The sequence below is a fragment of the Odontesthes bonariensis genome, chromosome 14 (genome assembly GCF_027942865.1).
Source record: "Odontesthes bonariensis isolate fOdoBon6 chromosome 14, fOdoBon6.hap1, whole genome shotgun sequence".
Lineage (NCBI taxonomy): Eukaryota > Metazoa > Chordata > Actinopteri > Atheriniformes > Atherinopsidae > Odontesthes > Odontesthes bonariensis.
Genome location: NC_134519.1, coordinates 29,097,531 through 29,240,551, shown reverse-complemented (window position 1 = coordinate 29,240,551; position 143,021 = coordinate 29,097,531). Strand labels below are relative to the sequence as shown.

Genomic DNA, 143,021 nt, shown 5'->3' with positions numbered 1-143,021 from the left:
AAAGAATTCAAACCTCTCCATCAGTTTTAAATGTGCTTGATCTTTAACTGCCAGATATTTGCGTATTCCTTAAGAGACTTGAAGAACTGCACTATATACTGTGGTCTTCCTTGAATGAGAAATATAAAAAAAATGTATAATCTTAAACCAGAAAACTGCTCCTTTTGCCAAAGTCTGCATCGCATTTATCATTTCCTCCCACTGTAATTAACAGCCTCTTCAAAACGTCTCATTTCAGGGCTAAAAATATCATTCTTAATTGACACATTCTTCATCTCATCGCTAGCATCGTCAATCATAAGCGGGTGATATGCTCGTCTCAGTCTGTCGCTGCATTCGGTACCAGCTGGGAATTTTGGTTCTTTCACTTAGACAAAAAAATAAAAAGCGGCGGGAATTGGGAATGAACCTGTAATTAACTTAGCCAAGGCTTTCCTATAAAGCATTACACAAAGTACCAGCTAAACAAACGGCATAATTGTTGCAGAACATTTGTTATTATTTAGAAAGCAACAGGCAAACCAAAAGGGTGTACTATGAAGTAAGATTAATGGCTCGAGGGCTTTTAATCTGGGACCTTTGTTGCAAGACGTGTTGGACAGTACAGAGGTGGCATGAGGATCAAAGTTGATGAGCCACTGATGCGTTTTTGAGCCAGTTAGTGAGGTAGTAACAGAAAGGAAAAACAGGCTTTTTGTACGCCGGCCGGATGTGTGTAAGCACACACTGATGTGGGGCTGAGCCTCCTGTCTGGCATGTGTGAAATGCCAAAGAGAAACAGCGGCGGGTCAACATCTTTTTACTGCAAATAAGCTGCAACCAAGGTGTGGAGAGGGCTCTCGTGGGCTACGTTGAGCTGAAAGTCAGAATTTTCATTGTTCTGAAACCGTCTCTCCTTTAACCAGGCTAGAAAATTACACGTAAGCAACCTATAAATGTCGTCAGGGAGACGCATTCATTATGAAATATTCTTTGGTCAAGTCCTACGTATTTAAAAAAAAAAAAGTCAATCGCTAATTTGATTTGGTTTGATCAAAGACTTGCGTGACTTTCCACAGTACGATGGGACAGAGTCAGCCACAGCTAACGTGACAAAAACACTATAAACCTGATTTTCACAGGAAACAATTTTCTGTTGCACTCTCCTCGTCTAAAGTTGAGGCTTTTGTTGAGGCAGCAAACAGAAAAAAAGGCCGCTCTGTACTGAACTTGCTTCATTGGTGGCAGCCATGTTTTTCTTCCACTTTGACCCTTCAACGCTCAGAAGATTGTGACGGAGGGATTATTTGTTGTTCCAAACGACCACTTCCAGAGCACATCAGATGCAGCACACAAATCAGGTTTTCTGCTTTTTAAAAAAAACTTTTTATACCAAACCGACTCGAGGCAGTTGACGATGCTGCTGCGTTGAACTTTCTTCCATGAATCCGTCTTCATTGTAATTCTGGGGCATTTACGACGACTTTAGACGTGGACGGGTTGCGAAATGATAGCAGCCTCCGCACACACTCAGAACAAAGTCGGGGTAATACCTACTGTATGCAGAAATGAACATGCAGCTCATACTGAAACTAAATAACTCGTCGTTCTGTGTTGTCTGCTTTGTTTTGGGCTCATCAGTCTAAAGCATTTTGACTTCTTCCTTTTCCCAGCATTCATTCTGAAGCACTTTTATTTATCCACAGTATAATGCACATTGCTTGTACGAGTATGAATCGTACTCGATGAATGTGTATATATATAAAATTACTGTCTTGTGCCTCCTCCTTTCTGTTTTTTTTTCTTTTTTGTGAGTGAACTGTATCTGGTGTCTTGAGTGCGTGTGAAGCTGTGTGCTTTGTCTCTGGCACTCATTCATTTGTCTGATGTTGTTGTGATAATTTTCATTATAAATAAAAATATTTTAAAAAAAGGCAAACTGAAAGTTTTATTGTAAAATCTATTACCTTTATTGTATAGTCACTTTCAGTCTGTTGAATGTCCAAACAGCATACAAAGAAAATAAATCTGTGGTATAAAGAGAGATGGCTCCTTTTGTTTGTTGTCATTGCTGTTCGTGTGGACGTAGTTTCTGCCTCCTCAGTCACACACACTTTCACACCAAGCGAGGGGCTGGAGAAAAGAGGAAAGCAGATTATGATAATCCTCAGACACGCAGAAATGGGCTGTGTTGAAATGCACATGTCCGTGTGTGTTTGTGTGTTCCCTATCAGAGCTTACCTCCATTAGTAAATTTGATGGCTCTACCAAGCCTACAGATCAAACATCATCGGGCTCGACTGCTTGCTTACCATGTGAGAACATTCAAACATGTGTAAGGCAAAAAAGCTTCTTTTTCTTTGATTTTATTATAGTCTAAGTATCAAGATCATACCCTGAATTTTAACCCCACCCCCCCTAAAAAAAAAAAAATGCCTTTGATGGTTTTTATTCTCCCTATTTTTCTCTGAAAACACTGTGCACGTTTACTCTTTCAGCCATAAGCTGAAGCTCTCGAATAGTCTCTTTTAATGGGAAGTGCTAAAATACTTTGAGGTACTTTGACCACGTGCAGCCAGTAGAGGGAGCCAGTCTGGCACAGGAGCCAGAAGCAGAGAGGAGTAGAGAAGAGAAGAGGGGGGGCAGTCCCCGCTGAGAAAGAAGAAATACTGTAGATTAAAGGGGGCATATGGAAAAGAATAACTTTTTCTGTGTCTATTTGGAAATATTTGGGGATCTAAAGTAACTACCAACTCCAAATAGTTTTTGTTTTTCGTTCTCAGATGGCAAATTTTCATCAGCAGTTATAAAGTGGACTTAAGAAAGAAGTGCTTATCTGTACTTTGTTGAATATTTGATCTCAAATAGAACATTTGTCTTCCATTTGGCTTTCCTCACTTTTTTTCCCTAGTTGGAAAGTGGAAATCGGTCGCAGCACTGTAACTTCCCAGTGCGATGACAAACGTGTAAACAAGGGTGAATAAGCAACAGTTCTTAATATGAGTCTCCGACAACATGAAACGCAGAGGAATGAAGCTCAGGCTTCATGGAGCCGATATTTGCCGGAGAAATTACAACTTCATTTTTGACAGTGGCATTACTGGCTGTGACGTTACTGAAGCCTTCCTGTCTCTGGCGGTACATTTTGATACCCTGCACCAGTTCAAAGCATTATTTATGACGAAACAAAGTGTCTAAAAGGGACATCAGCACCAAGTTTCTTTGACTGAACAGGAATAAGGAAAATGTAATTGGCATAAAATTTCTGCTCAAGTAAACAGTGGTGTTTTGTAGTCTGAGCTTGATTTGCTCTGTGAGTCGTTTCATAGATTATTGAGTGTAATTTGTTAACAAACTGGTGTTTGCATCATTGCGAAAAGTTGTACACTGATCTAAATTACAGCCAACTCTGACTAAAGCCTTTTCCACATACTGGTTATGCATTATCGTCCACATCAACCCGTCACAGTTCCTCTTTGGTAATTCACACATACCGGAGGCTCAGCGCCGTATCAGTGTATGCTTATCAAGTCAGTTTCATGGAGTCAAAAGTGATGGCAACACCGTTGATTAGAGTGGAGAGTTCACCTATGTTGTTACTTTCCTTGTCAGCTCAGAGGAGTATCGGTGGTAGATCAACTTCAACCCACCGTGCTGACTCTACGTTCACATATGACACTGGTAACAACTACAGAGGGATTATGCTACTGTCAACAGCAGGGAAAGTGTTCAACAGAATTGTCCTAGAGAGAATGAGGGATGTAGTGGATGTCAAGCTGCGAGATGAACAGGCAGGTTTCCGGAAGAACAGGTCCTGTGCTGACCAGATTGCCACCCTACGTATCATAATAGAACAGTCACTGGAATTGAACTCTCCTCTCTACATCAATTTCATAGACTACGAGAAGGCCTTTGATAGCATAGATAGAGACACCTTGTGGAAGTTGCTGCGGCACTACGGGATACCAGAGAAGTTTGTATCTCTAATTCGGAACACATATAAGGACATGAAATGCAGAGTAGCCCATGCAGGACAGCTAACAGAGAGCTTTAATGTGAAGACAGGAGTACGTCAGGGATGTTTACTGTCGCCATTTCTTTTCATACTGGTTATTGACTGGATTATGAGGACTACTACTAGAGGAGGGAGAAATGGGATCCAGTGGACACTTTGGACACAGCTGGAGGATTTAGATTTTGCCGACGATCTGGCACTCCTCTCACACAACCACAAACAAATGCAAGATAAAACAGCCCATCTGGACAGAACATCAATCAGTACAGGACTCAAGATCAGCAAAAAGAAGACTGAACTCATGAAGATTAACATTACAAACAGCACACCAGTCACAATTGGAGGGGAAGAGGTGAAGGAGACAGAGTCCTTTGTGTACTTGGGAAGTGTGGTTGACCGGCAGGGGGGCACGGATAGGGATGTAACAGCCAGGATAGGGAAAGCAAGAGCAGCCTTCATCATGCTTAGGAACGTCTGGGCCTCCAGAGTGATTCGCATAGCCACCAAACTCCGGATCTTCAACTCCAATGTCAAGTCAGTATTGCTCTACGGATCCGAGACATGGAGAACCACAAAAGCAACACAACACAGGATACAAACATTTATAAACACTTGTCTGAGAAGGATCTTTAAGATTAAGTGGTCAGACAAGATCAGCAACCTGGAGCTGTGGGATAGAGCAGGACAAAACCCGGTGGGAAGCCAGATCCTCAAGAGAAAATGGTCTTGGATAGGGCACACCCTTAGGAAGACACCATCCAGCATCACAAACCAGGCTCTAACCTGGAATCCACAGGGTAAACGAAGGAGAGGAAGGCCAAAAACAGCTGGAGAAGAGACACGGAGGAGGAGATGAGGAGCATAGGCAACAGCTGGCAAGACTTAAGGAAGAAGGCCCAGAGACGAGTGCAGTGGAGGACAATCATCGGTGGCCTATGCTCAGGCATGAGTAATGGGCCTAAGTAAGTAAGTTAATCATCAAAGTACCATAATCAAATATTTCAAATCAAACGTTGCTCCTTTTATAGTTTTAGGAACAGCTCGAACAACTGAGCTTTGATAAAATCTCCAAACAAACCACACGACCGCTTTGTAACATTCAGTAGAAGCTGTTTACGCACTGTAACCTGCTAACAACGCTGTGTTTGCCTGAGTTGCTACGCATTCTTGCGCAGAAAACCGTGTAAGAATGAAAAGAAAAAAGAAAATTGCGGGAAAGCCCGATTGCAGATCTGCACGATGATATTCACTGGCACGCAGAACTGAGGCCAAACACGACACTGACTGCTGTTGTGACACTTTATTGGGATGAAAACATGCTCGAGCAAAATGAACATCAACAACACATCACAATGTGCGGCTCCAGCATGGGATGAACCAGGCAAACAAACCGTACGGCAAACACAGACATGCTGAGGCCAATATCTCACTAAATGGATGTCTTCACAAGCCTTTTACCAGAAACCTGCAAACTGCTCACAGAACATACTTTATTTCCAATATATCTGATGCGTTGAGAAAGAAAGGAAGATTATAAATGAGGGATAACATCTAAAACAAATGGACACACTGTTTGGACTGAGATGGGATGCAGATGTATGATGAGGATGCAGCAATAAAGGTTTTAACAGTTGCACTAAAAGCGCCTTCTCTGCTGCTTACTGCTAGCTTAACTGAGCGGTCGCTGTGGTGTGAACATTTGGACTCCGACTGGAGGCTCTACGCTGAAATAAAGCTCTGTTAATGTTGAAGTGATGACGAAAGAGCTTGAAAGAAAGGAAGCAGAGGAGCGCTCCGTGGATGGTTGCTGTGGTTGCTGTGGTTGTGGTTGCTGTGACTGAAACCACGAAGACTGCGACCGAGTCCCACGCTTCTTTTTTTTTTTTAGTAGGGGGGCCCTCCATCAGACCTGGGAGCCGGCTGCAGAGTTGGTACCTGCTTGACCTGCCCCCTTGGCACGCCCGTCTTCTTCTGTTGCCTGGGCTACGGCCTGAGCGGGGGAAGGACTAGAATGCCGCTGGCGTCTCATGAAGGGGAAGACACTGAGAGGAAGTAGGGGAAGACATAAATGTAATGCTTGTTTTCATTAGGGAAGGAGAATTGGTTGGCAATGAGTGTTACATTTTACCTTTTTTTGGTTTCCTGAGGAACAATAGCCTTGACCAGCATGTTTTTGTAAAGGTCAGACTTAAGATACCTCGGGTAAGAGTCCTAGACACACACACACACACACACACACACACGTTTATAGCTCATGGGAAAACATATGAAGTTCAACAGAAGATGGTGAGAAAGAGTAAATCAGAAATTCATTCATCCTAAACACAAATGCTTGTGCCAGACGTCACAAGAGTTGAAGAAAACAACATTTTTGTAGCACGATGAAATAAACTAATTCACTTGTTTGCTGATAGAACGAACATGAAGCTGGAACCAACATGAAGGTTAGCATAAAACCAATAGGATGAAACAGCAAGCTTAGCTCCATTTAACTGTGGGCTAGGAAATGTAAGGCTCGCTAATTTGAGTGACATCAGTCTTCTTATCAAAGTCTTCAAGCATATTTCCCAAAAAAGGTACTTTTGTAAGCGCGCCCAAAACCAGAAAAAAAAACAAGTCTCAACAACCCAACAAAAGAATGAAAGTGGAAAGAAGAAAATCAACTTTTTATAAAACAGAAAACAGGTGCGTGGGAAGTTTGGTGCAAGACTAGCTTGAGCACGTTATTGCTGGGCATTATGCAGTTTAGCTATTGGAAACCTTGACAAGTTTCCACTGCAACATCTCACAGCAAGCTCATTAGCTGCGATGTAAAGCAAGCTTTGTAGTAAAACGGCTTAAAAATAGAGATACTTGCGTGGACCATCAGCCATAACATTGTGACCACTGACATATGATGTGAAAAACACAGATTGTCTTCTTATAGTGGCACCTGGCAGTGGGGGGAATATATCAGGCAACAAGTGAACATTCTGTTCTTGTAGTCGACGTTTTGGACGTAGAAAAGAAATGCACAGTCACAGTATCTCCACTACTCCACGTCTCGTTGAATGTTCTTGTGGTCAAATAAAGTGGTCTTGTGCGGCCAAGCGCTGATGCATGTGGGGAGCGAAAGCCGTCCCGGGTTGTCAAATCCCACCACTGTAGCACAGATTGCTAAAATATTCCAATGCCAGCTCTGATGAAAAGGTGTGAAAACATACAAAGCATCAGTGTTTGCTACGCATAGGTCTGTAAAGCCGCAGACCAATCAGGGCGTCCGTGCAGGCCAATGTCCACTGCCCAAAGTGCCTACAATGGACATGGAGCAATGGAAGAAGGTGGAAGAAGGTTTTTTTTTTATATATATATCATGTGGATGGTCTGTCTGCGCTGTTTACCTCAAATAAAAGAGACCACGGTGCACTATGGGAAAAGCACAAGTTGATGGGGTTAGTGCGATGCTTTGGGTAATGTTCTGACGGGAGACCTTGGGTCCTGTCATTCATATGGATTGGTTACATTGTTTAGTCGGTTGAAAGGGTGTTCTACCTTTGACACGGTTTTGTCGAGGGGTACACCTCTAAAAAAAAAAAAAAAGGGTTATATTAGCCCTTCGTGTAAGGTGTAGCCCAATCAGGATTTTTTGGGGGGCTTTTTATGCCTTTATTGGATAGGACAGTGGAGAGAGACAGGAAGCAGAGAGAAGGGGAACAACATGCAGCAAAGGGGCGTCTGATGTGGGACTCGAACCGGGGCCAGCTGTAGTGAGGACTATAGCCTCTTGTATATGGGGCGCCTGCTCAACCCACTACGCCACGGACCACCCCTAATCAGGATTTTTAGCAGGATAATACACCCTGCCGCAAAAATGGTTCAAGAATTGTTTTAGGACCACAAAACATGTTTGAATGACTGAAGTTGCCCCCCAAATATCCCCAATATATATTCCAATCTAATCAAGCATCTGTGGGATGTAGCGGATAAATAAGTCAGATCCGAGGGAGACAAACCTTTCGACTTACAGGGCTTGATACTACAGCGTACCTTCAGAGGTCTAGTGAAGTCCATGCCTCGATGGGTTAGGGGGTCTTAAGGTGACCTAAGGAGCACCTGCTCTATATTTCAGGGATGGTCATAATGTTACGGATGATCTATGTATATTTCCCAAAATTCATTCTTGTGTAGTCAAATTTGTAGGGGTTGTTGGGGGTGATCAGCTGGAACCAGACCTTCTTCATGAGGAAGTAGATGTGCATCTGCGCATCATCCATGACAAAGCGATGCGGCCGTTTGATCCCCTCCAACGTTTTAGCCATGGTCTTACTGTCGATGTTGACCCAACGGGCAGCTCCAGGGGCCAGGAAATTTCTAGATGGCAAAAGTTTGGCTGTCACACGATGAAGCTGAACGTAAGCATGCGAAAGGATTTTCTAGACGGTTTGGGAGGTCACACACTCACAGGTAAACTTCTTCCACTTTCTCCACGATCCTGGAACTTTCTCCGTGTCGAATGTCCTCGCATGCCTGCCAGAAATACAGGTTCTCCGCTGAGAGCAGAGACACAAACACACACTGAGGTAAAGGAAACAATGATGCAAGAAAGAATGACACGCAGTGAGAAACTTTTTATAGCATGAAGGTCTCTGTGGAAATATTTCACACAATATGCATGGATGAACAAATCCCTCCCTCGCCAATGTTCTGCTTTCCTCTGTGGTACACTGATAATTGCCTGGGACTAAACCTCTCTCCTTATTGTTTTTCTCTATCTACTTCTTTCAGTCCTCTAAGTTAATCTCTCTGTCAAAGTGAGAATCAATTAAAAGTTACTGCGAGTGACTTATTTTCGCTGTAGAAATCTGTACCACTTGGTAAACAGGGGCGTGCTTCATCTGAAAATGCCGTGAAACGGCTTTCTCGCCGTCGTTTGCCAATAATATCCAACATCGCTGCCACTGTTTCTCACCACTAAACTCTTTTTCCAGGTAGGTCATGAACTCCCGCCCACCCATGGCGTCACTGAGAAGCTCCATGAAGCTAAAGCTCCAGCGCTCCACTCGAAGCCGCGTCGGGACAGGCACCCTAAACAAAGACACGCACACACATTATAATGGATGGATGCAAACACCATGATGTTTGGAATGCTACATTTTAACTTTTAATGGAAAGTCTTTTTTTTTTTTTTTCTCTTATTCGATGATGTCATGGCTGAAAATAACCCAAACACATAACAAATAAGACGGGATGCCAGTGTGTTAGAGCTGGTAATAATGTTAGGTTTCTAAAGGGAAACCTCAGGCAGTCTTGATTTTCCAGCTAAACAAAATAAAATAGGTAATTTACTAATTTCTCAGTGTTTTGCAGCTGACAGATGCAGGCCAACCCTAACACTTTACACATTCTTTTTACTCTCTTCCTTCCATTCATTCCCGTCCACTCGAAGAGAAAATGAAGCCGGTAAACATAAAACAGGGGATACTGCCAGTTTAGGTTTTTTGTTTTGTCTTTTTTTACATGAGAGAGGAACAGAGTAAGTAGGAGCAGAGTGGCTGTGAGCTCAGATCTCTGACCTATTTGCTAAAGCATTTGTTTCTGCATCAATAACCATAAATAAATATGACTCAAAATGTCATTTCAGCCACATTAATGTAGCCGATGGCACCTGGTGGTGTCCCATTGTGCTTCCACTGATTAGGAAAAGAGCCTGATGGCGACACTCGCATCGCTCCACTTTGACAGAAGTTGTGGTAAGCGAGCTAATACTCTAAGCTTAAGGGGTGACTTGTCAGATAAAATGCAGGCATTCCTTTTTAAAAATTGCATTGGCTGACGTAGACACGGCAGGTATGGAATGGTTCATTTGGCGTTGCCGAGACTGTTGCTCCGTTTCCCCCGCTGCACTTTGAATTTGGCTTTGTATCATTTATTTGCTTTAGTTTAATCTGCTCGGCTGTGGACAAAAGATTTATAATTTTCAGTAAAAAAATTTTTTTAAAAACACTGAGAAATGCTTCAAATATATCATCCTCCTCCCGTCCTTTTTCACTTGTTTCTGACACTTTTTAGCCCAAAAAAAAGTCGTTCGTCAAATGAAAATTCTCTTTTCATGAAAATGTTTGCAATGGGTGGGGATCATTTTTTCATTTTCCTCGAACTGTACATTAGCTGCAAGAAAACATCAAACTGTGTGCGGAGTGTTGCTGTAAAGGGTCTCACATTTCTGTATTCATGGTCCAGTACGCTGTGTCGTCAGAGATCCAAGGGTTACTGGGGAGGCAGCCTTGCATAATGGGATCATGGTTCTGGTACTGCTCGCTGTATTTCACAAAGCTGCGCAAATGCACAGGCATGCACGCACACAAAAACACACACACACACGTAGATTTATTGTGTTAGTGCAGCAGATCATAACAGTTAATGGCCACTAATTCTAACTTGCCCCAGGAAGCATCCATTAGAGGCTCTTATAGCAGGAGCACTAAGCCCAGTGTGCATGCGTGCGAGTGCAGGAAGACGAAGAATTGGGTTCAGGCAGTAGCACATCCATTAGATCTTACGTGTTATCTGTGTGTGTGTGCATGTGAGCCTTCACCAAACTGACACATACCTTTCTAAGCAGATGGAGGACTTTACGCGGTTTCTTCCGAGGGCCCGTCTGGATGCTTCAATCTGTTAACATAGGCCGAGACGCACAAATGTGACACACACACACACACACACACACACACACACCAATACAAATGTCAACACTGCGCTCAGAGTGACGGCATCGCTTACCTCTCTTTTGTAGTAGTCGCTGTTCTAGTTCTGCAAAAGAGTAAGACATTGTCATCACAGAAAGCCACGTCGAAGGTATTCACAGTGCAGTCTCCAGATTTACACTTAATAATACCATAATATGGCTCTCTGCGTGCTTTCCTGTGATGGCTCTACATAGTCTGACACTGTCATAATGTTGTGCTAAAAATTGACAACATCTGCAGACTGCAGATGCCACTCGTGTCATGCCAGGTCCTGCATGCTTAACGCTGCTTTCTAAGTTTAAAAAGAGCACAATACGTGCAGCATAGTATATAATGCTCAACACTTACTTTGAAACAATCCCAGAAGCACGAAAGAGTGGGAATGAGAAGGAGAGTTACACAATGGGAGTGCTCTAACTTTACATTTGAACCAGACGTAGAGAAAAACAACTGACCAGAGTGACTCTCGTACTGAAGTTATTCGGTCGCTCCAGGCCCATGTCCAACACATTATGCACCCCAGGCTGAAAAGAAATATACGTGTGCATTCAGTTATATTGAAGTATAATGTGCGTGTCGTGTGCGTTTGTACGGAATGTGTGCGAGCCTGATGAGAGCTTTCCACATCACCAGCTCTGACTTTTATTCCCAGGTTTCTTTCTTTTTCTCCAAGCCCTCGTCCCTAATTTATAAGGTCAAGACAAGATGGAGTCCCTGCTTCAAAAAGACTTCTCGTCTGCGTGGCGCTCGTCTCTCTGTGCCTCTCTGCTCTTTCCGCCATCCATTTCTTGCTCCCAACTCCTTCCTTCCCCATTCAACACATCTGTTCAGATGCCTCAGTGTCAAAATAAAGCAGTGTAAACACTCAGTAACTCAGAACGTAAACGGTGATTCGCCTTCTCTCTTTATGCCCCCCCACCTCACGGTTTCTCCCTTTGTCAGTTAATGCTTTTACTTGATGGTTTGAATATTTCATGCAGACGGCAGAAGAATCTGTGGCTGAAATAGTATGAGAAAAACAAATTAATTAAAAAATCATAGCATTATATATCATAGCATAGTATCAGATCATGTCGTTGTGTAACATATTGTATCAAATATTGTGTTGTATTCAACACTGTTGTGTGCAAACCATACACACGACACCAGTTACCGATTTCTCAATGCAAACCTTGTCCATATACATGTCTGGTTTCAGTCAATCCCTGCCGGACTGTCCAACCAGATTGCCCGTCTACAATGACATTGTTGATCAATTCTGGATATTCAGCCCTTCTTTTGTTAATACATTTTTGCTTTTTTCAAACCCCTAGAAGTCAAACCCATAGATGCTGTCTATCTGCCTGGGTTTGACCCTTAGTCTGCCATTAAAGAGGAAATTTGTTTTTTTTTAAACCTGGACCTCATTTCTGACGTTCATCTATTGGCGCTATTTAGATAACTCGAGATCCGCGTATATCCATATAACGGGAGAGAACAGGGCATTGACAATACAGCCTCTAAATAAGGTATCATCTGTCTTTATTTCAGCAATACTTTAAGACGAATGAATGAATGAATGAATGCGTACTATTGCACTTTTAGCCCCCAATAACAACAACACGAATAAAGACAGATGATGCCTTATTTAAAGGCTGCATTGTCTGTGCCCCGTTCACTTCCGTTATATGGATATACTGTACTCGCATTTCAAGTGATCTAAATAGCGTCCGAAGGACGCCGACTTTCACCTTATCGATGAGTCCACAAACCTATTTTATGCCAGAAATAAGGTTCAGGTTTAAAAAAACAAAAAACTTCTCCTTTAAACTCGCCTTTTGGATTTTAATTGTGCGTATGTCCTTTGCCTGGGGCCTCCGTCCATCAACCATCAGAAGTGCAGTAAATAGTACTGTTAGGCTAACTGAACTGAGTCAAAGATAGCATCTTACACAACTCATTCCCACAAAAGAAAGGTTTTCTGGTTCTATATGCCAAATATGAAAAACACCATCCAGGCTGTTATAAAAGAAAGGTGCAAAACCCAGCATCTGTGAAGTAATGAGGGTGCATGTCATGGATGAATCACATATGTGTGAGGGAACTGTTGAAGCATTACAGATTTAAGTTTTGTGTGTATACATATATATATATATATATATATATATATATATATATATATATATATATACATATATATATATATATATATATATAATACCGTAGTAGAGCGCTGTATAGATGGTTACAGCATGCTCATAAAGTGCAGCGCAGTGTAGTTGTAGTTGTGTTGAACGTACCGGGGGTCTGTTGATGAGCCAGTAAGCCTGCTCCTGACATTCTAGAACAATTCGGTCTGCCTTCCGCCTCTGTTTGGATGCTCTAAACAGAGGGGGAAAAAAAGGGTAAATTTGTGTGTGTTTTTAATTGTGGCTGCATGTATGCGCGTGGGTGTACCTGAGTTGCTCTCTGGCCTGCATCACCACAAAGTCCCAGGTGTGGTTGATCCTCTTGTGCAGCAGACTGTATCGTTCCTAAAAAAGGAAAAAAGTGGGAATAAAAGGAAGAGGAGGGAATGATGACACAGGCCTTTTGCGTCGATGTCCTTCCTACATGAGTGATCATGCCCTACGCACATATTCCATGCCTCTTCGAGATACAGACACACCTTTTCATATTCCATCAGCTCTCCTTGTTTTCTTATGTTCTTTTTAGCCAAATATATTGCTGTGAATAGAAAACAAAAGACAGAAAACAAAGGTTATGTACCGTATATAAATCTATACCCTGGCGTGAAAAAGAAAGTACATCCACTGTCACCTCTAAGGTTTTATGTATCAGGATATATTATATTCAATCGAAGCCTTAAGCCTAAATGTAGAAGCAGTGTTTGACGAACTAAGTGCACCCCATTCTTTAACAACTTGTAGAACCACTTTCATCACCACTGTGTTTGGGATCATTGTCCTGTTGTATGACCTCATTTCAGCCTGGCTTTATCTCACAGACAGATGGCCTCACGTTTGACTCTGGAATACTTTGGTATACAGAGGAGTTCATGGTGGACTCCATGACTGCAAGGTGTCCAGGTCCTGTACCTGCAGAACAAGCCCAGATCATCAGCCCTCCACCACCGTGCTTGACAGTTGGTATGAGGTGTTTGTGCTGATATGCTGTGTTTGGTTTCTCCAAACGTGCTGCTATGCATTATAACCAAACATCTCCACTTTGGTCTGCTCTGTCACATTGTTCAGGACATTGTTCCCGAAGTCTAATAGTTTGTTCAGATATAACTTTACAAACCTAAGCTATGCTGCCATGTTGTTTTTAGAGAGAAGAGGCTTTCTCCTGCAACCTTTCCAAACAAGCCAAACTTGTTCAGTCTGCTTCTAACTGTGCTGTCATGAACTTTAACATTTAACATGCTAACTGAGGCCTGGAGAGTCTGAGATGTAGCTCTTGGGTTTTTTGCAGTTTCTCTGATCATTGCACAGTCTGACCTTGGGGTGAACATGCTGGAACGTCCTATCCTGGGAAGATTGACAGCTGTCTTAAATGTTTTCCACTTGTGAATGATCTTTCTATCTGCAGAATATCCTTATCCTTAGAACCCTTCCCAGTTGCTTCTCTAAGATCATTGCAGATGTCTTTCCTCCTTGGCATTGTGTTAACACACATGAATGCTCCAGCCCAGCAAACTGACAAAACCTCTGCTTTTATAGAGGTGCTCACACTGCTGATGAAGATCAATTAAACAGGTGCATTTGATTAGCAGCAGCCTGGTTTGTGAACTTACCCTCTTAATTCCTATAAAGGCAGTAAGGGTGAACTTGTTAAGTACATAATGACACAGTGTAACAAGTCCGTTTTGAGGTCACATTTACGTAAATTCTGAGACCTATTAGGGAGTAGATGTTTTTTTGTCCTGATAAATAAAACTTTAGAGGGTATTCTTTCAATTTTCACAACAGTATGTGTCTGTGTAAAGTGTGGAAAAAACTTGTTTTAGCATCACAAACAGAAATGCATCCACCACCTTCAGGTTTCATTACCATAGTCCAGCTCTGAGGCAGGCCACTTCGTACTAGTCCAGAAGTAAGGAGTCTGGGAAAACATGTGACATTTTTTCCTCTTTTAAATCAAGATCAATGTTAAGACGGTTTATGAAAAAGTGGCAACAGAGAGTGGCAGATGGATGAGGGATTACTGGAGAATGTGTGCTAATGGAGTAAGCTTAAAAAAAGGGAGACAAACTAGCAGAGAATGTGACAGTTTAAATAGACATGTGGAAGAAGGGTGTTTTTTAACACACGGGGAGAACAAACATGCCGCGGAAGGGTTAATCCTCTGACCTGGAAGCGGTAGGGCGTCTCATCAGGCCGTAACACGAGGGACCGTGGTTCTTTGAGAGGGTAAATGTATCCGTATCTCACCAGCATGCCGCCAAGGTGCAGAGCCTCTGTTAAACACCAAAGGAGAAGTCTCAGACTTAGAACTCTACTGCCTTTCAGAGGAGAAACGCCCCAGACTCTAATTACACTCCCCCCACACCATGTTAACCTCCTGTCATCTGCACTAAACGTTAAACATGATATGCGTTATGAGACGGCAGATTTCTATTCATTACTGTATCATGTGTGATTACATGTGACAGAGATGTTAACTTTGTTAGAGCTAAAGCTCTGAAACTGAGCTGATTCTGGGACATGGTTAGAACTGGAAAAGTGCGGCTGGTCCTGTTTGTCAAGCACATCTTCTATCAAACACACACCCGCTCTCTTAAATCAAAGCTTTATTCCGTGGATGAAACACCTCATCAATCTTCCGTCTCTCCTCATTTGTTAAAGTGCCTCACTTGTATGACTGACAGCTCCCCTAATCAAAAAAATAAATAAAAAAAGCGCTGTGTGCCGCATAAGCTCTTTGCTGACTGACTCCACTCTCTCCTCCTTCGGTCCACACTGAGTCAAAAGGGGCCAAACAGCTTCTGTTTTTTTAGGTTTTTTTCCAACCTCTAATTCAACTCAGGCGTGGTAATGTCCCCTGAGCTGAGGACCTCCAGAGGGATACTAATCAAACACGCATCATCAGGTGACTTAATCAAACGTGGTCCCTCTGGGGCTCAGTCCCATTCCTGATTACTGGAAACACCAACCCCCCTATTACACAGGTAATACCTCACCTCACCAGAGAAAACACCATATCCTGGCAACACATGCGCCAGAGAATAACAGCAGTCTTATAACGCACTCACCTTCCTCACAGATGCAGTACTTCTGGAGCAGCCATGTAATTATATCATGACCTGTAAAACGGCAGAATCCAACAAATTATTCAGAGGAAAAGTAGAGGAACTCCCTCCTTTCGCTCTGCAAAGCACACACAGCATTCACTGGAACTTTCTGCTGTATTATGTATGACTGCTGGGACAAACTCAAGCTGCTAACTGTGCACGTGGATTCTGGTGCGCGCTGGCACGAAACGGATGCACACACACACACCTGTCATAGCGTGTGGAATAACGGTGATGAGGAGCCTCTGGTTTCTCATCTTCATCCCCATGTCAGGGTCTTGCATGGCCACAATCACTTTCTCCATCTGTCGCGGGGAGGCACACAGATGCGCGCACATACACACGCAAGCATGCACACAATAATGAAGACGCACGCGCTCATGTATAAGTCAGAAGTTGATATTAACGATGCTCCCAGCCAGAGTATGTCCATATATGTCTGCTCATTTGTTTTGATTTATGAGCACATTCCAAATATGTTGGATGTTCTCGGGCTGGTTGCATCAACAATATAATGTTTTTGCAAAATAAAACCAAATCACACAGCTCAAAACAGCGGACTCTTACCTTCAGAAAGCAGACCATTTGCTCCCGGTGCCACCCCCCTTTAGTCATGGTGTTGATGGTCATCTTGCGGGCTGCTTGCCAAGCAGTGCCTGGGATCACCCGACGGGACCGTAAAGTGCAAAACACCGAAGTGCTGCCGGGAGCGCGCAGCAGCGAGAGTGCACAACCCGTTTCCCTTTTTATCCTGTGCCTGGCGGGGGCGCGCCCGTGAGTAGTTTAAGGATTACAGTGTAACACAGGGATTTTCAACATGGCAGTTAATGTTTGGTAGTTTGAAACGCGACGAGTGTCTGACAAGGAAACTAAATATGAAACCGACCCAAAAAATGAATTCTTGTCCATAAATATGCCAATGTTACTTCTTCTATGCATTTTTTCTTGATAATTAAATCCACTGAGTTTACTGCGAGTGTTTAATCATCAGGGAGAAAGAAAAAAAACAACATAGCACGGAATTACCACTTTGAGGAAATGTTTTGTTTTCTTGTTTCGAAATTCAGCGATAAAAACGTTTTAAATTCATTTTAAAATTGTGATGTAATGTCTACCATGAGCTACAACACACAAACTGTTAACGAACAAAAATACGTTTTAAAATGTCCCCGTTAGCTTAAAACCGGGATGGTTCATTGAAGCTTAGAAAAGGCCCCTAACTCATGAGACGAACAGGCGTCTGACACACAACAGATAACTTGGCAAATAACCCATTTTAAATTGTGTCTTTTGGGCACTTTGTTATGACAGCCTGTCGCAAAGGAAAACTTTTTGTTACCATTTCTTTTGTGCCTAAGAAAGTGCTAAAGATAACCCAGTTTGACAGGTTTTTTTTTCTGTCGTCTGGTTTTTGCTGATTGTTCCTATTCCTGAAAGATACTCAGGAATAGTCTGCTGTAGTCTTTTTGTTCTTTTTGTTCTTATGCCTGACACTTCTTCCTTTTGTCCTCCACTTGTCCACTTTCCTCGAATTATTTATGGATACACTGAGATATGCCAAGTTTTCAGCTAGAAGTTCTTTGGAAATAATCCTACAGCTGCAAAAATACTGAAGCCTCATCAGAAATGGTCAAGAAGCCATTCTTAAGGAAGGGAAACAGGGAGAAAAGGCTGAGGTGGGCCAAATGACACAAGAAGGGGGCTGAAAATCAGTGGCAGCAGGTCTTATGGAGGGATGAATCCTCCTCAGAGCCCGGACCTCAACATTATTTAAGCAGTGTGGGATCATCTTGACAGAGAACGGAACAAAAGACAGCCAACATCCAAAGAAGAACTTTGGGGTGTCCTTCAAGACGCCTGGAGAACTATTCCTGAAGACTAAAGAAATGGCAGAAAGCTTCAATAAGAGGGTTCAGGCTGTGTTGAAGCAAGAAGGTGCTCATCCCAAATATTCACTTTCAAGCTCGTTAGAAATGGACAAAATTCCTAATTTCCTGGTAATAGACAGTATAAAGAAGTACAGAGTGACTCTGGACTTTTGCCCAGTGCTGTATGCAAATGTATAAAGTAACATATTTGGATTTTGATGAGCGTTGTACATTGTTGGTTAACAATGGCTGTATATCAAATCAAATCAAATCAAATTTATTTATATAGCACATTTCATGTACAAACAGTTCAAAGTGCTTTACATAAAATAAAAGCATTACAGCAGGGAGTGCAAGAAGCATTAAAAATACATAAAAGAATATAAAAAGAAACAAATAAAATCATTTAAATGAATTTAAAAACAGGCAACAGTCTAGATAAGTTAAAAGATATTTCATGCATAGACACGTGAGAAAATAAATGTTTTTAACCTGGATTTAAAAATGTCTACATTTGGTGAAAGTTTCATCTCCACTGGCAGTTTGTTCCACTTGTTAGCAGCATAACAGCTAAATGCTGCTTCTCCATGTTTAGTCTGGACTCTGGACTGGACCAGCTGACCTGAGTCCTTGGATCTAAGAGCTCTGCTAGGTTTATATTCTCTGAACATATCACAGATGTATTTTGGGCCTAAACCGTTCTGGGATTTGTAAACCATCAGCAGGCTTTTAAAATCTATTCTGTAACTGACTGGAAGCCAGTGTAAAGATATTAAAACTGGTGTGATGTGTTCAGATCTCTTAGTCCGGGTTAAAACTCTAGCAGCAGCGTTCTGGATGAGCTGCAGATGTTTAATGCTCTTTTTGGGAAGTCCAGTTAAAAGAACATTACAGTAATCGAGTCTACTGGAGATGAATGCATAGATGAGTTTCTCCTGGTCTTCTTGGGAGAGGAAACCTTTAATTCTGTTGATATTTCTGAGGTGGTAAAAAGCTGCCTTGGTGACAGCTTTGATGTGGCTGCTGAAAGTCAGATCTGAGTCTGTCAACACTCCGAGGTTACCAACCTGGTCAGTGATTGTAAGGTTCCGAGTCTCAAGATATTTACCAACGCTGACCCTCTTCTCTTTGCTACCAAACAGAATGATCTCAGTTTGGTCTTCATTTAATTGTAGAAAATTCTCTCTCATCCAGGTGTTTACTTCCTCCAGACACTGACACAGTACGTCTGCTGGGCTGCAGTCGTCCGGTGACAGAGACACATAAAGTTGTGTATCGTCTGCATAACTGTGATAATTGATGTTAAAGTTCTGCAATATCTGACCCAAAGGGAGCATATACAAGTTAAACAGAAGAGGTCCAAGAATTGACCCCTGGGGGACTCCACAAGTCATGGCCACTCGCTCAGATTCATAGTTGCCAATTGTAACAAAATAACTCCGGCCTTCTAAGTAGGACCTGAACCAGTTAAGGACCGCTCCAGAAAGTCCAACCCAGTTTTCCAGCCTGTGCAACAGGATTCTGTGATCTACAGTATCAAACGCAGCGCTGAGGTCCAACAGGACCAGGACTGAAACATTACCAGAATCAGTATTCAACCTGAAGTTGTTTAACACTTTGGCCAGAGCTGTTTCAGTGCTGTGATGACGTCTGAAGCCTGATTGAAAGTTATCAAGACTTCCACTTTCATTCAGAAAGTCGTTGAGCTGGTTAAATACAACTTTCTCAATAATCTTAGATATAAAAGAGAGATTAGAGACAGGTCTGTAGTTGTTCATCATAGAAGTGTCTAGAGTTCTCTTCTTTAGAAGTGGCTTAATGGCAGCTGTCTTTAGTGACTTGGGAAAAATGCCTGATGCCAGTGAGCTGTTAACTATTTGTAGGAGATCACTTTCTACTGAGGTAAAAACAGTTTTTAAAAAGTCGGATGGTATTATGTCCAGAGAACAAGTTGTTGATTTCAGATGCCGAACTGTTTCCACTAGGATTTTTAAAATAACAATATGAAATTGTGACATAACGTCCCCGATTAGAATGGTGTCTATTCCTTTTTGTGTGGAGGTGTCGATCGCTTCTGCAGTCCTCACCTTGGTTGTGGGATTTGGGCTTCTCCTGATGATCTGGTTAGCCCTTGGTTGAGGTTTGGGGCCATTTCTCTTGTTTCTCTTCATGTTTGGGTTACATTCATCATCACACACTCTATTTGGAGTCAACGGATCGTATCTATTGTGCAATAGAACTTCAGGTGGCGGAGTGAGTGCTGGAGATTTAGGTTTCGTGCTGGATTTACCTCTGCGACGGACAACATGAGACCAGATCCTGGCTGGGGTTGATGATTTGGGTTTGGCACCAACACTGTTCCAGTGGGAGATGTCAGTCGGACCGTCCGGTTTGGAAGTTTCACCAGATATTCCAGTGTCATTTGAACAGATCCAGGGAAGTGTGTCAGCCAGGGCTGCAGTGTGAGATTCCACATCAGCTGTGATCCCGTGTAGAAAGATCTGAGTTAGTCCTTTGGCACATGAAGGCTCCACAGCCTGCGCAGGAGCTATCATAGAGTCAATAAATTCCTCGTCGTTACAAATGTCTTGCAGCGTTTCAATCCTCTTCTCGAGCTGTGCTACCTTCGCAAAGAGTAGCTCACACTGTGTGCAGCTCACTGATACTGCAGGGTTAGGAGACATTGTTCTGTCCGATTCTCTTTGTAAACAAGAGGGCTAATTCCGTTTACAAATACACAATTAAAAGAAAAAGAATAAAAGAATAAAATTATATCCAAGACTTGTGGAAAGAAGTAGAATGATTTAAAAGCGAATAAAGCAATAAGCAGCAGGAGGAAGCAGGAGGAAGCAGAGACACGTCTGCACTCTTCAGAAGCAGGAAGGAGAAAATTACTGTGAAAGTAGTTCCGATCACCAAATAAATGTGAGAGGAGGGGTGGTCAGTGGTGTAGTGGGTTAAGCAGCAGCCCCATGTACAGAGGTCACAGTCCTCGCTGCAGCTGGCCCTGGTTTGAGTCCCGCACCGGACAGCCCTTTGCTGCATGTCTTCCCCCTCTCTCTGCTTCCTGTCTCTCTCCAACTCTCCTATCCATTAAAGGCATAAAAAGCCCAAAAAAATATTTTTTAAAAATCTGAGAGGTGACACAAAAGCAGCAATACATGCATAAAAAAAAGGGAGAAAATCACAACCGAAGAGAGTAAGTCACATTTACTTCAACAGTACTATCTATTTAAAAGGAAAGGGTCCCTGTATTTTTTGTGAGGGTTTTTTTCAGCCACAGAAAATGGCAAAACATCTATCACTTGCAAGAAATATTTGACATAAAAGCAAGACATGATGACTATGATGCAGAGAGAATGTCTCACAGGAATAGAATGCAGATACACATTGGACTATAGCCGGTAATCTTTTTGGAATAAAGACGTAGTGGTCATCTAGCCATACAAGAGTCGCCCAATGCCCCAGAATGTCTAAATGATCATTCCAAAGAAACAAAAAGCACTTTATCCATGCAAAATGGAGGGTCTAGACAAAGTGGTAAAACAAAGGGGAAGAATTAGGTTGGGTGGAATCGGAGGACTCAGCAGAATCCAGAAGATGGACGCATTGCAACTTTTGGGTCGGAAGCTGCCATAAAACCACAAAAAGAGCCCAACACCTCAACATTATTGAAGCAGTGTGGGATCATCTTGACAGAACGACACAAAAGGCAGCCAACATCCAAAGAAGAGCTTTGGAATGTCCTTCAAGAAGCCTGGAGAACTATTCCTGAAGATGGCAAAAAAGCTTGTCTAAGGGGGTTCAAGCTGCGAAGAATAAATGTGCTCATACCAAATATCGACTTCCAGTTCATGCCTGTGTGAATAATGCATCTGTGACTTTGTTTCACGTACTGTGTTTCCATTTATGTTTGAACCTGTAAATTGCTATATCTATTTCCCTTTTTCCTGGCAATGTATAATAAAGAACTACGGTCTGGCTTAAGCCTTTTATACAGTATTGCAGATGTGAATTTTGTGACCAAACAGACACAGAATATTTGTTTATTTTTTTCATTAGCTTGCTGTCTGGATCACCCCTCCTTACCAGCTGGTGGCGGTAGGGAGGGACCAATATCGTTGTTTGCCAAAGGTCGAGGAAGAAAATACAACAACGGCAGCAGCAGAAGAAGAAGTAGTGCTTCTGTCGTCAGTTTGCACAACTATTCTGACCACTCGTCTTCAGTTATTTTTCTTATTTAGTGAATTAAGGACCCTCGGAGGAGGTATGAGTGTTAACTGCTTTTTCTAATGCTTCAGGGATGGTTAACGCACGTTAGCTTTGTGACGTAGTTGAAGAAAGTCACTGTATCTGACATTGCTAACACTAGCTGTAGCAGGATGGAGACCAACTGACTCACTGTTGAGCTTATCACCACAGGCGCCGACATTAACTTTAGAATTAGGCTTTCAAATGATTTTAACAATTTTGTCACCATAATTTTGTAGCTGGACATTTACACGGAATATCAGTGTATCGTTGTATCATAGCTCGATGGGCTCCGTTCGTTTAACTTCCCTTTTGGTGGCATATGAGACATCATTTCCAGACTTAACAAAGATAAATCTACAATATTATTACCCATGTTGCGTCTTTTAAAACCTCATTAATTGCTATTGAAATAACCTGCTGGCACACTCATGGCACCCAGGATCTATCAGTGGCCCACTTGTAAGCGTATGTTGTAATGATCTTTTACATTTGACTTATTTTTGCATTCTTTTTCTGTCAGGTTGCGATGGGTGACATTCGTCAGTCATTGCTGCCTCGGGATGTGCTTAGTGCTGCTAAGGAGTTGCTGTACCACCTGGACATTTACATCTGTAACCTGGTGCAGTCTGGGAGGCAGCCTCCTCAAGTGGACTCAAAAACCCTGGAGCTGGTCGAGGAGTTCATTCTGCACGCCCCCAAGGACAGAAATGCCTCAGCCAGAGTACGCCATGATCCCAAAATGCTACTACTAAGTAATCACGCAGATGTGGAAAGCTAATTGTTTTTGTCTTTGTGTATCCTTTCAGAGGATGAGCGCTCTCCAGGAGCTCCAGCTGTTGGAGATCATGTGCAGCTGTTTTCAGGAGCAGAGTCGAGACGCTGTCCGTCAGCTTATGTTCTCCGCCCTCTTCAGTCTCCAGGGAAACCAGGCAGATGAAAGTCGCATGGCGCTGCTGGGCAAGCTCGTTTCCATGGCAATTGCTATGGGCAGGGTTCCAATCTTGGAGTGTGCTGCCCTTTGGTTACAGGTGAGCATGAAAAAGGCATTGGTGTGTGTTCTCACTGTCAACAGCTGTACTGGCTGTGACCTACGGCTGTGTTTGTGATGTGCAGAGGACGCATCGTGTGTACTGCGTGCGCCTGGCGCAGGTGCTGGTGGACGACTACTGCAGTATGGTACCAGGCTCTGTGCCCACGTTACAGAATATCCACAGCGCCAGCCCACGCTTCTGCTGCCAGTTTATCACTGCTGTCACCACCCTCTATGACCTCTCTTCAGGTACTTTGGGATAACACAAAACTACAAAACGTATCAATGAGTGAACCTCCATAAAATGCAATGAGATGCCAACAACATCTTTGTGCTTTCAGAGGAGCTCACCCCTCCACTAGAGCTCCTTCAGATGATCGTGTCGTGGATCCAAGAAGACCCCCGCCTAGTCCTGATCACCTTCCTGAACACGCCCCTCTCTGGCAGCCAGCCAATCAGCTCTTTAGATGTCACACCACTAGGGGGGTTGGTACGCTGGTGCATTAAAGCACCGCTGGCTTACAAGTGGGATAAGAAGCAGGCGCTGACCGGTGGAAGCTCTCAGAGTGAACAAGAAGCAGGTCCTCTCTTCTCAGCCCTCCATTTAAGTGTCCTACAGGTGTGTGTGTATGTGTGTAGTCATAGTTGGTACATTTATGGGGCACAAAACCCTCCAGCATGCAAAGGGAAGGTTAGCAAACTGTTTTGTTCTTCTTCTGCCATGTGTAGGTCTTCATGCTTTTGCCTGCCATCCTCAATGAGAAGGGGCTTTTTGGTCGCCTGGCGCTGCTTCAGATGGAGTCCTTGGCCTCGCTGACCTCTGACCTTTCCCGACTGTTGGACCAAGCTGACAAACACACACACGCATCATCCACCGATGCGCATGTATCGTCCCAGCTGGCACTCGACCGGTTGGCACAGGCCCTGCAGGTGGCTTTGGCCAGTGGAGCCCTTCTCTGCTCGAGAGGTACGAGAGTGGAAGGATACAAGTGGTACAAAAGTGGAGGAAGGAAAAGTGGAAAGGAGTTGGGATTTGGATTTTAGATCAAATTCTTGCCCTGTCACAGGCAGCATGAACATTTTACAGCAGGCTGTTTGTTTGTTTTTTTTAATGACAGTTTTCTGCAGTTTTGGGCCTAAGATGGCGTTAATAAGGCTTTGAAATCACGTTTGAACATCAGTTTACAAACTGAAAGGTTTTTTTTGTAAAACAAGGTTGTGATGAAGTTTTATTTTAACGGGATCTTCCGCGTTGGCTTGTTGCCATTCAGTAGCAAAGAGTGAAGCAAGTCTGAAGCTATAGTTTGGAAAGTTCCACTAATTGGTTTAAAGTGAATGAACTGGGCTGAGTTGTGGTGGAACACGCTGCATTGCTCGTGGTTCTAATTCAGTAGAAGAATTGGTTGTTAGAACTGGAAAAAAAATTACGGTGGCGGGCGTCCACAAAAAGGAAAACGGAGAAAGCTCTGAATATATGCAGAGAAAGTCTGGGATATTGTATCAAATCTGGTGGACCGGAAGATTCTGGTCAGTCACGTAAGTTTAATGTTTGCTGGTTCAGACTGTAAATAAGTGGTGAGTCACACCATTTTAATTTCAGAAGTCACAAAGTTGTTTCCATTCCACCTGAATGCACATAAACCTCAAACCAAGGGAGTCTTTTGGGTTTTTGTGGATTTTTAAAATTTTTTTTTTTTTTCCCATTCCCATCTTCTAAATGCAGCAGTGACCTTATCTGGCATGTGATCGGAGGAATCAGACAGATCACAGATGAATAAATATAAATATAAATACGGCACTGTCCAAACTTTACTCCATGATTTTACCCCTAAATAGCTGGCTGCTATGTTGCTCGTTACACAACCACAGCAAGCATGGCACGCCAATTTAATTATGGCCACATGACATGTGACTATAAAGATTATGGTTTTATACTTCTGTGTGTGTGCGTTTTGTCCAAACTCGTGCAAACTGCTAATGTCACATTAGGGGTGCGCGATCTAAAGATATAAAATCGTGACTGGCGAGGAAGAGTGGAGAATCGCAGGCGATCTACCAAATTAGAGAAACCGTATAGATCGCCTTTGCCAATCAGCGCAATGATTTTTATTTTTTTTTAATGCTGGTGTATGGTGTGTGTCCCCGTTAAAAGATACAGATGTCCAGTTTGTGGTGGATTTATTTGGCTGTGGTTCTTCTGGCATTTACACACAATAAACCCAGGGTGTACAGGCTAATGTTAGGTGAAAACAGCAAAGGGAAAATTACAAGCTGTTCACTGCTGCCTTCATCGGGAGGAGAAACGAAACTTTACAGCGACATCGTCTCAAGCACAGGTGCGGTACATTCAGGAACATCGGAACGTCTATGGTGCGTTCACGAACGTTGGACGTATGAAAACCCACCGTAAAACACAATATAAACTAGAAATGCACTCAGAGAGTGCAGACCTCCGCCAGGTCGCGCCACCTTGTGGCAGGTCGCAAGATTGCAGCACGAACATCCAGACAGACAACCAACAGACTAATGTATTTAACTGAAAATAACCAAACAACATGGGCTTTCTAACAGGTGGAGTCAAGTCGTCATCAGTGGTTCGTTTTTCTAGTTCCGGTTGCTTCACTCACACTGTGTCAGATGTCATTAATTAGATCATTATTTTTCATCTTAAATTGGCTTGCAGTTGAATTACAATGTGTTGATTGCCAAATTCTTTCTTTTACTCCTTAGCTCTTCTGTGGTTCAGCATGTCGACTTAACTCTACTGTAATTGGTCTTTTTTTTTTTTTTTTGGATGGAAGATCGTGATAAAAAATCGAAATCGTGATTTTATGCAAAAAAATCGTGATACAACATTTTTTCCATATCGCCCACCCCTATGTCACATGCACGCTGTGTGGCTCTCCGTCGCTTTCACAGACATGTCTGAGTGAAGCGTGAAGATCGGTCAGGACGAGCAAGTGATCAGTATCTGATTGCTTTAACAGATTGATGAAGACGTTAATTTATGTACCTCGTATCTGAAAAGTGACTGAAACTCAAATTAATCTCAGGCCTTTATGTTTTGTATTCCTCCTGTCCTGTCGGCCCGCAGAGGCATGTTCACAGAGCCAGCTTTCAGCTTTTTCATTGCTCGTCTCATTATGCTAAAAGCACATAAGTGCTCATAACTCTTGGTTTTTTTTCTTTCCAGACGACCTGAGAGCCATCTGTTCCCGCCTTCCTCACAACAAGTAAGAACTTTTATTTTATCCAGGACCTTGCGCTTCACTTTGTGGTTTTAGTTTAAAAATGATACGAGTGAACTATCTTGCAGTCTGCTGCCTCAGAAGGAGAGCAGATCTTACTGTGACTCTGTATTTTGGGTTGGTTAAAAAATCAACTGTCAGCAGTAGCAGTGTTTTAATGAGGCCACTTAATATTTGTCAGTCATCAGCTTGTATGTGATGTAGGACATGAGCCCAAACGTGACATTTTTGTGTCTTTGCATTTCCAGCCTGCTCCAGCTGGTGTTGTCCGGCCCAGTGATGTACTACAACAACATCCACACCCCTCCGCTGGCCTTCAGCCCGCACGCTGCTCATTCGCCCATCGCCTCGCACCCCACGCTCCCTGCACACCCGGCGCACGCTCCGCACACACCCCTCGCCACACATCCCGCCTCTCACGCTCAGTACCCCGCTCAGCCTTTCATGACGGGCATGCCGTTCCCCTTTCGGCCCAGCCACTAAAAGGAGCCCAACCCTGTGCGGATGATGAGTAATGCGTGTTGTTGTCTGTTTTGATAGTGTGCATGGATTAGTGTGTGTGTTCCTGAGGTGTTTCTGATGTTGTTAGCAAAATCTGAGAGGTGTCTGTTGAATAAATATTTTTTTACTTTATCTACGGTGTAGTTCTTAAGGTCATCCACTGGGGGTCACTGTTGTCCTGTTTCCAGCTGCAAACACCTCAGGTTTCTGAGGGCAGGTGACCTGTAAGGGCAGGTCTGTGTCTTAGGACTTTAAGGACATAGAAAAGGCCTTGCAAAGAAAACACTTCTGTAGGTTTGATTGTGTTTTATTGTGCCGTAGTCTGATTTTTCAAAGTGGAAAAAGAGTTAAATGTTTCAGTAGCTCAAAACTGAATCATTGTTGCTCGAATAATGTAGACTTGTGAGTGGATATCAAGTACAGAAGTCTGCAGAAGGGCACCTAGCTCAAGGAGGAACCAGTGTTGTCTGCAAATAACAGAAAACTTAGCAAAGAGGCAACTGTATCTTTAGCCAGCTTTATACAAGAAGCCTGACACAAAGACATTTGTGTCTTTAGTTACATCTGTGAAAAATGACAGACATAACATTGTATTTTTGCACCAACAATGTTATCCCCAAAGTGCTATTTATGGATAACTAGGCAAATATCTGCATAGTGTATACTGCATACAAACAGTAAAAAAACTGTTTGTTTTTTTTACAGTCTGTAAAAAAACAAACAAAAAAAAAGAAATGAAGAAACCGGACAAGTGGACTACAAAAGAAGAAGTAGCAGGCCCAAAACACTATCAAGAGCAGATTAAGAGTATCTGAAAGTGATGTGAGACCTAACACAGAACCTGAGAGATGCATCTGGACCTTCAGCTGATCCATCTACTGTTCACTGAAGCCTCATTAGAAATGGTCTCCATGGAAGGGTGGCTGTCAAGAAGCCATTCCTAAGGAAGGGAAACAGGGAGAAAAGGCTGAGCTATGCTAAATGATACAAGAAGTGGGCTGAGAATCAGTGGCAACAGGTCTTATGGAGGGATGAATCCTCCCCAGAGCCCGGACCTCAGCATTACTGAAGCAGGGTGGGATCATCTTAACAGAATGGAATAAAAAGCAGAGAACATCTAAAAAAGCACTGGAATGTCCTGCAAGAAGCCTGGAGAACTAGACTACTTAAAGAAATAACAGAACGCTTGTCTAAAAGTGTTCAGGCTGTGTTGAAGAATAAAGGTGCTCAGACCAAATACTCAGACTTTAGAGTTCTACCCACTGTGTTGATGCCTTTTATACAGCATTCCCACATATGCATGCACATGTTTCAAACTGCTGCACCTATTTTCTGTTTTCTTGGCAGTATAACTGAGGTACTTTCTCACACTGCTGTATGGCTCTTACAAATACCTTTTTTCAGGAGAAAATTACGCAGTGAAATTCAGATGAAGCTTTGGCATGATTTGACACGCATCACCAGAGGCAACTTGACTCATGTTAAGAATCAAATCAAATTGGCAAATATTCAAAAACAGCCTGTTCACCTTAGTGCCAAACTCAGTTAATTGCGTCACTGGAGGATGTCACGGTCTTTTTGAGCCAATCCCTGTACGCATGGGACTATCCCTGTTTTGAAACAGATAACCCCCCCCCCCATCTCTCTCTCTCAGCAAGACCCCAGCTGCACTCATATGGGATGGAAATTGCATCATCTGCAGCGCAGAGTTCTCTGCAGTCCAGCAGCAATAGCTGCTTTTTACTTACTCATTTCAACACCGTGAGGTTTTGGAAAAACTAGAAAAGATACGGTAGTCTGAACTGTCATGCATGAATGATCAACCCTTTCTTTTCTGTCCTTACTTCCTTCTGACAAACTTAAACAGAGGCTGGTGAGGAAGTACATTTCTTAACATTTCTCTCCGCGTTGCCGTGGTGAGCCTTATCTGCCTCCTTTTCCACTTTGAACTTTGCAGTCATCCTCTAACATCTTACTGAGCACATCCTGGAACATCTGTGTCAGTTTTAGATCTGCCTCGGCTTTCCATCACATTGTCTCTCACGAGCACAGTGACAACTGCTGAAGGCTGATTGTGATGTACTCAGGTTTCCTCCCTGCATGGTGGGTGGGACAGCGATAAGGATATCTTTTCTCAGAAAAGCTGTTGGGTCCGTTAAGGTGACACATAGAGATACTATTCGAGTGAAAAGGCGGGATCTGAGAGAGCGCCCGTGGATGTTCATGCTGAACAGAGGCTATGAGGGTTTCTTTTTTATGAACCATACAACTGTCAGTATTTGCTAATAGTATTCAAAATGGAACATTTAAAACTTTTCCTCTCTACCTAAGATTTGTCCAGTTGTACTTTTTCAAAGATCATAAATGGGTTGCTGTGTCTTATTTTGTTGCCCAAAGCATCTTTTGCCTAACTGTTTAATAATGATTCCACCAAACCTTGGCCGACCTTCTTTGGTACATGAAGCAGATTTTCCTTGGGTGTCGGAGAGAATCTTGGTTTGTCTTGGTTAAGTTTAGCCTTGCAGGTGTGTGTGTGTGTGTGTGTGTGTGTGTGTGTGTGTGTGGTGGTGTGGGCCTGTCAATGTAAACAGCTGCTGAAAAATGGACGCCCTGCCCCCACCCGAAGGCCAAACACTAAATCTGACTCACTTAGTTCTCCAAGCTAAACATAAACCAGATGTGTGACCTTTAATTCTGACTTAATTTGGTTAGAATTAAACCTCGTCAGTCCTTAACCAATGTGCATCTGTACTGAAATTCACTGTAGGTTTTCATTTTTTATGCCAACATGACAGGCGGCAGTTACCTAAAATTAATTTCCACACAAATTGGTCATCTTATTGACGGACACCCTGAAGTTCTTAAAAAAGGCGGGAATTAGAAGAAACTGGATTCTTTGTTTAATTCACAGGTACGTACTTTAAGAAACCTTGAAAGGAAGTGGTGCTCTACTTACTTAGACACATTTTACTTAACCTGGAAAGATGGTATAATTACTTATAGGAAGGTCCTTCACAATGAACTTATTATCAATATCATCTTTAAAAGAAGAGAACAGGAACAATGCCAGATTTCTTTTCTGCGCTGTAGCCAGACAGACGAGGAGTCACACCTCTGTTGAGCCATGCCTTCCTTTAACTCTCAGTCGTAATGAGCTAATATAAAGGAGTACTGAGATTAGTTTTATGTGAACTCTCAGTATATAATCAAACTGAACTGAATTGAACCCTTTTAGTCCCAAAAAACTTCAAACAAACTCAAAATGTAGGCATCAAAACGTCCAATACCACAAGTCACAGTAGATTAGAGAGTAAATAACAACATTTTGACAGTGAGTCAGTGATTGCACTTCTTTTGTTGATTTTTGTTAAGTCTATTTTTGGGGGGTGCGGGAGGTACGAGAGGCCTTTACTCGGCAGCGGGTAGACAGAAGAGAGAGCACAGAGTGGGGGAAGACATGCAGCCAAGGGCCCCAGATCAGGAGTCGTTCCCAGGCCAGCTGCAGAGGAACCACAGCCTCTGTATATGGGACACCTGCACAGCAGTTTAAAATGTCTCAGCATCAACACTACAATATGACATATCACAAATGAATATTATTCACAGTAGAAATATGTAGTCTAATAAATAATAAAGAAAAACAACCTCATCAACCCTCGATCCCCATGACTCTGTTCTTCTCAACGAAAGCAGCCTGGTCTTAGTGAACTTAGGGTGGAAATCACACTTCAAGTGCGAAGCCTGAAACCAGTTCATGCAAGAAAGATCCCAATCAAACTTTAACCTCTTCTCCTCTGCAGTGAGGTTTTGCAAGGTGTTAAACCTGTCCAGTTCCACTTCCTCTATCGTAAAAGCCACAACGGCATGAGGGCCACCTGCTGTGAAAACATCCCCCTGTGCCATTTATACTAATCTGTTTCTATATCGTTTCTATCGCGGATGCACTGTCCATTTACATTAAAATGCTGGAATCCGACTTCATAGGTGGAAGGATTCAAAGACGCCGGCTAGCCCACGTAAGCATTCGCATTCGATGCTGATTTTAGCAGTTGTGAACGGTGAAAAACGAGGATCCGCAGTGCTGAGCTCTAGCTCCTCGGCTTTTACAATGAGAACCCAGCCACAGCAGCAACGCAAGCCGTACATGGAGCGCCGCTTTTGGGTTAGACCGGGAAGAAGCAGCGCATGGTGGGACAGTTTCGTGGACCAAGTTGTTGTCGCCGAAGAATGGCGCGAGAACTTTCGAATGTCCAGAGCAGCCCTGATAAATCTGTTAATATAAAGCAGTTGCTTTGCTCATGCTCCAGATGCAAGGGCGATCATGTGATGTGATGGCTGATTAGTCATGTGACTAGCGAATCAGCCGATCCCCCGTTTCAGTGTAAATGTAAATAGTTTGCAAGACGCCGACACGAAGAAATGATGAAATGAATTAATGTAAACAGAGCCAAGACTGCTAATGAAAACGGCACCATTATCTTGGCTTGTTTAGTCATTTCCTACAATACGAGGCTTTATGAATAAAATACCATAATTGCGGCCGCGGCTTCTGTGGGACCACCCTCATTAGCTTTCCTCAAACACAGGATCACTGCTACTGTACACATCCTGCCAAACCTGAGCTCATAATTGACTTTACCTCAGAGGGAGTCAGACCCGAGTGTGGACACAAAACACTTGTTAGAGGGATTCTGTGGTGCTGTGAGAAACAAAGGACATTTCTTTCTCATAAGAGCGCTGAACCTTTCAGAGAAAAGTTAACGGTCATTAACGGTCTAAATTGATCTGTTTTCGGTTTTATTTTGTGATGAATAAAAGCTCCCAGATTCACAGCCCTGCTCATTATTTGTATTTTTTTTTTTTTTACAATAAGACACATTTAAGAGAGAGAAAACGCTTCGGCCATACTAGCAGCAATTTACCAGGTGATGATTACCAGGTTGACAATTGTAACACATGAGCTCTTACTGTATATAAAATCCACAGAGATGCACAAACGTTTGGATGAATCCATATGGTAGATGTTAAGGTATACGCTGAACGTATGAGCGTTATTGCTTTCTGATGTCATCATAGTTGGTACTGTTGGGATCATGAATTTCCAACCCAATCCAACAGCGGAATCTGAAACAGCCAGATATTCTTACTTTACTGATTTGTGTCTATGGACGCAGCTTTTGCTCATTTTTGTGCAGCGTCGCCACTTTTCATGAAATGGCCATGAAAAAAGGGCAAGAGGCGATGAGTCAGCATACGAATAAGAATACCTTTATTCGTCCCACAGTGGGGAATTTTTCTGTTACAGCAGCAGTGGTAATAAAAATACCAAAATAGAAAAAAAATTCAAATAACAATATAGAATATAGAACATATATATAAGTATATATACAGTGTTTTCATTTACACCTTTGGGAATATTTCTGGTTGATATATTATTGCACATACTTAAACTGTTTCAGTCCCAGTGAGTGTGTGGTCTACAGGGAGCACTGCTGGTTGGGAAGTCTGACGGCTGCAGGATGGAAGGACCTGCGATAGCGCTCCTTCACCCACTTCGGGTGAAGCAGTCTGTCGCTGAAGGAGCTCTCCAGAGCTGTCACAGTCTCCTGCATGGGGTGGGAGTCGTTCTCCATCATAGATGACAGCTTAGCCATCATCCTCCTCTCTCCTACCACCTCCACCGAGTCGAGGGGTCATCCCAGCACAGAGCTGGCCTTCTTGATCAGTTTATCAAGTCTCTTCCTGTCAGCCGGCGAGATGCTGCTCCCCCAGCAGACCACTCCATGAAAGATGGCTGATGCCACCACAGTGTCATAGAAGGTCTTCGGAAGTGACCCCTGCAGACCTCAGTATTTGGAGGTTGGAGGGATTTGGGCATGGCGATGTGTGAGACCAACAAGCCGAATCTCTTGGCTTTAACACACAAAACTTGTTGGTATCCTACTGAAATGCATTACTTTGAAAGTTGTGCTGGATGGTGCGAAAAAAAAAGATACAGAATTCGTGTTCATCAGTAAGAGTACAAATTTTTATCTTGTGTAACTAATTAACATTTTCTCCTGAGACCGGGTTGAACTACAATAGCAACCGACTGAATCTGTGTTCATTAGGTACGTCGCTACACTCTACATAATCCAATAGAACTGCTCTTCTGTAAATTCTACCTTGATCTGCCTATAACGTATTTTTTTTGTGTGCAATTGTCACACTTGTGTAAAATGAACAATGTTTGATTTGGACTGCATTCTATTCAGAGGTGTGTCTCCTATCCTGCCCCTAAGCTGGCGAAAAATGTGCATTAGAGAGCTGTTTTGGAGCTCTAATGGTCGGGTTGCATTACACTGTGCAGATTTCTCTTTAAAAAAATGTAGTAAACAAATGTGTGATTCTGCAGAGCACCCCTGCCAGAAAAATTCACTTCTGCGGATTGCCAAAGACACATCTCTGGCCTCCCTGGAGCCCAACCACAAGAGCGCCTGCAATGAGATTTATTGATATTTACTTGTAAAAAACCACGAGAGGTAAACATGTAATACTATCTATAAATAAAAACACATACCATGTACTTTTGACTTTGGACTACAACTGATCATCAAATGATTCTGTTAAAAATGAACCATGCTTGTTCACAAGAGGATTTTTTCCTCGGGGAGGGAAGTACAGTTAAATTGCACAAGGTTGTTTCTTAATGATTTCAGAATAGTGGTTTGAGATACTGTGTGTTTCTTGGCAGATTGCTGAAAATTCCAACGACAGCTACCTATTCTTTTCAGAGAAAACATTTCCACCGCTGCTTTTGCACAGTTGGAGGATTATTATGGTGCCATGAGTGGCACGTAGAAATACTGTGGGAACGTGTGGGCTTGCGGCTATGCAACATAGGCTACGGAGCGCTATTCCTTCACAACTGTCTGATCAAACCGGATGGTCAAGTAATGATTACACAGAAAATAAGAGATCATTAAATCTACTCTGACCCCACAGTCTCCTTGGTAGCTTTACATTCTTAGCCTTCAGCTTCGTGAAACTGCAACAACAACTCCCCATAAAAAACGCTGTTGAACTTTCGGAGTACTAAATCCTTGAATGTGAGGCCACGGCTTCCAGGAGTGCTCAAGAAAAAATCTCCTCCATTGTTTTGTTCAGCAGGAGATATAAAGTAGTGCGATTTGAGGTACTAACATGCGTGTTCGTGTTTCTTGTTGTGGACACAAAAAGACAAAAAAAACCAAAACACATCAGCTCCTCTTGTGCATCTCTTGACATTTCAAAGTCGCCGTGACACAAAATGTGAGAGAAAATTGTGGCGTGGGAACATTGCGAAAGACCTGAGGTGGCATCAACCAATCACTAGTTCCCACAAAACACACGTTAGAGCCAGCCATAAACATGTAATTACTGAAGTCATACCAAAAGACCAATTATAGGGACAGTCACATTATCTTACTAAGGCTGTTTGAGTTCAATAATCAATAATTAGAAGTCATGGTAGAAAAACATCACTGCTAAGCTCAGGTCATGTGTAAAAGAAAGTACGCCCTCCTCCAATTCAAAGGTTTTGCACATCAGCACATAATAATGATAAAAAAAACAAACAGACAAAAAAACATCAGGTTCCTACCAGCTCTTAAAATGAGGTGAACTCAACCTCAGATGAACAACAACATATGACGTAGTACAATGTGTCATCATTCATTTAAAGAAATCTACAACCACCCCATTTAGCAGCAGTAACTTGAAGTAATCATTATCAGTCTCTCACATTGTTGTGGAGGAATATTGGTCCCCTTTTCTCTACAATGTTGCATCAGTTCATCAAGGTATGGAGGCATTTGTTTATAAGCAGCTCTCTTAGGGTCCGTCCACAGCATTTTAATCACGTTCAGGTTGACTGGACCATCACCACTGACTCTAGAATACTTTGGTATACAGAGGAGTTCATGGTGGACTCCATGACTGCAAGGTGTTCAGGTCCTGTGGCTGCAGAACAAGCCCAGATCATCAGCCCTCCACCACCGTGCTTGACAGTTGGTATGAGGTGTTTGTGCTGATATGCTGTGTTTGGTTTTCTCCAAACGTGCCGCTGTGCATTATGATCAAACATCTCCACTTTGGTCTGCTCTGTCCAAAGGACATTGTTCCAGAAGTCTTGTGGTTTGTTCAGATGTAACTTTACAAACCTAAGCTGTGCTGCCATGTTGTTTTTAGAGAGAAGAGGCTTTCTCTTCCAAACAAGCCGTACTTGTTCAGTCTTTTTCTTATCGTGCTGTCATGAACTATAACATTTAATATGCTAACTGAGGCCCGCAGAGTCTGAGATGTAGCTCTTGAGGTCTTTTTTTTTCTCGCAGTTTCTCTGAACATTGCACAGTCTGACCTGGGGGTTAACTTCTGGGACGTCCACTCCTGGGAAGAATGCCAACTGTCTTGAATGTTTTCCACTAGTGAACAATCTTTCTCACTGTAGAATGATGGACTCTATTTACTTGGAAATGGCCTTGCGATAATTCCCAGACTGACAGGCAGCAATCCTGTCAGTTACTCCTCTCTATGCATTACGCTAAAACGTCTGCTTTTGTAGAGGTCCTCACACTTGATGATAATCAGTTAATCAAGTGTATTTGATAAGCAGCTTTCTATCCTCCCGATTCCCATGGAAGCAGTAAGAGGGAACTTAGTTTTCAACACACTGCTTCTGCATTTAGATCTCATTTTTGTTCAGCAAGTTGTATTCACCTGATTTTGAGGCGGGACATGATTTTTTACGAGTAAACATTCAGAAAGAGGTTGTACTGTCGTCCTCGAACGACTATAGCAATATTAAAAAAAAAAAGAACTGTTTACTAAGATTTACTAATAATTTACCACCAGTGGCGACTTCATTGCCGCTGCCCACCACTAATGACCAATCACAGGAGCTGTTGAATTGTCAGCCTTGTCTCTGTGAACATAACGGTGAGTGATATAACAGCCAAAATACCAATTTGTTTTTGTCCGTATTCTAACTGCTGGCATGTGAATTGTGTGTTTTGCTGTAATGTGAAGGTCAATCGAACAACCTCTTTCTTTGCACTTACTTCACATTTGTTTGCTTCAGTAACAAAGCGAAGACGACTGCAGAAACTGGCATTTCAAATCTCGAACCGTATAATACTTCTCCATATTAATTCTGGCCATAGGCAGCGACTTGATCTCTTGAACTGAACAAGCAGTAAAAATAGTCCCAGACAACTTAACTGGAAAAAAAATAAAAAATCTGCGTGTCTGACTAAGTCAGCACATGCAAGTGGACCAAACTAAACATGCGTGTACTTCCTTTCCTTTGCCAGAGCTGAGATTTTCACAGCTGCAGCAAGTCTTGCACACTGTGGACTGTGGGCTTGAAAGAGGTCAAAGTCCTGGCACATGGCAGCATGTTTGTTACATTTCAAGGGGAACAGTCTGTTGAAGACGCCAATTTGTCTGTGACCCACTAGGAGTCATTCAAGGTAATCCATTGCTTAGAAGAACCACCAGCTGCCCCCAAACTAAAGTGCAATACAGACATTCATTTTTGTAAGGAAAAATGAGTGCAACAAATACTTCAATGAACATGATGTACCTAAATAAAAGAGGCACTACTAAATTGTTAAAAAAAGGTCACCCCTAGTATTGTCAACAAACTGTGGTCAAGGCTTTAAAGTATGTATAAAATATTGTTTATGGGGCAGAAAGGCTTTTTCTGTACAAGACCTTAAATTCCTCATGTGTATTAGCAAGAATCACCACAGAAGAAATCTGAACACTGAAGGTGACCTCATTTCAACTTTCTTGTTGTGTCAGTTGTTTAGTTTTAGAGTTTTTCTAACATTTTACTGACCTCGCAGTGTCTTTCAATTAATTTAGAATCTCTTTAACTGTGTGAAGTGTGAAAAATCTCCCGGTTATTGCTGAAATAAACTCGAAAAGGACGTGCACACGTTGAAAAAGCTACTGCAGACGGGGACTCGCATCTCGTCATCTCGCGATGACTGGGCGGGGCGTGGCTTACGATCAACTCGCCCAATCCGTGGAATAAAGCTTGAACCAGCGTGGTCTCAAGGTCTCAAGCACTAGGGAAAGGTTCCTCGTGTCAAAGGCTGTCACAGAAGAAATCATTAGGCTTGAGCTATACTGAAGTGAAGGTGAGCCTTTTCTCTTTCTTTTTTGAATGAACATTTAGCTGCAGTGGTTCAGACCGAGTTGTGAGAGTGTTGTTCTGAAGTCGGCTGAATGAACTCCTAAATAACTCCTACTCAACAGCGACTGCCTTAAGCCTCGTGTTTCTTTGGAGAGTGTAGTAGTAATAATTATTAAAAATATTTTTAATGACCTTTTAACTCTTGACGGTGAATTTAAAAAAAAGAAAAAGGCAGACCTCGTGTCCTAGCATGTTTAAAAAAAGAAAATAAATGAATAAATCATACAGATACGTTTATGGTAGCGTCACCTTTCACAGAGGGCGCAGGAGTTGAAATATAACGATGCTGGTTGTGACCCGGCAAATGCAGCAGGGACGCCATGACGAGACAACCCGGTAGTCACGTTCAACAATTCCCAAGTAATGACATTGAGATTTGCAGGTGGAAAATTCAGCCAGTTTCTTTATCTGACCCCCTCACACCCTGACAGTGGGTAGAAGCTGCCCCTGACCTTGGCAGGCAGCTCTTGGCCCCGACATTTAACTTCACGTCCAGACGCCTTTTTTGAAGTAACACTCTTGTAACGGCTGGAAATGGCTCACAGATGTATATTACTAACACATGAAAATGTAATATGAACGCTGTTCAGAGATCAGTTCTGCATAATGGTCATAACCTTTTTTTATTTTATTTATTTTTTTACATTTACCCTAAAAGAGGGGTTAATAATTGTCGGTCATTCATGCTACAAATGTTTAATATGTGACAGAAATAGATGAATGAAATCTGGTTCCATCTGGTGGGGCAAGTTACCTATATAACTTGTAAAATTAAAAAACAAACAAAGAAAAAAAAAACCAAACCCTGCAATAAGCTGACTTGGGATCATTACGCAGCCTCAGTAAAAGTGCACAGAAGAGCATCCCCTGTTTCTCCTGCTGTCCACCATTCAGAATATGCTGCTGATTTTAAAATACTTGTGCAGGCCTTTAGAAATGGGATTTGCCCATATGTGTCTTACTTTCCCATGCGCTACTTTGAGCTTTTCCCCAGTGTGTGACTCTCACATGATTTGCGGCTGCACAATGACTCCTATGCACCCTCTTTTACTGCCCCCCTCCCACTGAGTCTCTTTTGGTCTCACACCTCATAGTTCTCCCTCTGCTATGAATATCTCTCTCCCTGCTCTTTGTCTTTTATCCTCTCCTCAAAAAAGACCAAAAGAGTTGTGCTACAGGACATCTTTTTTTTTTTTTTTTAGAAATTAGTATTTTTAGCTCTGAAGACTGCTTTGTATTTAGTTTCGAGTAATGAAGCAAGTCCTCCTCAATCAAAACGATATATTTGACATTATTCTCTCTCCTGTAGTTTGGTTGCTGTATTTTGGGTCCTGTTAAAACAATTACAGCACCATTGTTAGGTGTTGCGTGTGTATCTGCAATTAAAGTCTGGCTAGATGAGGTTTCCTCTGCTTGGACGTGTGCCTCCAGGAAGAGCTCATGGGTGTAGCTTCTCATCAGAGCTCCGTCGGCAGCGGGAAGCAAACGACTTTTATCAGTGGGTGATCAATATCTGTGCCTCTTCTTGGAATGAAGAAGCGCCGTGCGTTTGAGATGTTGCATCATTTTAAAGAACTGCACAAACCACCCCCCCTCCCTTTCAGCTCTACAGCAGTTGCTGCAGTGCTAGGTAATTAAGGATTTTGCAGTAACAGCTGAAGGTATTCATAATCACTAATAAAGTCCTTTAAGTGTGTTTGCTGTGTACACACAGGTAAAAAACACTATTATTAGGCCTGTTGCTGATGCATTTGAGGTGGCATTTATCCAGCGCAGATCATTTTGAACTCTTCGTGCTCTAAATGACCCTTGAGAGAAGTTCACAGGAGTGTTGTTGTAATGTTGGAACAGAAGTCTGCTTAATACAGCTCGATGAGTCTATTTATGAAGAAAAGATGACATTTTACCCCTCCCCTGTGGGTTTTTTCCTTTATTAATGAGGCTATGATGATGTTGCCTTTGAAACACATTGGCCACATTCTGTCTGCCCTAAGGGTTGAGCAGTCCTTGTGGTTGAACTCTTGCATGTTTTTTATTTTTATTTATTTCTATAATGTATGACATGTAATTTGATAACGGGTAAGACTGGCTGGCTGCAGCACATCTTTTATTTTAAAAACCTTGACCATCAGACTCCAAACACAACCTCCTGTCAAAGCTCAGGGGACCACGCTGTTCTTCCTGCTACTTCGAAGAAGGGCGTGACTCCAGTTTTCTCTCACTATCTGTCCTGCACACGTGTCTTAACATTCTTGAATGAATGTGCAGGAAACTTATTGCCTCTTGGTAGTCACAGTAGTTGGGTTATTAGTTTTATATTATTTGTGTGAGCCTGTGCACACATTCTCCCCCTTTTTTTTTGTTCTGTTTTATAATGTTAATATCCATAGATTTCAACATCTAAAAGAGTACTTGGCTAATCTGATTAAAGTATTAGCTCTTTCTAAGGTTCGGTATGTTAGGTATGTAAGATTATAGACGTGGCTCTGCCTAATTTACAGAGCAATTAGCTTTACACTGCGACTAATCCTCGCCTCTTACCACTTTCCAAAACCCACGTCAGTCAGTCAGCCTTAAAGTTGTGATATCATGCAAGCATTGAACAAGGAAACAGAGGCTGCTCATTCTGCATCTTTCCAGCTTTGTGAGGTTGCTGCCCCCCCCCCCAACTCACACACCTCCACGCCTCCTGTCTCCTGCCAAATGAGGTTTCAAACTTAGCTACGCTTTACAATGCCAAGAAGCATTGTAGCAGAAGCAGAGCATTTTCAGTTTTTTTTTTTTTTTTGCCTTGCCAATTGCTTTGTTGAGGTGTGCTTGAAATAAAAAGTTGAGCGTTTTATCTATGTGCTTTTAGGAGCATGCCGCTAGTCGGTGCTTCGGTGCTGTAGCGATTTGTGTTCGCATTGGGATTTGTCCTCACAAGCCCTCCTTACCGTGTCCAGTTAGGATCTCTTGGCTGTTCCATGAAGTTTTTGGGATTAACGGGCAGTTACTACATACGTCGCAGAAAGCGCAGCGTCAAATTGCGGCAGAGAGGTTTTGCTTAAACAAAGAAGTGTTTTCAGTTGTTTAGTCGGTGCAAAGTTCAGTCACTGCAGCCATGGTTTAACCCTTGGTCATATACTTCACACTTAAGGCGGCGGTTGAAAGATGTTGCCTTGACCTTCTACAGGTCAAGGCACCTGTGATTGTAGTTTTCAGAGAAATGCCTGCCTGTCATATCTGGGCATCCTGGGGAAAAATACACAAATGTTTGGAATGCAGGCCTCATTTAGAATAGTTCCAAATATCATTCATTTTTGTGAGCAAAAATCGGAAAACGGCACTTTGTGTTGCTTCATTTCACATCCTTTTGCACAAAGCGGTGCAAGAGAAACCTTTTGTGTCGAAATGTTGTTTGTTGGGTAACTTCCCAGAAGGACTTGGACGTCTCGGCTGCAGAAATATTGCCACCTTTTGTTTGCACACCTGCAGTGCAGAGGAGCTCAGATTTATTTATTTATTTATTTATTTTTTTAAAGCAAAGTGTGTGTGAATAAGCACTTCTGGTTGTACTGCACTTGTGAAAGTTCCCAAAACAATAAAGATGTTTGGAGGATGGTAAGCTGGACTTGTTTAGACGACCTGACTGCTGCAGCCCTCAGCCAGCAATGAACAAACAGCAGTGGAAGGTCACGAAGCCAGTGAATGGTGTCAAATAGCAGCGAGTCATTAAAAATAGACTCGGTGGTCAGAAATTCTATATATATTTTTTTTTTTCTACTTTAATTTTATTCCTGTGCTTGTCTTGTAGAGTAGAAATGATTCTTTGTGCATGGTGATGTTTGAGGTTTGTGCCGATCAGCTGTTGAAACGCTGGACCCGTCCTTTGCTGACCCACCATACAGAACAGACCTCCCTCCTGAGGACGATCACATGCCTGGCTCTAATTCCACTTGCTGTGGATTACAGTATGTAAGAATATATACAGAAGACTTGGATTTCCTCTCCTGTTCCCTTGTAGAACTGAAACTTTGCTTTGTTTGGCATAGGATTTTGAGCTGGGGCTTGTGGGAAGTTAGTTCTTCTGCCGGTGATTGAGTTCACATCAAGGTAGGGAGTCTGTCAGCCGGCGCTGTACACTGGGCTTTTGTACCTTGAGACAGTGCTGCCTTTCAAGTTAGCAGCTTAGGAAACCCCATGGATGTTTTGACAAGAGGTGGGACAGGCTCTCCGGACCCCGCGTCATTCCCACAATTCAACAGAAACGCGGTACTCGCTGTAAGGAAATGAAAGGAAAAATGACAAAGGTTAATAATTCACCTAATAAGATTTCTTGAGGCTGAAATGTTAGGTGTTTGTAGACTAATTGTGTCTGTTTAAAAGTAAGCTCTTTATTTCATGCTTTGTCTGCTTCTGTTTTCATTTCAGAATCCTGTGAAGAACCAGCCATGGACCAGGCAAGGTCGACCATATCTAAAATTGTAAGTACTGAAACTGAGATTGCAGCCTAAACCCCAAAATAATTTTTTTTTTTTTTTCCCCAAGGTTTTCTCCCCCCCTTTGTTAGAAAGTGACTGTTGCCACTTCTGAGATAACTGTTAAAATGCAGCGTTATCATTTGTTCTCCTTTTTATTTTTTTTTATTTTGGGAACAAACAGGAGGAATTTTTTTATTTTTATTTTTTTAAATGATCAAAAACAATATTTTCTTCTACACTTTTTACAAGTTGACTATTTGTTGTCCCTAATGTGTTATCAGGGTGTTTCTTCAAACAAGTTGATTATCCAGTTATTATTATCTGACAGGTATTTTTTGTTTTTACCGTTTAAACCGAAATAGAACATATATATGCAAGAAAAGTCTAGTTGAGTTTGAAACCGCTCAGTTCTACCAATGGTGGAGAACAAGCCTTGTTTTTCTTTTCTTAAGAGCCATAAAGCTCAGCAGAAACGGGAAGTGGGTTCTTTTTGTTTTATTTTAGCAGATCTTTGAAGTTGTGTTTTTTGCTCATCTTCCATCCTCAACACCTGTTATTTTCGATCTGCAAAAGGTTAACCTCAGATTGTCAGATACCCATCACTGACATACTCTGATCACACCAGAGTCATAAGTTAAGTGGGCTAATTTAAGAAAATAAAAATAATAAGAAGTTAACTGTGAACTCTTGTGTAGTTTCTCCAGCGCCCAGTTCTTTTCTCTTTGTAATAAACACGGTTTATTGAAACTTGGGTAACAGAATGGAGTTCTTCCATCAGGTGCTTAGGTAAGCGACGAGCCCTCTTTTCTGTTCTGCTTATCCCTGCACGGCTCTGTTTCCACTAGTTCAATGGGGAGCCGCACTCCTACACGCGATTCAACTTGACCCAGAACATGGAAGGCGACAACAGCCAGGTGGAGATGAAGCTGTCCTCCGACATGGACGAGGAGGTCGGGGTCAACGGCGTAGGAGACCACCTCAATCACAACTCCCACCGCAAACCCTACGTGGCTGAAAAACTCGGCCGCACGCCCAAGAACCTCTGCCTCGTTGCTGCCACTCTCCTCCTCATCTTCATCATCGGTACGAGGAAGGTGTTGAATTAAGAAGTTTTTTCTTGTGCATTTTCCTCAGGGAAGTAAAGGAAGTGTAACTTGTCTTGTATAGAAAGGGTTTGTCAGGAGATGTAAAGTGCAGATACTAAAAACTGTATGATGCAGTCATGGCCGGTCAGAGTAGTGTTCCAGTGCTGACTGTTGACTTTGCTCTAACCTGATACTTTTGTCCCTTTGAGTCTGTGTCCTCCAGGCTTTCGATAATGTTTCCATCTCTTTCTCTTCTGTCCACTGACATTTTCAGGGTACTTGATTGGCTACATGGTTCATCGGAAGAAGGAGTCGTCTCCCGTCTGTGCGGCCTCTTTTCTCCCCTATGAACACGTTGTTGATCATGAGACCGGCGCTGCGCCCCTCATGAACTGGGATGATGTCAAAATGCTTCTCACTAAGAAATTCACTGCTTCCAAGTTAGATTCTGCTCTCAGGTGATTGGAAAGCCCACTTACTGCCTTTAAAACGCTTCCTGCATCACTTGCATCGAAAGTGTATAATTTCTTTCTTTTTCTAATGTTCCCTCACAGTGACTTTTCCAAAGTTGATCACCGGGCTGGTTCTCCTGGTGACGAAGCACTGGGGAACATGGTCCTGCAGAGGTTTAAGGAATATGGCTTGAAGACTTGGAATGATGAGCACTTTGTGAAGGTTCAGGACCCCCCAGCGTCTGGCTTCAACAGACTCGTTTACAAGAACCAGTCAGAGGAGCGTTTAAAGGGATTCCTCTCTTACAGCGGCAGAGGATCAGTGACGGTCAGCGGCGAGCTAAATCGCGAAAGAAAGTGTGAAAATGAATTGGAGCAAAGTGTTCTGAAATTGGTTTGATTTGTGTCCAGGGTGCAGTGCTGTACAGCCGATACGGAGAGGAGAGTGACCTCAGGGTGCTGAGGGACAAGGGCATTACCATGAACAGGAGAGTCATGCTGGTCAGAGCTGGAAAGATCAGCTTTGCTGAGAAGGTGGGTGGTTTCTGTAATTTATAGGAAATCGCTCAACTGTAGGATTTTTAATCAATAGCTTCATTTTCTTTCAGTAAAAATGATCATTTTCTGCTTGCAGGTAGCCAACGCTGCCCAAATGAACGCCTCCGCTGTGTTGATCTACTCCGACTCTTCGATCGGAGATGACACTGACCTATATGGACATGTGAGTGAGGAGAAATTAAAGGCCTAATGTTACATGATGAAACCGTAAAAAGGAGCGTTGTCCATAAACGGTCTTAGCTATCTTCTTTGCTTTATTGTTAACAGTGTCAAATCTAAAATAAAGCTCTTAGACCACCATATGGTGTCTGAATGGATACATAAAGCGGTCAGTAGGGTGTGCATTAGCTCCAGCTAATACTGAAGCGCCCTCTGCTGGCAAACTGAAGGCAAACTTCTTCTGACTGTTTATCTCTGCTCACATTTCATTTGGGTTCACCATCAGTAAAATAACCTAAATGACAATGGCTGCATTTAGTTTTATATTGATAATGCTATATATTTGACTTGCAGTAACTGTGAAAATATCTATCAGGGAAGAAATAAAGTTGAGTTAAGCCTGATTGTTAAAGGCACTGTACTGAGAAGGGGTTACATTATGTTGAAAAGCATCCTGTCGAAGTTCCAATAAGGTGTTGCTAATGATTTTCTTCAATATGGAGTTTTGAAGGTTTCAGATTGGTCTGAAAGCAAAGTATTCCAAATCTAATGGTCAAGCTTCCTCTGTGGATGTCCTACAGGTCCACTTGGGTTCTGGTGATCCCTACACCCCTGGCTTCCCCTCCTTCAACCACACCCAGTTTCCTCCGGTGCAGTCTTCAGGCCTGCCAAAGATCCTGGCTCAGACCATCACAAAAGGCATAGCAATGAAAATTCTGAAGTAAGGCTCACATGCACTCTGAAACCAAAGAGATCTTCTCTGAACCTCTAATATTTCTATAGCGTTGCGACAAAGATTACATTTGAGACCTTGGCGTTAATGTTGTTTGTCTGCATTCCACAGAGAACTGGAGGGTCCCTCTCTGCCTGACGGATGGGAAGGTTTCCACAGATTGGGAGATGAGAAAGACACCGTTACTGTGGAGGTCAACAACGTTCTCACTGAGAAGAAGATCAATAATGTGTTTGGGGTCATCAAAGGCTTTGTGGATTCAGGTACAACAGAGTAGGAATTAAACAAGAGAGAAATGAGTGTGGGCGAGTATAAATGATGTGAGTGATGATCGTGCTGTCTTTGCTCAGACCGATATGTGGTTATCGGGGCCCAGAGGGACGCATGGGGCCCAGGCTTTGCTGCGTCAACCGTTGGCACCAGCGTCCTCGTTGAGCTGGCACGCTCCATCTCAGACATGGTGGAGAATGGTGAGTCGGATGATGTGAAATGATACAAAATCTTGCAAAAATTGTTTATGTTGATGGTCTGGATGTGCATGTGGGATCAGATCCTGCCTCATGTGCAGTATGTCAGGCAGGAGCTGAAGGAAGTTGTTCCAGTGCTGGATTGGAGCTGGAGTCTTAACTTGGAACCAGTTTTCTTTGTTTTGACTTCCAAAGTTCTGGCTGCATAGCAGAGACCGAACCAGCTGAAGTGCCACTACCGCCACGTTTATAAAAATAAATCAAATCCAGAGCCAGCAGGGTCCGGTCGAATAATCTGTTTGGCTTAGGAACCTAGCTAACCGAGTGAAAAGTGGCAGCCGAGATGAGAGCTGAATTCTCTAAATGCTTAACAGATGGCTAAAGATAAAGTGTATATGAAGCACTTTTTTTCCAAATATTTACTGAACATTTGTAGTTTCAGAGCTGCAGACACGCGTCACGCCTCTGTGTAAGTGTGGTGTTGTCTGTTCCTACGCCGTAATAAATAGTTCCTACCATCTTTCATGATGTTTTCATAACGAATGAAACGATGTTAGGAGAAGACGACAGGAGGCAATTGTTTTGACTATTCGACCGGACACCCAACGACCGTTTTTAGTCTGCTTAATTCAAGAGTGAACAATTAAAAAGAGAAAAATCAGTTTAATGAGAGAAGTTGTCATTTTAAACATTGAAATTTGATATCCGCTTTTCATGCACTTTGACAGATGGATTCAAACCAAGGAGGAGCATCGTGTTTGCCAGCTGGAGCGCTGGGGAATACGGGAGTGTTGGCGCCACCGAGTGGTTGGAGGTACGAAGAGCGCAACAAATTCTTGAACATGACTACATTTTCCCTTTGAGTAACATGTCAAATCTTTGTACCTTGTGCTCTTGTTACTCAGTTGAATGTTTTGTTTACTTGCATATGCAGGGTTATTTGTCTTCTCTGGGCATGAAAGCCTTCTCCTACATCAACCTGGATGGCATCGTAACAGGTATTTACTGTCATGTGTGGAAACCTCTTGTGGTTCTTTGCCATTTCACAAACTAAATTTGAATACGAGGATGTTACGAAGTGTAATTTTCTGAATAACAAGATTTTATTTGCGTTCCTTCTCAGGTCGGAATGGATTTAAAGTAGCAGCCAGTCCTTTGATGCACAGCCTGATTGAGAATGCTCTGAAAGAGGTGCAGTAAATCCTCAGATTTGTCTGTAGAACACCTGCGTGTCCGTTTTTGTTGTTGGATATTTTGCAACATCGCCCTTAAGTAACTGTAACGTGACTGTTTTTTTTTTTCCGCAGGTGAAAAACAAGGATGGGTCTCTGTATAAACAGTTTGTAAAGAGCAGCTGGGAGTCGGATGTGTAAGTCAGTTTTATTCCTTTAAACTTACACTGTCCAGGCAGCGATTCATACATTTCAGTGACATCATTTCTCATTTGTAGCACATCCCCAGGTTTACGTGTAGGCTACTTTTCTTCTTTTGTCAACTGTTCACCATCTAATCTTTTCTTCTTCCTGTGTTCATTTTTAAGGCTGGAGCCCATGAAGTTGGAAAATGCTGCCTATCCTTTCCTTGCCTTTACTGGTATTCCTTCACTGTCTTTTAGATTCACAGCTAATAATCCGGTAAGTCTTTCTTCTTTTCTACAAGTCAAATCGGTCTTTTGTTGAAATATTTGGAACTCCAACTGACACTGTACGATGGTGTCATATTTCCTCCATCTGATAAAGCATCTGGCTCCACTTTTTCCCTCTCAGGACTACCAATACTTTGGCACGATGCTGGACACCCGAGACAAACTGAACACCGCCACGTCCAGCCAGGTTGCTCTGCTGGCTGAAACAGCGGGCCGGTTCGCGGGTCACATAGTGCTGAGGCTGGTCCACGACCATCTGCTGCAGATGGACCTGAAGAAGTACGACACATTTATACGCACTCGAGTAGCCAAGATCAACGGAAAAGTCAAGTCGGTTCAGGCGGTGAGTGTCCAGTCGTGAGGATGGTAGAATTTTTCTTACCACGTTTAATGTTTTATTTCCTCACTGGTTTTGTACAATGACTGCAAACTTGCTCGTGCGTTTGGTTTATTAAGAAGACTAAATGACCCTCGTGGTGTGCCTCTAGATGCAGCCCCAGCTGTTTCCCGAAGCTCTGACAGTGAAGTGGCTGATCATGGCCTCGGGCTCCTACAGCCGCGCCTCCAGCAGCCTGGCAGCAGACATCCTGAACAGCGACCTGGAGGACATTGAGATGTGTCGCATCATCAACGACCGCATCATGACCGTAAGACCTCCAAAGCTCTGAACAGTTCTGGTATATCCCACATCGTAACACGTTGCAGTCTGACGGCCTCCACATTCAGGATGGTTGCCTTTATGGCTGCTGTTTGTTGTTAAGATGCCACTGGCTCCCAATTTTATGCTCATTTATTATATTAATTATTCATATAACAGTAAATTGTAATGAGAGTATTCCCTGAAGATTATTTAAAGTACCTGCATATTTTTCATACATTATGTGGGTATGTTAGAGCCGCTTTGTACTTCAGAATATTTTTGCCTGAAAGGGCTCCGACTTGCTTGGTGGAAGATTTTTATTTATTTTTTTTAAACCTTTTCTTCTTGTGTCTCGCAGGTGGAAAGGAACTTCCTGTCGCCCTACATTTCTCCCAGAGACAGTCCATTCCGTCACATCCTGCTGGGCTCCGGCTCCCACACCCTCAAAGCTCTGTCCGACCACCTGGACGCTCTGAAGATGGACCACCCCGAGGCCGACGCCAACCTGTTCCGGAACCAGTTTGCCCTGGCGACCTGGACCATTCAGGGCTGCGCCAACTCGCTAGCGGGAGACATCTGGTCTCTGGATAATGAAATCTAGAACAAACACCCAAAAAGCCACTTCCCCCTCCTCGTCGCTCCCTTATTGGTGACAGCTGCACAGCGTTTTAAACTGATTTTAGGAAATGAGAAAAAGATTTGGCGTTTCTAAATTCACACCCATGTTATCTACTCAGTTCCGTGATTTTCATTTAGTTGAGCTGTTTCATTGTTTTGACGAAAGCCAAACATTAAGAAGCCTTCAGTCTTAGTGGAAAAACCTTAATTTGAGCATGAGGCTTGAATACTTTGGTGCTAATAATGACTTCCTTAAATGGCCTGTGTTACATGACAGGAAAACTTGAGTTGGTGTTACCCTCTGAATGAGCTGAATATAGTCACATATTCAGGTTATTTTTTATGTATTATTTTTTATTTATTTATTTTTTTTCTCCTCCCAAAATATTATCAGGTCACAATCGGTTATTGGCTCTGTCTGCCAGCTCAGATATGAATAATACTTTAAAAAAAAAAAAAAGAAAAGAAAAAGGGCAGTCTCATAAGCTACTGACTTTGTTCACTGTCATGGAAAACTATACAAAACGCCTTGTTATGCCCCACTGCTGCTGGAGCTTAATGTTCAAACCCGAGCTGGTTTGAGTCAGCAGCTGTAATTTCACACTGTGCTGGATTCCACAACGCAGCTCATCAGTTTCACATGGTGCTGAAAGGGGCCGGAGATGATTTAACAATCTTACAGCTGCTACGGCGCCAAAGAAGTGCACGAATCTTCTACGAAAAGTTATATGCAAGAACCAATCCGAACCCCGAACCTCACGGCTTTAGTGCTAATCTGTGTCAGCCTTCCAAAAAAAAAAAAGCAAGGGGCGAGATCTCAAACACGTAGCACTGAAAACCGAATCCGTATGTCTATTTATTGTGTTATTTATTTATCAGTGGCAGGGTTCACTATAAATAGTTTTTTTTTTTTTTTTTTTTTTTTTTTAAATCTTTTTATAAAAAAAAAAAATAAATAAAGTATGTATAATTATCGGGAGCAGTGCCTTCCATAATTATGACAGTTATACTGTCGAAATGACAAAAGCAGCATCTGCTAAATGAAGTGTACATGTAGACCGACGGCCGGCACCGAACACAACAATCGGGCACAATTTTTTTTCTTTTTTTTTTTTTCTTTACAAACTTTCTACTGAACTGACACTGGAGTCACCTGAAAAACGCACACGGGCGTCTCGTCGGCTCCGGCCCTTCGGTCCATGTACACTTCTCGTCCTGACAACATTATCGGAAGCAGCGTCTTCCACAATGTGAAGAAGAAGAAGGTAGTTTTTGCCTACCAGTGTGTGTCCGTATCGGAGGCAGTGCCCTCCATATTTCACTGTAGGGGTGGATGTTTTTATTATCGGGAACAGTGTTTCCCATAATGTGTATATACAGTTCATAGCTACGCTACGCACATGTCGCTCGCTTCTCTGCATCTTCTCTCATACCGCCTCAGCGTGTCTCTGTAGTTTGCTCTGAGGGAAATGCGGCCTGAAGTTCTGCCCTCGAAGAAGCTGACATTGGGGGGGGGGGGGGGGGGGGGGGGGTTTGTTCATCAGACCTTCATCTCACGGGCTTCCTTTTCTTTGCTGCATCTGGAAATAAGAAAGGTATTTTGTTTTAAAGACAAAAGCTTGTTACAGAAATGTTGAGGGCTGCTGTGGTTCCAACAAGCAGGAACAGTATTTCCATAAACCATTACTTTTTTTTTCCTTTTCCCATTATGATTTGTTATAGATGCTGTTCCCATGTGTTCATTCTTTCAGATTTCCTTGTGCCTTTATGTTCTGACTGCATTATAGAGCTGAGTTTCTACATGCAACACTTGAAGAGGTTTTTAAAGATTGAGGAAATAATAATAATTTTTTTTTTTTTTTTTTTTTCCTGTTTTGACGTTTTTCTTTCTGTTGTCAGCTAAAATCTGAAGTTACTGGTGTGAAAGCCTGTTAAAATGTGTTACCTTTTTAGATGACGTTGTAAAGGAATTAAAAGTCTGTGTAATTTGGATTTAGAATCGCAGTCCAACATCACTCACCTGGGAAAAATACGATGCAATTCCTCTGAAGTAAAGTGCGACTTTGAAATTGTTATTTCCTTTAAGAATATTTGAAATGATCTATGAAGCATGAGTTGGTCTGCTGAGCTAAAATGATGCACCTGCTCGATGGAGGATGCATCAGCAACATGTTGTGCGCATGCAGAAAATGACCCATAAGGAACTGGCTCAAGAAAAGTGATTTTTTTGTTTTTACAAGATAAAAAATGTTTGGAATTTGCAAAAGTAAATGTTCTTTATTTCCCCACCATCTATGTTAGTTTGCTTCGCTTTACATTTGTCGCTGCAATAAAACGGACGCATCAAATCAGTTCGTCTCTGCTTAATTCACCTTGATTTCTAATTTCCTTATTGCGCAGATCCTTGAGTTATACAGACTTGTTCATTTATAAGCGCTTCGTTTTCATAATCCATTTACTTTGTTGGTCCATGATCTGAGGTGTAGATGGAGAAAGCTGTAGTGACAAGTTTTGACCAGATGGTGGCTATCGAGTATTTTTATTCCAATCCACTAAAGTGAAGCCATTAGTGATGGGAAAGACTGAATTTATTCACAAGGATCATTAAAACATGATCATTTTTCCTATCAAAAGATTCTTGTAGAACATATCTAAGAACCCAGGTTTTTGTGAGGTGGACTATTCCACCATAAAGTTAAATCATTTTAGTTGTGCAACAGTTGTCTCTCTCTTAAGGGCTTTTTGTTTTATTTTCCAAGGAGCGGTAGAAAATCCATTGTTCTCTTGCTGTTGTTTTTTTTTTTTTTTTTTGTAAGGATGGTTCCAAATGATAGGTTTGAATATAGTCCAACCCGAACAAGTAAACTCCCTTTACAGAAGCTGCATCCAGCATTTTCAGTCAGAAATGAGTTTTAGATCAAATTGTGGCATGTTCCTTTAAGAGTGGGCTGACAGCCTGAATGTGTATCGGAGATGTGTGAAAATTGAAGAGATATCACTTCTGTACCGATTCCACGGTTTTAAAAATATATATAAACATTAGGAAGGACTACAACCGTTAATCGCTATTACAGATCAAAGGATATTTGAAAAAAAAAAATGTTGAAGCACATATGTAACATAACACGGGGACATTTAACTCAACACTCACTAGACAATCACATTTTTCTTAAAAACATTCTAACTTAAGTGGAAACATTTTTTTATACCCTAAAGTGTGTAGACAGAACAAGTCATGATAGGCAGAGTGTGCTTTTGTTTCTTCTTACTTCTGTCCTAACTGTTTATTGGAAAAATAAAATCCTTCAGTCCTTCATTCAAAGCATCTGGAATTGAAATATTGTTGGAAAAAAACAATCAACAATCGTGTTAACAAATGCTCACACAACAGCCCACGTGGCTTCACTTATAGGAGTGACCTCTCCTCTTCCCTGTCCACATAGACGATCTTTGTATTGTACAAAGACAGCAAAGAACGGACACCAGCAGCAGCCTGAGCATTCAAACTCCGACTGTTTTCGGACAGAGTTGTTGAGCAAGTGAACCTCTTAACACGGTGTAAACTTTACTCGGCTATTTTTTTTTTCACATCCTGGACAGCGGAACTTAAAACATAGGAGATGTCAGGACTTGTTAACTCGTAACCGGTTTGTTGTAGCGAAAATAACACACCGGAACAGAAGGTGACAGCAAGTGACTGCGGGCTGAGATTGACAGGTAGGAGCGCTCATTGAAATGATGTGCGGGTTAGTCAGACAACGTAGTTTAACTTGACACGCATTCCCCACTCGAAAATGCTAACTTTTCAGTTGAAAGCAAATGATCAAATGCCAGCTTGTGTGAACCGTCTTGAGTTTGAACACAAATGATAGCGCGTGTCGGAGGCTGCGTGGCGGGAAGGTGGCGGCAGGTGAGAGCCGGAGCTGCCTCCGCCGGAGCTGCTGCCTCCGGCTGCCTCACTCACACACACACAACTTAACTAGAACTCGGCGGTTTGAAGATGGTTACATGTAAAAGTGAAGTAGCTCAGGTGCGTCAGCGCGCCAGTGTACAGGGTGAACCGTAATTGCACCACTTGACTTAATTAATTAAACTTAAATGGGCCTTTCCGGCGGTAGCAGGGGCGCTTTAGCAACACCCGTGGCCCCGGGGCTACATTTTTTTGGGGCCCCCTCACAGGCTACCTGTCAACCCTTATCTTGCCGTAATGTCGGAAATATTTGCGGTGCAAGCGCACAATTGATGCTACATTTGGTTCAGCGCAGCTACAAAAGGTCCGACCACAGAGGACTGCTGCTTGCAAAGGACTGCTGGTAACCTCCACAAGGCTCGTAGCCCGAGATAAAAACCACACACCGACACACACACCAATGTAGGCCACTGTACTGCCACAGCCACTGACGCCAACACACACAATATAAAGACAGAAAGGTCTGTAGAGCATCTCTCTTTTTCTTCCGTTTTTGTGCACCGCTGACATGCAATCTCTTCATCATCTTGTAATCTAAATCTACTAGCCTCGTAGCTGCTTCTGTCCGAGTGAGTGCCGTGAGAGACGTTAAAAATTGTAACATTTTACACGCCGTAAAGGGTGTCAAGAAGATGATACAATGTAACCGCAACATTCTGAGGCCTCACTTCTCAACTTGTTGGAGTTCGATTCGTTTCGGACCACCCACCATGCCGCTTACAGCAGGCTACCTACTGCGCGTTCATTTACGGTATTTTTCTAAAATTTATCTAACAGTACATTAATGTAGGCCCACGATTGCGATAGTTTATTATTTTATTAATATTACAAGGCCCCTCACAAAAAAAAACAAACAATTTATTTATTTATTTTTTTTTTTACAAGGCCCCTCACGAGGCCCCTGGTTGGCTGTGGCCCCGGGGCTTGAGCCCTCCCTAGCCCCCTCGTTAAGGCGCCGCTGGGTGGTAGACATTTTGGACATGTCGCAGTAATAAATGCAACAAACGGTTAATTTCGTGGCGGCTAAAGTCTGGTTAGCTGCCGCCTTACCCGCTAAGAGGCGAACCGTTGAAAGCAGGAGTCGGATTTAGGTGTTCAACCGGGTCTGCGGAAGCTAAGATGCTCCCGCTTCTTGTGAGTGAGGCCAGTTTAACCCGTTGACACTGTCCAGGCTGTTGGGACGGATGAGGTGTGATTGACCACCAGAAGAAGAGACGCAGCATGTCGGAGGGACGGTGTATCTGACCGCAAACCTGAACACAAAGCAGGTCCAGGGTGATCCGCCTCACGAGGAAACTCTTTAGGAACTTCCTTCAGTAAATTAGATTCCTTTTAATTAGATTGGCTAACCCCCCCTCCCTCCCTCCCTGCACCCCACTCCCCCTCCGTCTTTATCTCTGCTCCCCACGCACTCCCGTCTCACACCACACCTGCCAGCTCGCCTCCAAAGCTGCAGTTATCTCCACATCTGCGAGCGGGCGTTTATAGTTTTATGCGTGGCATTACGTAACCCATTTGCACATAACTGTCTCTTTATTGGTACAATTGATTTAAATGGTCGCCAGTGTTTGGCAGTAAAATCGGGCTGACCCACTGTTCTCCCACAGGACAGAGTCCAGGCCGGTAGGGTGTCGGTGAACGCTGCTGCGTTCCTCATTTGGGATTTATTTGATTTGAGGATCTGTGAGTTGTATATTTACCGTAAAGCCCCCCCGAGTCAAAACACACAAGTCCACCCTTCCTGCTCTCACAGCAATTAAGAGGGCAAGAAGCAGCCAGGTGTCATCATCAACAGGTGTGAGCCCCTCCGACATCACCTTAGAGAAGCAGCTGTTCCTGTTCATCAATCTGGGAAGGGTTGTGAGGCCATTTCCAAACAATCCGGAGTCCATCGTCCTGCAGTGAGGACGACTATTCACAAGTGGAAAACATCCAAGACAGTTACCAGCCCAAACACCTCATTCCAACTGTGGAGGACGGTGGTGGAGGGCTGATGATTTGGGCCTGTTTTGCAGCACAGTGTAATTCCTGCACGGCGTGCTGCCTCCTGTGCGCTCTGAAGAGCCGCCGGGAGAGCACATCTCACAACTGTGTGTGTTCTGTTTAATGCAGGAAATCCTGAAGCCCCTTTACATTTGTGGGGTTTCATGACAAGAACTTAACTTCCTTCAGCAACAACGCCTGCTCACTGAAGCAGTTTGAGGTCACATTGTGCAGGTGACACTCGGAAGCTGTTCTCACAAAGCTAAGCTGAAGCGCAGTTTTACAGCAGGCGTTAGGCCAGCTGTGGGACTTGGTCTGAAGCGGAAGCCGAGGTTTATCTGCAGGGAATTCCCAACTGCTTTGGAGGGTAAAAATAACATATGATACAATCTGACTGGATGTAACGAGGTTCTGTCGTTGACTGCCATGTGAGTAATTCCATTTAAGCAAATTCAGCTTTGGGCAGCAGGTGATCTGAGCAGGATGAAAAGATTCTAGACAAACACCAACTTTAAAATGACCCAGCATGCACTGCATGTCTTAGGCAAGGCAAGGCATTTAAAAGAACAGAAAAACAAGCAATTTAAAGAGAATAAAAAAATAGAATAAAAATTAAAACACAGCTAAAAGCATTTAAAGAAGAGGGGAAAAAGAAAAATATAAACTCAACCATAAGCACACCGAAAGACGACCCTTTGACCGTTGAAGCATCACTGAAAACATTAAATTCAAACCACTTCTGTAAAAAAAGAAATGCTTCAAAGTGCAACGGTTTGTCTGCATTATTATTTATTTTTTTCCTCCACTGAAGTAAAAAAATCCAGCCCTAATTTTATTACACACAGGATGTTCCTTTAATTACTAAACGAGTGGGATGAGGCTGACAGTCATATGACATACGTGTAATTAAACGCATGCAAAGTCAGTCATGCTCTCCCGGCTGAGGGCTGACCAGTTGATTTTACAGTGGAGCAGACTTTTCAGTCATCATTCAAACATTTGCTGGTTTCAGCCTCTTTAACAGGATGATTGATGGAATATCTTTGAGTTTTTTAGAGTTTGTTAGATCTTGAAATAGCTACTTTTTTCAGGACAGAGAGAGACTGAGCTAGTTGAGAGCTGGCTGGCATCAGGTTGCTGTATAAAGTGTAGTGTATATTGTTGATATTCAGTCCTGCCACGACTGTAAAAAGTCCAAACTAATCCCATACGAGCTTGTGACTGTAATGTTGTATGAAAAAAAACTTTAAACACCGTCACCAAAAGTAACGATTGTAATCCCTGACAGAAAATGAAAGAGCCAGGCTCTTCTTTCTTGACATGTTTAAGCAGTTATTGCCGCCCGGAGACGGAACGATCACAGGTGCCTGAGATGTTGGATGCGTTTAGAGGAAGCTGTCAGTCAGCGCTGGCCTCGCGCCCAGCGAGCAGTTAGCCGTGCAGGAAGAGCGCCAGATGAGCTCAGAGCCAGTTTCCCAACAGGGTGTCAGTCTGCAGGAGTGTTGGGCCACCTTCCTGGACGAGTAGAAAATATTTGAAAACACTTTGACTCACTGCAATTTAAGCTGCTCATGGTCCGAGTCGGTGATAAAGAATTTCAGCTGGGGGGTTAAAGATGCCAGAGTTCTGGATTTCCTGTTTTTTTTTTTTTTTTTTTTTGTTGTTTTTTTTCTCTTATGTTGAAGAGAGGATGGTATTTCACTCCTCTCCCTCAGAAAGTGTTGCTCTCCTGCGTTGTATCACATGACCTCCCAGTTCAGCTCGCTGCCATGGTAACGCCAGCATCAGTATTGTGTAATACAAGCGAGTATATGTTGTTTTACAGTGTATTCTGACATCATTTAATTATTCAGAAGCTGTTTTAAAAGTGATGCACTTTCAAACTTTTTCTTTTTATTTGTCCTCTGCTTTTGGTGAGTGGTGCCATGTTGACTTCATCAGGGAGGAGGGGGGGCAGCATGAAAGGGACTTCTCTGTTGGCAGTGCAGTACATGAATCAGCAGTGGAAAACACAGGAGCGGTGTCACTCTTATCCAGCCTGATGAGTCCTGGTTTGATTCTAATTCACAACAACAAAGAGTGATGATAAACCGCTTTAGTCAAGTCGAGTCAGATTTATTTGTACGGCACATTTCATGTACAAAACAATTCAAAGTGCTTTACGTAGAATAAAAGCATTGCAGCGGGGAGTGTAAGAAGCCTTCAAAATACATGAAACAAATAAAATAATCTAAATGAATTAAAATGATTAAAAACAAGCACCAGTATCGATAAGTTAAAAGATATCGTGCAGATTTCATGCATTTAAATGTTTTTAACCTGGATTTAAAAATGTCTCCATTTGGTGAAAGTTTAATCTCCACTGGCAGTTTGTTCCACTTGTTTGCAGCATAACAGCTAAATGCTGCTTCTCCATGTTTAGTCTGGACTCTGGACTGGACCAGCTGACCTGAGTCCTTGGATCTAAGAGCTCTGCTGGGTTTATATTCTCTGAACATATCACAGATGTATTTTTGGGCCTAAACCGTTCTGGGATTTGTAAACCATCAGCAGGCTTTTAAAATCTATTCTGTGACTGACTGGAAGCCAGTGTAAAGATATTAAAACTGGTGTGATGTGTTCAGATCTCTTAGTCCGGGTTAAAACTCTAGCAGCAGCGTTCTGGATGAGCTGCAGATGTTTAATGCTCTTTTTGGGAAGTCCAGTTAAAAGAGCGTTACAGTAATCGAGTCTACTGGAGAGGAATGCATGGATGAGTTTCTCCTGGTCTTTTTGGGAGAGGAAACCTTTAATTCTGTTGATGTTTCTGAGGTGGTAAAAAGCTGCCTTGGTGACAGCTTTGATGTGGCTGCTGAAAGTCAGATCTGAGTCTATCAACACTCTGAGGTTACCAACTTGGTCAGTGATTGTAAGGTCCCGAGTCTCAAGATATTTACCAACGCTGACCCTCTTCTCTTTGCTACCAAACAGAATGATCTCAGTTTGGTCTTCATTTAATTGTAGAAAATTCTCTCTCATCCAGGTGTTTACTTCCTCCAGACACTGACACAGTACGTCTGCTGGGCTGCAGTCGTCCGGTGACAGAGACACATAAAGTTGTGTATCGTCTGCATAACTGTGATAAGTGATGTTAAAGTTCTGCAATATCTGAACACGATGATGTTTTTTAGTACTGGAACACTTACAAGCCACATGGTCTGTGTTTTTTCTGCTGTTTATTTCTGTCAGAGTTTATGTTCTTTCTTTAGATGGGGAAAAAAAAAAAGTGAAATGAAAGAAAGGCCTCCTTCTTAAGTCTCTAAACTGGGAGATATGAAAGAGGTGGTGGTACTTCAGTCACATCCAGCTCTTAATGACGCGTTCATATTTCAAGGTTTAAAGATATGATTTTGAAGCGTTGGAGAGGCTGTTCAAAGCAAGGTCCTTCTTGTGTTGGCTCCATGTTTCCATGTTTTCAATGAAGGAACCGTAAGAGTTTTTTTTTTTTTGTTTGTTTTTTTCCTTTTTCTTTGTTTTTGATCACAAACGGTTGCGCAGCAAGTGCTTTGAAGCTGTCGCTCCAAGATGTTCTCCTGCAGGCATCCGTCACCCATCTGATCCAGGAGTCCCTGCACATTAGCTGCCCGGTAATATCGCCTGAACACAGGAAGTGCTCAGCCACTTTTTCTGTCTCATTGGAGAGAGGAAAAAAATAAATAGATAAAAGTCAAGTTTTTCCGAATGAAATATTTATTTGATCTTTGCTTGCATTTCGTGCGCAAGATTCCTGTTAAAAATGTAAAAGTCTTAAATTATAGATTTTTCAGAGGTGCACATGTACGTGGTTAGTAATGGATCTGTTATCCAGTGCTTTCCTACGGATTTGTCTCACGTGAGGTCGATATGCAAATGTACTCACACTCACACTCACACACACACACACACACACACACACACAAGCGGTGTGTGATGCCAAAGAGCCAGCTGCTGGTTTGTTTCACAGTTTTATTAAAGAGGGGAAGCACTTCAGAGGAAATGCATTCACCGGTGTGGACTGTGAGGCCAGTTAAATGCCTGCTTTGATGTTTTTGGCAAAAATGTTGCAGGATGAAAAGTTTGCCTGTTCATATTTTGTGCAAACAAACGAGCGCCACGCATCTGCCGATTAGGGCCCGCTGTGACGCTCTAACCTCAGTCGGGGTGCATTTGTAGCGTTTTAAGTGGCCTCTGTGCTTTACTGTGTGTGTGTGTGTGTGTGTGTGCGGAGTTTATTTTTGGCCTTTCTCACACACTCTCGGGTCTGGGTGGTGTTTGTGTGTCCTCGTGTGCCAGGGCGGGGACTGCGGCCACAAAACTGCCGTCTCCCTGTTGCGTAACAAAAAATATCAAATCCGCTGAAATCCAGTGATGAGTGTCTCTCTCTCACTCGTCAGAGGTTTTTATCAATTAAAAAAAAAAAAAAGGAAAAAGAGGTGGCTTGTGCAAATCGTTGCGCGTCAATAACTGCTCGACAACCCAGCGGCTCTTAAAAGCTGCCAGGCTGCTGAGTGTGTGCGCGTCTGTGTACAACTCACGCCTGTGCCCGTGGTTGGTGTGCGTTACTGTGCAGCGCTCCTAGTTCCATACGTGGTCCGTTTTCTCCCAAACAAAGGACCCGTTTGTGGAGCGCACGCAGGGGGGAAAGAATAGCTCGGTGTTTCTCCTTGTTGTGGGCTTCTCTTCTGACACTGAGCTCTGGTGGACACTGGTGGGCGGACTGTGTGAAATGGATTATATTCATTCATATTGCCTTCTCCTGCAGAGGGCCCCTCAGGCATTCCTACCCAAGCCCCCAGACCTGGCTTGGAATAATGTCAAGTCGATTCCCATCCAGGGCTGGGAGCTGCTTCCGGCAGCACTCCAACAGTGGTTTTACTCGTTTACTCGGCAGGGCAGAGTGTGCCGTGCTCTTTGACGTGTGTGTTCACGATTTGTATCAAATGTCGATTACTTGTCCAAAGTGATTGTATTGTAGATTAAATAAATATCACATTCCCAGGACCCCGGTGTTTCCACTGTGATTAGATACTCTTGTTTTGTATGTGGATGCGTATTTTTGCAAAGACCTTCCGTTTCAGTGCCTGAATCCAACTGAATCTGCTGATCCGGCCTTTAAACCAGAACAGAGCCAGAAAATGCCAATTTGTTCATCCCTCGCCTTCTCTCACTTCGGACGGGGGAAGACGGGGCCGTCTGTCCGTCTGCCTCATATATTCATTCCTGTATTTTTCAGGCAATCCCAGCAGCCGCCACCTGGATTCGCGCTCATCGATGGACGGAGATGAAATCATGTGAGCGCGTGCGAACCTCGCAGTGCCATGAACTTGTAGGTCGGCTGACTTAGGTGGACTGGGGGCCTCGACTGCATGCGGCTGACCTTCTGTCGTCAGCCCGACGGGAGCACCTATAGCTTTCTGTGGCTCACGTGTTGCAGGTATGAAGTTAAGGTGCGCACACACACACACACACACAGTCTGGTCATACATTGAGTGTATCGGACAGCACCTATTTTGTTCAGTGTGGCTGGGTGTGACTGAGTGCTCTGCGTGTTTTCGTCATTGTGGACACTGATTAAACACAAGCACAGGTTTGTGTATATGCTGTTCTGTTTGCCGTCCTGTCTGTGTGTGTGTGTGTGTGTGTGTGTGTGTGTGTGTGTCTGTGTGTTAGCTATGCAGACATGAGATCATAGTGAACAGTCACTGTTTTTCTCAGAGAAAGGAAACTACAGAAAATGCAGAGGATTATGTCATCTGTTAGTTTTTCTCGTGGGTGTGAGAATTGCACAAAGAAAAAAAAATGGTGTTAAAATCCGCCGAGTGTGTTTTTACACTTCCACAAGGTGGATGTGGTCGACCCTTTTATTAGGGTTGGATTTGTGTGTCTGAAAGGGATTTTGTGGGGTCCCAGATATATTTGTCTTCTATTTTTGGGACACTGAGTAACAATTCACGAGTGATTCGGTAGAGTAGGAGGGAGAGGGTCACGCCGGTGGCTTTAACAGAAACTCCTTGTTGGTCAGACCCGAGCGGCGGATGCTGGCCAGCCACACACTCCCATACAGGTGTCTGCAGGCGTCGGAACAAATAGAAACCCAAGTCAGGAGTGTGTTTGGGAGCTCGTGTGGCGCAGGGCTGAAGGGAGGGGAACAGACTTGTTTAGCTGTATTTCTTGACTCAAAGTGAGCACGTTCACATGACACAAGAGGAAAAAATCTTGATCCCTGATTGTCAGAAAGTCAGTTCTGACCTTCTGTTGTTGTCACATATCGAGTTAAGGCAAAGAGCTCATTTCCAGGGATTTAAACATATTTTTATACAAACCCCATTTTCCAGAAAAGTTGGAAAGTTTTCTAAAAATGCAGTAATTTGTTCATTTATTTGAATCCGTTACATCACATCCACAGAAATGACCACTTTCATCACATGAGTAGTATTGGAAAAAATAAAATACTCGATTTATCCCAAAGCAAAATGATATTGTTGCAGTAATATATATATATATATATTTTTTTTAGCAATGATTTTGAGCTTTCAAATAATTAATTATTGGCTGGGATATCAAAAGTTTAGCAGTGTTTAAAGACTACAGCGATCAGGATAATTACCTCAGATACTTACAGGCAGTCGATTAGCAGTAATGGCAGCAGGCCTGTTTGATAAAAGCTACATTAAGATAAATACAGGCCTCAGCCTTCAGATGGAATAAGATCATAAAAACTGATGCAAGAGAAAAAGAAAGTGAGTGGATGGAGGTGAAGGGGCTGAACGGGAAGTGGGGAAGGGAGGTGGGAGGTGGGAGGTGGGGGGGCTCCCAGAATAGCAGCAGCGATCAGCGGCCGTGCTTTTTGTGGAGAGTGCCTCTGAATGCTTGGAGGGCCGTGGGGGCCCAGACTGACAGAGGAGAACTTGGAGGAAAGGGAGCCTCTGGGAGTCAAAGTGTATATGTGGGTGTGACAGAGCGCCGTGTTATTTTAACCATGAACTTGCTTCCGGCTGTCGCGCGCCCCTCCCCCCTCTCACACGGTCTGCAGCCCGTCTACCTGTCCTCCTCCTTTCACCTCCTCTGTTGGCCTTTCTTCATAATCCGCTCTCGTTTTCTGATCCTCCACGCAGATAGACGGGTATTGCGTTACTGCCCCCCCGTGAGGCTTGGCGCGCTGCCTCTCTGTGGGGTGCATTGTATGTTAGCCACATTGTTAATGCATCGGGTTTCTTGATGGAGGGACCCTGTAATAGATCACCTTGTAGCGCTGGCATCTCACAGCCACAGGCAAGAGGACAAAAGCTGCTGTGGGCTCTGCTTTACGCCTGAAAGTTCAACCTGAGACCTAACCAGTGCCATTACAGACACGCACCATCTTCCTCACATACCTGCCTGTGCTCTCATATTTCAGCTTTACACCTCAGACAGGATACGGATGAGTTATAGCAGAGAATAATCCTGACTAACGCGGGGCTTCTGTGGCACGTCTCATCTCATTTCACAATGCGTGTTTCCCCGCAAATTACAGAGCACGGTCTTCCACAAATGGCTGAAATGCTCCCTGACCGCTGAAGAATTGGTAATGATGATCTTGAAGTTGATTGTGCTTTTTTTTTTTAAGCATTTGCTACAAACTGCTTTACACGGCAGCCGGTGGAAAATATGATCAAATCAAGTGAAGTTCAAACAAGAACAGTACAGCATTAAATATGCAGCTGTGAGAGCTTTGTGTCAAAAGTACGCTGAGAAAAGATGAAACCGAGGTCAGTGGACAGCTGACCTGATCTGCTCTGGCAGCTCGTTCCACAGTGGAGGCGCTGCGACTGCCCGACTGCTCTGATCTTCAGCTGAAATAGAAAGATCTTAAAAGCAAATGTGGAACATTCTGAGAGTTGGTTCAAAGAAGCTAAAACAGGAGTTATTGCTTCTGTGTGATCTGGAGCCGATTAATTGAATTTAGCTCGAGGTAAGCAACGAGGCTCTTCACTTACCTGGAGCTAAGGTGTGAGGAGATAAAAGCGTGTCAAATCGTCTTTTAAAAGAGGAACTGGTTTGTAATGGATGATATAGTGACATACAAATAAGCAGTGGGTGTCAGAGGGTGAGGTGTGTTGTTGTTGCTCCGTGCCATCACACACGCTAGTAGAGGGGACCGGAAGAGCAGCTTACATATTAACCACACTTTCACAGCACTGTAGAGTGATGATGCAATTCTGTTGGCAGGTCCTTGACTGAGCCCACATCACCGCCCACACACACACACACACACACACACACACACACACACACACACACACACACACAGCCCTACCTCTTACTGCACCTAAAGAAAAGCCCCTTGTTCTTGGCCGCCACACTGAACACGAGAGAGAACATCCTAAAGTGTTCTGACTTCTAAGGTTTTCAAAGAGTACAAGTCTCAGTAGTTTACCGGTTACGACCGGCACATTATTAGTAGCGTGTCAGACTGAATGAAGTGTGACGTGTGTGTATAACTTGACTTTTCACTGTTTTTTCACTGCATGCCACAATCGGTCCACAGGAGAGATGTCTGCTTTTTCTAAAAATAGAAGCGATTACAGCTCGAGAAGCCACAGACAGGCTTTATAGAGAATTATTTACATCTAACCTGTCATCTGTTTAATCATTTCATTTGTTTACGCTCTACTGAGTTTGAAATACAGTGAAAATGTTGAAAGTTTCTGTCTGTTTAAGTTAGCTTTGTTTACACTAAGATATATATCTATCTTTTTTCTGCTCATGCTGTCTTGAAAGGAACAATTTCCAGATGTAAACAAGGGAAAGAGACTGGACGTGTACACCTGCCTCATAAACATGCCTACAAAAAGCTTTAAATGTTACTTTTCCTTCTCACTGCCTTAGACTGCCCCCGTGTGGTCAGATGAAGTAGTACCTATGTAGAACCAACAGCCCGGTTTTAGTTCACTGTATTTGTATGAGCTTTGTGTGTTTATCCGGGTCAGGTTCCCTGCAGTATATGGGAACTAAGGGAGCTGATTTTAACGAGGCAAGCTTCCAACATGTTTTGACATCATTTGTCAATAGAGTTAGTTCAGCGTAAGTGCATTTTCAAAGAGTTGATTAATATATATTTAAATATTTGATATACAGCGCTGTGCAAAAGTCAGACAGCCAGACTTTCTTGTAATCTATCTGAAGTTGTCATAAGCAACAGTTCTCCAGACTTTCTGAGGGTCTTTCAGAGTTTTTCTTTACGACATTGGCTGCTTTTTCACTCATATTCAGTCCAGTCCTTGTACCGGACCATTTTCATGTGGTTTTTTTTTATTAATCATTTGTCTGACAGACATAAAATAGTATTTTTTTGTACCAGCGAAGTGTTTCCCAACGAGCTGTTAGCTGAAAACTCAGCATGGTCTGCAGTGGAGGACAAAAGACGAAGGGTCAGGCCTAAACTATCTACAGCAAATGAACAGTATCTGAGAGTGATGTAAAAAAAAATCCAGCAAATACCCGAGAGATGCATCTGGACCTTCAGCTGATCCATCTACTGTTCACTGAGGCCTCATCAGAAATGGTCTCCATGGAAGGGTGGCTGTCAGGAAGCCGTTCATAAGGAAGGGAAACAGGGAGAAAAGGCTGAGCTGTGACAAATGATACAAGAAGTGGACTGAAAATCAGTGGCAACAGGTCTGATGGAGGGATGAATCCTCCCCAGAGCCCGGACCTCAGCATTACTGAAGCAGTGTGGGATCATCTTTACAGAGAACGGAACAAGAGGTAGTCAACATCCAAAGAAGAGCTTTGAATGTCCTTCAAGAAGCCTGGAGAATTATTCCTGAAGACTACTTAAAGAGATGACAGAAAGCTTGTCTAAGAGGGTTCAGGCTGTGTTGAACAGTAAAGGTGCTCAGACCAAATATTGACTTTCAAGTTCTGTTGATACCTAATGTACTGTATTCCTATTTATGTTTGCATGTTTCAGTAAATAACCGCACCCATTTCCTGTTTGCTTGCCAAAATCTAAAGAAATCTGTTGGAACTTATGACAGAGTCCTGTAGCTTCAGCCAGATCAAAAACATTATTTCACAGCTGCCACACTGAACGCTTTGTTGGTTTTTCTTTAGCAGCTTGGCGGTAAAGAAAACCAGCAGCAGGAGAGCTGTTGGCTCTGGCCGGGGTTGAAGCTTCCCTGCCAGCAGCAGAGCTTCTTGCTTGTTCTCCTCTGTTGGCAGATTCAGGTTGGGCATCTTAAAGAGTTATTTTGGCCCGGCTTTCTGGCAGCTGGGGTCGGCGTCCATCCAGTTGCGTTTTCTGACTCTCCTTTTGGAAGTTTTTATTTATTTTGGCCACACATATATATAAAGCATCTGAAAAAAGTTTTATTATTTACAGAACTTCATATTACAGACGGATGATAGATTTTTGCATTGTTGCCCACCTACAAATCACGCGTAGCTTAAACTTTAAGCCATATTTGGGAAGTGCCTCGATTCCCGGACAGCTGGGTTGGCATGTGAGCGGAGGGTGTGAACGAGTTAGTATTTTCAGAGTCACTTCAATGTCACCACACACACACACACACACACACACCAAAGCTCCTGGTTGATGTGTGTCCAGGCGTCAGATGGCACTGAAACACAGGGAGCTTTAGCTCCTGATGATTTGCATACCTCATCACCTGCGACCTTGTCAAAAACACCCACACAGATTAAGTGAGACACCAGGACCCTCGTTCTATGTTCCCCTCCCTGTAATCCTGCCCCCTTCCACCGTGCACGGCGCAGTGTTGCCCTGCAGGTTTCAGGTCACCCTCTTAAATCCCACCTGTTTAGCCTGGAGGGACCGGAGAGGGCCAACGCCAAACAGTCACGTGCCGCTTCAACACTTCTTAGAAAGACAACATGAGACCAGGATTAGATGGCATGGATGTCTATTGGTCACACACACACACACACACACACACACACATTCTGTCTTTGTGTCCACATCTCTGTCTCACACACACCTCTGTCCACGGTGGATTTGTGGAGCGTGCCCGCACCCCTCTGATTCAGCTTAAAGTGGAAATCTTTCTGAGAAAGGGGTGATGAGGGAGGATTTGTGGAGGATAATATTTCTCCTGGCAACTTGGTTTGAGATATTGTGAAGTCGATGGAAGTCATTAAGAGCTTTGACTCCGTGCCCGCACTCTGATTGATCCCAGCAGAGCTTGCATGAACTCAGGCCAACTTTGAAGAAGGGATAGATCCACAAATAGATAGAAATATTTCCTTCGTGCTCACACCTTCACCTGCTTAGTCGGAATGAAGAGAATGAAATCTGATGCTTGACCGATCCATCCCAGGGGATGGATATAAAGCAGCCAGAAGGCAGAAATAGTCTGTTTTTCCATTAAATTCCTCACACTATGAAATCTGATTTTACAGAGACAACCTGAGAAAAAAAAGTGGTGAATGTGTAAAATTTGTTTAGGTGGACAGTTAAAAGATGATTATAAAAGATGAACCGAATATGTTAGAATGATTCTTATTATTTCAGATAATAATCAAATGTTTTCTTTTTGGTTGGTTTTCTTCTTTGTTGTTTTCAATTGATTGATTGATTCATCTTTTTGTGACGAAAGCGCATCGATAATAATGGAGGAGATGAAAATGCATGCGGCATGAAATGGAACGGTGATGGAACGGCTGCTTACAGTGGAAAACGTTTCTCAAGCGGCATCAGTCGCTCATCGTTATCAGAGGGTGGGAGACGAGGTGGAAACATTACACTTCAGTGAGTTCCGCACAGCTGTTTTAATACAGCTGAACGAAGATCACGATTCTCTGAAATAATTGCACCTACATGAATTATAATTATTGCGACAGGCCTTGTTGTAAAACCATAACTGTCGGTTGGCTGCTGTGAGTGATGAATAACCAACAACATCTTTTTAAAATGAAATGTGGGCTTAGGGTTCCAATCACACTCGAATGAGCCCAGTTTGTAAAACCAGTAAACATTAATCCAGCCGGATTCCTAAGAAAGCTGCTCATACTCGTACTAAAAGTCTAGGCAAGGCAATTTTATTTATAGAGCACAATTCGTACACAAGGTAATTCAAAGTGCTTTACAGCTACATAAAATCACAAGAAGGCAATAAAATCATTAAAAAAAAATGAATTAATTAATTTAAAAGTGAAGAGTGCAGATCTAGGGATGACATGCTGCAGTACTCCTCTTAAATAAATAAATAAATCCTGACTAACCTAATGTCCCGTAAAGAGGTACTATTCATAGACTTTTGGAGTAAATATCTGGAAATGAGCGTCGGCGGCTGACGGCTCGCAGCGCTCTGTAACCTCGCTCTGAGTTGGGATGTTCTGCAGTCTCTTCCAGGGGTGGCAGCGACATCATGCGTGCTTGATGATCTTCTCACGGTTTTTAAAGTGGTTGGCTTTGGGTCGAGGAAAGTAGTTCAGTTTTAGCTGATGCACATGGACCAGCAGGCGGGTTTTAGTCCAACAAGGAGCCGCTCCGCCATTTCTCCTCGGCCCACACCCAACCCACATCTCCATCAGACTCCTCACTGGTTTATGACATTACCAGTGTGTCAACATTTTCCAGAGAGCGCTGAGCTCAGCGGAGCCATTGGTCAATCTTAACGGTTTCCTTTGTATCACGAACGAGTGAATCATACGTTAACATGTCTGGCAGTTTTCACCCTCAGTGAGTGGATGTGGATGCACAAGTCAGCAAGATCGGACCAGAAGATGTGGGTGGGCGTAGCTGCTGTGACCTACAAGAGTAAATATTTTTTCTAACAGTAAGAAGGTTTCTGAGAATTGGTTTCAAAGACGAGTCATGCGGAGTCTGAACAGAAACAGGTCTGTAACGCTGTTTAAATTTTACTGTACGGACGTCTGAAACTTTGACTGAAGTGATGTTTTATTTCACTACAGCTGGATCAGAGCAAACTACCTTTTTTAAAAAAAAATTATTTGGCAACTTTTCAACATGTTTTTAGCGGATCTGCAAGAACTGATGTTTGTGTGTCACTCAAACTCAGCTCAGTGACGGATCTGAAGTTAATTGTTTTTTTTTTTTCTTAGTTATGTTAACCAACAGCATTATTAAAGGAAAATTTGAACTCGGATGTCATTTATCGGTTATTCCAAACACTGGAAACCTAAAGACACATTTACAACACTGGAAGGATATATGGAACAAACCCCTTGTGTGTTAGGGATCGGCACCAGGCAGGTTTTCCACTTTAAAAAAATGGTCTAAATAAGTTATTTAAATGACAGATAAGTATCGTACTCAAGCATTCTGAAACCCCAAAACAGCAATATAAAGAGTAAAATGACATTTAGTCAGCTATTTCTTTGTTAAATTGGCTCCATACTCAAATATAAATCCTCATTTTTTCTCTTTAGCCAGCAGTTAATTTTCCTCTGGATTTGGGTGAAATTTGTTCTGAACCTCCACAAAAACCCTGAAAATCGAACATAAACCGTCGTGACAGTATTTGGATTATTAACAGTGAATTTCACACTTGGTCAAAGAAAATGATACGAAACTGATTTCCCGCAAAACTAGTTTTTAGTTTCTTCGAACCTCATTTTTCAGTCAGAACTGTATAAATATTTCGCCATCATAGCGATAAGTTACGTGGTCCTGTGTTGTTGGAAGAAGAAAAACAATTAGCTAATTCTTAAAATGGCAGAAGTTCTGGTAAATATAACTTCTGGGCTTAAAAAAAAAAAACAGCAGAAAAATATGCACATATCAAGTTTTCCTGCAGCCTTGGAGCAAAGTTAACATTTTGTTCCAGAAGTCAAAGGGTTTAGCTCATATGAATATGAAATCATTTGTTTTGTCGTCAGAGGATAAGAAATAAACATTCTCTTCCAGTAAATTTTCTTTACGTGTGTGTGAGTGTGAGATACCGCTGAGATAGCCTGATTACATTTCCACTGTAGGAGCCCCGCATCAATGGTAGACAATGGGGATTTCTTCCCGCTCCTGTGTAAAAGCTTATTGCTGCCCCCAGAGCCTGCGGTCTACCCACCAGCGGTCATAAAGAGACGGGAGGGGGCCCCAGGAGTCGCAGTGCTTTCAGAACTCGAAACTGTCTCTCAAAGGTAGGATTTTAGACACCATGTGATTAGTTGGGCGGGGAACAATGTATCATTACACCCACAGCCTGTCTGCTGTGCTTCTCCTTGCTCTATATCACAGGACAGAGAAGGCGTTTGCATGTTTTAACAGGCTCAGCTCTAACCTCCCTTGACACTAGATGGTTGACAAATGGAGCTCGTAGGGTCAAAGGCTGAGGCCACAGGATTTGGGTTTTTCAAAGGATTTTCCAGGTCTCTGGAGTAGAGTTTAGTCTAGCATCTAGATTTTCCTCCACAGTAACTTAGGGGATCTCTTTCCCGTTTTCTCCATACAGATATACGGACAGATCTGGAGACTTTGATGCAGTTTAATCTGCATTCATGTTTGTGTGTAAAGGTATGTGTGTAGTCCTTCAGTACCTCAGGCTCTGATTGTGTTCAAAACTGAATTATACGTCATGGTCTAAAGTTGAACATGCCCGGCATACATTTAGGGACTTTTTAAAAATCAGAACTGGGAAACTTGAATAAAAAAGACAAGTTTGAGCAAGTTTTACAAAAAAAACTCCTTTCGCCCAAAAATGATACATGACAGAAAATCTGTGAAATGCTTCTAAAGTGACTTGCAGTAATCCACCCGTACTGAATCTGCATTGTAGAGAACATATTTGAGTCGAGCAATGGTTACTCCTCAACTTGGCCAGTTTATTGGACCATCGTCCTTATCCCTGTATTCATGCACGGTAGTGGAATTGAATTATTATCTAAAGTATGCCTAACATCAAGAGGCTGTGGGCTGTGTAACAAAACATTTAACATTCTGCTGGTTCTAACTTTCTCTGTCGGAGGTCATCCTACATATAAATATAGCAGATCACTGCACAGATGTTGCCTTTGACTTACTTGAATGGTGTTTTGTCAGATGACGCTGAAGTTGTAAAATCAGGATTTTATTAGAGCAGAGTGACAGTCTTGAATTACTTAATAATTCCTCTTAACTCATTGGCTGCCAGCCATTTTCAGTGCAGAGAGACCCATACTGCCAAGTGTTTTACAGTATTTTGACTGATTTTTTTTTTTTTTTCCAAGACCCACAGAAAAGTGTGTCTTATGACTATGTACCGAAATTACCAAACGAAAGAGTAGACTCTCTTCTTTCATCAGGAAAAAAAAAGTTTGTTTCTACCATTTTCGGTCCTTTAGTAATAGACAGTAGAACATAGGTTGGTTTCACCAAAAACAGCTGTTTGACCAAAAAAATTGAGAAAACAAGCTTTTTTTTTTTTGTGCAAAGTGGCACTGCTGCCACCTTGCGGGTAATTTTGCCAGTATATTCTCTGTTTAGTGTTTACAAGCCTAAGATTTAGTGACAAACTCCGCTAGATTGTTCCCCAGCCCGCTCCGTTAAAAAACGCAATTGACGTCTATAGATGTCAATGGCACCGAAAGAGTTAATGGGCAGCTTTTTAGTCCCAATTTCTGACGTGTTTGTCCATCTAACAAACGAAAGGGATTTGACTGTATTAATACACACTTGCATTCTACCATTTTTTTTTTCAAAAAATAATTTTACTTTGGAGCATGTACAGAGCCCCATTTGAGTGATGTTGAATGTATACATGCAGGAGGGATTTGAATTCCAACTACACTATCTGGATCTGGTTTTGAGAAGCTACATTTTGTATGATTTCAGTCAGGATAATATGTTTACACTCATTTTAAAAGTCCAATTTCGGTGAAACTAACTTTTTTTTTCTTCTGGTGTCATGTGAACATGTTTAATGAAAAGAAAAATCAGTCAGAAGAGCCCAACAGGTGTCAATTACTGACACTCCTAAAATTTCCATGGTTGCTGTCCTGTGTGTATATAATAGCCTCATCTGCTGTGAGGGACTTGGGACCTAGAGCTGAAGCACAGCAGAGAGGGACGGACCTGCAAGTTGTGTTTGCTGTTGTATTTTCAAACTAAGTTATGGTTTGATAAACATGTCGAACTGAGTGTGTACAGTAGTAAACCTAAAAAATTGAATACAGTTGTTGTGGTTAATGACCTTTCTGGGCAGGAAATATGGCCCCAACAAGAGGAGTTGTCAGTGGAGACTATGAAAAGAGTTAAATAAGTTCTCCAAGAAGGTAATTTAACTCAGAGTGAAGCTAAATATTGTTGTGTATTCTCACTCAGCTGTGTCTAAAATGGCACACACAAATGAGAAAGCTGTAACAACACGGAGGCCGACCAAGGAAGATTTTCGAAGACTCTGGTGAGAAAAAGCAAAGCAATATGCTTTGAAAATTGACAATGAACAACAAAAGAAATGAACGAAAGAAAACAAGGTTACAGCAGCCTGAAGAGAAGCAGCCACGGACTGTAGATGAGTGGATGGGAGTGATATTCTGTGATGAATCATGAACCTGCATTGGACGAGTAAATGATGCTGAGAATGTCGTTTGGTGCATGGTATGAGGATGTTGTCAGCTAAAGGACCGTGGATGATAAATGCCCAGGTGGACTTGAGCGTTTAAACTTTTCTTCGGGAAAAACATTCCAACTCAATGGCTCCATCCTGTAAAGCTGATCCTTCAGCTGCTATACAAGAAAGATGGAACCTTAATGATGATGAGGAATGCTGATTTATCACAAAACTCTGAACACAAACTGCTCAGAAGCAGGTAAGAGAGCTCCTGGCCGATACCTTTCATTTTCGAGGAGCACAAATATGCATGGCTCAGCTCTAAATATTCGAGGCAAGGCCCATCAAACGTGGCTGAGACACGACAGAGCCTTAGCTTTGGTGCTCCGCTGACACCTGCTTTGTTCACTTCCTCTGCAGAAATCAGCCCCAAAGATGAGGAGGAGGGTTTCTGTGACTCATACATCCTGAGTTTGGAGGCTGCATTTAAAAAAAAAGAAAAAGAAAAAAAGAAGCGGCATGATTTATGGATGGAGTCACGTTTATGTTCTAAGAATGCACCTACAAGCGTCCCAGACCACCTCTGAATGTGACCACCCCGTTGATCCATTCTGAGTGAGTCTACACCTGTTTTTCAGGCTTGTGATCGGATCGCTCAGGATGCCTGTTGGCAGCAGGTCTGAACAGGCTCTGAGACACCAAGCCTTCATTCTGTGATTTTATTATTTTCAATTAATATTTTCAGTGAAATAATGGGTACGGCAGCATATCCTGACGGAATGAAGCCCTGATGAAACTGATTCTGCCTGCCCGTCCTTCTGGATTCTAACAAAGTGTACATGGAAACATGAATGGACAGTTGTGAAGCGGAAAAATGAGATTGTAGAATTTGTTATTAGGCAAATGCCTAATCCTGGATCCATGTGACCAAAACGATAAATGATTTGGGGTTCGAGTGTGCACTGTTGTCCACATTGATGTGCGCATCTGGGTTTTTCCTTCTTTAGAAATACTTATTTGTCCTCATGTAGGTGGGCATGTGTGTGCTTGGTGGTGCACTCTGTTTAGCTGTGAGAGGACCGCAGAGCAGAGGCGAGCCGGAGGAATATGGCAGCGAAGCACGAGGCTTGTTCAGCGGACTGCAAAGAACTGGCCTCAGGACATCCACGAGGCTGATGGACTCGAGGAGGAAGAAAAAAGGAGATGAGGAGCAAGAGGCAGGAATAAGATGAGAGGAGAGAAAACAAACGAGGACAAGTGTTTTGGACAGAAAGGAAGAATAAAGAAGGACGTGGGCTGAGAGCAGAATTAATTTATATCGAGTAAAGATTTGCTCAGTGGCGTGTAATGGTGCTAGTCACACCAAAACTTTGTCAAAGACCAGGAGGCAGTGACACACACGCGCACACGCGCACACACACACACACACACACACACACACACATTGTTCTTTTATACTATTTTCCCTTCTCTCCAGATGTCCACTCAGCAAGGATCCAGATGGCCTGGATTCCCTCCCTGTAGTGAAGAGGTGTTTTTTTTTTTTTTTTTTTTTTTTTTTTTGATGCACATAAACACACACAAACACACACAAAGCAGCATGGCCATGTTTTTCTCCCTCTCAGAGGGAAGATTAACTCTCTTCATTAGGACTCCCCCGCCTCTCGCTCTTGGGTCTCCCCCTCCCTTCCCTGTCGGCCTGCCTCGCTGCCATTGGCTGCCTTCGTCAGGCCCGCAGCTGACTGGGTCGCTGTGACCACAGGACTCCTGAGCAGGGAGTAGGTGGGATTGGCTGATGTTGCCACGGTAATGTAGTAAAGGAGGCGACCACTCACCAAACCATTGAGCTGTGGCTGAAATGGGGGTGAAAAAAAAAAAACAAGTGGACGGGTGCAGAAAGCGGTTTAAAGGCTGAGGGAATGAAAGGAGGAGAGGAGGGCAAAACAATACCAGCAACAGCGAGGGATTAAGCATTGACCGAGCAATCAGGGAGCACATTTAGGACAAAGCTGTGTCAAAAAATCCCCTCCCCAGACTTTAGTCGTCATCTTCAGAGCTCAGCTGCCAGTCCGACTGGAAAGCAGCTCAAAATCTGCAGGAAAGGACAGAAACACACAAAGGAGGAATACTTTTTTCTACAGATACAAGGTGCAAAAATAAAAACCATCGCCTGGAAGAGACTTTGCTCCTGTGATATTTGTCCCCTGCCGATGCGCGAGAGGAGAGAAGCTTACCGGAGTGATGCCTGTGGCGTAGAATTCTAATAAGAGGGAGAGGAGCTCGGCTGGAAGTGAGGAGCATGCGTCGGCACGGAGGCAGAATGAACGGCAGTCGGATGGAGACGGTAGAGATGAGCAACGCAGAACCTGAGAGAGATTGAGGGTAGAGGTTGACGAGGCGATAGACACCGTCTGATTTTTCACCCGCTGTGCCACACCTCGGCTGCATCAGCCCAACGACCCCATCAGACAGCAGCAGCTCCGGGGAGCCACCGAAGGAATTTCCTTGTGCAGGGGTCAGATTTGGAATAATCACTTTGCCACTGCAGATGCTTCTCAAAGACTAAAGCTATTGATCTGTGAAAAGGGAACACTTTGGATTGTCTTCTATGTTCTTCTGGAGAGGAACACCCGCCTGCTCACAACAATAAGAACTGAGACTATGTTCATTTTGCATCGAGCATTATTGCGTGCAGCTCGCCACGAAAATTCGTTTCTAGGGTCTGTTTCCACAGTGAGAAGCAGCGGCGTTCCCACAGCCTGGTCAGCCGGTGAAGGCGGCCCTGACCAGTCTCTTGTTAATGAGGAACTCATTGTGTGGCTGTTTTCAACAAATGCTGACTCAACACAAATGAAGACAATGAAGGTGGTATGACTGGACGCGATGAAGCATAAAACAACATAGCTGAGTTATTAGACACAAAGTGTCAAGCCATCTGAAATAATCCTGCACATTCTGAACTGTACTCGTCTTTAACGACAGCATGTACCTTGAGGCACGCTGACTGGCTGGCTGGCTGAGTGCGTGGGTTGCTTGCTGACTGGAGAGCAGTTGCTATTTGAGGTCTTTGAGGACACGTAGCCCTGGGCCGGTACCGGCCAGGTACTGCAGCCCCACGATGGGGGAGACGGCAGAGTACCAGAGACTGCAGGACACGTCCGAGTCCGACTTCCAGCACCTGCCCAGCGATGACGAAGAGGTAGACCTTTCATACAGCAGCAGTGTTCCCACAGGTTCACCGTTTCTGGCCAAGAAATAGTTAATGGCGGTTAGGTTATCGTTGGTTGCAGCTGTGGTTTCATGAGGTCGATGCATTTATCAGTACAGACATGAATTTGAAATGAGCTGTCATTGTCTTTGCAGATATGCATCTAGTGTAGCAGCTGTGTTGGCAAAGTGAGGCCTTTGTGAATGTGTTCGCCTGCAGGTTTCAGTTTGTGTGTGCTGTGTCACATCTGGTTTGTTATTTTAATCTTTGGGTTTTATTGATCTATTTTTTTGCTGATGTGAATATTTGTGGGTTAGCAGTAGAGCCGTGTGCTGCACTGATTTTCTAAATTCTACACCATTTCCATTACTGCTTCTGCAGTCCCAGTGCAAACCTCTGGTGTAAATCATCTAATAAAGATGCTGCTATTCACTGCAACAAAATGCAGCAGCGATGAAGAAAGACACCAGAGAGTCTTCTGACATCCTAACATATTAGCATAAAGCCACAGTTTGAAATGATTAAATCACACATGAGTAACAGCAACAAATAAATAAGAGGAAAACTATTTACAACATCTAATATTTTACCTACTGTCAATGAAATCAACATGAGAAAAGAGAACATCTCAAAGCCCGTAACACCCTCCAGTGTAGAAGGTGGCGGGAATATACCTGTTAGCCGTTCACCAACTGCAATTGAAAGAGAAGAAGAAAGCATGTAACACATAACTGAACAGGTGGAAACAACCCCCTAACTTTAGTTCCGTCCTTCCTCTCGCTGACAGACTCGCCACCGCCTCGTGTAAAGTTCTAGCTTTCAGTTTTCCTCTCAGCTTCATTTATATCCAACTCTGCGGTTAAAGCTAGCTAAATAGCTGCGGTCACTGCGGAAGCTGCTTGTTCATTTTTTCGGACCCCCTCCGCCCCCGCCGCAGCATTAAAACCGCCTGCTCCTGCAAGATTAGCTTCAGGTTCTGTGGGTCCCAACGCCGGCCTCCAGCTGGCAGCACCTGACCTTGTGGTGACCAAGTCTATATCACAGAAGGTTTGGATAATCGAACCGACTAACACCTGTGATTGTGTTTTTTTTTTTTTTTTTTTTCCCCTTCTGCTGAGAATTAGATCTTTCTGAGTGCTCAGTCATGTTTTCGTTTGTTTGTCAGCAACACTCCATTCAGTCTTCCTCCCCCACAGCCAAAGCCAGCCCCGTGTGTGCTGAGCTGTTGAATGCAGAACCAGGAGGTGTTGCAGAATGAGCTTGGTGACAGGCAAAGTATGACATTTTATACCCTCCCACATCTTCCGCAAAGCCCCCGCGCCATTTCATAATCGCAGTGACATGCCGACTGGTCTTTTGGTTTGGATGAAGCAAGCTATTCCGTTACAGTCCAAACCATCGAGCGATTGTGAAGCCTCTCTGATACGGTTTCCTTTTTGCTTTGCTGGTTTTCACGTTGGATGGAGGGTCCGTTGGCCTGCAGCATGAATACATGTGGTTTTACAAAGCTTGGTCTGAGACTGCTTAGAAACGGTGCCACCAGAAACCGTTCACACACTGAGGAGCACCCCGGAGAGAGTTCTATAAAAGATTTTTTTTTTTTTGTGCGCGTAAATAATTTTTTGTTGTTTCTTTTTTTTTTTTTTTTAAACTGGCCGTTATATAAATGGGTTTTTTAAAACTCCAAAATATCAAACAGTACGGTAATAAACTAAAATGGAGTTCCCTTAGAAACAGTTCAGTCACATAAAGGTGGAAGCTGACTTCACCTGGAACCCAAATTTAAGACGTATTTCATCACATTTCACTGCTCACACTATCACTTCCCACCCTGCGGTGTCCTCTCCAACCCTGCGGGAACGAGCCACCACAGAAAAAGAGATCAATAAGTAGATGTGTGTCCGTTTTAAAAGTGGTGAATGAAAGGATCTGTGGGCCACTTGAGCAGAGTTAGACCGCGTACACTGCAGCTGTCCTGGTAGCTGGGGGGCTGAATCTGATCAGTCTCTTTTGCCAGCTCCGGCTTGGCGCTGAATACAGTGGTGCGCCAGTCTTTACACACACCACAGAGATTGTGTGAAACAGAGAGAAAGTTAGGATTCAGTGAGGCACAAACAAAGAAGATGGCAAGCTGTAGGAATGAGTAAATGTTCTCAGTTTATGCCAGTTTACAACACTGCGCTGGATTGTTGGTTCACATCGATCATAATGCTTTAACTGTCACTTTTCACTGCCACCCTCCTCACCCCTCTTAGCCGGCTTTAGGGGATCAAGGCAAGGACTGCTCTCAGTGGGTGCATGTTCAGGGTGGGGGTCTCTTCAGGAGGTTGTTTTGGTGTTAGGGCGTTATGCATATCAGGCCAGGCTTCCAAAACAACCTTTGTTGCCAAAAGGCTGCACACATGTTGTCGTCTTGGCCTGGAAGCAGCCTGTTTGTGTGCGGAGCTCTCTTCATTCCCACAGTGGGTTCCTCTCCATGCGAACGCCTACCTCGCCGTCACTCCTCTCTCCTCACTCCTCTGAGTGGTGAGGTGCTGTGGACGGTGGAGGGATTTAAGGAGGACGGAGAAGCCAGGCTTTGGCAGATGGTTACTATCTGTGAGATCAGGAGTGACGCATCTCTGTCTGTGCATGCAGGCGTCTGTCAGAGGCATCCTCTGTGTGTGTGTGTGTGTGTGTGTGTGTGTGTGTGTGTGTGTGTGTGTGTGTGTGTGTGTGTGCGTGCGTGTGCGTGTGTGATTATTTTGTTTGCACAGCTATAAGAGGGATTAATATTGCTCGCTGCACTACTCATTTGCTCTGCACTGACGTTTTTTTGGCATCCAGCACCAAACCGCTTATTTTATGTTTAATGTTTTTAACTTGTATTAGAAATCCACTTGTGGCTTCTAAGATGGCTTAATTCCCCACATTATGGGTCAGTGTGAATCCCTCTGATGGGAGCTCATGTCTTTGCACGTCTCTGACTCTGTCTCTGAGCATCATGTTACAGAATCAGGCTCGATGCGTTTGTATGTGGGGCAGTATTTAGACCTCGAACAAATCTGATTAGCCATCAATTATTTGATGTCAGTTAGGATGATGCAATCTATGCGGTCAGGCATTTAACTCCGGCAGCCTTTCTTGTAGCGGTTGTACAGCGGGTGAGTCATACTGCTTTGTGAGAGAGCGCGAGAGAAAGTGAAAGAGAGGAAGGCTCGATGGAGGCAGCTGGACGGGCCTGCAGCGGCTGCTTCACTGTTAATGCTCGAGGTAGTAAATCAGGTACAGGCTTCATGACGGCTCGACCCTTGGCCTCTTGTACTCTTGTATCTTGGTTTGAATATCCCATGTAGCTTTGATCCTAAATAAAAGATTTGGCTCCTGAACTCTTTATTTCAGCTCGCTGGCAAAGCAGAGACTTCTCATAGATCAACCCATAAAACGAAAGTTACGTATGTAACTACGGTTCTATGAATCCTGGATGACCACAGCCAACGGGTGGGGAGTGGCAACATTCACTCGATAGAACCTGGAGAAGGTACTCGGAGACGCCCATGACGCTGCCTCACATATGTCTTCCAGGGGAACACCCCGTAGGGCTGCCCATGATGTCGAGACAGCTCTGGTGGAGTGGCAGCTCACCCCAGCTGGCTGGGGGTGCCCACTTCCCTTATATGCCTGGGTGATGGCGTCCACCACCCAGTGGGACAGTCGCTGTTTAGAGAGCGCACAGCCTCTCCGAGGGCCACCATAGCAGAGGAAGAGCTGGTCCGACTGCCTGATACCGGCAGTCGCGGCCACGTAGGCTCTCAGAGCCCGCACAGGGCACAGTAGGCGTAACCTCTCCTCCCCCTCCAGGGGGACAAATTGTGCCAGGTGGATAGGTCTGTTGAGGTTTGATGAAGACAGCACCTTCGGGAGAAAAGCGGAGTTTGGCCATAGGGAAACGCCTGAGCCATCCGAGTTCCACCTCATGCAGGAGTCGCTCACCGACAGAGCATGCAGCTCCCCGACGTAATTCGCTGATGCGATAGCGAGTAGAAAGGCGGTCTTAGCGGAGACCCACCTCAGCCCTGCCTGAGCAAGGGGTTCCAAGGGAGGCGAGCACAGGGCGCCGAGCACCAGGTGCAGATCTCATGGCGGGGTGCGCCGCACTCGTGGGGGGCGCAGCCGCCGCGCACCTTTCAGGAAAAGGGACCCCAACCTGTGGCTCCCCACCGTGCCGTTATCCACTCGAGCATGCCGAGAGGAAATGGCCGCCACATACACCCTCAGGGTAGCGGGGGACCGGCCGTCCTCCAGGAGTGACTGGAGGAACTCCAGAATCCTAGGGACAGGACAGTGCACAGGGTCCTCACCCCTGTCCAAGCACCATGTAGTGAACAGCCGCCACCTCTGTTCATAAAGCGCCCGGGTAGAAGGCGCCCTCGCGTTTAGGATGGTATGGCAGACCTCGCCAGAGCACTCAGTCAGCAGCGGGTCGGGCCCTGTAGTGGCCAGACCCACAGCTGCAGGCGGGACGGGTCGGGATGCCAGATCTGACCCTGCCACTGAGACAGGAGATTCCTCCTGTCGGGGAGGCGCCACGGGGAACCGCTGCAGAGCCTGTGCAACAGTGGAAACCACGTCCTCCCTGGCCAAAAGGGGGCTACCAACAGCAGCCTGTGGCCCTGCTGGAGGACCCTCTGTAGCGTAGGGACTATCAGAGGGATCGGCGGGAAAGCATAGAGGAGAACCTCTGGCCAGTCGTGGGCCAGAGCATCCTGTCCCAGGGGACTGCTCTCCTCTGTCAGGGAGAACCAGAGGGGGCAATGGGTCGACTCTTCTGAGGCAAAGAGGTCCACGTTTGCTCTGCCGAAGGTGGTCCAGATATTGAGCACCACCTCCGGATGGAGCTGCCACTCCCCCGGCGGAGGCTTACAACGGGAGAGCAAGTCCGCCGTCTGGTTGCGTTCCCCGGGCAAATACATTGCCCTTAGGCTGGCTAAGCGTGGTACAGCAGGAGGACCCGGGATGCCTGCAGCAGCAGTGCAGACCTGGTGCCACCTTGGTGGTTTATGTGGGAGACGGCCGAAACATTGTCCGACCGCACGAGTACATGTCGGCCCCTCAAGAAAGGGAGGAAAACCTGCAACGCCCTGTGCACAGCCCGTAGCTCTAGTGCGTTTATGTGCTGTGAGTGGTCAAGGTGGAAAGAACCCACGGGTCCCTGGTGGAAGCAGCCCAGTAGCTGAGCTGCTGCTGGGAAAAAAGGCCGACGGTCGGCCCCGTGGCCTCAGCGTCGGGCCCCCCGACCTCTAGAGGCTCCAAGGGCACGACGGGCAGTACGTGAGACCTGAGGTTGCCCATGGGGCAGTCGCTCAGGCGCCCGAAAGGACTGCGCCTGCCGCTGAGCAGGCTGTGGGCGTGAGTACTGGGGCCGAGGGAGGCCCCTGGCCCGTAAGTGGGTGCCGTGCTGCGGGGCAGCTGGACGGCCCCTAGGGTTGCCAGGCGGCGGCACGCTTCTGTGAAGCTCAGACAGCTGCTGTCGGGTCTTCCCAGCTTGGACCGTGCGCTCGAGGGCTTCCAGAGCCGCGGAACCAAACAGCTCCCCCGATTCCACCGGAACACTGTGGAGGGTTCTTCTGCAGGCCTCCGAGAGAGGGGACTGTGTCAACCAAACCTGGCGGCGAGCCTGAACGAGAGTTGCCATTATATATATTTATATATATATACATACATACATACATACATAGACACACACATATACTCACGTGCGGCGCACAGCACCGGGAGAAGGAGCGAGCACGCTGCCTGGACCGGCGCTTGTAACAGCTGGCAGTACGCTTCATCAGCCGAGGAAATAAAAAAGGTTACAGACCTCTCGGCAGTTCGTTGCGGTCTCTGAAGGTTCGAGCAGCTCGCAGCCTCGACGGGACATTGCGAGACCACCAGCAGCGAACGATGAAGGAAGAAAAGGTTTTGGAATTCGTCTCATATGCAGACGCGGTAATACCTTGCGCAGCGAGAAGATGAAAGGGACTGACCTGCTGATGTTGCCGGAAGATATAGGCTCTCCGGGCTCAGCAGGGGGTCACGAGTGACGTTGTTGGTATAAACACTCGACCTGCGCATGCGCGAGATGTATCATTCAGTGCTTGAAAGCACCGCCTCTGGCAGTCAGTAAGGATGAAATAGAACTGCGAAACTTGAATTAATAGGGACTACATCAGGTTGAAACAAAGTGAAACATATCGCTGATAATGATCACCAAGGACAGAAGGCCACCTGTTAACTAACTAAAATCAGGATGACAAAAGAAGGCTTTAACAGTTTCCTGACAGCTATGATCAAAATCTACTGACAAAAGATAATAATTAAGAAAAAAAAAAGATATTGATTAAATATTTTTGGAGACAACACAACCTCTGTGATTGTCATTCCAGCTAAACTGGCTCTATTTAGACAGAATAAAAGATTCATCTGTGCTAACAGATGAAAGTATGACACACTGTTCAGCATGAGTGACTTTACAGTGATCTGCTCCCACCTAGTGACGTTCCATCAGAACTACATGCTGATTTACTGACTGACTTACTGTAATCGTATGGCTCTAATCTCCTCATTCAGGAGGCAGCTGACGGGCAATGTGACACATTCTTTCCACTCATTTAAATCTACCAATCATCAGTTGAACTCTGATATTTAATTTTCAACTTGCACCGCGCAGCAGACGCAGCACTGCCACTCACGTGGCGTCTTGTTTCACCTAACAGCCTCCAAGCACTCACATTTGCTCCTTTTCATCTTGCTTTCTGTCCCTGACCATGATGTGTTTAAATTAATTTAAAATAGTCACATTATCCAGCTTCATTGCCTTGGCTTTAGTAAACTTGAAGCAGACCGAGCCTTACACAAGCACAGAATTCTTCAGCTTCTCTGCAGGATTTTTTTTAATTTTCTTTAAGGCCCTGATTGGGTTTCACGGCAAATTCCAACTTTAAATTCACTCCTGCTTTAGGTAAATTATCACTTTCAAGCTTTTTTTTTTTTTTTTTTTTTCTCCTGCTACTGATTTTTAAGGAATGTGGCCTATTCTTTTCCATCTGTGAGTTACATAACTCTTTCAAAGCAAACTTATCTACGTAATTTTCGTAGCAACAAGACCACTTTATATCAAAGTCCACTGGCCAAAAAAATATTTCATTAAATTCCATCTCATAAACTTTACCAGCCCGTCATCATCGTGCGGACAACTTAAAAGCCTATTTCAAGTAGGCTTCAAAAATCAACGCTGATTCAGTATGTACAGGTTTAAACAGAAAACAAAACTTTACTGGAAAACTGGGCAATAAAAGTCTAATTTAACCACTCTGTGAATCAGAAGGTCGGTTTCCAAGACAGAAACTACTTTTATCAACAAACGTTGGTATTTCAGAGCTTTGGTGAACGTGGGGATAGGTAGGCACTTTTGGTATTTGGGTGGTAATCAAGTCAAAAACTCGCCTGTGGGCTCAATAAACCTCGAGCTTCACTGTTGGTTCATTACCAGTGCTGACGAGTTAAAACTCTTTCTAATTGGTGTTTACCAGTTGTGCTGTGTTTTGTTTAATCAGTCACTCACACTTACATCACTTGGACCAGTCACAAAGCGGTTACATCACAGATGGTTCCCTTCATGCTCTGAGGGTGAAACTGAAAAACTACAGTCACGCAGATGCAAACCACCTTTACTGCCCGTCTTTCCACATCCTTTTTGTCTCCACGTAGCCAACGGGACACGGTGGTGCGTCTCTGTGAGAAGTAGCATTTATATGTGCACACGTACCGGCAGGTGGCCAGTCTAAAGAAACTCACTCACAATAGCAGTCATCAGCATCCCGCTGTACATATTTACATATTTATATATTCATGTTAACATTTAACATGAATTTTCAGATATATCATGAGTCTTTTCCCCATCTCGTCTTCCCTGTAAACTGTTAAAGAGACAAATGTGTTGTTTACTGCTCAGCCAAACACGAACGATCAAAACAGTCATCGAGTAAATACAATTCGATCTCCTGATCACAGGAAAAGGAGTCGTTCTCTCTGCTTTCAGATGCTGCAGGTGTGTCTGCACATCATCCTCATTAACAGATCTCAGCTTCAACACACTGCACATATTTAATATCTTACTCACCTTCCAGCTGTGGAGGAAGTTATCGTCTTACTTTCTCTTCAGCCATCTTCAATAAAAGCTTGGGAAAGTATCAGGTGAATAAAGAAGTGGGTGTTTGAAGTGACGCTGAACTCTCTGACTGCAGCTCCACACAAAATGAATCCACCCGGTTATAGCTGAAGCTTTGGTTCTCCGGGCAGGTTTGCTGTGATGCTGCGTCTCAGCTCAGACGGCCCGAGTTCTGCAAATCCTGGCATCCAGGAAAAAAACCAAGGGGCCAGCTCTTAGCTAGTCTGAGGCCAATGCAGGCTGATTCATAATGCTCGAGTGATGGGGATGGGGCTGGCTTTCGCTTGCATTACACAATCCACCTGCATAATGGAACTGTGATTTTTAGACCCTAGCCATCCTGAACAGAAAACCGGAGAAAATCACTCAGGAGCAGCTGTTGTCTAACACAGTGGTTCTCAAATGGGGGTACGTGTACCCCTCGGGGTACTTGGAGGCACTCCAGGGGGGACTTGAGATTTTGAAAAATATATTAAAAAAATAGCATAAATTCAAAAATCATTATTAATATCAATTAATATAAGTTCATGTATGTTTAGGTATGTTTACAAACACAGCGGCCAGCGGGCCAGGTACCCAAACGGCGGCGTTCTACTAGCTACTAGAGCGCGCAACGTAACAGTGACGCGACTGATAACCATGAATCGCTTCATTTGCCTTTTACATGATAGACGAAATAAATCACTGTCGCCTTGACAATACAAACAATAGAGTCCTGGTTAAAGCGCGACTGCGGTGCTGCTGAGAACACAGATGGACAGGTGACAAAGAAGGTAAAAACACAGGCTCCCCCAAAATTCCGACAGTATTCGGAAGAATGCGCCCTAACGGGATTCACGTCCACCAGCTCCAATCTACGTTGGCCGACACGTGCAAACGCGCTGAAAACGGCGAAACAAATCCAGCAGTAAAACGCTGCAAGAGAAAAATGCGGCAATCACAAAAACGACCGGAGCACACACGCTGCAAACCCCAAAACACATGCAAGAGAGAAACGCTGCAAACTTCAAAACACATGCAAGAGAGAAACGCTGCAAACTTCAAAACACATGCAAGAGAGAAACGCTGCAAACATCAAAACACATGCAAGAGAGAAACACTGCAAACATCAAAACACATGCAAGAGAGAAACGCTGCAAACATCAAACCACATGCAAGAGAGAAACGCGCTGCAAACATCAAAACACATGCAAGAGAGAAATGCGCTGCAAACATCAAAACACATGCGAGAGAAATGCGCTGCAAACATCAGAACACATGCAAGAGAGAAATGCTGCAAACATCAAAACGCATGCAAGAGAGAAACGCTGCAAATCCCAAAACACATGCAAGAGAGAAATGCGCTGCAAACTTCAAGATACATGCAAGAGGAAATGCGCTGCAAACTTCAAAACACATGCAAGAGAGAAATGCGCTGCCATCTTCAAGATATATGCAAGAGAGAAATGCTGCAAACATCAAAACACATGCAAGAGAGAAATGCGCTGCAATCTTCAAGATACATGCAAGAGAGAAACGCTGCAAACATCAAAATACATGCAAGAGAAAAATGCGCTGCAAACTTCAAGATACATGCAAGAGGAAATGCGCTGCAAACTTCAAAACACATGCCAGAGAGAAATGCGCTGCCATCTTCAAGATATATGCAAGAGAGAAATGCTGCAAACATCAAAACACATGCGAGAGAAATGCGCTGCAAACATCAGAACACATGCAAGAGAGAAATGCTGCAAACATCAACGCATGCAAGAGAGAAGCGCTGCAAATCCCAAAACACATGCAAGAGAGAAACGCTGCAAACATCAAAACACATGCAAGAGAGAAATGCTGCAAACATCAAAACGCATGCAAGAGAGAAGCGCTGCAAATCCCAAAACACATGCAAGAGAGAAACGCTGCAAACATCAAAACACATGCAAGAGAGAAATGCGCTGCAAACATCAAAACACATGCAAGAGAGAAACGCTGCAAACCCCAAAACACATGCAAGAGAGAAATACGCTGCAATCTTCAAGATACATGCAAGAGAGAAATGCGCTGCAAAATTCAAAACACATGCAAGAGAGAAATGCGCTGCAAACTTCAAAACACATGCAAGAGAGAAATGCGCTGCAAATTTCAAAACACATGCAAGAGAGAAATGCGCTGCAATCTTCAAGATACATGCAAAAGAGAAACGCTGCAAACATCAAAATACATGCAAGAGAGAAATGCGCTGCAAACATCAAAATACATGCAAAAGAGAAACGCTGCAAACATCAAAACACATGCAAGAGAGAAATGCGCTGCAATCTTCAAGATACATGCAAGAGAGAAACGCTGCAAACATCAAAATACATGCAAGAGAAAAATGCGCTGCAAACTTCAAGATACATGCAAGAGGAAATGCGCTGCAAACTTCAAGATACATGCAAGAGAGAAATGCGGCAAACATCAAAACACATGCGAGAGAAATGCGCTGCAAACATCAAAACGCATGCAAGAGAGAAGCGCTGCAAATCCCAAAACACATGCAAGAGAGAAATGCGCTGCAAACTTCAAGATACATGCAAGAGAGAAATGCTGCAAACATCAAAATACATGCAAGAGAGAAATGCGCTGCAAACATCAAAGCACATGCAAGAGAGAAACGCTGCAAACATCAAAACACATGCAATAGAGAAATGCGCTGCAAACATCAAAACACATGAAAGAGAGAAACGCTGCAAACGCCAAAACACATGCAAGAGAGAAATACGCTGCAAGCTTCAAGATACATGCAAGAGAGAAACACTGCAAACATCAAAATACATGCAAGAGAAAAATGCGCTGCAAACTTCAAGATACATGCAAGAGAGAAATGCGCTGCAAACTTTAAAACACATGCAAGAGAGAAATGCGCTGCAAACTTCAAAACACATGCAAGAGAGAAATGCGCTGCAAACTTCAAAACACATGCAAGAGAGAAATGCGCTGCAAACTTCAAAACACATGCAAGAGAGAAATGCGCTGCAATCTTCAAGATACATGCAAGAGAGAAACGCTGCAAACATCAAAATACATGCAAGAGAGAAATGCGCTGCAAACATCAAAATACATGCAAGAGAGAAACGCTGCAAACATCAAAATACATGCAAAAGAAAAATGCGTTCCAAACTTCTAGATACATGCAAGAGAGAAACGCTGCAAACTTCAAAACACATGCAAGAGAGAAATGCTGCAAACTTCAAAACACATGCAAGAGAGAAATGCGCTGCAAACTTCAAAACACATGCAAGAGAGAAATGCGATGCAAACTTCAAAACACATGCAAGAGAGAAATGCGATGCAAACTTCAAGATACATGCAAGAGAGAAACGCGCTGCAAACTTCAAAATACATGCAAGAGAGAAATGCTGCAAACTTCAAAACACACGCAAGAGAAAAATGCGCTGCAAACATCAAAACACATGCAAGAGAAGAAACGCTGCAAACCCCAAAACACATGCAAGAGAGAAATGCGCTGCAAACATAAAATTCATGCAAGAGAAAAATGCGCTGCAAACTTCAAAATACATGCAAGAGAAAAATGCGCTGCAAATATCAAAATACATGCAAGAGAAAAATGCGCTGCAAACTTCAAAACACAACGGAAGTTCGCCAGGCCACAAGGGGGTCTCGACCTGTGGGATAGGGGATCGACTATGGGAGATCTACCATTTTAATGAAAGAGAAGAAAGTCAAAAGTTACGTTGTCATATGTCTTTTTTAAACACTTGGCCGTAATATTTTACTTTATTATAGAAGAGCAGCGGAGTTATGTCACTATAATAAGGTAAAATATTACGGCCAAGTGTTTAAAAAAGACATGATGACAACGTACCTTTTGACTTTCTTCTCTTTCATTAATATGGTAGATCTCCCATAGTCGATCCCCTATCCCACAGGTCGAGACCCCCTAGTGGCCTGGCGAACTTTTGTTGTGTTTTGAAGTTTGCAGCGTTTCTCTCTTGCATGTGTTTTGAAGTTTGCAGCGTTTCTCTTTTGCATGTGTTTTGGGGTTTGCAGCGCGTGTGCTCCGGTCGTTTTTGTGATTGCCGCATTTTTCTCTTGCAGCGTTTTACTGTTGGATTTGTTTCGCCGTTTGCGGCACGTTTGCACGTGTCGGCCACCGTACCAATCCTCCCATGGCATCTTTATTTATAACTAAGTTATTATTATTATTATTATTATTATTATTATTATTATTATTATTATTATTTTTAAAGATCTTAAGCTATTTTTTATATATTTTCATTTGCAAACAGTTGAGGAGAATGCAGTTTATTTGCAGTTGCAAAGTTTAATAAAACAGACAGTGTTGACAAAGTGTTCTACGTTTTTTTTTTCAACAAAAAATGCTTTGCGCTGGTTAGGGGGTACTTTGCTGAAAAAATATTTTACAAATGGTACATCACTGAAAAAAGGTTGAGAATCCCTGGTCTAACACATATGACTTGTTTCCATACAAATCTCTGAATCTGTTTACTTAGCCTTAAAGGGATAGTTCGCCTCTTTTGACATGAAGCTGTATGACATCCCATATTAGCAATATAATTTATGAACATTTTCTTACCCCCTGCTGCGTCCTGTGAGCCGAGTTCCGGATAAGAAAGGGAGAGAAAATAGCACCAAGCGATTGTGAGGTCTGACATTTTCCTGGAGAACAATTTTGTGATGCAAATGTATTACTCTTTTGAACGCATAATTTTTTGAGAAGCAAAACGCTTTATTTTTGCAACCCCAGCCAACTAGCAGGACTACCTTCATAAACGCCAAAACGAGGCTGGAACTCTGCTCACAGGACGCAGCAGGGGGTAAGTCAATGTTCATAAATTATATTGCTAGTTTGGGATATTATACAGCTTCATGTCAAAAGAGGCGAACTATCCCTTTAAGTATTTTAACCAATAAAGGCTCATGCTAATTTACAAATTGATATTGGAAAAAGATGAAGTCATTCAGAATTGATAAAATGTTACCTCTGTGCACTGATGGTCTTAACAATTCTTGAGACATATTGTTTGTATTCATACACTTTAGCATCTGGGTCTCTTTACTCCATAAAGACGTGCTCCAACTATTTGTTGTAAATACGGAGCAGGCACAAGCTAGTAAACAAAGAAGCCGCACCGCCTGCCCTCCGACAACTTGTGTTGTCCTGTCTTTGATTAAAGTCAGACACTTTAAGACAGCAGCTGCCATCTTGTTGTTTCCTCTGTCCTTTAAACTCAAACTTCCCACTTAAAAGCCGAGGGGAGGGATAGTGAATGAAAGGAAGAGGGGGAGACATGAAGGAAGGGAGAAAAGAGAACAAGTTGAGTCTAGACCGATGGATTGCTTGCAAAAAAAAAAAAAAAGACACACACAACACACTGAGATATAAGTTTACTGGTGAAACTGGGAAGAGAAAAGCTCAGCAGTCTCTGCCTCCAAAGGGAAAAGCAGCTGGTAAGAGTTTGTTTACAGTCGGCGGAGTGGCGGAAGGGAGATAACATTTTTGGGGGATTATAGGCAGGAAATAAAAGGCAGCACCAAATAAAGAAGAAAATGCAACGGTTTGGTCAGAGTCTGGAAGGGAGGGAGCAGAGCGAAGGAGAAGGGATTAATGAAGGGGTGAGAAACGTGGAGGAGAAGGGTGCCGGCAGGAGTCTGACAGACGCCACAGTGTTCACATCATTAGTTTCATTCCAGTATTTACAGGTTTGTTAGACGGAATCCAATACAATGTTCCATGCTCTGCTTCTTTATAAGCATTATTTACTTATAAGTATTCCCATATGCAATCATGAGTTTGTTATCTTCTGACCACTGAAATACTGAGTGCTCCCTTAGAAGAGTTTCTGGGACCAACCAGAAGGCCCAGCAGGCTCTGAAGTTAGGGGACGGAGTTGAGGGGAAGTGGTACTGTCGTGCTGTATTTATGGATGCGTGCATATGCATATGTGTTTGGGAGGTTTCATCACAGGAAGCAAGCTCCCCATCCTGCAGTTGAATGTGACCCTTTGGCCCCGGATCAAATGCTCCTCCGGGCTGAATACCATGAAGCCTCTGTCCTCTGCACCAAGCACTGCTCTGCACTGCACGGACCATCGTACTGCTTTTGGGAGAGGGGGAGGAAGAGGGAGGGGTGCAGAGAAATGGGGTGAGGGGTAGAGCTCCTGGAGGAGGTGGGAAAAATGAGGCACGCGGGAGAGAAAAGTTGAATTAGAGGAGATAAAGAAGAGGGAATATTATGGATTAGGTCAGAGGAAAATGGAGGAAAAACAGACTGATGAAGCACAGGAGCAAACACTACCTGGAAACGAATGTCCGACTGCTCTAAAACCACCCAAGCGCACATTTTGTCGCATCCTAAAATGTGAAACCAGAGCCGGTTACTCTCGCTCTCATGCTTGTGCTGCCTCCCCGACTGCTGAGCAGTTGAATCAGAGAGAAGTTGCTCCTATTTTTAGTCCCATGCTCGACGGAGGGATGGCAAAGCAAACAGACAGTAGCTGCACGCGCAAAGCAGAGAGTCGAAAGAGGGAGAGAGGGAGGGAAAGGAAGGAAGGGAGGGAGGAAGGAGGAGTGACTTATTTGTGAAGTTCTGCAAGTTTAGATCACTGGCTCATTGCTGTCTGAGGAGGACAGACATGCTGGACTGGGCAGAGGGCAGCGTTGGGAGGCTTTGGCTGCCAAAGAAAGAAGCTCCTGCTCATTCTTTAGCCTTTTTTCCACATCTTATCACACAGTTTGTGCTCTCTTTTGGACTCTGAAGTGCTGCATGAATGCCTCTTTGACTTTTCTTGATGGAGCTGAGGCTTTAAAAGGGGCTTACAGGAGGATTGCCCCACTATGGAATGTTGCAGATTTGCGTCCAGGGTTGCAGGAAGTTTTTTGTCCCCCTTTTGGGTCCGTAGCTGTGGATATGGATCCAAAAAGTGTGTGCGTTTCTTAGAGGTCTCCCAGAGACTTACAACATCAAACTGTGGCTTTGGTAATGGTTCAAAGGACAAGCAGCCACCCACAGCCATTTAAACCCGCACGCACTTTATTTGCACCTACACTTATCCAGGAGAAGGAATTCAGCATGCAACGCTTTGACAAGCTGAAAAAGACATTCCCCTTCCTGGCACACTTCCATGTATATCGAGTAAGTCTGCTCCGTTGGATTATCTACACCCCCTGGTCCACAAAGGGATTTCATTTGTTGGTAACATGGCATGGATGGCCGTAACTATAGTCAGAATCATGTGGTTTAATCAGAAGACATGAATCATGGTTATGGTATGGTGGAAGTCAGTGAGTTGTGTGTGAGTGTGTGTGAACGTGTGTGTTGACTCTCCAGCTGGACTGAGGCTCTCCTCTGGGAGAGTTGTTGTTGCAGCAGGATGTTGGAGCAGAACAGATCCGATGCAGGACAGGGTGTTTTGGCCTGGAGTTGTGTGCGTGTGGAAGCCTCTCCAACTGTGAGGAATGAGTTGGAGCTGGAAAACATTTCTCAGCAGGGACACTGTGTTGTTTCTGTGCATTTACAGTCACGTGAAAAACAATGTACCCTTTCAATTTTTTTATTTCGCGGCACATGATGAACCCCATCTGCTCCTTGCCAGAGAAGAATGGGGTCAATAAAACCTCTAATGGACAACAACACCCGACATATTACACTGCATCATTATTTATTCAGTAATAACTAAACTAAAATTCAGAAAAAACGCAGCACTCCCCATTCAGAAAGTGAGGAAGGAAAAAGCACACCCTCACTGCTTCCAGAGGGTTTAAGATTGTGAGTCGCAGCCGGGTGCTGCTGATCAAACACACTTTGTGAATTGATTATCATCATCAGCAGTGTGAGCACCACTATAAAAGCAGAGGTTTTGGTAGTTTACTGGGCTGGAGCATTCAGGTGTGTGTTAGCACGATGCCAAGGAGGAAAGACATCAGCCATGATCTTAGAGAAGCAATTGTTGCTGCCCATCAATCTGGGAAGAGTTATAAGATAATTTCCATCTCTCTACAGAGAGAGAGATTATTCACAAGTGGAAAACATTCAAGAAAGTTTTCAATCTTCCCAGCAGTGGACTTTAAATGTTAAAGTTTGACAGTACAGTTAGAGACAGACTGAAAAAGTACGGCTTGTTTGGAAGGGTTGCAGGAGAAAGCCTCTTCTCTCTAAAAACAACATGGCAGCACAGCTTAGGTTCGTAAAGTTACATCTGAACAAACCACAAGACTTCTGGAACAATGTCCTTTGGACAGAGCAGACCAAAGTGGAGATGTTTGATCATAATGCACAGCAGCACGTTTGGAGAAACCAAACAGCATATCAGCACAAACACCTCATACCAGCTGTCAAGCACGGTGGTGGAGGGCTGATGATTTGGGCTTGTTCTGCAGCCACAGGACCTGGACACCTTGCAGTCATGGAGTCCACCATGAACTCCTCTGTATACCAAAGTATTCTAGAGTCTAAATGTGAGGCCATCTGTCTGACAGCTAAAGCTTGGCTGAAACTGGGTCATCAACAGGACAATGATCCCAAACACAGCGGAAAATCTACAACAGAATGTCTGAAAAAGCAAAGAATCGAGGTGTCGCAGTGACCCAGTCCAGACCTCAGCCTGACTGAAGTGCTGTGGTGGGGCCTTATGAGGGCTGTGTATTAATGAATGCCTGAAAATCTCAATGAATCGAAGTAACATTGTAAAAAAGAGTGAACCAGAATTCCTCCACAATGCTGACGTCATACAGAAAAAGATTTCCTCAAGTTGCTGCTGCTGAAGGTGCTTCTACTAAATATCCAATCATGGGGTGGATTTAGATTTTCACACACTGCTTCTGAACTTCGGCTCCAGGTTTTGTTAAATATCAGTGATATTTTCTGAATTGATTTAACATTTTCTTGCAGTAAACATGAATTAGTGTGCTTTTTAAAAAAAAACAACAACAATGAGTGACATCATTTTCGACATGTCGCTTCATTTAAGAAATGTTTTGGTAAAACTAACAACGGTCCCCTGGCTGTAGCTGGATTTCTCAGGGTCCTGCCACAAGTCACGCCTTTTGGTTGGAACATTGCATTCCTGCTGTCTCCACAGTGTACGTCATCCTCTTCATTTGGTCATGAAGTCATGCACCAGGAGTTGTTGCAAAAGGATACATTTTACACATGGCGACGGATGATAAAGAAGGAAGAAAACCTCCATTTCTTCCTCTGAAATTGTGATTTCATTTTTTTTGCTGGCGATGGCACACGATTTTTCATTCTCAAGCATCTCTGTGAATGGATGCATTGCAGCGTGTTTATAAGCCGCACCTGCCTGAGAAACTGCATCATGCACTTTACACTGTATTTGTTCACCTGTGCACAGAGTTTGTTCATTAGAAGCTGACAAATAAGTGCTTCAACACCCTTATTTTGACCCCTCGTGCCTCTTATATGACACTGTCATGGAAAGAGGCCCAGGAGGAAGCCGATTTGCGTCTTTGGCACCGTCCAGAGAAATAACACTTACACGCTGGCTGCCAGAGAAGATCAGACATTGAGCTGCACTGTGCAGACGTATGTTTGCTGTGAAGAGAAGAGCTTTCTGTATGAACGCAATTAAAAAAATGGTCTGTTTGATTGCATTTGCTTTAAACTCTGGAGTGTGGATCTCAGCTCTATCGAAACGTGGTTGGAGGACTCTTTCTCAGGGTAACAGTCAGGCATGATGCAGCAAAATTCTAAATATGGAGACGGACTCAAACCACAGCAGGCCAAGTCGAGCCTGAAGCCACAGGCCCTACAGGCACCTTTTACTCTGAATCTCTCTACAATAAATCTTAGCTTTTATAGCTTCTCATATCGTATTACCTGGAGCTTATATATTGGCTTGAAATACTTTTTACTTTTCCGTACATCAAACAAAATTATTTTTATCCAAGCTGATAACACAGAATGGCCTCTGGTCGTAAATTCTTACCAAAACCATCATACTCCCTCACTAAGCCAAAGCTGCATATTTGGACACTGCAAAACGATGTCAGCTGACCCAATTTATGGACTGGAATGAATCTGTATCAGGATTCCAACATCTGGCATAAGCATTGGGGACTGAGCCCTCCCTGTAGGTTGACCTTCATCAGACCTTGCATCTAATATCGAAGGAAAGCACAGGACCACTCCATGAAAAAAGCCAAGATGCACGTATATGTATTTGCCTGTATGCATTCAGAATTTGTAGGGTTCAAAACTTTATTACACGGCCCGGCATTCTTTCTATTTTTCTGTGTGAGTGACTGATCCTCAGCTCCTCAGGCTGCAGTCGTTAAACAATAGCTGCTGACCTTTAACCAAACCCATTAGGAAGTTTAAATGGCACAGAGGAAGCTGTGACCCCGGTGACACTTTTCTCTGGACCTTGTAGCCTCGCCTCAGCCAGCTCAGGAAGTCCCTCATTCACACAGTCTAATTATTACTCAGTGAAGTAACCCCTGTGGCCCGGGGCTGCCACCCTAAAGCTCTGTCAAACGGTGTTCGCCATCTTTTTGTGTTGACTCGGTTGGTTTAAAGATTTGGCCTCCTCAATTAGACTGAGAGGGTTCCAAACAGACGCTGTTTCTCCTCTACTGTCTGGCTATGTGAGAAAGTCTCAGGATTTAAAGTGGATTTCAGCTGCATGTTGTGGTCATTTCAGCGGGTTACATCAAGCTGATAGTGATGGATGGTGTTTTAAGCCGGGGTTTGTGTTGTGACATTATAGACTGATGCTCTGAGTCAGGGCTCCAGTCCATTGCAGTTCACATCAGTGCACATTATTTGGCCTATTGACAAAAGGGCCCTCGCCTACATATCCTTTCTTTCTTTTTTTTTTATATTACTTTGGCTACGTAGTGTGTGTGTGTGGGCGAATAGGTATGTCTGAATGCACATGTGCTGCAGTGGAAAGGTGGTATGGTTGTAAATGAGTGTTTAAGTGTCTAGAAAGGTTTAGACACTGTGGAAAAGGTCTCAAATGTTGAACCTGAGGTATGTTAATTCATTAATGAAAAATGTTGTTTTTTAAATGTGACGTCAGCAGCGTGTTGTAAGCATTTGAGGACAGGTGCAACAAAAGCCTGGGACAGTTGGATAAACTAGGTGAATAAATGACTGGGTGTACCAGAGAGGCTGAGACCTAAAGAAGTAAAGACCAAGGAGGGTTAGTCACTCAGTTAAGGACTGCGTCGTTTCTCAGCTCAACAAGTTTTAGGTTTTCATCATCTACAGTATGTAGTTGCAAGATCGAGGGGACAAAAACGGTCATACTTTACAGTACAATGAGTGGAAAACTGTCCTACAGTCACACAAAAAGTGATATTGATGTTTGGAAGTTACGGGCTGAACACCCTCCGGGCCAACGAGGGCAGCCGTGTAATATCGTCTGTTTGTATCGGCATCTCTGACATCACTGGGGCGCGCTGGTGCAGGCGTAACCTGTCGAAGCAAAGCAATGTGAAGCCAAAGCCCGCACGCGTTACAACAGCGTGGCTCTGTGTGAAGAGCACAGGTGCTGAGCTGACCGGCCCGCTGTCCAGACCAGTTGTGTTGTGAAAGAAACCTTTTCAATCAGCGAGGCTTCAAACAACCGTCACCAAGCAGTGAAGAGAAAACCTTCCAAAACCCCTGGGTTCCTGAGTTCTGAGGAAATAACGGGCTCGGCTTCCTCTCGTTTTCTTTCAGGAAAGAATGGCTTGTTTGTTCTCTGTGACATTTTGAGTGAATGGCTGAATTGGTATTGAATGATTTTTAAAGCCAGGGTTTGTTTTCTTTGCGTCTGTGTGCAGAGACTGGGCAGCAGCATGCAGTGTGAGGAGGGGACAGAATGGCTGCTGGAGCTGCTGATGGAGGTGCAGCTGCAGCAGTACTTCCTGCGGATCCGAGACGACCTCAACGTCACGCGGCTGTCGCACTTCGACTATGTCAAGAATGAAGACCTGGAGAAGATTGGCATGGGGCGACCAGGTGGGGCAGGAAGTGTGTGTGCAGCAGATTAGAAAAGGATTGACGGTGGTTCTACAAGCAGCTGAATTCTGGGATGTTTTGAGTCCTTAAACCCTTCCTATGCAGTTTGACTTAGCTGTTGTTCCATGAATAGCGACCCCACTGTATGAATATAATCTGTGTACAGCTGCTACTTCTGTGCTCAGTACTGTTACTGTGTCATTTGGCTCAGCCTGATTGTAGCCAGAACAAATCCTCCGTAACTAACAGCCTTAGCGTCATTTCAAAGCCACAAGTGGTTATTAGGTACAATAGGAGGAGGCACTAGAATGCCAAAGCCTTTGTCTTTGGTGTGCGCGTGTGACGGGGATCACAGCTGTAATGTTCTAAAAACAGTTAGTGGAGCCCTCGGGGTCTTGGTCACAGAGCTGCTCGACACTAATTACACCCACTTCTCCCGCTCATATATTCGCTCACATCTCTCTTCACTTCCCCGCTTGTGGCTCTCCGGGCTCTTATTATTTGCTCTCATTCTTCCCTGCTTTCATCCACCCTTTTAATCATTTCATATCAAAGCCGGGTATTAAAGGCTAGAGTTTATCTCAGAAGTTTATTGCCAGTTAGAGGAGACTCATCAAAGTATCGAAATAACCAAAGCTTAGAAAAGGGAAAAAAACTGAGGAGCGTTTGAACCCTGACCGTTGCTGCTTCTTCTTTTGTCTTCTTGGTTAAGGGCAGAGACGGCTGTGGGAGGCGGTGAAAAGGAGGAAAGCCATGTGTAAGCGCAAGTCCTGGATGAGCAAGGTGACGAACACTAACCGACCCATCTTTCACACACAGACACGGCACCCTGTTGTATGGTATACGGGGTTCTTGTCAGTATGTCGCCACCATTGCATCTTTATGTATGTAACGGATACACGTAGATGAACACAATTACTCACCTACAAAATAGTTTTCTATGTGAAGACAGGGATATCAACACTGACGCATCTATAATCTTAAGCGGGATGATGTATATTGAATGCCAGCTTGACGCTCTCAGGGGACACCGATCTGTTTAAGTCATTATACGGTTCCTCAAATGTCTAGCAGCAAAGGACTGGTGGTGGGAGGTGTGGACACTCACATAAGGTTCAAATAATGTCAAGGTACTGCTTCTGTATAACAGAATCTTCTTGAGTTTCTGAATCACTTTGGTATGATGAGGACGAACACATTCATTTCCAGATATCAACACGCACACAGACACGAGTCGAATCACAAGAGTTGGTGACACACCGACTCTGGGCCTGCCGCAGCAATAGAAATGTCATGTCACCGAGCAGCACGATTATATGTGGATGTTACATATTCAGATTCTTTTAAAAAATAGGAAGTAAAAGACAGAAACTTTGACCGGTATCCTGTGGTAAAGGAATACTGAGGAGAAGCTGTCACAGGACGGTGCTCGCCAACTATAATTACACCTGTCTGTTTCCGCCTTTGGCACCATCCACAGAGAGGCTAATCTGCCTCCTCAGCCTGCCCTGTGTGTGTGTGTGTGTGTGCGCTGCCATAGTCTGAATCTTTTGAATGTCAAGCCTCCTATTTGAAACCGACTGACCACACCGTGACCACGGGGAGGTGGTGTTTTTAAAAAGGTCTGCTGCATTATGTCATGTCTGGGTCGGTGTGAATGTGAGACCGCATGCCGCTCGCTACTGTTTATATCCAGCCAGTCAAATATGTCTGGCACTGCAGGTTCATTGAAACTTTTCACTCGTGACACCACCTCTGACCACCGACCTCTGCTCGGGAGCCAACATCTGTTTCATTCGCCTAAAACTACACCACCGCAGTATTTCTTTCTAAATCTTTCTGCCACAGAGCTAATTGTATTCTGATGCCACCGCTGGTTTCTGTGCATTCCTATTTTGGTAAACAATCAAATTCAGAAGCTCTTCCCTCAATGGCTCCACACAGCACAAACATTGTGCGATCTTGCATTGTTCAGATGCGGAGGAAGAAATCACAAGCGCACACAGAAACATTCAGGTCACTTAATCTAATTGGGCCTCCTAATGAATACTTCCTATCAGCGCCGTCATTCCTGCAGTGTTGTCGCTACTTAAGCCTACAGGAAGAAGACTTGTTTCTGCTTCCGATGCATTTCTTTCTCGTCGCTGCTTTAGTTTTTTTCGCAGCATTATTTAGCATATTCAGCAGATTTAAAGATGCCACTTAAAAGCGTCTGACAGCTGCACACTGGTTAGAGCTTGTTCTTTGCTTCCCGACCGCTGCAGGCGACACACACCTCACACACACCTCACACACATCCAGCGGATTGATGCGGTCTCACCGCTTGCGCCGGAGGATAAATTGTGCTTCTGCTTTGAAGCTGCAGCTCTTGCTTGTAGATTTTGACTCGCGGCTCTTTCGTTTTTTTTAGATGACCCAGCCAGAAGTGACACCTCCATAAAAATTCTGAGCACATGTTAGAGGCCACACGGAGCGTTTCATTTTCTCTCAGCAGTGTCCGGTGGTGCTGGCGAGCAGTGTGGATGTCAAGCAGCCCAGTTCCAAGTTTTGGCAGTTTGAATGGTTTTGTCGTTTAGTTTAATGTTGTTTCCTCTCCCTGTTTAAATACATGTGGCAATTATGGAGCGGTGGGTGAGCAGCACTGACTGTGAACAGGAGAGCGAGCGAGAACACATTATATTTTCTGTTGGAAGCCATTGGTTTCTTTTAATAATCTGAGCCTGTGTGGATCTGTGTTGACATGCTGATGGAGGATTGTGCCACGGTTTCTCTGTGATTATTTCATTTCTTTACTGCCTTCAGATGAGTTCAGCTCTTCTCACGTTTATAACAAACCATGTTCGTGTGCCTATTCAAAGTAGCCCAAAACCCACACCTCTGGAGCTGGAGCTCCCAATATGAGATATTTCCAGAACAGACCTCATTTTAACACACATATATATATATCTCTGATCCAGAAGTTTTACTGCCAGCTTCACTCGGTTCTTCTTCTTCTCTCTAGGTGTTTAGCGGGAAGCGTCCGGATGGAGAATTCCCTCAGCAGGGCCAACCCGCCTCCTCGTTTCGTAAACTGTCTCCCACGCCTCCTCTCTGTGTTGGCGCTCCGCCTGATGGGCAGCAGCAGACCCTGACCTGCCTCATCCCAGAGAAGGACTTGACGCTGTTTGAGAAGCTCGGGGACGGCTCTTTTGGCGTCGTGAAGAGGGGGGAGTGGCTGACACCCGCTGGGAAGGTGGTGAGGAGACATATGCTCGTCGGTTACCTCAGCTGCTGCATATGCTGGAAATGTTTATTCAAGAAAAGGGAGCTTGTCACACTCAATAATACAGGGGGCTTGTTAGCATCTTTTCACTCTGACATTTTTCTCGGTGAGAGAAGAAGAACCCTGAATGAGTTTGAATCTGCTTCCTCTCGCAGCTGAACGTAGCTGTGAAGTGCCTGAAGACGGACGTGCTCAGCCAGCCCGACGCTCTGGAGGATTTCACCTGTGAGGTCAATGCCATGCACTCCCTGGACCACCAGAACCTCATTCGCCTCTACGGTGTGGTGCTCACACACCCAATGAAAATGGTAGTGGACACACAGAAACGCTCACTCACAGGGAGGGACTCACAGGGAGGGACTCACAGGGAGGGACTCACAGGGAGGGACACACAGGGAGGGACACACAGGGAGGGACACACAGGGAGGGACACACAGCCGTGACTCTTTAGTTATGTCCTCTGCTGTGTTTTTGATTCATTCTCCCAAATTCTGTAGCTTACAGACCACATAACATTCCCGCGGAGTCTGTCTCCCCTTTCTTCTTCTCCTTCTTTGCTTTAATTTTTCCCTGTTTTAATCCTCCTACCCCTCACCCACCCTTTCTCTGCGTTTTGCAGGTGACGGAGTTGGCCCCTTTAGGCTCTCTGCTGGAGCGTCTGCGATGTGTGCGTCCGCAGGGCCCGGTGCTGATCCACACACTCTGTCAGTATGCCGTGCAGGTGGCCTGCGGCATGGCTTATCTGGAGCAGAGGAGGTTTATCCACAGGGACCTGGCAGCCAGGTACGGGACGGAGTTTAAGCCGCTCTGTTGTTTGCACTCAGGGGTGATGATTTAGTATTTTGTCTCCCTTTCTCCTCCACCCAAAAAATGTTGGGGCCGTTACTGGGAAACTTGGCTCATGAGCAATATGAGTCATTGGCTGGCTGAGTGCACTGGGTGGTCTCTTTTGTTAGAGTTTCCCAAATTCGTCTCTTTCACTTTGGTTTTAACATAGTTCAAGTTTAAGAGAACTCTTAATAAATGGTGAAAATGACTCATTTTTCCAATTAAAGCTGTGATGAAATGATAACAACAAACATGGCTGCTACAACATGCCGTATGTGAAAACTTTCTCAAGCTGTGGAACTTTGATCAGAGTCCTGCTGCTTTGCTAACAACCTGGAAAGTTCATTTTCTTAATGCATCTGTTATTTGATGCCAGTAGTATTACAGTATAATGTAATATAATGAATATGGGCTTAGAGTGCAGACATTCAACTTTAAGTTTAGGGTATTCACATAAAAAATGTGTAGAACTCAAAATCCGACTGTTAACTCAATGGTATCATGGACAGTAGCGGGATATTCCTTCATTAATACTTGCAGATCTCTTATTTCACGAGCAGTGTTTGCGTTTGACAGCTCCTGCTGTGAACCCACAAACATAAAGTGAAATTAGACATCCCAATTCCACAGAAATAAAATAAGAGCATTCCAAGACTGCATGCTGTACCTCCACCAAGGTTGAATGGGGAAAAAAAGGAAAGGAAAGGAAAAACTACCTGGATCTAAATCCAGATCAACACCAAACATTACCCATTTCTAAGTTGGACAATGGCTCACATCTGGTGAAATCGACATGAAAAACTGTCTCTAGCATTTGACTAATCCTGCTAACCAGCAGACTAACTGTAATCACATAATCTCCTCTGTGGAGGTAAAAATACATCAGAGAGATAAAGGGAACATTGGGGAGGTCAAATCAACAGAGCCAGGACACCCAAAGAGGAGATTAGATCACTGGATCTCCATCCATGGTAAAGAGAAACTGCTTCAAAACATTCATCCAAGCAAAGAAACATCTTAAAAACTCAGAGCAGCTGCATCTGTAAAAACAGCAGCTTGGATTCTGAAGTGTGCTTAACAGAACGGATGCAGAATGAGCCTCAACTCCTTCTGAAAGCAGCTCAGGAGTCTTGAACTGTAAAGAAGCGGAATATTCAGCAGAATGTGTGCACAGCAAATCACCTGATCTCAGCACAAATGCAACAACACTGAAAAAAGGAAAACTGCTTTAAAAAAAACTCTCCAGCCGTAGCTTTATGCAACATCATCTCCACTGACCATCAGGTGAGACTCTGAACACATCGCGGTTGTATTTATTCTCAGTTTAGTTTAGCATTTAGCACTTATTACCAGGAAAACCAGCAACTATTTCTGCAGCAGATAAAACGATCACGCCACAGCCTGTCTCTTTACACATAAATCAGCAGATAATTTTAACCCCCCCCCCCCCCCTCTCTCTCTGTTCAGGAACATCCTGCTGGCCTCAGCTCACAGAGTGAAGATCGGTGACTTTGGCCTGATGAGAGCGCTGCCTAACAACCACGAGCACTATGTCATGCAGGAGCATCGCAAGGTTCCCTTTGCATGGTGGGTGGACACATGGGATTAAACGCTAACCAGCAAGCTGTAGTGATGGAATTTGGTAGTTTATATATGTCAGGATGGGAAGCTATTTCATTTCATTCTATTGCAGAAACGTAAGAAAAATCTGGGGAAAAAGCAGCTTTCAGTTCTTTAAAAAACAGGCTTGTTTTAGTGCAGCACATACACTGCAGATGAAGGCTTTGATAAAGTTTGCCATCTGTCCCGTTTCAGGTGCGCCCCGGAGAGTCTGAAGACGCGAACGTTCTCCCACGCCACAGACACGTGGATGTTTGGGGTCACACTCTGGGAGATGTTCACACATGGACAGGAGCCGTGGCTGGGTCTGAATGGTAGTCAGGTAAGCACACGCAGCTTAAACCCAAAGACTTCCACCAATGTCTTGAAGTGTCTCGAAGCTAAAACAGGCGGATTTACTTCGGTCTTTTCCTTGTTTCGTCTTTTGTGAACAAAAACTCAGATTCTCCATAAGATTGATAAGGAAGGTGAACGCCTCCCTAAGCCAGACGACTGTCCACAGGATATCTATAACGTCATGCTGCAGTGTTGGGCTCAGAAACCAGATGACAGACCCACGTTTGTCGCCCTCCGGGAGTTCCTGCTCGAGGTAAGGAAGCAGCCGGAGATGTCTGTGTGTTTTTAGCAGTCAGTGTCTTCCCTGCAGTGTGCAGCCATCACAGCGTTCTTAATTTGGAGAATCAGACGTTTTCCTGTCAGCCGAGTTAAAGCTACAGTTGCTTTTAGCTTTAGTTTGTGAGCACTCGGATTACTGCAGGTAAGACAACTCATCGAAAAATAAATCTGCGGGGGTTTTGAGCTTCATCTCTTAACTTGTAAAAACATTGTGACATGAGATTTGAACAAGATTAAGATGAGACAACGTACTTAAAGGGTTTAAGCTTTCGCACTTTATCAAATACGTTTGAAAACGTGGGACGTGTGACTGTTTTCTAAGACCTATAAAAGTGTCCCAGATCACAAAGTGACCAGTCCAACTTCATCAAATAAAGGCCTTTTTTTCCTTCCTATTTTGATACAAAGAACACAAAAGATATGTGACCATGATATATACCTTATTTTTCTTTTTGTGTAGATGAAAAAAAAACATCTAATCATCATCATGTCATATGTGTTGATCTAATATGGTAGATGGATATTAGAATAAAAAAATCTAAATTGCAATATCTGTCCTCGATTTCACAGATTAAGAGTTCACCCAGGTGCAACAAAAAGTCAAAGTAACCATTATTAACTGTCCTCAAACGTGCAGCCTATATGATGTTAGCTGTGGCCTCTGACGTGCACAGGCGCCAGTACTCTCTATGCGACCCATGCTTGCGTAAATGGACCTATAGCTCCCCCTAGTGGAGTCACTCAGAAACAGACGGGGCTGCCACAAGTCTCTCTGCAAAGCTTGCTGTTTTAAGTGTGTGCGTTTTACCTTTCTGTGCGTGTCTTTTTCAGACTATGCCCACGGACATGTGTGCTCTACAGGACTTTGACGAGCCTGACAAACTTTACATCCAAGTCAACGATGTCATCACCATCATAGAGGGGAGGTGAGTGGAAGGAAGTGTGGATTGATGCTTACTTTATAAACTTGCTTCCCAGCCCCAGTGCAGAGAAAATGAAGACAAAGTGGTGACTTCAAATTGCTTCTATGGTGTTAGGCGCAAATGAACCTCTGAAAGATAATCCTGTACAGCAGTGGATGAATGAATAGATAGAATTTCCTTTCACTTTAGATAGTTTATGTGTACAGATGATATGAGAGTTATCCGTTTCTCTAATCCACACGAAGTTGTACAAGTTTGGTGCCTGCACTTCTGTTTAACTGTCGACGTCTACTCGTGTTTCAGGGCTGAGAATTACTGGTGGCGAGGTCAAAACAAGCGCACCCTTAAGCTCGGACAGTTCCCCAGGAACGTGGTGACGTCAGTGGCAGGCTTGTCGGCGCGCGACATCAGCAGGCCTCTTAAGAACAGCTTCATCCACACAGGTCACGGAGACTCAAACCCTCACCGCTGCTGGGGCTTCCCCGACAGGATTGACGAGTAAGAAACAGCTCAGTTGAGTTAAAATTGACATGTAGGATACTACTTCTACCTTAAACTCTAATGTCTCGTTATCAATCAGAAATAGGCCCCAGTGTGAAAGATGCCGGGTAAAGTTTGATAACTTACCATAAGCTACCAGTAGATGGCACTATCATGCTGTTTTGAATGTCCTCTGGCTCTTTGCAGCATTCTAACACAGTAAATCTGTCCCTCTGCTCCCTCCAGTTTGTACCTCGGCAATCCCATGGACCCTCCTGATGTCCTGGGTGTAGACCTCACTGCTGCTCGGCCCACGCAGCTACTGGGACGAGCTAAAAGTGGGTCAAAGTCAAACACTTAACTAACAAACGCTCTTTTAGTTATTGTTTAACCAACCAGTAACTGCCAGACCACCTGCTAAATGTGGAAAAAAAATCTTTAATGCAGAGATATTAGGTTTTAAGTACATGAAAAATGTAATCTTCTAAATGAAAATAAAATAATTTGATGTAAGTTCAGTTAGTCCCTATAAACTGATACACCTGACATTCCTTTTGAATGTGGTCACATTTCTGACTCGGGGTCAGAGATGGTGGGTTTGACTTTTACGGGTGTGGCGGTGCGAATCCCCCCCACCCAGCAGCTTGCTTTTCTTTAAAGCTAACAAAGCTTTTGTATGCAATCTGATGTTTGCTTGTTCGTTTTGGCCCTAATCTTACCACCTCTGCTGCGACCGTTTCTTCTCCCCTCTTTGTTTCTCCACTGCGGTGGTGGTATCTGTTTTTTATTTTTGCAGAGGAGCCTCCCCCCCGCCCTCCTCAGCCAGCAGTGTTAATCAAGAGTAAGTCTGGTTTCTCTCAGCAGCTTCTCACCCATTGTTCCTGCCCCCTCTGTTCCCTCTTAGCTCCTCTCCTCAAAGGTACATCGCACATCTTGTCATCTCTCCTCTGACTGGCCTTTGCAGTGACTCTGTCATCGACTTCCTCTCTTTCTTTTTAAATGAGATCGGTTAAAATTCTTCCACTCCTTCACGCCCTCTAACAGATGTGTCGTGTCCCTGCTGTGCTCTGTAGGACTAACCTGTCCCCCTGTCTGTGTGTGGAACATTGTGTGTGTTCTATTTGGGTTCTTTAAGAGCTTTTTACTTTCAGAACTGTGTGCAATGAAGTGATGAATGTATCACGTTTAAATCTCCAGAACCTTGTTATGATCCAGTGAACGAAGAGGAGGATCAGACGTCTGCAGCACTTAAGAGATTATCACTCAGGAAAACGGGTTCCCTCAAAGGCCTCAAGCTTAAACCATCTGCGTGGGTCTCTGCTTCCAAACACGGGAGCAACAGGACCTCAGGCTCAGGCCACCACCCCAACAGTGAAGTGTCCCTCATTGACTTTGGGGAGGAATACCCCCCATCCACCCCCTCCCCTTCCCCTGTGGTTGAAATTCAGATTCCATCGTTGGCCAGGCTGGCTTTGGAAGCAGAGAACATTCTGGACAGGACGCCGCCTCAAAGCCCGTCCAGATCGCTGCCCCGCCCCCTGCACCCTACACCTGTGGTGGATTGGGACGCACGGCCATTACCCCCACCCCCCGCCTACGACGATGTTGCCCAAGATGAAGATGACATGGAGGTACGTTAACACAGAACACAAAGTTTTCCAGGCCAGCCATCACCATATCCGTGATATAATTTACTGAGCTTGTGAATAGATTAGAGGGTTTGGAGTTGCATTGTTAATCCTCTTTCTCTTCAAAGGTGAGCTCCATCAACAGCTCAGAGCAGCAGCTTGAAGAGGAGCAGAGCGCTGTCCATAATGCAGACGAAGCTCTCTCTGGACTGAGGGTGGAGGGGGAGGTTCTCGTCTCCAGGGGTCCCGACAGGACGAGCCTGGAGGACAACCTCTTCCTCCCCAGCAGGCAGATTCAGGGTGTGTCCGCCTCCTTCTCCCAGTCTGCAGAGATCTTTCAGGAACTCCAGCACGAGTGCATGAGGAGGCTCAATGTCCCGACAGGAAGTGCCCATCTGTCATGCTCGCCACCCCAAAACTCCGAACCGGAGGGCCAACAGCACAGTCTTTCCTCTTCCAGTGAGGACAGACCTCAGATCCCCCCACGTGTCCCCATCCCTCCTCGCCCCGTAAAGAGGGGTGACTACACATCTGCCCGCTGGTCAAGAGATCTCTCTCTTTCTCCAATGCCAGCTGACACCACAGAGGACGCTTTGGGCTCAGGCCTGGACCGACCGCCCCAGATCCCTCCCAGAGAGCCTTTGTCTCAGCCGGGCTCCAGGACTCCGAGCCCCATGGGTCTGATTGTGGGCTCCCCCCAGCAGAGGCTGTACTCTGTCAGCCCCTCCACCCAGCAGGCTTCCCTTCCACCCTGCCCCTCTGCACACACCTACAGCTCCTACCTCTCCACCTCTCCGGGTAAACTCATGCCGACCACGCACAGCTTTGCCTCAGATCCTAAATATGCTGCACCCAAAGTGATCCAAGCACAAGGGAAGGACGCTCCCAGCAAAGGCCCCTGTATCCTGCCCATTGTCCGGGATGGGCGGAAAGTGAGTAACACCCACTATTACCTTCTGCCGGAGAGGCCCCCTTACCTTGACCGGTTCGACCGCTTCTTTAAGGAGGCAGAGAGCCTCCCCGCCAGCAGCGAGGACAGACACGTACGGCAGGCCAACACGGCCACCGTCAGGCCGATGGTGGTCAACAATCAGACTGTCCAGGGACACACCCAGGGGCATTCGCTCGTCCAGCCTGGCGAGCTGAAGGCCAATTTCTCCTCCAACAACAACAGCAGTCTGAGTGGGCCACGGTCAGGGATGAAGACCTCGGTTAGTCTCCCCCGCGTGTGCTCGGACGGGCTGGCGGCACCAGACGGAGGAGGGAACTCACTTGACAGAGTCAAAATGGTAGGCAGCATCTTAATGCAAATACAGGGGCTTTCTGATTTCTGGCATGTGCTGGAAGACGTTACCTACTGCATTTATGATGTTAGGGTTCCCATGATGGAGGCAAAGCCTCCTGATGTGCTTCCTAAAGCTACTGTGATAAACTGCAGGAAATGAGCTGAAAGGCATTTCCCCTAACCTTAAATCCGTATGAGCTCTCTGTGCGATGATCAGCTGACCTGGATTAAGATGTTAGGAGAAAACTTTAAATGTGATATGATAATATGTATCATTAATGAATGGCTTGCTTGATCCCTCTTTCTTCAAGCTTCCATTTTCTGGGCTGACAGTAATTGTGGAATTTGTGGTCAGCAGGAGAATGCGCCTCTCCGTCAGCAGATGTGTGTGACCCTGTTCTGCTTCGAGAAAGTGGGGACAGTTTGCAGATGGAAGCTCTTAAACGCTCAAATCTGTCACAATTACACTTCTTTCCCATCGGTTCAGCCTCCGACTATCAATGAGAACCAAACTAGGACTGATGTGCAAGCGCATCATTTTAAAGCTGCAGCTGAATTTTGGAAAACCGATGAGCTTTCAAATTTGAAATTCGATTTCAGTCCAAAACTTTGCAGCACACCCTTTTTTTTCTTTTTCCTTTTTTTTCTTCCTTCCCCCGTCTTTAAAGCAGATCTGATAACCGTTCCTTCATTTTTGCTGCGAATTGAATTTGAAAGACAAATAACCAAAACTAGTTCGGCTTCTTTCTGGTGGCCGATTGATTGGGAATAACTGAGCCTGAAAGAAGTGGAGTCGGAGGCTCTGGGAAAACACTTGAGCGCTCCATAATGATCAGACTCTTGGTGTTTTGCTGTAGATACACACATCTTTGGCCGGCCAAAAAGGAATAGTGCTATTGGAGATTATATATCAACTGCGCTGACGTTCAGTGTAAGACAGAGACGGGCACTAGTTACTTAATGGCTGAAATGTTACTCGTATCTGAAATATTTGTGTAGAAGGAGCAGGAGAGGCGATGGGTGATGCAGCTGCACACCGAGGAAAGCACTGTCGGCGTCAGCTGAATCACACATTTAAATGAAATGGTCTGAACGCCGGCTGATAGAATTGAATGTTTTTAGGTGAGCGCCCGAGTGTTCAGGTGCAGAGAAAGTAAAGCTGTTGTTAGAACTGTACACTCGATGCTGTTCTTGAAATATTTATGTCGAATCAATACAGATGATTTCATCATAAAGAGAGGCTCTCCTGATGTTTCTTTTGAAAGCTGTGTCGAGGTCCATGAATGTATCAAAGAGGGTTTAAAAAATGCAGCTGCATGTTTGAGGGGCTGACGGTGCCGCTGTGTGATCCAGGTGCAGGAGGCCGTTCACGGCGTGACGTTAGAGGAGTGCCAAGCCGCCCTCCAGAACCACAACTGGAATGTCCAGGCAGCTGTCTATTATCTAAAGGTGAGGCGGCATTTTGAAATTGGATCTACACATTTGTGTTGTGCACACTGTGATAGTTCAGTAATCGTGGCCGTAAATAGTTTCCCACAGCGCTCGGGGAGACTCCGCAATGCCTAAAGGCAGTAAAATGTTATCCGAGAAGGTAAACGATGCTGTTCAATACCTTAAATAAACTTAAAATTAAGTTGATTTTTTTCTCCAGCCTTCAATCACTTGATTAAATCGTCGATTTTACTCTCTTACTCTTTATTTTTCAGCTCTCGGCTTTCTTTTTCTCGGTGTTGTCGCACATATAATCATTTATCGATTTTCTATTTTCCCAAGGCAATATTTCTAACTCTCGTCGCGCTTATAATCAGGGGGAAAGGTCTATAGATGTTCAGGGTTATGATTGGGTCATTCGCTGTGTTAATACGTGTGTGTGTGTGTGTGTGTGTATGAAGCGCCTCGGCCCATTTGAGTCTAACTAAGCATACACAGGCAGTGTGAGTCAAGCCCCAAGCACATAACCTGGTTGTGTTGGTCCAATTTTGTTAATATCTCCATATGCTGTTTTTTTTTTTTTGGTGTTACAAAACCTGTTAAGAGCACAATCAGCCATCGACACTGGCTGGGGATTTCTGCAGAGCACCACCCACAGTCTCAGAAAGGCGAGGCGGGCCTTTTGCCAAGCGTTGTGAAGAATGAATGAATGAAGTGAGAAGTTGGCACTCGGTAGTTAAAGACTGTGGAAGCAATGCTTGGAGAGGAGCGTGGGAGGGCCACGAGCCGGCCAACCAGGAGACAGAGGGTTCCTAATGTTGTAGAAAGCAACAGAAAGTAAACACGTTGCCATTCTGATACTTCAACTTGCACCTCTTCTTGAGAATCACTCTCTGGTTCAAACATTTTGGCTGAATTACCTCAAAATTAGAGAGCTTAGTGTAAGCAGTCAGAGGCAGGGGGTGTCATCAGCTGGTGGGGCCAGATTACCATATTCATAGCATGAAGGTATAGAATCAGCCCCCCCCCCCCCCCCCCCCAAGTCATTTTAAGGTCAGTAGAGTCCATTTGTCACGGCAAAGCTGTCAAAATAAACAATTTATAGGAACACACATGATAACTGTGCGAGTGGGAGTTTAATTTCATGCAACTTAAAAGTTCTTGATGCAAAAACAGTCCCGTTTTCACCACCTTTTGTGGGTTTTTTAACTGCGTCTTCCACCGTCACACTTGGAGACTGCAGGTTGTATCACAGCAAAATAAAAGCATTTCGGGGTTTCAGTCCATCAAACAAAGAGCTCAGGAGTGGGACAGTTATGTCGCGCCGCTGAAAGGCTCATGACTGAGCCATCGGTGGTAAACAGTGCTGTGCTGCTGAGTGATTCTTACACACTCGGTTCAGGCCTCAAGTGGTTTTCTGTAATGATATTTTTTTTCGACTGGATATAACTGCAAAGAGGTTGTAATTTACACTTTCTGAATGTAATTTGTTCTTTATGGGTTTACGTTGAGTATAGAGAGAAGGCTTTGTTGATCCTTAAGGAAAAATCAGGACATTGTTGCCGTGGTGAGGCATCAAAAAATGAACAGCAAATAGACACTCTGACATGTCGACAGCCATCTTCAGCACCCAGTAACTGTGGTTGGGCACATGTGTTTGGACCACAGGGGGCACAAGGGAACACTTCAGTATTCCTTGATAGGAGCAGCAAAAAAAAAAGTAATCCAGATGTCTGTGGTTCAATCTAAGCTGCAGAAGTGAGTCTGAACAAGAGGCTGAGCTTGTATAAAGACTGAAATGATTTAATACTCACTGCTGCACCAATAAAAAAGATGAAGTCTGGAAAGCCTCTTATGTGTTATGTGTATTTCAATCCTTGTCCTGACGCTTATCTGCCTCTCTGCAGGTGGAGCAGTTGTTCTGTTTGGGTCTGAGGAGCAGGTCAGAGTGTCTAAAGCTGCTGGAGACGTGTGACTGGAACCTGGAGAAGGCCAGCACTCACATGTTAGATAACTGTGGATCCACAACAAGACAAAGGTAGGCTTAATTATTCATTCATTCTTCTTGGGTCGAGACTTTCCACAAAGAAGAAGTCATTTTAAATGGAACACACACTCACATTCCTGGAACAGATTTGCTGTTAATGTATCCAGAATTTATATAGCTGTCTTCAATCTACTTTCAAACATGATCCACACATTTAATCTGGCATCTTTGACAGTAATGTCACTCGGATATTAGTCTGAAAATAGTTTCCGGGAATTGAATCCAGTCACTTATGAAGCTGTCCCTACTGCCGACGTGAGACCAGTTTACTCGAGTCGTTTCCCTCTTTGGAAAACATCCCATTTCAAATCTGCCTCCCAGTTGAGCTGCTGGAGATGCTTGGAGTTGACTTTACCTCCGACACAGGCAGAGCGCAGACAGCATGATGCAACGGGAACTCTGGTGCGTTCTGTTGATTGAGCTGAGGCTCGTGTCACGGCTGCAGCACAGAGAAAGCTCCCCCTGTTTTCATCACTGGAAAAAAGAAGATCCATCGAGTGGAAGTTTTTATGTTGGAAGCGCCTGAACAATTGGAGCCCCGTTGCAGCTGCACAAGCACATTGACACGTGCGCACGTGTGTGCAGCATTGCAGTGTGGAGAAGTACACTCATTGCTGCTCTAATTGCCCTGAAAAACACTGGAATGAGGCCCCTGCTGCATATGGTCTCATTAGCCGCTTTCGGACAGACAGTTCTAAGAAAGTAGTTATCAGAACTACCCTCCTCAAATTTCGTTCTGATAACTATCCTTCCCCAGCGGAACTGTTTCAGTCTGCATTCGCATATGAGTCGGGACCTGATAGGGACTGATGCGCCGCGCGCAGCCGTCTGCTTCAGTGACGTGTTAGCCGTTAGCCGTTAGCCGTTTAGCGCTACATTCAAACACAAAACAAAACGCTAAAAGTAATGAGAGTAGAAAAAACACCACCAAGAAGCTAATATGGAGAGTGGGGAGGCCACTGTGTTTATGGTCTGCATGATGGTGATATTAATCATGGACAATCACATCAGGCGTCTAATATCGAGGCTGGAAGAGCTCACAGAGAGAGTCAGGAGATACTTTTTCATTTCATGAAGGAAGAAAGGAGAGCAGCGCTGCAGACAAATGAGACCAGTGTAAGTTTAACTTATTAAACACCCGCCGGTTGTGTCCGTGGATGAGTAAACATTTCAGCCGTGATAGCATGACATGGGGCGTAGCTACCGACCACCAAACACCTCTGTCAGATGTGTTCTATAGAACCATGAAAAGCCCCGACCTCGGAGAAGGCGCTAAATAGTTATAGGAACTAAGGGAGAAAGCCCCGAGTTCCTGTATGTCCGAACACGGGAGAAAACGGCCCCGCGGATTAAAAGGTTATTAGAACTGCCAAAGGTTCCTACAGTCCGAAAGCGGCTATTGTCTGAGCAGCGCAATGCAGCACAACCTGCAGAGGCAGACAGGGTGGCTTTATGTTTCACCTGCAGTGAGCATAGAAGCAGTGTCACGTGTGGCGTAGAATTTGGTCTGTTCGGGCATTTCAAGACTGAAACCTGAAAAGCTTTTTCTTTTGTTGTTTTTGTTTGTTTTACACCAAAGACATTGGAATGCAGGCAAAATAGTTTGCTGCGCTTCTTATCATGGCCGAGCGTTGACTCTGTGTATTTAGTTGGAGGCTGACACTTCCTGTGAGATGCCCCTCCGGCGTCTCATGCAGCAACAGAACAAAACAGAAGCTCAAAGTAAGAATGTGAGACGAGACGAGACAATGAGACACAAGAATGTGCTGCAAATGACGAGCGTTTAAATGACAGATTAAACACTGAGTTCAAGGAAACTGCTAAAGTTTTGGAGCGATGGTTGCACCGTTCCTCCTTCATCTCAACTCAAATGAAGAAATCTCATTAAAGGTAATTCGGGAGGGTTTAGAACCGCATCTCATATTCTCAATCTAATCTAAAGCTTCTTTATATTTGCAGACGGTGACAGAAATCTCAAGCTGCTGAGCTTCGACTTGGAGCTTCATCCTCTATAAAACATCATCAGACGGTGGATCTTCTCTCGACCCTTCCTGCGCGACGCAAAACTCCCACCTACAGTCGGAAGACTTTAAATATGAAGACTCGAGCACAAAAAAACAACGCTAACTTCACTTTGGCCCCGTTTGCAATTAGCATGAGGCTGAGAAGAAAAGAGGAAAAAGAAAGACTTTGGGACATAGTTTGACTTTGATGTGAAGGTTATGTGATCGTTGCACTTATTGTGCGCCGCCACCCAGGTGAAAACTGAGCCCACGGTGCGCACGGCACCCGGCTGCTGCTGCTGCAATTACACTGTTGACCAACTACCGTGAGATATCTTCAGCTTTAGCTTTCTGTCAGGCCACTAAAGAGCCTGTTGGAGAGGGAATCTGATGAGGGGGGGGAAAGAAGTGAGACGACAAGCACAATGTACACAGTAGCACTTTCTGAAAAAAGTCTGCACTCTGCCAAGAAGTCACGTTAGAATATTCAAAACCCCCCTTTCGGTTTAGTGAGAAACAAAAAAACAAAGGCCAGAGTCAGAGCTGAACCTAAACTCTGTCCAGGATGCATACGCCTCATTAAAGGTCAACCTCCAGTATTGGCAGCTCTATCGTCACAATTTTTTTTTTCTTTACCCGCGACACATCCAAGCAGAGTAAAACACCTATTTGGCAGTTAAGGCAGTATTATCCAGGGAAATGGTTTTAGCTGCTCTAAGAGGGCTGGAGGTGTGGCTGCGGGGGGCCGCCTGCTGCTGAAAGCCTGAGGAGGAAGAGCGTGTGCAGAAGGAGTCCAGCCGCACGAGAAAACGGTGACTTCTCCACAGCGAAACAGATGAAGGATAATAATGTCCTCACTTAATTTATAGAAGCGATTTGGCCGTGATGCAGTGCTGAGAAGTCAGAGCGGCCCCGTTTGTCCAAGGTTCTTTTAAAGGCCCACAACTCTGTCAGAGGAAGTTTATGTTCAAAGGGTATCAATGACGTCATCGTTATGTTTGTGTTTATTTTCAATGTGTAATTTTAATATATTTTGAAGCCAACCCTCAGAGAAGAGAGAACCGAGACTGCAAGTCACAGTATTTTTTATTTTTTTTTTAACTTTTACTGTCTCCCCCGTCTGTGACGTTTGTCACAGGAGGCTAAAAAAAAACACCCAACAGCAGCTCCACCAACAAACAAACACCCAGTCTGTGGAAGGTTCCTACACCCCAGATACAGTCTGTCCTGATTCCCCCCCCTAAGCACTTTGTCCTCACTCAGCACCTTCGCATCAGCTGAAATCTCCTGCCAGCACCGGGCTCTTTCTGCGTTCACCCAGAATATGTTGGCAGCTAATAATGGCGGAGTAGTGAGATTTACTCCATAATTATCACTTAAAACGACAGCTGTGAGGTTTCGGTCAGCACCTTCAGGGGTGATGAATTAAAACTGGGAGGACATTCGGGCTCACTGCTGGACACGGGAGGAGAGTTAATTTCTGTTCCAGACTCTTTTGGAAGGACGTGAAATGTTTTATTTTGAGGAATGGCTTAAAAAAAAAGAAGTTTTAAAAAGAAGTTACTGAAGGGGTGATCACATACACGCCCTGGCCGTAATCTCCTGACGTGTCTGAGCGTTATCTGTTTGGGCAGAAACAGAGAGAAACCAACGGCAGAGCCACAACTCGCCTGGCACACGGAAAGGCTGAAAAGAAGTGATTTGGAATAGATTCAAAGGAAGCACAAGACTGATTGTGGAAGACATGTTTCAGTTAGAGAGGCGCCCCCCCATGAGCTGTAAAATCTGCAGCCAAATACAGACGTCATCTCTGTTTGGATCTGTCCTGGTCAGGCTGCAAAGGAACCCGTTTTCATTGTTAAATGTTTACTCCATTTACCTCCACAGAGTGAGATAAAGTAGTCCTTGAGCGCTGATTTGGGGCCAGCTTTGCCCCCCCGAAGCAGCATGAAACAGACAGACGGGTGGACGTGAGCCTGTTGTCTTCACACCAAGCTGCTGTAAGTTGTGTTGGGACTGAAATCAACCTCGTGGTGTTCTGATCAACCCAAATCCACATTCTCCTGTTGTGCTGTTCAGTTCTGTGTAGATTTACTTTATCAGATGCGTTTGTGCGGAAGAAGCTTTTCATTTTCTTTTTTTTTTGTAAAGCCATTTATCTCACTTTATCTGTTCCTCCTTCCCTGTTTTTAATCTGTTTGCTTCCTCAGAATTTGTTATGTCATAAATGCCTCCGGTGATTTCTCTCCTCCTGGTGTTGATGGAAACGAAGTTCATGCTGCCGAATTTATAAATGTATTTTTTATTAAAGAATGAATTATTTTTTACATTTTTCTCTCCTTGTTTTCACCAAACCTAACAAAGTGCTCGAACACATTACTGATGATGATTAGACAGTTGCTGAACTTGAACAAATGTTCTATCCCTTATTATATAATAGTATGATTTCTGCTTAAAATCCAAAAGTATTCAGACAGTTTTGACACGCTTTTGTTTTGGACTTTAAAAGCGCGTTGACACCTGGTTACAAAATATTCTTGAGCAAAATAGCGAAGCTGTAATGACCCCCGGGACAGGGATGGGGAAAACCACCCGTATGGCTGATGTCTCTGGGTCCAAGACTGCCTGAAAGGAAGTCTGTCGATTTGGTTTGAAATGTCTGCAGGAAGGTCCCGTACTGTCATGTACAGCAGGTCTGCACTGTTGGGTTGCAGCCCTGTGCAGAAGTCTTGAGCCACTCCTCATTTCTTTATATTTTGCACCCAAGGAGCCAGACTTTCATGTTATCTTTTCAAGAGGGTTCTCCAGATTTTTGTCAAGCGTTTCAAATTTTTGTCCTTTGGGCATCCGGCTGCTTTTTCACTCATTTTCCTTTTCAGTTTCTGCACCAAAGAAAAACTTTAAAAAAAAAAGACCCTCGGAGAGTCTGGAGAACGGTTGCTCGGGACCACTGAAAAAAAATGACCACAAAGCCTATAGCTGCTTGGAGGCAAACAACAAAGAAATGAGATGTGGATCGAGACATTTGCTCAGCAGTACACATTGTTCTTATTTTATAAAGAAATGAGATATCATTTGGACGAACCTCCTCCTTTTAAGCCTTTAATCAGTCCATACTCGGGTTAAAGCAGAGGGTTAAAGCACTGTTATGCAAGTGTCCATTATTCTATTTCAAATTAGGCAGGAAACCCAAAGCCTAGAGTGTAAAAACATTAATAGTCGCAATTTGGAGTTGAAAGTGCTGAGCAAATTGCACCCTACAGTCACGCTTGCTGGACTGTGAAGCTGCCTTGGTGTTTCTTTGAGCCACGAGCTAATGCAGCAGTAATAGCTGCTGATGTGTGGCAGGGACATAATGTGCACCAATGGTCACCACCTCGGTTTTATATGCTCCCATTAGCACTGAAAGTACAGCTGAGACTGATGGGCATGTGAAGAACATAAAGTTGGGTTCCACATTTTATGGCAATAGTTGTCAAGATACAGTAAAAGCATATCAATGTACCCCCCCCAGTCCTTCCTATGGATCACTGTGATGTCAGCCATTGGTTTCTGAACTGTCATGTTCCTCTTTTTGAAACCAGAACCATAATTTGACAAAAGGGTGGAGCTTGATAGTCATATTTGAAACCTGGCTGGAATAACCCATTTAGGCCTAAGACGTCTGGAAAAGAATGCCTGTAAAACCTATGGGCGATTTCAGAAAGACCTCCTAAAACCTGAAGTTTTTCTGGACATTCAGCAATTACTAAATGATTGAGTTCTCAGCCTCTGTAGCAGATGGAAACAAAATTCAAAAAGTATTTGAGAGCTTACACTTGTGGCTTTCTTTCGAAATTGAGTTTATTTACTTTAAAAAGTAAAGTGCAGGAACAGCGATATTTTAAATTAGAAAACAGTAATGAAATTAAATTAAATTAAATTTGATATTTAAATGATTTATTTATATATTTATTTTATCTTATTGTCTCTTCGTACTGACAGCACAAGTAGTCCATACACATTCCAATAAACGTTTTCATCTCCGGCACAGTTACGTGTGACCACCTTGCCATCTTTGCTCGAGCTGGAGTCTGAAGTACCTGGTCACTGTATCTATTCGTCTCGGAAACGAGATGCGTCCAAAGCTCCTCAGTAAAAATATGATTAAATGCCTGCAACGGTGTGGCATCTGCAGGTAAACCGACTGTCACCCCTGGTGTGCGGTTGAAATCTCTCCGTCGATTACGGTCTTCCTACCGAGCCCTTAAAATGACATGGCAGAGTAAAATAAAACCCAAGGGTTTCTCGTGCCCACCAGAAAAGTTTTGGTGGGCACTAGAAAGTTTCTCGTGTGCACGAGAAACTTTCACTTTATTGTAAAACAGTGTAGGTTAGGCAGCAGGACGGGCAGAGAATCGTCATGTAGGTCAGCCGCGGCTATTCAGAGACAAAACACGGGAAGCCGGACAGCCTCTCCCATTCTCTGGCGAAATTGCTACATCTTCAATGTTAAATTCACGATAAAACAGTTATTCACAAAACACAAGATATGCCCAATACTGCATTTACTTTCATAACTACAACATGTTGTCCTGTAGCTTAATGAAGTGATTTGTTCTGAAATCGCCGCCGTTCACTGAGGAAATCATGTTATGAAGCCGCCACTAACACCCAGGCTTCCGGGGCAGCCCGGCGTCTCTGGGAGAAAATTAGACGTGGGCGTGTCAATATGAGGGGCTGTGTCGGGATGATTGGAGTTAGTGTTTGTCCATCAGATCTTGTGGCAGCAGAATTTTTAAGCGGGGAGAAGCACGCTGGAACTGCAGTCCTGGGACCCGTATTGTTCAATCTGTACATGCTTCCACTTGGCCAGCTAATACGCAGCTATAATGTGTCCTACCACAATTATGCAGATGACACTCAGATCTACGTGTCACTGACGGCAGGAGAACACGGGCCTGTAGATACACTGTGTCGCTGCATCGAACAGATCAGTGTGTGGATGCAAAACAATTTCCTCCAGCTAAACTCAGACAAAACTGAAATCATTGTCTGTGGCCCACAGAAACAAAGAGAAAGTGTTATCAGTCACCTTGACTCTCTCTCTAAAACCTAACTATCAAGTTAGAAATCTCGGGGTAATATTGGACTCAGACCTGAACTTTAACAGCCACATTAAATCTGTAACATCAGCATCTTTTTACCATCTAAAAAACATTGCCAGAATCAAAGGAATAGTGTCTAAACCAGACTTAGAGAGACTGATCCATGCGTTTGTCTCCAGCAGGTTAGACTGCTGTAACGGCCTACTCACTGGGAACTCTAAACGGGCTGTAAGACAGCTGCAGTACATCCAGAACGCTGCTGCTCGAGTCCTGACTAGAACCAGGAAATACGACCATATTAGTCCAGTGCTCAGGTCTCTGCACTGGCTTCCTGTCGCTCAGAGAATAGACTTTAAAACAGCTCTGCTTGTGTACAAGTCTCTTCACGGTCAAGCGCCAAAGTACATCTCTGACATGTTAAAGCCATATGCACCAACTCGGGCTCTGAGAACCTCAGGGAGGGGTCTCCTGCTGGTGCCCAGAGTCAGGACTAAACAAGGTGAGGCTGCGTTTCAGTTTTATGCCCCTAACATCTGGAACAGCCTTCCAGAAGATGTGAGACAGGCCTCAACTCTGACAATGTTTAAATCCAGGCTGAAAACAGTTCTGTTTAGCTGTGCATATGACACCTGAAAGTATTTTATCTGCACTCTTCACTTTTTAATGAATTAATGATTATTTTAATGGGTTTTAAATTTCCTTCTTTTTTAATTTCTTTCTTTTTTATTCCTTTTTAATGATTTTATTGCCTTCTTGTGATTTTATGTAGCTGTAAAGCACTTTGAATTGCCCTGTGTATGAATTGTGCTCTACAAATAAAATAAAATTGCCTTGCCTTGCCTTTACAAAGCGGATACGAAAGAGACTGGTTGTCTGTCAAAGTGCTGTCAGAGTTTCCCTCATTTCCCATCCTTTACACACATACACTTTTGTAAATATTACACTGTAAATAAGAAACACATCCTTGTTGTTTAGAAGTTTTGTCAATCATGTTCCTGTTGTGCATTTGTTTGTCGTGTTAGCTAGTTTTGTCACAATGGCGTAATGTGGGCTCCCCCTGTTTTAAAAGTCAGCAGCCGCCACTGATGTAGGTCTAATGTCAGACGCAGGTCAGCTTTCTGCGGATATCAAACCGCGTAAGAGTAAATATCCTGGGCCTAATTCTTTAAGTTTCACGTTCCCACCAGAAAGTTTCGGGTGTGCACGAGAAAGTTTCAGGTGCGAACAAGAAAGTTTTGCGTGCGCACGAGAAAACCTTGGGTTTTATTTTACTCTCATACGTCATTTTAAGGGCTCCGTAGTCTTCCACTCACATTCAAACCCTTCAAAATCATCCTCAAACATATGTGCTAGCCATAAATCTCCATCAATTGGGTCAGCACGTTCTTCAGCATCATCAAAGCAGAGAAACTCCTCACAATCGCTCCCGTCTGAAATGTCTTCCCACATAAAGTCCCCCATGCTTGTTCGATGAAACTTAACTTTTTTTTTTTTTCTTCTCGATGTAACTTAACTTCAAAACAATGACACGAGGAACATGACGACACTCTCACGTGTCTATTATAATGCATTTAATTGGTGCAGAGGTCAATAATTGGTGCAAAACAACCTTATACATGAAAAAAGACGTGTACGCTTTCCCGGCCTTAAAGGTAGAATAACGCAACAGCGCCCCCGGCTTTAAAGGTAGAAATGCGGCAACGCTTTCCCGGCCTCAATGGGATAAATAAAAAATAAAAAAAACGTATCTTTGGTAACTAATGACTATTTATTTGTTGAATCACTTAAAGAACACACGCTGAGCTTCCTTGTTTCGTACTAACTTTTTGGAAAGAGTTTTAAGAGCAGGTAATACTGCATGTGTGTGTATTTAGGCCGGAGCACACTGGTGAACAGCAAGCACCGTTAGAAAAGCCTTGCAGAAACTGAATGCTCTTCGGTTAAGAAGTTACATGTATCCACACAGAAGTTTAAACTAGTCCATAAATGTGGCTGAAAACAATTCAACGGTGAACATTTTATTCTGTAATGAAAATACTTTTTTGTGACGTAAGAATTCTCTTTTGATTTATAGTTGAGGCTCTCACAGCGAGAGGGTTTCTGGTTGGAATCTTGGCCTTATTCTGTAGGGACTTTCCTCCCACTGTCCTAAAAACATGCATATCAGCTTAATTTGTCATGTTAAACTGACATAGTGAGTATGAGCGTGCATGGTTGCTCGTCTCTGTGTGGCCATGTGATGAACTGGTGACCTGTCCAGGCTGTACCTGCCTCTCCCCCAGTGGCTGCTGGAATAGAATGAAGTGGATATAAAAATATTTAAAAAAATGAATGGACGGATAGTTTAGCATTCATATCAAATCAAATCCCATTAAATGGTACAACGAAGCCAGCTGCTGAGGTAAATTTGTGCCTACATTGTCTTTTTATTAGTCAGATATAAATGAGGGATTAACATCATCAATCATAAAACAGTGAGTGTATGACATACTGCCTCCTCTGTAGGTTATTCTGCTGATTTCAGGACATGGTATCTGATCAAAATATTCATATTTTCAACTTACCAATTTAAGACAGAAAAAAATAATATGGAAGCTAACAGTTTGTGTGCTCAGATGCCAGCTGCATTGGGAGCTGGCATCACTTAAAGCTGCAGTCTGCAGGATTTGTTGTTGTCATACGTAAAGTCCTAATTTTTGGCATTTTAAGAGTTTACATGATCTATCAGAACGCTTGAAGTTGAAAACGGTGACCTCCGTAGTCGCAAAATGCAAGAAATGCTTATTTTTTAACCGAAAAATAAAAAGTTATTCAACTTTCTGTCCCGCCCCATCAAAACACATGAGAACTCGTGCACGTCTACGTGCACGCCAGATGCGCGTACACGACTCCTCATTCATCAACTCACCTGTCATTTGCGATCATGGAAGACACAGTAAGTAGACTAGCCCGTAATGAAGTTCAATAGTCCAGATAAATAAGCGTGGGGACGAGCCTACCTTGTATCGCGCGTGCACAATCGGTGATTGACAGGCAGCAGCAGAGCCCAGCTCGTAACCTGATTGGTTACCTTTTACCGGTCCGGTCTGCAATTTTGTAAACAAACCTGCTGGCTTTGGAGGGACCTAGCAGGACATATAGGGGACCTAGAGAACTCATTGTGCTGCTTGTGTGTTTTCAGCTTTTTTACTCTTCACTCAACTGTGTTGACAAACTCCTAAACTTGCCTGAAAACTTATTTGCAACTTTCCATTGTTGACTACATAAAAACTTTGTCAGCATATTCTACAAAAAAATAAATAGTGTTACATCTGGAGAAATGCGAGACTCTCCCCGTTTCACCTTCTCCGGCGGTCTACACAAGCTGATTTGGAGCCTTGTGGTCATCGGTGGTATTGCAATTCTGCAATGGCTTCTGACATTTAAAGGTGGGGTCTGAGATCTTGGAAAAACGGTTCCTGCAAGCTATATTTTTGAAAATACACAACCTTGCCTCTCCCTTCAGCCCACCCCTCGAAACCACGCCTTCAAAACATATGAACGAGTCACGAGTCTGTGAACGCGCAGGGGGGAGGGGGGCTGACGGTTGATTGGCATGTCAGAATCCAATAGAAGTAACTCTCATCATTACTTCTATTGGTCAGACATTTCCTCTTGCTACACCCTCTACAATGGACTAAAAGATTACGTTTTTTTCCCAAACATTCTATTTTAGTGGGTGCAATGGGGTCGTGAGGAGGTTTTCAGACAATATGATAAAAAATGCTCCAGAAAACATCACAGACCCCACCTTTAAAGGGATAGTTCGCCTCTTTTGACATGAAGCTGTATGACATCCCATACTAGCAATATCATTTATGAACACTGACTTACCCCCTGCTGCGTCCTGTGAACCGAGTTCCGGCCTCGTTTTGGCGCTGACAAAGGTAGTCCGGCTAGTTGGCTGGGGTTTAAAAAATAAAGCGTTTTGCTTCTCAAAACAATATGCGTTCAAAAGAGTAATACATTTGCATCACAAAATCATTCTCCAGGAAAAAGTCAGACCTCACAATCGCTTGGCGCTATTTTCTCTCCCTTGTATCACTGCGTGCTGCCACCTGCCGACAGCCGCGCCTGTTACGGTTTTTACTGCTCGGAAGCAGGGGACTGCTCAGTCTGCACTTCGGTCTGCACGGTCTACACAGCACGCAGTGATTTAATAACCTTGTCCATCTTTTATATACAGTCTATAGGAGAACCCTATTTTGATAATGACCCATGCTATATGAAGCAAATTGCTTTTCAGGCTTGTATGTTTTAAAAACTGAGGAAAGTACATATAAAAGTACTTAGGAGACTCTAAGTCACATTCAGTGAAATATGTTTGGGAACTGCGATGTATTAGAAACATGAGATCCATACTGAGACATTTAACTGGAAAGAGCTGATCAATCTAGTCAGTGTTGGTTTGAGGCATTTTTGTTAAATGTTTCAGACTGACATGTTACTCAAAGATTGAATCAGAGAGTATCCCACAGCTTCACTTGTCGAACTAAAAATGTGAATCTTTGAGACTTTGCTTATAACAAACTGTAGAGTATTAAGCAGAGTTATGCATTTACTTTGTATGAGAAGCTGCTGAGACTCCCTCCGCAGTCCTCGTGGCCTTATTGTGTGTTGTGAGATCGATCTGAATCAATTAGGCCATGTTTATGTTTGCGATCATCGACGCTCCAACAATGCCTGGCCTTGAGAGAATAAACCCTACGTGTCGACCGCATTGATCCTCGCAACTCACCCATCAATTGACCTTCAAATTACACATTCGTGTCACCCAAGGCAACATCATAAACTGTTTCGGATGAGTTCAGACCTAGAAGTGCATATTACAGGTTCATTTATTTATTGCTGATACGGCTGGAATCCCAATGACCAAAAAAAAAAAAGAAAAAAAAAGTGTCTCGGTCAATAAAACATAAAGAAAAGTTCATAAAATAAAATTGAACCATGCGGTCAAGTTCATATTTGCACAGAGGAACCTCTGAAAGTTCAGAGTAACAAACACAAATCATCTTTGATCTTTTTCCCGTCCTTCATCAATCACTACCCTTTTATTCCTTTACAAACACACACACACACACACACACACACACACACACACACACACACACACACACACACACACATTCTGCTTTATTCGTGGACACAAGTAACTCCTGCTTACTAATGAGAGACCCAGCGGGACCTCTATTCATCTCTGCGGTGTGTTGTGGTGCCTGCGTGTGTGTACAGTGTCATTACTCGGTCCCGGGGAAAATTATTAATGTCTAGTCTTCCAGTTGTTTTGGACTCTGGAGCAGCGATCTTACAGGATCCCCAAGAGAAATTATTTCAAACAGAAGAGGGTAAATAAGGAGGGAAGAAAGACTAAGCAAAAGCAGGAGAAGCTGCCAAAAAAGTGCCAAAAGGAGCAGATACGAGTGTTCTTTTTTACCATCCGGGAAAATATGTATTTATATATGTGTGCGTTATTGTGTCTACAGTGTGCTTTATAGAACACGGTTAGACAATCTCTTTGCTTTGCGTTTTTTTTTTTTTATTTGGTTTCTTTCTTTTAACTCGAAAATAAGGGTGTATTTTTTTTCACCAAGCCTGCCAGCTTTTCCTTCCCCACCATCCTCTTTGTTGTTTGGAGTTGAAACTTAGGCTCGGAGCAGAGTGTGAACTGCAGCACAGATGCAAAAGCGACCGAGCACGATGGAAAAAGGCCAGTGGAGGAGCGGAGGAAGACAGCGTGTTGACAGGATGACGGGAAAAGGAAGATGAACAGGAGTGACACTCGAGAAGCTGGAGCAGAGAAGACGAAAAATCACGAAGGAGAGGCAGGGACTGCTGCCTGGTCTGTCACTTCTATCTGTCTTGTTTTTCTTTTACAGTGCCTTCTAGAAGCAGGGACCCTTCTATTTCCTATCTATCTTTAGTTGAATTACAACCTCGAATTAAAAGAGATACGTTTGCAAATTTCAGATAATGAACCTTGATAAAAAAATATGGTCCTAGTTCCGGTGTCGTATGATATAATTCAAGTGTCACGTGATCTTAATAGGGTTTTTTTCAAAAACATACATGTGCCGCACAGCCATTCATATAAAATGGTGTAAGCATGATATTCTAATTAAATAATACTTGAAAAGACCCTTGTAAATCTCTTTTATCTCCATGCTGTGGAATTGCATTGCTTTCTTCTACCTCCGTGTATATTGCCGTGACAACACAATAACCTCCGAGATTTACTGCTGGTGCTGTAATAATTTCAAGTCAAGTGAAGTCAAATTTATTTATAAAGCACATTTAAAACAACCACAGTTGACCAAAGTGCTGAACAGAAGTAAAATCAAATAAAACAAAACAACAATAAAAAAGAATTAAAAAACCACAGGGAATAAAAACATACAACATTAAAAAAGAAAATAGAGAGTAGGGAGATAGAGAGAAGGAGAGAGAGCCAAGAATCAACTGGTAGGGAATGCCAAAGAGTACAAATGGGTTTTCAGATGTTTTTTAAAATGTTCCACTGACTGAGAAGCCCTAACGTGGGAAGGTAGGCCGTTCCACAGAGACGGAGCCACGACTGCGAAAGCTCGGGCCCCTCGAGTCGAGAGACTAGATCTAGGCACCACCAGGAGCATCTGGTTTGCGGACCGAAGTGCCCTGGCAGGGTTGTGTAGCTGCAGAAGCTCAGATAAGTAGGGTGGTGCCAACCCATTCATACATTTAAAAACAATTAACACAATTTTGAACTGAATCCTAAAATTAACTGGCAGCCAATGCAAAGAGGCAAGGATGGGCGTGATGTGCTCACTCCTCCTCCTACCCGTGAGCAAGCGGGCAGCAGCATTTTGCACAACCTGCAGGCGGCGCAGTGCTGCCTGGTCAAGGCCAATAAGCAGGGAGTTGCAATAATCTAAGCGCGCCGTTATAAACATGTGGATCAGCCTTTCCAGGACATTCCCCAGAAGGTAAGCTTTAGCTTTAGCCAGCAGCCGCAATTGAAAGAAGCTTGCCTTGACTATAGACGATATTTGTTTATCAAACTTAAAATTCCTTTCTAAAATGACACCAAGATTCCTAGCAAAGGGACGACTATAAAACTTAAGGGAGCCAATGGCACTGTCATGGCCATCAAGGAGATTTTGCTGGCCAAATAAAATGATTTCTGTTTTGCTTTTATTTAAGGACAGAAAATTGATCTCCATCCAGGTCCGGATATCATTAAGACAATCCAGCAAAGCCTGAACAGAGGTCTGCTCGTTCGTCTTTAGGGGCAAATAGATCTGAACATCATCAGCAAAACAGTGAAAGGAGATGTTATATTTTCTAAAAATTGACCCTAGTGGCAGCATATATAAGGAGAAGAGGAGGGGAACTAAAACAGAACCTTGCGGCACTCCACAGTTTAGTGGGGAAGTGGCCGAAGTGTACTGGCCCAGGTGGACAGAGAAGCTCCTGTCTGAGAGATAAGATTGAAACCATTTCAGCACCAACAGCTAATGTTGCAAGTTATACAGCTATGCAATTAATACGGCTTTGAGACTGGTTTATTGTGTCAATATACCTCAATCACTTCAGTGTGAGTTACTATTATAATACTGTACATGTTTTAACTCTTCATGAATTTAGAATTTCATTTCACAATTTGAACTTTGTTTTTTCATTTTCCTTTGGGGATTAATAAAGCAGTAGTCTACTCTGTTCTGTTCTTTGACAAGAGTTCAAAACGTCCCTTTGAACTGAGTGTTTCTGTTCCCCACACCTTTAAATCTTACTTATTACAGAGGAATATGCTGAGCAGTCCACTTTACAGGGAACTGAACAATCGGAACACAGCCTCTTTTTACTCATTTTTGACCTTTTTTGTTTATTTCCTTGTACATTCTGTTTAGTTGTGCCTCTTGTTTTTGATACAAACCGTTTCTTAGCTTACTGATTACTTCATACATTTTCTGTTGTCTTGGGCAGTGTCCTGATCGTTCACTTGTCGCCTACCCACTACATACTGTTTAGAGGACTCATTACAGATATTTCAAACAACACTCGAATGCAACAGTGCATCTTAACTATAACCTCGATAAGCACAATCAGGTGTTGCTGGAACAAACACGACCAAGCAGATAGGTACATGGCAAACATGAGGTGAAGGATGTCACGCCCAGAGACTCTCATTTTTAGTTTCATGTTTTAGGTTATGTTTTTGTGTTCAGTACATGTTTAGTTTAGTCATGTCTTAGTTTCCCTGCACTCAGTTTATTAGTTCACTCACTTCACCTGTGTTTTTTCCCTCAGTTGCACTCACTCTCCAATCACTCTCACTCCCTATTTAGTTTCCAGCCTCCCCTCTTAGTTTGCCAGATCCTTGTTGTATGTTGCTTGCCATCCTATGCCAAGATTATGGTTATCCATGTCCCACGTCGATATTACCAAGATAAGTATTTATTTATGCCATGTTGAGTCCTTTGTTTATTTTGTCACGTTTTGTTTTTTGAATCCGGTTTTGCCGCGCCTTTTGTTGATACTTTGTTTTTGTTATATAAATCTAATTTGTTTTTTGAAAGTCCGCATCCGTGTCCTACCTCCGCACAAAAACCTGACAAAGGACAGCACAAGTTTGCAGTATTTGGAAAAGATCATTAGAGGATAATTTCTAACAGTCCCGCTGCTCGGTCAGAGAAGGTGACTAACCACTTTATAGCTGAGAAGTAAATACTGTGCTCTGGGTTTCTAACGCCTGTTGTCGCATATATGCTACAAACCGTTTGACTCAATCAACCAGCTGGGATAGCATCTTTATTCCCCCAATGCCGCAAAGTGACGGACTTATTTCCTGTTGCAGATTTATATAAATAAATATGTAAAAAAAAAAAAAGGGTGAATAAAAAAACATTGTTTTTTCACTGTTATATTACTGTGTTGTTGTTATCCTATTATTGACCATTGTGCCTGGTGTTGCAAATAAGCTACATACCAAAATTTCTATTTATTTTTTGTGCAAAAGTGAAATTAATAATCTCAGCATTATTTACCATCTACTTAAAGGCTAAAGCACACACAAAACATTTTTTTTATATACAGCTATATAAATTCGGGTATTAAGGTGTTAAATAAAAAGAGTCTTCACAACTTGGTGGATGGGTATTGAAAACTTGAGCAAAAATCTCTACAGATCCTCAAAGTACTGACGACCTTTGGGACAAATGCTACTGTGATCGTTATTTTTGTTTTGTAAATTATATCTAAAATCATCCATACTGAGGATGAAGGTTTGACTTATGAGTCTGTTTACATTCTATGATCTCCAGTCTTGGCCAAATTTTTCAAAGTGTAGTCTAACTCTCTAGGCAATGCAATCTACGTGCACTGAAAGACAGTAACCTCATGAAACACCTTCAAACACCGCAATCTATAAATCTAAAGACTGCTTTGACGAAGCTGCTGCTCCTGTAGCCACAGCTTTGCCTTGCAGCCTGCCAAAGTGAAAGGTCTTCAATTATTCCCTCCAGACACAATCAGGATAAGTTACTGACACTTCTAGTTTGTCGGTCCCACTGAAGTTAGTAAGTTAGCAGCCACAGTAACACCCAAGTCGAGTTTTCTTCTTCCCATAGAGGGAAGCGGGGAAAAACGGCAGTGTCACAGTTTATTACAACAGAGTTGCAGCCCTTTATTCAAGTGTCAGTACCTGAGAGCATCAGCTTCAACCTTGAAAAACGGGAAAAAAAGCAATAAGTTTGCAAACCTTACATTGTTCAAGCACAGTCTTTCTGGCATCCTGTTCTTTGGCATTATCTGATAATACAGTGCCTCTGTTTGTTATTTCAATAAAAAAGAACTCATTACTGATTTAACAAAGAATAAAAACTTAATCGAACGCGGTGGAAGTTTTTTATCATCCTGTGGAATTGCTTTGCTGCCTCTGGTTGATGGAGGCACCGAATATATCAAAAGAATTACCAAAGCTTTGCAGAGTGCAGCGTGTTACCTTGTGTCAGAAAACTTAAGTTTCGGTCTTTAAGCAGGTTAACTAATTGAGGCATATTTTCAACAACACAAAAGAATAGCTGAAAGGGAAAAGATGAGCTGCTGTTGGCTAGTTTATGCCTGAACTAAATTCTATTGAAGGTCTCTGGAGGGAGTTGAGAGTGGCTAAAAAGACTCCTGCGATAAATGCGAGCTGGAGCATGCAGCAACGCGGGAGTGAAGACAATTAACAGTGGAAAGGTAAAGATTATAGGTGGATACAAGAATTTGAAGGGGATATACAAGACATTTTCTTTTTCTACGATCTGAAAGGGAACTAGTGGCCTGTATTCACTTATAGGAGAGAGACAGGAAAGTGGGCAGGCAGCGAGGAGCCGCACAGATCGGGGCTGGACTCTGTATATGGGATGCCTGCCCAACCAGTCCAGCTACAAAACAGGCAAAATAAGATGTGTGTGCTTCCATCTGGCACTGATGCTATTACTGAGGGTTGGTTCGTCACGATCACAGCTACTCACCGGAGAGACAATTATGTTGAAAACAAACAAACAAAAAAGCTTGAAAGCAGATGACCAAGAGAGCACTGGACAAGGGAAACTCAATCACTTGTATTATGTGCCTTTTGAATTTTGTCAGCACCCCCGTGTGTACTTTGTGTCACATCATTTATTTGCTAAACTTGTTTTGTTTTTTTTAATCCGAAGCTTTTAAATGTGTAAATTGAAAATTCTCAAAAACACTGCTTGATAAACACACATGCTTTCACAAATACTTTGAAATATCTGTGAATGTAGGAGGATCCTTGATTCTGTATTTCTATATCACTATTGGAACTTCCCTGTGCATCTGTCCCTCTTACTTTACTTGTTCTCCTCTTTACTTCTTCAAAACTCGGTCCACATACAGTACATTGTGTTCAGACCTTAGACTTAGATCAATAAGATGCAGGGAGAGGATCTGCAGTCTACTTCGGGCGACTGACAGAGAACACAGAAAGGTGGAGTGTGTTTTATCATTGAAAGAGTGGATAAACAATGCACATCAATTAATCATTGTGCTTATGGCTAGAGGTGGCCTCTTGTTCAGTGCACCCATGTGCTTGTAGGTTTTTGGAGCATTACCTCACCTTCAGCAACTAATGAAACCTCCATTTGATCGGTTAACTCTCCCTTTTTAACTTTATTTTGTTTTTACGTTGCTTCATTAAATGGTGGTAAAGCATTCTCCTTCTAAGCCTGAATATTAACTTACACTGAAGCTGATCTCCCACAAAGCCATTGACCTGACATGGTGCAATCAAATATCCCAAGACGCTGTGTACCATGTCCTATCATTCGACATAATAAGACATGAATGTGTGAACGCCGGCAGTGAAATGCTTTCAGAGCCTGGCCGCTTATCGAGCTTATAAATAACAGTTATATTGGTAAATTATATGCATGTTCCTTACTTCCGCCGACCTCCACTCATGGATGTAATTGGATTTCCAGGAGGTGCAGATGCATGGACATACTGTATATAGCACAGGTGCACATGTGAAATGTGCAAGAATGGTAGCTTTGAGGAAAGTAGATCAAAGAGTGTGATGTTATTACAGTGCGACAGCCCCACTGAGTCCAACTTTCCTGACACAATAACTGTTGTCTGTTAATGCAAATGGAAACAGGCCGACTTCATGTACTTGAAAATGACTTGTGCAGTCACATAAAGAGGCTACAACGCTAACACCAATCCCATCTTCCTGCATAACTGCCTTAATCACAGTTTTACAGCGATAAAAACCTACCATGAGGCTCCTTTAGGTGCGATTATGCTTTCTTTGGGCAATTTTGTCAGGCAATTCATAGAGACTGTTTTCATGACTGCGGTGCCACAAATTTTATTCTAAGGGACATTCCCAGAGCAGTCGATCATTTTATGACTGCACTATTTGAACCTTTCAGTCAAGCTCATCCCGAACCCAACCCCGAAGCTTTATGGAGGTGAAATTGGGCGACTAAGATGGCTATGTCATAACTGGCGGCATGCAATCCTCTTTTCCTATCCAAGTAGTTTTTGCACAGCATTGAGTTGTGCTTGGGGCGACTGTCTTGCTGCATGACAAAGCTGGGACCTACCAAGCAAGCTTCTGAAAGTACAGCATGATACAGGGAGAGGGAGTGATACCCATGTTCAAAATGACCAGCTCTGCTTGCAGCGAAGCACTCCGACACAATCACTGATCTTCCACTGTGCTTCACTGTGGGGGGAAATCCCGCTTTCATCCATCCAACACAGAAGTTTGAAACAAAGCTGAACCCTGACTTGTTTATTCCTAAAGAATATGTGCCAGTTTTCCTCTGTTAGCTGCTTTTCAGCCCGTTTCAGCCCACTCTGCTTGTTTTTTCTTCAGTGTGTAAAAGTCGTTTCTTCAAAGTAATCCTGCCCATGCAAGCCTGCCATCCAGAGCAATCTTCAGATCTTTGATGTAGACTCTGCAGTTGGCTGGGGGACCTGCCGTGATGCACTTTTCCTCACTCTGCTCTCTTTTACTCTCCCTGTACACATGACATTATGTGTTGTCATTAACTTGCGTTTCTCTGTCTCAGCAGGTATCCCTGGCCTGGTGTCATGGTGCTTATTGCCCCCTTTTTCTTTTCCTCTCGACCCCCAGCTGGTCGAGGCAGATGGCCGCCCTTCCTGAGTCTGGTTCTGCCGGAGGTTTCGTCCTGTTAAAAGGGAGTTTTTTTTCTTTCCACAGTCGCCTCGTGCATGCTCAAGATGTGATTGAATCGAAGAGAAGTTTTGATGCAATCTGTTGGTTTCCTTAGCTAGGCAACAGTTTTTTTTTAACTGACTCTGTATGATTTAAACTCATTTGGAATTGAATGAATTTGATTGGATTATGATTGAATTACATTGACTTAGATTGTAATTGGTTTGAACTGGATTGTATCTTTGAGGTGCCTTGAGATGACAGAACCGAATTGAATTAAATTGCAGTTGGATGTCAGTTAAGGACCAGTTAAGCATCTGTCAAGAAAATTAGAGTTGCAGTTCTCCGGGGACTCCCACTGTGATACAGGTGCCCCAGTGAGCAGGAGCCTGGGACCAGCCGACCTCTTTTCAGTATGGATGCAATTGGAAAAATTAAGCAACGGTAAAGTTCTTCTTATGCTGTAGTTTTTATTAGTGGAACGTAATCACCATTTTACTAAAGATGACAGTGAAGGCTGGTTTCTGCAGCTTTGTTTATTACTTTCTCATTGTCGGTGAATAAAAGCATGTCCTTTTAAATGAGGACAGACATCTTGTTCAATTTTTCTGCTTTAAAGTGACATTTGAAAACAATTTTGACTGATGATTTAATACTTGGCTTGGCAACATGCTGACAATGTGACACTCCATAGTAATTACCAGGCTCGTCATCGTCATCTTTTCCTTCCCCTAATGGCCAGTTCTGTGCTCATTCATCCTTTTGAAAAATATGTTAATTTAGCACATCGGGCTGCATCACCCTCCGACATCTTTTGTTTTTGACACTAATGCTTCTCAGCCCCTACTGCTATCTTTTGAAATCTATGTTCCCCTTTTCAAAAGTCTTTTTTGCTATGTCAAAGAATGGATGAAGACAACTTGTAAAGCCAAGGCTCGACTGTATGCTCTCAGTCACCATTGCCAGTTCGGGGGGAGGGGGAGCATCAGAGTTTGAACAACAAGCAGACTGTCCTATAATTGTAATCATTTCCTGGAGAGACTGGCCATATGACCAGTTATCTGTGATATTTCTAAAGTTGTTAACGGTAAAGATAGCATCAGCAGTAGTTCCTCGGTAGCAATAAAATCTGACAGTGACAGAATGCTCTAATCATTTTTAAAAGGATATAAACTCCTTATATACAAATGAATCACATTGCACTGATTAATGAAACACACACAGTCTTTGTTGACTGTCTGCTCATTAATAAAATAAAAATCTAAAAGCAGGGGAATGATGTTCAGACCCCTCAGTTATAAATCAAGCTAAATCACTGATGTGAGAAAAAAAAACAAACATTTTGGCATAATTGGTATTCTAGTGTTTGCTGGCTGCATTCAGCGCTGTCTGTCAGCAAAAGCAGGTGAGCAAACCGATCTGTTTGGAGACTGTGTGTATGTGTGTGTGGTTAGAGAAAGTAACAAGTGCTGTGAAAGACTCCCGTATCCCTTGTTGGCCCTGCTTCTTTCATCTTTAAACTTTCAGCGGTTTACTTCTGTTGCTCTTTCATCCCTCCTGTATAGCACACACATACATACACATGCACACGTTTGTGCAGCTATCCTCGTTAGGACATCGCATTGACTTTTATTTTATATTTACAGTCTTACCCAAACCCAAATCTTAACCAACTCTCAATTTACACAACTAACTACCATGAATATGAAACTACAGCAACCGCCTTTAGCTCAGTTTAGCATAACAAACTGGAAACCGGGAAATCAGCCAGCTCTTGCAATTCTTTAATTAATCCTCTGGCAACTTTATGTGCTGTTAATGGGTTTTTTCTGCAACTTTTCGATAACTAGTATTTACACTGCACCAGTGTGAACTGCTTTAGTCCCGTAAACAGATAGAAACACGCAGAAGCGGTGGATTATTTTGACACATGATCAGCACTTCAGAGGAGTCTGATGGACATTTTTTTTTAACCTGCATCTTAGCCAAATGAATTAGAGCAAAAAAGCTCAAAGGGTTTGAGCAGCAGCTGATGCCTCTGCTCTGTCTACACCAGTGTTGTTTTTGACAACCATCTTAGATTTAGTCTTAATCTTAGTCCTTTGGACTAAAATGCTTATTAGTTTTAGACACATTTTAGTCACTTCTATATGTAATAGTTTTAGTCCAGTTTTAGTCGACGAAAACTCAAAAGGGTTTTAGTCTAGTTTTAGTCAAAAAAAAAGAAAAAATAAGTATAGTCTACCGTGTTAAAGGGACACTATGTAATAAATTAAGTAATTTATTAGCTCAAATCAACATATTCATTCATAAGTTAGTCCTCATTGGTGTAAAATGATCTCTGTCAAAAATCTCACATATCCTCCTGAGTGAAGAATAACTTGTCTGTATCTACATAGAGCAGGTAAGCTCTATGGAGGCTGCCATGTCCTTCCGGTCTATGAAAAACGACGAAGTGCCGAGAGGGACATAAAGCACTTCGAATCGCGATTTCCCCACCAGGCCTAAAAGCAGAAATGACGTCATTGTGACGTCATTTCCGCCAAATGGCTTATTACAGCCGCTAATGCTAAATAGATTTTATTCCTTGACACATATGTCTTTGTGTTCATTAGCTTTCTTTTTGTAAGTGCATCATCTTCTTCTTTTTATTATTATTCCTATGCTCCCCCTGGATATCTTCTTTTTGGCGTTATGCTCACATTTGTAAACTGTTATTTTGTTGATTTACTAATAAAGTTTAAAAAAAAAAATGCTAAATAGATTTTATCTCGTAAATGATCCCACTAATAATGCATTGATTGTTACCAAACTTCTGCCGTAGTACACATAGGCTCTTAACTCACAAAACGAGGCATTAGAAAGTTTGTAAGTTTACCGGGAGTTTATTTACCGCTGCTAATGCTCCTATTGCTAACACAGGCTAATGCTAACGCTGCGTCGACGTCACTTCCGGTAACTCCCGGAATATGACTAATTGCATTGCTTGCACACCAAAGGAGATGTTATGTTATCTGACATGTTATCTGTCATCTGTATTCATAGTGTTGTTGTATGTGTGTTATGTAATCCTTTGTACTGTGTGTCTTGATTTCTTTTTGTTTGTATAGACCTTGAGTCTGAAGCTATAGCTTCTTGAATCTTGACACATTCCGCTTGCCGTAGTTCAAGAAGTTGCAGCGTACATTTGAAAACGTGAGGCGCTAGAGAGCAAATTCATTCAACTTTTCAAAATAAAATTGCACCACTAGATGGGGGAAGAAATTACATAGTGTCCCTTTAAGAAAATAGTATGGTCTTAACTATCAAACAAGCAGAACAAAAATACATAGCTTATTAACTGACCCTGTACTAAAGCTTTCTGATTTTTCATTCTGTACTGTGCATGTGTCCCAACTTTACTGTAAGCGCACTAAACGCACAGGTCCTGGTTAGGGCTGCACAACGTCACTTGTGGCTTTTAGGCTAAAGCTAGCAGACTCTACGTATAACAGTAACTCGACCTGTTTAACATATCAAGTTACGTGCGGACAGAACGTACACACAAAGAGATAACCACACCATCACTGAATGTAAACATGCTGCTAAAGTAACAGACACATAATGAATTGACGTTAGCGTAACAAAAGCTAACTTTAGCCTGAAGTTAGCAGCCCATTTGCGCCAGGAGTATGTGGAAAACGTACTAGTGTATTAGCTTACTATGAAATTTATCGATTATGTTAACAGCATTTGTAACTTACCTTCGAAAAAATATCCCTGTGGCGAGCCTTAAGGTGCCGCAGCAGATACTTTTTAGGTTTTAATTGACACACACAATAAGCAGAAATGTCATGCATTTTAAACGTCTGACAGATCAATTCAATTCAATTCAATTCATTTTTATTTATATAGCGCCAAATACAACAAATGTCATCTCAAGGCACTTAGATAGTAAGTCCAATTCAAGCCAATTGGAATTCAATTAATTAATAATAATCATAATTCATAAAATAATCCAATTCGTTCATATAGAGCCAATTCAAAAACAATTTCCTAGCTAAGAAAACCAACAGATTGCACTGAAAACTTTTTGTTTTTCGGTCCAATCTCCCGGCCTGAGCGTGCCTGAGGCGACTGTGGAGAGAAACGACTCCCTTTTAACAGGAAGAAACCTCTGGCAGAACCAGACTCAGGAAGGGTGGCCATCCGCCTCGACCAGCTGGGGTTTGAGAAGACAGAAACGAAAAAAAAAAAAAAGATCACCCACTAACATTTTCGTCCATTCTCGTCTCGTCAACGAAAACTCACACACGTCTCGTCATGTTTTCGTCATCAGAGAGCTATGTTTATCTCGTCACCGTCTCGTTATCGTCATGAAAAAAAGTGCCGTCAACGAAATGATTTCGTCATCGTCATCGTTGACGAAAACAACACTGGTCTGCACCGTCTCCCCTCTTGCCTTCACCGTGGCCATGGAGGTGATTATTAGAGCATCTTGATGGGTGGTTGGAGGGCAGTACATAAGGATGCATGAGGATGCACACTGTCAGAGCGTTTATGGATGATCTTACAGCACTCACCATGACCAAGGCTTCTACTCTGAGACTGCTCAGGAAGGAGAGGGTCCAGACGCGCCCCTCCAGGACCAGAGAGTGGGCAGCTGGGTGGTGCATGGGATTGGCAGTTGTTGGTGGACCAAGTTCAAAAACTCTGCTTCTCAGCTGAGATTGCATCTCCCAACTTTAGATCTGACCTTTGTGCTGTTTTCCGTGTCACTCCAATTCGTCTATATTATCGGGCTTACTGTAGCATGGGAGCATGTAGTGGCAAGAGGCTGAGGTATGCCAAACTCACAGCCGATGTACAACAGCTTGGCTGGAAAGCTCAGGTCTGACCGGTTGAAGTAGACTGTAGAGGATTTATAGCCACTTTAACATCAAAGCTACTCTGGGAGATGGGAGAGCGAGGACAGGCCCACTGGCAAGCAGTGAGAGATTTCTCCAGAGCTGCTGAAAAGGACATTCAAGAGAAAGAACTCCAGCTGGGCCTCAGCTGGGTAGATGGTATCTTGGGGGTGAGCCCAGGATGTCGGTATCCACTACTGAATCCTCTGGAAATGCTGCGGGCCCAGAAGGGCACCATCACTCATGTGAACATCCCACAGCTCCACTGTGTCTCTGCCTCTCAGGAAACAGGCATGTCACTGTGACAATATGAAGAGTTAGCATTACACTGTGTTCAACAGGCTGTGGTTCAGACAGTCCCAACTTTTATCAGGCTACTATACTACTTTTGATTGGACCACGGACGTCACATCAGCCCTACACATTGGGACAGAGCTGCCAGCTCTGACTGATCATTATGATGCAAACCGGTCTCCTCTGTCTGACAATTTGGCTCCTTAATTTCAGCTGGCATCTGCATCTCACCCCCTGGGAAGAAATGATTAAATGGGACGCATTGCAGAACTGGACAGTAGACATTCCAAGTATGCAATCTTCTTTCTTCATTATTTGAACTGGAACTGGGAACTGGTTAGCTTTCCAACCTGGGGACAAAATATTCAATCAGCGTTTTTCTTTTTTCTATTTTACTTTATTGAAGGTAAACTGCACAAAGCAGTTCTGAGCCTCCAGTTATTCAGATGTTGATGTCAGAATTTCAATCATGCTAAACAGAGGTGGACCCCAGAAGAAACCAAAAGGTTTGGAGACTTGGAAAGTAAGACAGCTTTACATTCCCACACAGATGCTCTCTGGGCTTGCTGTCATCTAAGGATAACTCATGTAAATGAGCACCAGGCATCGCATGCAAAACTCTGCCATCGACAGCTTCCATCACTTTGTCTTCATTATCACTGAGGAATACGAAATAAATTAAAACAAATAAACAAACTCCTCCTCATCACTCCTGTCCCCAAGCTTCCATTCAGTTCAACTTAAATGGCCTGAGGCCTGTAAAGGTGACCTAAGTTAAGATCAGGACCAGCACTCTCCTGTCTGAAAGGTGACACAGACCTGCCTTTCAACTTCTACTCTTTTGCTGCCTTTGCAAAAATGTCAGACAACGTACATGTCAAACTGGCCATTATTTTGTCCTTGAGTACCCAGACCCTCATGTCTCCTGACTTGGTAACACTGCCATACACAGTAATCTGCCAATAGCTAACCTGCTGTGTTTCAACAGGGAGAAGTCAGTTTGTTGAGCCAGACCTCTCTGGGACTTGTTTGATTCACCTCATCTCCATCATACCTAACACCCCTCACACTGCTGCCCTGTTTTTTTAAGCTTTTTTCATCTGCATGTACTTGGCACATTTTTCTTTTGACACAAACTGTTTTCTTTGGGTAAAAACTGATGCTAAATCTTAGAGCGCAAAACACCAAAACATTTTATTAGAATTAGAGGTCATATACTATACTTGTTAATGCCACATGAGCATTCAAACAGTAGAACCTCCATTAGTCACCTGAGGATTCCACCGGATTAGCTGCGCTGTGCTGTGCTGTGGGTGAAACATGGCCTCTGAAGCTGATTAATGGAACTCAAGACCGTGCATGTGATTCGACTGGTTGTGGTCTGTTTCAGAGTCGTCTCAGAGGTAGGCTTCTCCACAAATATCTTATTACTATAGTCTTATTTTTGATAAAAGCCGCATCAAGCTGCAAAATAAGGGGAAACTATCTTTCAAAGTGTGCCATTGGCTCAGCTTCTAACTTACTGCTTTATCCTTGGAGTGCAGACATCCTTTTTGGCAAACCGGCAGCAAAATCTGGGAGAAGCAAAAATCAAAATTCCAGTCGTGACTTCCTGTCACGCAGCAGCATCTTTACACGGAGTTTGCTGCTGCTGCTGGTACGTTGGTTAGTTATTGTGTATTTCAAATTTGCCATGTTGCACAAAACTAGCATCAGCAAACTCCGTTTTAAGATAGCCGACCGTCACAGAGCACGGAGTGAATGAGCTGTGCTGCAGCGGCGCACCTCGATGACATCATCCCAGTAAACGCATGTGTAGAAAGCCCCCCGATAGCCCCCAATAACAACAACACGGCAGCTAACAGTGCAATAGTACGCGTTCATTAATTAATTTGTCTTAAAGTATGGGTGAAATAAAGACAGATAATGGCTAACTTAGAGGCTGTATTGTCTATGCCCCGTTCACTCCTGTTATATGAATATACGTGGATCTTGAGTGATCTAAATAGCGTTCGAAGGATGCCAACTTTCACCAAACTGCTATTGGTGAGTAGATGAACCTATGTTATGCCAGAAATAAGGTCCAGGTTTAAAAAGAAAACTGGATGAGAGCGAGAACATTAAGCATTTTGTAGAATTGTTCAGTGGTGTCATACATCTAATGAAGTCTGCTGCACTAATCAGAAAAGAAGAAAATAATAAGAACACAACCAGAGAACAAGAAGCAACAGCTGCACTTACATATTCAAAAATGAAAGCAATATTCCAGAAATGGGTTTATTTTTGTCTGTAAGAGTGTGTGCATGCATTTTTATAAGCCCCTCCAACGTATAAGCTGCCAAACAGATAACTGCATTTCAAAATGCAGGTATGGACAAGTGGGTGATAACTATGTAAATGTTGCCTTATTCAAAAGTTTATTTTATATTCTATTTTGTATTCACCCTGTGGAGCTGTGTCTGTTAGTTTAGGTCCACTCTAAAAACATGATTAAGATGCACTGTGCTGCTGATCTCTGCTCTTATCTCCAGGTAAAAGCTGCTGAAATGTGAAACAACAGCAGATAAGAACGACGTTTGTGATTGGATTTGAAGCACAAAATATAATGATTTTTGGGGGAGAAGGTGTCGAAAGTGACCGAAGGCTGGTCTCTAACATTTTCAATGTGTTAGGAGCTCTGAAATGACACGTTATCCTCTCAAACTGTATCAGTTTCATTGATGGCACGGTCCAAATTAATTGTGAAAAGTTAAAAGTGAAAAGTTCAAATCAAATCAAATCAAATCAAATATTATTTCTAAAGTACATTTAAATCAACCAAAGCTAACCGAAGTGCTGTCACAACATAACGAACGCCACCAAACGAAAATTAAGTAAAGAGGTAGAGACAGGCATGTAAAAGCCTAAAGAGAAAACCATAGCTGAACTCTCCTGCGCAGGTCAGCGTCCTTTTGGCTGAATGTGTTGAGCTTGATTTTGGTGTTTTATGAAAAATCCAAACACCTTGCCAGATGATGAATGGGGGCAGACACTCCATGTAGGAAATAGAAACAGTGTCCTGCCATTTGAATGACAGCAAAATGTGGTGATCGATAAAACATTTTGATAAGTGGCTAAAAACCTGCCCTTGTCAGGATTTTAGAGGGAAGTTTCAAGCCTGCACATTGCAGGGGTTTTCTGAACTTGACCACATTTTCTGCTGAATATCGGGGAGTGTACAAAATGAAACGTACAGTAGCGAAGCATATTGCTTCGTCAGATACAGTAGATTTCACAGCGGATTCTCGGTAACAACAAGTCAAATCCTAAGAACCAATCACCCAACTCCCAGCCCAACTAAGTTAAACAGAGCAGAACAGATAGGATGCCGCACACTGTATAACTCGTCTCTGCGATGACAAGTCTCAATGCCAATGCCTTATTCTTTTGAAACAAGAACAGAATTTAACTTTCTCAAACAATTACTCTCTGGGAAACTTCTACAGTGGTTCGGAGCCAGGAAAAGACCTTGAGGACTGGTGCAGTAGCTTTATGTTTGCTTATCATTGCCGGGCGTTATCACAGTTTACATCATATTCTTGCAGTGGTATTTCACTTTAGTTGCCTGCAGCATACAAGCGCCCACAAATACTGGCCATCTGCAGCCATGTACTCACGTTTAATATGAAATTGGCCCGTGAAATGTCATGCTACATTTCTCACATACACATAAAAAAAGCACGAGTGTGAAATCTGTGTTGTTTGGTTCATTTTCAAACGCACCCCCAAACGCAGCCTATAAAAGAAAGTAAAAGCACATCCTAAAATGAAAAGAAAGGGAAAGAAAACTTTAGGTATGAGTGCAGAATCCATAATTGTTTAAATCACCTGACGATGAACGATAGCTGGAGATGTGGGTCAAGCAGGTATACTTGACACTTGAAAAAACAGAGCCAACACGTCTCACCTGCTGTGTTCCCACTGACCTGCCTTGCCCATGGGGCTGCGGTATTGATAAGTCTTCCTTTTTCACCACTACTCTATATTCTCTTCCTCTACATGTATCTCTCCTTCTCTCAGTGGCCCATTAGTGCTGTGAACAGCTGCAAGGGACGCCCGGGGCTGCATGGTAACACACTGAGCAGTTCTGACAGGGGGAGAAGGAGGAGAGGGCAGCAGGAAAAAATGCACTAGTGATGAGTAGAGTGAGAGAGGGTAAACAGGATGGAAGCATCTTCTTGCCATGAGAACGTCTGACAGGGTGAAGAAATGCTGCAGAGATTTTATTTATTTATTTTAATAAATTGGGATGTGTGTAGCACATATGAGTGGTCTGTGTCTTACTAGCAGTAAAGTGGTCTAAAAGCTTTCAGTTTGGAGAATCCAACGGTTTTATAACAAGGCAAGCCACGGCTAAAAGCTGCTCGGGATGGGGCAGCCAAAAGAGCAAATTCTTCCCAATCTGAACACAATTCCATAATCAAAAATGCCAAAGAAGTTTGAGAATATGCTGTATTGGGGATTTTTTTTACACTTCGACATCAGACAGTTTATATGGACTTGGTCCATGTATCACGCTCCATGTTGCCACAGGAACCCTTTGGGAACAGGCACACAGATGTCTGAAATGGAGAAAGAATGGTGACAAAGTAAATGACTTTCAGATGCAAAAGTGATGCAATCTAAAACATTATTAGTTCAAATAAACACAAAGTATTTTCCTCCTTTAAATCCTGGCATAGGAAATCCTTTCAACTAAAACATTTTTTTTTAAAACAAACATGGAGTACGCACGTATTGTGTGAAAAAATGTGTGTCTTGAAACCCTCTTTCTAATTCTAAAGTCCTACAAATCCAGACATAATAAAGAATCCTCCTTATCAGGTCTTATAAAGGTAAGCACAACCCTAGATGAACAACAACACGTGGCATATTACGCTGTGTCATTATTTAAGAAAAACTAATTAACTGTCAGGTGTAACCTCATTATGCCTAATGGGGTTACGCTGGCTTTCAGCATATGCTTGCTTTCTGAAAATTTAATGAGAGATTCGGTGCAAACTGAACAATAAATCTACTGCTGGTGTGAGAAAAGGAAAGAAGTACAGTGAATGCCTCTGCCTTCCAAAGACTATTGCTGAAGGAAGTGACCCGATGCAGGTCATGTGCTTTTCTTCTGATTTTCCTCTGCTCTGGAGATGTGCATGTGATTTTACTGCAGACGTAACAGCTGCTCAGAGCATAGGGACACACAAAAATGTCACATTCATTCCTGAAATGACTTATAGGAAGAATATAGATATTTTACATATTTCCTTTGGAAGTACTAAGGAAGCATCCCTACTCTTTCAAAAAAGATTTAAAAAATCTATTATTAATATATACAATTAAGTTGACAGCAATTTGCAAAAAGCATATGGTACATTGCCAGAAATAAGTACTCCTTTGCTAAGCTGGCACTTCTGTGTTGACAAAACGCTTGGTCATCCCTTGGGTAAGATTCCTTTTTTAGGCTCGAATGATTTATAGGTCAGTATTAAGTGGCTTGAGGAAAGAAAAAAAGCCTGTCTCCAAAGAAAAACTTTAAAACTCCTTCAGAAAACCTGGAGTGTTGTTCAAGACCAATCTAAAACATAACAAGAAGGTCTGGCTCTGTGGAAACAAAATATAAAGCCTACTATAAATATATCAATTAATATGGTATATACCTGACAGAGAAAGATAAGCCGAGATTAAGGCTGCAATAGAAGCTAAAAGGACTCAATTGATAGATTTGGTCATTAAGAAGGGGTTAGACAACCTGCATAATAATCCTGCTTGAAGGTCTCCAAAGAGGAATACCTGTGTGAAAAGGGACTGAATTAAGAGGAACGGATGGTCTTGTTAACTCTAGGTTCCACGAGTCACTGATGCAATTAAATGTAGAGTTTGAAGAAGGCTTTGAGAGTATTTATATCTTTGCATTGATAACAGTTGAATCTGTTTGTCCTTTCAAAACATGAGATGGGACTGAAATGTCTGGATGTTGTGTCTATACTTTTGACTGGTACTGTGTGATAAGAACAAATTGGCCTTTCATTACTATTAAGGTCGGTTGGAATAGTTTGGTGAAGACTGACAGAAGATGGAGTGGTGTACTATTTTATCTGGTGAGCAAATCAGTCAGTTTAGTTGGTTCCTGATGGAGTGTGTTTCCTTGCTTCTCATTATTTACTCAGTGCCGAGCCATTTACTTCCCCGAAATGTAATCCTTTTGGGGTTGTATGTTATTGTATTCAATGAAGAGTGCTGAAGATTACGAAATACTTTAAACTAAAAACCAACCTACCAAGGACATTCAAAGCTTGCTTTGATGTTAAAGCAAGCTAGTCTATTTAGCTTAGTTGCTAATGGGCCACCATTCACACTGTCATTCAGAAGAAGCCTTTGCACCATTAGCTTTCATTGCTGTCAGCAATCGATTTTTCCTTTAACAACCACTTTATGGTCTGGTAGGTGCGCTACAAGTGTGGTGTCGCTAGTAAACCATGTTAGCTTCCACCATTTCTGCTAACCCTCATTCCCACAAAACTCAGCACTGTGAAAACAGCACATGAACACATTTTTGTTCTATGTTTTATGCACCTAGAAGTCATCCAGAAATACCAAAAAATACCAAAAAAGTTTAATTATCACTTGCCATCAGGGCAATGTTTAAGTGTGGGCAAGATTTTTTAAACGGAAACCTTCGGATCCTTCTAGGACAATAGGAAAGGAGAAACTCATAACCCAGCACTGCCAGAGTGAGGATTCATTTTATGAGAATGTGTGCCCATGTGCATGCATTTGCATGCTAATAAATAATGCTTATGTGCATATTTGATGTTTAATCACCTCCTTCCGACTTTTTCACCTTTAAACATTAATCTTTTACTCTGGTATTGCTTCAAATGCAAACGTCATTTTTGCTGCGAGCTGACTTTCAAGTTTACAAATAAAAAAAAAGAAATAGAAAATAATTAAACAGTCCTGACTGAAATTTTAGTCTGACAGGTTTCTCCTCCCTCTTTGGCCTTTAGTGTCCCCCCAACATAAAAGACTTCCATTTCATCTGTGAAAGATTGACAATTTGAAAGAGATAGCTTACTCATTTTCCATTAAGCAGCTCAACATTCAGTACAGACAGCTCACCTTTTTCATCAAAGGGGAAGGAAGGGGTCAAAGCAGACAGTCACCTTTAACAGACATCTGTCCAGTAATGAGTTCACACATAGGCCCCAACTCCAAGGCCTAAGCGTCACGAGGAGACAACAACTGCCCCAGAGCGAGTGGTCTGTAGGTGTGCATGTAAAAACCAAAGATTAACCATGGTTTAATCTTACAGCAATGTGAAAAACAACATTCATTTGCTAAGTTGAAAAGTAAAAAGTCAACTATTTATTAGGAACATATCTGATCTTTGCTTGGCTGCTACAATTCTTTCCTATCTACATATCTACATATCTACATATCTACTTCCAACAACTGCTATAAATTGATCTTGTAATGTTCATTTTTCAGCTGGAATCTGCCTCATAAAAAAAGATTAAACAATAAATATTCTTTAAGTTCCCTGTGTTTCTGCATAAGCAAGCATGTTCTCACCCTATGTGCGATGCATGTGTGTATGTGAGAAAGAGTGTATGAAGATTTGTAGAGCAATTATGTACTCACTGCTGGTGCTGAAAAGCTCAGGGGAATTATTCATCTCTAAATGTCTCCTGCTCCTGTGGACTTGTTACTGTAACATGAGGATTACATGTGTACGGGTTTGGTAGTTATATGTAATAGCAATAAGTGATGTCTTGGTCTAAGTTTCTTTATTCTACAAATGGATGACGCAGAAGGGCAAGAAAGCCAGTTCTATGACGGGAATATTCAGAGAATGAACAGATCAGACATCTTGACTGCCTAACAAACATTCCATGACTATCCTTATGTGTATAATAGACAAAGCATTAGAGTGTCCCTGATTACGAGAGCATTCTGTCCCTTGCACACCTGCAATCTGATACCATTTATGATATCAGGACAGCTGATGCTCTCTCAATGAACAGTTTCAGCTCACGCCACAAAGCACATTAAATGGTAAAATCCTTTTCCCACCAGGGTTACACTAAGACCACATGATCTCGCTGCGGGGAAATTAATGTTTCAAAATGAACAAAATGAAAAAATGCTAATTAATTTTCCAAGAGAGGATTATAACGTTATATAACGTTAACAAATATACCCATCAACGGAAAAAAACATTCACTATTCTTTTTTTTCTTTCAATTCAGCCTGACCACAGATATTTATGAGATGACTACTGGACACTGCATTATATGATGGAGGCACAGACATCAACAAGCATGGTCTGCATTGATTGTGCTCAATTTATGTCTGCCAGACCAGCCTGCTTGGTTACAAGGAGGACGCGTCCTGCCCTAATTGGTTGTGATAACTCAGTTTCATTCATTTAGTGAGGCACAAAAACAAGTTGTTTTGTTGTTTTCCAATTAGGAAATGTCAGGCTACCGAACCAGAGGCAGAGGGACTGAAATCGAAAATGAGTACAGTTTGAAAACATGGCAAAATAAGACAACGGTTGGGTTTCCATTCACCAGCAAAGCAAATTTAAAGAGATCTTTCAAAAAGCTGCTGCACAAAGAAAGGTGAATCAGACACATTTCCATTAATGGTTTGAAAATAATGAACTAGGGTGTATGGTGTCACCAGAGAGGTAGAAGGTTAGGCTACTTGTGGTTGTAATTCAGTGGAAGAAGTAGTTGTCCTAACTGGGCACAAACCTTGAAAAAGAAACAATAACATCCACAAGAGCAGGGGTGTAGTGCTATTTGTTAAAGTGCACAAACAATACTGCTTCTTTTCAAAGTTAAGCAAAGTGGCTGTGGTTGCATATTGATACACATCAACCACCAAACAAAAAAAATCTTCACTCCCCCATCCCCCTATTTAAGTTTGGTGTCTCCTGCTTCACTTGAACATGTGTTACTGTCTCCCGTCAGCTTCATGCGCGGAAAATATGTGGTGTCTCATCAATAACATACGAATACAGCTCCAGTGGTTGAGAAACGGCTCTGGTAATGCACGTATGTATCAATATGCTAATAAGCTATTACCTTATATTCACAACCACTGTCATACCCCCACCAACAAGGATCAACACCCCCTGTCGCCACCGTAATGTCAGTGTGACAAAAGGCCCGCTTTGGACAAAAGATTTGGGGACCGCTGTTTCAAAGCTGATATGTTTACAATGTTCAGGCAATTCTTTTTTTCATCTTGACAAAAAATGTGGAGGAGCGACGCTACAATGTTCTGGCAGTGTGACACCTTTGCAAAGGAGGAAAGTGGGATGTTAAGGTGTTTTATCAAATAGAGACATTTTATTTACCTAAACTGCTTAGTGTACAGGCCTTTATCTCAAATTATCACTGTTATTGGTGTGACTCGTCATATTTTTTCTACAATGCTTATTTAAATGCCTTGGAAAAGGAAATCTGGAACAGTGCACATGAACACTTTGAGCTCATTTCCACACACCTGGGTGTTTATACATGCAAGTCATCTGGAGGTCCATTCACGCCGACTTAGAGCTCTGTAATCAGAACAAGTGTGGGATATACTGGTGTCACTTTTTTTTTTCCACTCTAAGAAACCTTTTGCGGGGAGTTTTCACACGATACACCAGAAAGTTTAACAAAACGAACAGAGTAACAAACAGGCCAACACATTTTTTGCATGATAAACTACACACTTTAACAACTTTTAACACTTCCTGCACCATATCAGATTAAAATCCTGATTGAATGTAATTGGATAGAAAATATCCAAGTTAGCAGGGCTTTTAATGTGAGAAATGCAAATCCATACGGTAACCAACAGCTTACCAAACTGTAAGAGTAAAATTAAGCTAAATTAAAGCAATACAATGTAACTTCTCAAAAAGCCCATTATGGAGCTCCCCCTACAGGCTTGGAGGTAATGTACGGTTACACTGTCGTAAATACAACACCCTTTCGTTTTCATGTTTCACGTTTGTTGACGAACCGGCGAGGAGTCAGAAGGTGCAAGCTATGTCGACCGAGAAGGTAAGAGTAATCAAATGTACCTGGGAGCGTGAGAGGGGTCTATTTGTTTTTGCGGTAGGTGTGCCAGAAAGCAAGTTGA

General features: G+C 43.3%; 5 protein-coding genes across 13 annotated transcripts in view; 4 read left to right on the top strand and 1 right to left on the bottom strand.

Moving 5' to 3' along the window:
* The window catches only part of pgap6 (post-glycosylphosphatidylinositol attachment to proteins 6), a 12,930-nt gene extending 10,909 nt beyond the window's left edge, over window positions 1-2,021 (top strand). For both annotated transcript variants that reach the window (XM_075483922.1, XM_075483921.1), the window contains exon 13: window positions 1-2,021. This exon is cut by the window's left edge and continues 1,220 nt beyond it. The gene's annotated coding sequence lies outside the window, so the exon portion shown is untranslated.
* A 3,296-nt stretch (window positions 2,022-5,317) lies between these two features.
* On the bottom strand, window positions 5,318-16,621 carry rgs11 (regulator of G protein signaling 11). Its single transcript, XM_075482383.1, has 17 exons — window positions 16,559-16,621; window positions 16,200-16,296; window positions 15,953-16,003; window positions 15,051-15,157; window positions 14,751-14,802; window positions 13,367-13,425; window positions 13,156-13,232; window positions 12,999-13,080; window positions 11,175-11,243; window positions 10,754-10,777; window positions 10,584-10,645; window positions 10,193-10,306; window positions 8,943-9,058; window positions 8,436-8,523; window positions 8,206-8,344; window positions 6,123-6,205; window positions 5,318-6,036 (listed from the first exon to the last, which is right to left on the bottom strand). The coding sequence occupies exons 1-17, from the start codon at window positions 16,619-16,621 to the stop codon at window positions 5,898-5,900; spliced, it is 1,422 nt and encodes a 473-aa protein (XP_075338498.1). The 3' UTR covers window positions 5,318-5,897.
* Window positions 16,622-22,016: 5,395 nt separating this feature from the next.
* On the top strand, window positions 22,017-27,024 carry ints15 (integrator complex subunit 15). Its single transcript, XM_075482381.1, has 8 exons — window positions 22,017-22,126; window positions 22,634-22,834; window positions 22,920-23,141; window positions 23,227-23,392; window positions 23,485-23,762; window positions 23,873-24,110; window positions 26,337-26,376; window positions 26,640-27,024. The coding sequence occupies exons 2-8, from the start codon at window positions 22,640-22,642 to the stop codon at window positions 26,872-26,874; spliced, it is 1,374 nt and encodes a 457-aa protein (XP_075338496.1). The 5' UTR covers window positions 22,017-22,126; window positions 22,634-22,639; the 3' UTR covers window positions 26,875-27,024.
* Window positions 27,025-36,946: 9,922 nt separating this feature from the next.
* LOC142399316 (transferrin receptor protein 1-like) lies at window positions 36,947-48,405 on the top strand. Of its 3 annotated transcripts, XM_075483920.1 has the most exons (19): window positions 40,949-41,064; window positions 41,146-41,403; window positions 41,525-41,577; window positions 42,420-42,657; window positions 42,934-43,117; window positions 43,214-43,439; window positions 43,523-43,645; window positions 43,746-43,832; window positions 44,410-44,549; window positions 44,673-44,824; window positions 44,912-45,031; window positions 45,757-45,842; window positions 45,963-46,026; window positions 46,152-46,219; window positions 46,336-46,397; window positions 46,569-46,662; window positions 46,795-47,016; window positions 47,162-47,320; window positions 47,672-48,405. In XM_075483920.1, exons 3-19 carry the CDS (start codon window positions 41,545-41,547, stop codon window positions 47,912-47,914), a joined length of 2,301 nt encoding a protein of 766 aa, XP_075340035.1. In that variant the 5' UTR covers window positions 40,949-41,064; window positions 41,146-41,403; window positions 41,525-41,544; the 3' UTR covers window positions 47,915-48,405. The 3 variants fall into 3 exon arrangements, with proteins under 3 accessions (XP_075340033.1, XP_075340035.1, XP_075340034.1); XM_075483918.1 differs by lacking the exons at window positions 40,949-41,064; window positions 41,146-41,403 and adding an exon at window positions 36,947-37,055; XM_075483919.1 differs by having other exon boundaries at window positions 40,949-41,403.
* Window positions 48,406-51,389: 2,984 nt separating this feature from the next.
* Window positions 51,390-112,201, top strand: LOC142399314 (activated CDC42 kinase 1-like). Of its 6 annotated transcripts, XM_075483915.1 has the most exons (19): window positions 51,390-51,648; window positions 59,136-59,336; window positions 93,573-93,750; window positions 94,463-94,533; window positions 96,752-96,985; window positions 97,168-97,320; window positions 97,632-97,795; window positions 99,308-99,427; window positions 99,656-99,782; window positions 99,903-100,049; window positions 100,907-101,001; window positions 101,302-101,496; window positions 101,725-101,816; window positions 102,275-102,319; window positions 102,676-103,109; window positions 103,235-104,395; window positions 105,745-105,840; window positions 107,730-107,860; window positions 109,829-112,201. In XM_075483915.1, exons 3-19 carry the CDS (start codon window positions 93,588-93,590, stop codon window positions 109,833-109,835), a joined length of 3,435 nt encoding a protein of 1,144 aa, XP_075340030.1. In that variant the 5' UTR covers window positions 51,390-51,648; window positions 59,136-59,336; window positions 93,573-93,587; the 3' UTR covers window positions 109,836-112,201. The 6 variants fall into 6 exon arrangements, with proteins under 6 accessions (XP_075340030.1, XP_075340028.1, XP_075340026.1 ...); XM_075483913.1 differs by lacking the exons at window positions 51,390-51,648; window positions 59,136-59,336 and adding an exon at window positions 72,186-73,585; XM_075483911.1 differs by lacking the exons at window positions 51,390-51,648; window positions 59,136-59,336 and adding an exon at window positions 88,413-88,917.
* Window positions 112,202-143,021: the final 30,820 nt, after the last annotated feature.

What these genes read in the sequence shown, in the direction of transcription:
- ints15 (XM_075482381.1), top strand. Translation starts at nt 22,640, where the DNA reads ATGGGTGACATTCGTCAGTCATTGCTGCCTCGGGATGTGCTTAGTGCT. An exon ending in CCTCTATGACCTCTCTTCAG is followed by an intron (nt 23,393 to 23,484) that starts GTACTTTGGGAT and finishes TTGTGCTTTCAG; the next exon opens with AGGAGCTCACCCCTCCACTA. An exon ending in TCCCGCCTTCCTCACAACAA is followed by an intron (nt 26,377 to 26,639) that starts GTAAGAACTTTT and finishes TTGCATTTCCAG; the next exon opens with CCTGCTCCAGCTGGTGTTGT.
- LOC142399316 (XM_075483918.1), top strand. Translation starts at nt 41,545, where the DNA reads ATGGACCAGGCAAGGTCGACCATATCTAAAATT. An exon ending in AGATCAGCTTTGCTGAGAAG is followed by an intron (nt 43,646 to 43,745) that starts GTGGGTGGTTTC and finishes TTCTGCTTGCAG; the next exon opens with GTAGCCAACGCTGCCCAAAT. An exon ending in TTGAGAATGCTCTGAAAGAG is followed by an intron (nt 46,220 to 46,335) that starts GTGCAGTAAATC and finishes TTTTTTCCGCAG; the next exon opens with GTGAAAAACAAGGATGGGTC.
- rgs11 (XM_075482383.1), bottom strand. Translation starts at nt 16,621, where the DNA reads ATGACCATCAACACCATGACTAAAGGGGGGTGGCACCGGGAGCAAATG. An exon ending in TATTCCACACGCTATGACAG is followed by an intron (nt 16,004 to 16,199) that starts GTGTGTGTGTGT and finishes GCCGTTTTACAG; the next exon opens with GTCATGATATAATTACATGG. An exon ending in TGCCTCAGAGCTGGACTATG is followed by an intron (nt 13,426 to 14,750) that starts GTAATGAAACCT and finishes TTCTATTCACAG; the next exon opens with CAATATATTTGGCTAAAAAG.
- LOC142399314 (XM_075483911.1), top strand. Translation starts at nt 88,765, where the DNA reads ATGGTTCAAAGGACAAGCAGCCACCCACAGCCATTTAAACCCGCACGC. An exon ending in TGACACCCGCTGGGAAGGTG is followed by an intron (nt 96,986 to 97,167) that starts GTGAGGAGACAT and finishes TTCCTCTCGCAG; the next exon opens with CTGAACGTAGCTGTGAAGTG. An exon ending in AAGATGAAGATGACATGGAG is followed by an intron (nt 103,110 to 103,234) that starts GTACGTTAACAC and finishes TTCTCTTCAAAG; the next exon opens with GTGAGCTCCATCAACAGCTC.